Source organism: Lepidothrix coronata, unplaced genomic scaffold, assembly GCF_001604755.1.
Source record: "Lepidothrix coronata isolate B3197 unplaced genomic scaffold, Lepidothrix_coronata-1.0 Scaffold18, whole genome shotgun sequence".
NCBI lineage: Eukaryota > Metazoa > Chordata > Aves > Passeriformes > Pipridae > Lepidothrix > Lepidothrix coronata.
Window position 1 is genome coordinate 3282983 of NW_016690198.1, and position 141434 is coordinate 3424416.

Consider the following 141434-nt stretch of genomic DNA (forward strand, 5'->3'; position numbering starts at 1 on the left):
GTTCTGTGGTGTGGAATATCCTATTGGCCAGTTTGGATCAACTGTCCTGGCTATGCTCTTCCCATTTTTTTTCTGTACGTTCTCAGTGACAGAGCATGAGGCACAAAAAATTGCTATCAACAGCTATCAACAGTATTCTCATTCTGAATCCAAAGCACAGCACTGCACCAGCTACTGAGAAGAAATTAACTGTATCCCAGCTGAAACCAGGACATTCCCTCAGCCCCCTCACCAGCGTGGCAGTACAGGAAGCAGAAAAGGCCTTGGTGCTGTGCAGACACTGCTGAGCAATAAGAAAAACACCCCTGTATTATCAAGTTCAGTTTTGGCACAAATCAAGCAAGTCAAACACAGCCTCCAGTCACTAATTTACCAGATCTATTGAAGCTCAGCAACTGCAGGATCGAGGTGTTGAGATTTCCTGATGGGACACTTTAGTTCTTTTTCCACAACTGTTTTGTATGTTCTTTTGAAGTCCGCAGAGAAGGCACTAGCAGATTTTACTTTGCATTTTCAGTGGGAGAGCATGCCCAGAGTATTAGTGCCACTGTTCCTCTGAGAAGAATCAATGCGATCACTTGTTGTGATGATCTGTTTATAGACTAATTCGGGCACAGCAATTCTAGAACAGAACTAGTTGCAAGTAAAACCTCTCCAAACGTGCATCATGCAGACACTGTCTCCTCTGCACCGACTGTTCCACTTTACAGATTCTTCCCACTAAGCTGCAGCGCTGGATTCACAAACAGCCTGTGTAGAGCAGTGGGAGGTTTCATCTCCCATGCATTCCTGAATTTGCTCACAGCACACAAGGCAGAGTAAAATGATCCACAGTGAAGAGGCATCCAGTCCACCTGGAGAGCGGCAGCAGCACTACCTGACCTGCTTGCTGCTTTACAAACTGTGTCTTGGATGCTGAAATGGAAGCATCCCAGCTCTGTCAAATTGAAAGGATTTTTATTCTATTTGCAAAGCTTTTGTATCTGCAGAGGACCTTTCAGTTGTACAACCACAAACTGTACTCAGGTCACATCCTCTCTCCGTAAGCTCCTACGTCTGCAGGTACTGTGAATATTGTTATCTCCGGGCTCATCCGTTCATCGTGATCTCCTCTCTGTGTGAGGTCATTCTTTCTAACTAAAAACAAGCAGGAAAAATAGAATCTGCTACTAACCCAATCTCTGTGGACCACTGAAAGCCCATGGCATTTGTCTATAAGCTCTGTTGTACACCTGGCCAGAGCAATTCAAAGCAAATGAGTTTCACCAAAAGAAGACATTATGTGGGCCTGCTCTGTCCCATCAGGACTTTTAGGATCTGCAGCTGACCTCTTGAGGTGTCAGGTGAATTTCAGTCTTTGAGCTCAGAGTAGAGCTGGACATCACATCTCCACCTCCCACAGTATCACTAATACATTGTCTTATCTCTTACACAGTCTTTCCTTCTTCAAGGAAATTTGGCTTTAGGAAAAAAGAGAACAGGGAAGTCAGTGTCTCTACAGATTTTTGAGGTTTATTCAATAGTGCAGATGCACACACTGAATTTTAGCTTCCACAAGTCCATGCTCAAGCTAACACAAGTTCAGAATGATCCCAAAGCTCCTTTTCAAACCACAGTCCCCTTCTGATTCTGCCAGTCAGTGAAATCTTTCATATCTGATGTTTTGAGCTCCTTGCCCAATTGCACAAGTGTGCTGGGCTGAATGGGGAACGGGGTAAATGCCCAGGGGGTTTTCAAAGCCAAAGCAAGAAATCTAAGCTCCTCTGGACCAGGGACAGTTCTGCTATTGGGGCTGAGTCAGAGGACCTCAGGGCTCTCTGTGGTGGCTTTGACAGCTTGTCCATGTTGCCAAGAGACCCCCTGGGAGCTCCTGAGGAGGAGTTGGCACTGAGTGTGGTGATGGTGCTCAGAACCCACGGAGCAAGGAAGTAGGGATGAAGACTGTGGCTTGTTGGCCAGATTATGTGGCTCTGTTGGCTGTGACATCACAGAGGACGGGTCACAATGGGAGCCATCTCTAAGGACAACACCAGGCATCCCCACTGCAGTTGGGCTTGGCGATTGGTGAGTGTGCGTGCAGGGGAAAGTCTGGAAAGGATGGGAGACGGGACAGATTCCCAGGGGGCTTTCCAATCCTGAGCTAGAGCCAAACCCCTCAGAGCAGGGCAAAGTTCTGCCATTGGGGCTGGGGACAGAGAGGCTCAGGGCTCACAGTGGTGGCAGTGCCCAGAGAGGATTTGGGGATGTGCTGAGTGCCCCTGACTCCATTGGATGCTGCAGCTTGGCAGGGATGGGGCCTCTGGGAACTCTATTCAGGTGTCTCTAACCTTTTCAGAGGACACAGCCCAGCCAGGGATGACACTGTCAGGGTTCCTTTGGCTGCCCATTTTGTCAGAAGAGCCCTGGGGAGCTTCAGCCCAGTGGTTTTGTCCTTGGGATGATGATGCCAAGAAACAACTGAGCCTGGGGGTTGGGGATGAAGGCTGGGGACTTGTTGGCCGAGTGATGCGGCTCTGGTGGCTGTGACATCATAGAGGACAGGTCACAATGGGAACTGTCCCAAAGGACACCACCAGGCAGCTGCTGCCCCACTCCCCCAGTCTCTTGCTCCTTCTCACCCAGACCTGCTGAGTAAACTTTTCTCCTACCTCTCACAGGCCATGGATTCAGCAATTGTCCTCTTCCTTGCTGTGCTGGCCCTTCTCCCTGAGCAGACACATGATCACCAGATCGATGTGGTCACAGCCCAGCGGATGAAGGAGCGTGAAGAATTTCTGCATCATGAGATGATGCGGCTGTGGCAGGATGTTGAGCGGATCAGGACCCTGGAAAAAGCCCTGCTCCCTTTCCTGTTGCAGCACTGGCTCTTTTGGGCTATTGCAGTAGCTGAGCTCACTGTGCTCTGCTGGCTGGCCTGGCAAAGGAAGGTTGCCTCTCACAGCTGCCGTGAGCAAGACAGCTCCAGCAGTGAGGAGCAGGAGGAAGACAAGGATGAGGAGGAAGAAGACCTCAATGAAGCACACAGATTTTTGCTCAGGCCCACCCTATCACCAATGCTGGAAGTGCCTGACATGTGCAGGAATCTGAAGCATCTTGTCCATGATCTCCTGTTTATCAGCCGAGAGTTTTCCCAGAGAACTTCCATGCCAGAGATTTACCCAGCCACTGGGATGGACAGCTCTTTTGAATCCTGGAGTATCAGCCTCCAGAATCTAATCTTCTACCAGCTGCTTGTGGTCCTGCGGCCACCCTGTGGGCACTCTTTCATCCTGGAGCAGGTAACCATGGGGCAGCAGCCAGACAGGTGCTCTGATATCCATGTGGAGCTGGAGTGCATGTGTTCAAGTGAGCATGGGATTGAATATAGCTTGTGTTTTCTCCATCCCACTGACAAACGGCTACCACAGGATCAAAGGTCACCTCTCCTACGCACCCTCTGCACAGAGTCCTACTTAAATGTGGAGAAAACGGCCCACTGGGCACAGAATTTGTTGGAAGCAGCTTGGTGGCGTTTGCCTCAGTGGCCCCGCCGCCATCTATGGGTGCTGCGCTCCTCCAGGACCTGCAGGTTCTTCATGATCAGCCCCTCTGAGAGGCAAACCTGCACTGAGATGTATTTTGTAGTGCAGCAAGGCAGCCCAGGCAATTACCTGGTCCTGGAGTAGGCAGTGGCCAGCTTTCCCACTGTGTTGTTTTCAGCTACTCTGTATAGTCAGTTTGGGGTTGCACCTACTGCATATACTCACCATACAGCCACTTGCTCAACCTCCTTCCCTTACCCATCACCCTGGTGGAATGGGGATGAGACTCCAAAGTAAAACTTTAGATAAGTTTAATAGTAATAAGTTTAGTAATAAGTTTCATAATATTAGGAATAACTAGAATGTTCTCACAAAGTGTGTGGTAGTCACAGTTAGCGTAGTTAGTAGGGGATAGAAGAGTTATTAGTTGTGCAGTTACCCAGTATAAGATAGGCAGCAAAGGATAAATATGCAGTAACCTCCATTTTGAAAATGTTGGGGACTCTCAAAGCCCCTAATGAGCATGTAATGGGGCACATGCAGTCAGGAAGTCTGTAACCCTGGAGTATCTCAGCCTCTGGAGAAACGGGGAGGGACCTGCATTTCAGACAAAGGGGATAAAGGAGGCTGTGACTTCCATCAAGGTGAGAGACCTCACTGGGGATTGTCCAATGAAGTCTCCCTTTTATTCGAATAAAAGTTTGACTTTAGCTCCTCTGTCTCTTGGCTATCTTTGAGGCTCTTAATAACTGCATTATTTTTTGGAATAAAACCAAAGTAAAATACAACAATAGTGGTAATTAATAATAAAGATGATAATAAAAATGGAAAGGAAAAACCCCATACAAATACAAATAGAAACCCCATACAAATATAATTGCTCACCACCTGCTGACTGATGCCAGACCCCCCTTCCTGAACAGAGATCAGTTATATGTGAACATACTCATCTATGTACTTTGATCAGGGATGAAATTTCCTCACCAAAGCAATCAAAGATTCTATTTCTCTAGAAAAAGCTGTAAGGCTGCCTTTCACCTTAACTCAGTTCATATGCTAATGCCAGAACCCTTCTCAACTGGCTGTCCACTGACACTCTTCAATCACTTGCACTGCCCATTCTTTTCACCTCTCCAAACGACAGTCATTCTTAAACTTGACCCAGCAATCTTACTTGGCAAGGAAAAAGATGTTAGTGCATGGAATACATCTTCCTTCAAGTCCACTGGACTTTGCATCTCATTTGTTGCTATGATCTACTATATAGTGACTAACTTTTGTGCATAGCTCCCCACTAAGTGAGCTTTTCCAAATGGAGGGTGTAAAAGGATCTTTCTATACTGAGCATAACAGACATATCTGAGCTTGATCTAAACAAGCTGCCTCCTGGGCTAATTTATTTTTACAAGGAGGATGCTCCATTTTCATGATATTACTATGTTTCATCACCTGAAGAACCAGACTTCAGATATATTAATAGCTCTTATTACTTAAATAAAAGCGTAAACAAAATCTAGATTGACCATTGTTTTCATCTGTTCATGTTGTGTTTTCAGAGAACATGAAGATTATTTCAATTTTTCATGAAGCTTTATTATCCAATTCTATTAATCATTAAACCCCAGAAATATCCCTGACCTCTATGGCAGCGGCTCTTGTGTTGGCTTTGCGAAATCTTGTTTATTTCAATTGCTTCATATTTCAGTAAAAACTCTTGAATTTTTTATTCTTATATTTGCTCCTGTGGTCTGAACGCAGGCCACTACCTGGATGATTTTCTTACTGATTTGAAGTAAGTTAGGTTGGGTTGGGATTTTGCTTTGGTTTTTTATATATTTGCTAAGCTTTGGACAAGACACTGACTCCCCTCAGACTTACATTACATTTCTCCAGCATTCTCATCAGCAAGGTATGGCAAGTTAGGAGACTGACACATGAAAAGGGATCACATGCAATTAGTGGACATTTGGAAATTAAAAAAAAAAAAAAGTTTCATCGGTACTTCTCTTTCAACCAGTGTTTAAAGGAGCACTTCCTGTCTTACCAGGCACTGTGGTGAGGCTCAAGGTCTAAAGAGTTGGAATGTGCTCAAACAGCAGGTGTGATATAATATGATACATTTTTTGCATGGGATAGCTACCCATGTGACATCTAAGTGCTTCAAAGAACAAATAGTAAAAGACCACACTTGATATCTGTCACAAGCGTCACCTGGAAAAAAAAATTGCAGCACATTCTGAAAATCCCCATGTACAAGTGATCTGCTGGATTCAGTAGATTGCTAGCCGGAGGGAGTGTGTAGTTGTGAGGATCCTTCACTGGGAATATCTCCTTTTGCTCTGTCTTGGACTCTTTGGGGTTAACAGTGGAAGTGCCCCAGCTAAGGTTCTTTCCACTTGCTAAAATCCAAAACCATGATGGACTGTAGTTCCAAGTCATTAATTTAAAACCTGAAATTACAGGCAGGAGGCTCTGTGTCCTGGTTCTGGCCATGACAGAGTTGATTTTTGCAGTAGCCAGGAGGGGCATGACCAGGACCCAGGGGTTATCCTATACCACCTCATACTATAAGCAGGGGGCAGGAGGAAAGGGTCCCTTCCAGTTGGGTGGCAGGAAGTGAGGGGCTGGGGTCTATGTTGTGTTTGGCCTGGGGAGCACTCACTTGAATCACTCATCTCTCTTGCACAGTCTGTTTATTAATAGTGTTGCTGTTACTGTTTGTTTCATTGCTGTTTCCAGTAAATTGTATTTCAACCTGTGATCTTTTGTGCCTCCAGTTCTCCACTCCAGCCACCCGCAGGGAGAGGGGGAGATGGAGTGAGCGACCTGTGCATAGTTTGGAGTGTTTCAGTGGGAATACTAAATTGGGGAATACCATTCCTAAACCACAACACTATAGATTAAAAAACTGGACCTGAGCCTAATTCTAGCTTGGTTTTGCCAAGCAGTTGGTCTGATGCCATGACTGTTTTCTATGGCACTGCATGCAGTTCCAGAAGTACCTGACTCCAGGAAAAAGCCCACCAGTGAGGGCACCATTTGGCTTGGTGCTGAAATGACAAAAAATCTCCTTCTGAAAAAAAATCTAGTCACTTCATTAATTACAGAGTTACTTGGGTTTTTTCATGTTCTGTAGAGCAAGCTACAGTCCCTAGTGCCCCTGCTCCCTGCAAGCATCTTTGACAAGGGGCATTACAAGGCTCACCAACAGATGGAACAGGCACTAACCTTGCCAAGTCCTATGCTTCTTTCAGCCTTCCAAACCACATGCCACTGTTGCCATCTCCAAATCAGGCTTTAAACTTGCTTACATCCTTCTGTCTGAGACAGCTCTGAAACTGCTCTATAATGGAAAGATGAACTGCACATGAAGCAAAATCACACAGTCCAGTATGTCTCTTTTAACGTGTTCCCCCTATGAAGATGAATCAGGATTTGTTGAATATTTGGTACACAGTCCTTCCAACAAATAAATACTTCAAGGCATAACTAATGATACACTGTCCCCTCAGATTAGAAAAGGGAGAATCTGTTTTTACAGGCTGTAGGTGGTCAGGATACAATAATTGCAACCCAACAGAAGTGAAGATTTCTATTCTAAGGGATACCTGCTCCAAAATTTGGCAATGAAGTGATGGGAATCATCAAAAAAGATTTGCAGAACTCTCCATTAAACTTTCTAGGAGCAATGACTGATGTTTGAAATAGTACAAGAAGACTTTAATTGGTGTTGGATTTCAATTCGTTACAGACTATCTTTCTTGTGTGTCATAAGATTGCAAGCAGGCACAGTGAAATTTTATATGTTTTTTATATGAGAAGTCAGAATGGTTGACAAAACTGGTGACTTTTGCACTTGAAAAACATAGATCTGACTCCATGCTTCTGACTTAGCTGTTTCAGACAAAGTTAGTAAAGAAGAATCACAGGATCACAGAACAATGCCAAATTGGAAGGAACCCACAAGGGTCATCGAGTCCAACCCTTAGCCCTGCACAGAACCATTCCCAAGAGTCACACCATGTGCCTGAGGGTATTGTCCAAATGCTTCTTGAACTCTGTCAGTCTTGGTGCTGTGATCACTTCTCTGGGAAACCTGTTCCACTGCCCAACCATCCTCTGGGTGAAAAACCTTAAAAGTCCAACCTAGACCTCCCCTGACACAACTTCAGGCCATTCTCTCAGGTTCTGGTCACCACAGAAAGGAGATCAGGTCCTGCCCCTCCTCTTCCCCTCACAAGGAAGTTGTAGATTGCAATGAGATCTCCCCTCAGTCTCCTCCAGGATGAACACACCAAGTGACCTCAGCCACTCCTCATAAGGCTTCCCCTCAAGGCCCTTTACCATCTTCATTGCCCTCCTTTGGACATTCTCTAAGAACTTAGAATCTTTCTTATACTGTGGCACCCAAAACTGCACACAATATTCAAGATGAGGCTGCCCCAGTGAAGAGCAGAGTGGGACAATCATCTCCCTCAGCCAAAGCTTTGCCTGATGCCCGCCAGGATAGGTTGGTCCTCCTGGCTGCCAGGGCACTGCTGACTCATATTCAACTTGCCGCTGAGCAGGACCCCCAGGTCTCTTTCCCAGCACTGCTTTCCAGCATCTCATTCCCCACCTGTAGGTACATCTGGGGTTGCCCCATCCCAGGTGCAGAATCAACACTTTCTCTTGTTGAACTTCCTGTGGTTGGTGATTGCCCAGTCCTCTAATTTGATAAGATGGTTGAGTCTGGAAGATTTTATTCATAAAACTGCCTTCCATTAGTTCAGTGATCCAGTATCAGAATTTGAAAACGTTTCTATGTCTGAAACCCGCCTAATTCAGTACTAACAAGAACATCTGAAACAGCCTCTCTTCTAGCAACAGGTAATGCACACACCACTAGAGTCTGAGATTAATGCTTTTTGACATAAGAAAGCTGTAATCCCAAGGTTTCAGACTGTAAAAAGCATTCAGTTCTGTCTCTCATGGGTCTTGAGCTATCTGACCTTAAAAATGTCAAGATTGAACTGTTTTTTTTCAGCCTGCAAGAGCTCTTTTGCCTTTGGCCCAGGGCTGAAAATAACAAGTCACACACACCTAGGATCATTGCAAGTCTAATTCCTGAAAACACATACAAGATCAGTAGACTACCGTAGGAAATAAAGTGTCTGAACTGCCACGGCCAAGGCTTTTATCTAGGCTGATGGGTATATAAATAGAGGCAGAATGTAGACATGCTGAATCCAGTTAATATACTCTGCAGAACGTAGTGGGTTTTTTTCCTGAAAAGAGAAAGCTTCAGTATAACTTCTTTGCCTTTGAAATATCCAGGCCCAGCTAACGAGATGTCCATATGAAACCCCGGCCAGGTCCTTCCCTGAGAGAGATACTTTGCTGATGCTCACACAGCAGCTTGTGCCAAATGACCCAAACGGGAAGAAAAGCCTGTTTACGTGTTTCTCTGAGGTAAGTATGTTGCCAGGGGTGTGCCAAGCCTCAAAAGCTACACATGGAGTGATACAAATACTTGTCTTTAAATTGAAATACAGGGGGAGAAAAAACCCCTATATAAATGAAAAAGTTGGTTCAGTGTAAATAGAATTTTTTATCGAGCAAGTGTGTCTGAATATACCAGAAGGTGGCTGATAGATGTTTGTTACAGATTACCACAGCGACTTAAAAAACTGCCACCCTCACAAGGTTATAATTTAATATCCAGCAGACTGTATTAATTCATCTGTAGCAGTACTTGATTTTATATATGTTACAGACTAGTCTTGGTGGTTCTCATACTAGTTTTTCAGTCGGTTTTAATTTAACATATTTAAAACTGACTAAGTAATGATGATTAGGTAGAAAACAAGTAAGAGCCTGAAGGTCAATGCTAATGCAGCATTAGCAATATTAATACTGTTGCATTAGCAGCAGCATCTCTTTAGATTCACAGACAACTTATGTGCTAGAAGACCTGTCTTCCCGAGCTGTGAAACAAATGAGGTAAGGTGGAATTCTGGGAGAAAAATGCAATTAGGACATGGAACTTTTCTTGGTTATAATCTAGGAGTCATTGAGACTGCTTTTGATAGTCTTTTGAAATAGTAAGACTGTAACAGAATAAGGTAAGTCGGGAGGGACCTCTAGAGGTCATCTGGGCAAACCTCCCTCAATGCAGGGTAAATTTAGATCACATTCAGGCCTAACTTCATTATTTTGAGAGGGAAATCAGGGAGAAGGAACTTAATTACAAGTAAAGTGTTTTATCTAATATAACTCTCCAAGAATCAATAGTTTTGAAATCTGTCATGCACGTTCTATACACCATAAGTTCTGGTAACCTAGGGCCAAATCAGTGCCATATACACAGGCCACAGAAAAGAAGAAGAGAACAGAGATCTCCTCTGGGTTTTCTTATTTTTGCTACAAATGTTATCAGGTTGGAAGATTTCTCCAGGATACTATAGAAAAACTTTGATGGATAGAAAGTATTAGCACAGGAGGGAAAGAAGCAAAGTATTGCAATGTATTAATGACAGAGGAATGGATTTTGGTAGCAGCTGTCTAAGGAATAAATCACTTGTGCTTTCTTCAGTTCTTCCTTCTTTTCAACGTTTTTTTCATACTCTCATTTTCAAAGTCTTCATTTGGACAATATTGTGGCATTTTGGCTAGGATTTAAAGGTGCAGCTGTGCACACAGAGTGGCTGAACCATATAGTAATAGGGTAATAGGTGTTACCCTATTATCAAGAACTAAAAAGTGTCTTTCCACTGGAAAGGGAAAAACAGAATTATATTCCAAACTAACACCAAGTTATCATAGTAATTAGTTAGAAGCCTTTATATGTTGAATACTTGATAGTTTGCAGTGGGGTTTGCCTAAACACTTCACAGATGTTTATCAGGGTATCTGAAGAGATAAATTCACAATACTGTCAAAATGTACCAATTTAGGTTGCCAATACTACAGTTTTGCATTGGTTGTTAGGCATTTTAAAGTCCTCTAGCCTTTTTTTTTTAAATGAAGAACTGATTAGATATCAATCTGTCTGTGATAAAAAGAGAAGTGTATTTCTTCTGATAGTTTATTTTGGTTTTGACTGTCCAGCCATATTGTTTTAAATATCACAAAATGCAAGACACTATCTTGAGGAATTTAGGGTTTTGTTTGCATGTGTGGAATCACTGTGGCAGTGACACACAGGGAGCAGCAGCCTGGAGAAGACACAAGATATAATAGGTGTTACAGCCTGGACTGTAGATGCAAATTAAGGTCTAACGCTGTGTTTGTATATGTGAATATGTGTTTGTGTATATGGGAGTAAGTGGGGGAAAGGGGCACTGGTAAGCCCTTTATTGCGCGGCAGTAAATCTCCCTGGAGGTCGTGCACGATGAGGGGCCGCAGGGAGGAGAGGCTGCACCGGCTCCCGCAACCTGCCCGGCAATCCCGAGGCTGCGCCCTCTCCCGCCGGGCCGGAGGGAGGGAGGAGGGAGGCGGGAGCGGCGCGGGCGGGCCCGCTGACGCGGAGGGCGGTGCGGCGGGAGGGGCCGGCCCGGGCGGTGCTGGCGGCGGCGGCCGGAGGAGGAGGAGGAGGAGGAAGATGGTGGCCGCGGGAGGAGCGGCCGGCTGCCGGGCTTTCCGCCCTGCGCTGCGCGGCCGCCCCCACCGGAGCCGCCCTGCCTGCTGAGGAGGCGGCGCGGACCCGCTCCAGGTGCGGAGGGTTCTCGGCCGGGAGGGGGGTCCGGGAGCGGGTCCGGCCGTGTCTCTCCCGCGGCGCTGGGTGCCGGGGAGGCAGCGGGCCCGGAGGTGGGTGCCCAGCCCTGTCCGCCTGGCGGCCCCTCTCGGCGGCGGGGGTTGCGGGGCTGCGGCGTTCCCTGTCCCCTGCCTGGGCGTGCGGCATCCCCGGGCGAGCGGGGCAGCGCTGCACCTGCCCCGGGCTGCGGGAGCGGCGCCAGCGCGGCCATGAGCGCCTCCATCCCAGTCTCCGGCGGGGCATTGCGTACTCTCCCTCGTTTTATCCGTTCCATCATTTTACGTGGGATGTGCGTACCCCAATGCCCAATGCACTGGTTTGCTTTTTTTTTTTTTTTTTCAGTCTGTTCCCCCCCTTCCGCCCCCCCCCCCTCCCCCCGGCACCTTTTCTATGGTGAAAAGATAAAGGATAAATGAAGGGGGGAACGTGGGGATTTTGCATCCGCCGATCGATGGTCGCCGTCGCAGCAGGACGGTCGTAGCATCCCTTTCCGCCGAGAGATGCTGCCGGGATTGGCCTCGTCCCGATTTGCAGCAGGGAACCTAGCGGGGCCTGGATCTCCCCATCCTCGCCGTGGGGCGTTGCTCTCCATCCCTGGGCTGAGGGGGAGGTGACATCTGCTACCATCACGTTCTGGTTTCAGGCAAGGGAAGGCGTCTTGATCTTTTCTTCCCGGAAAAGCAGATTGATAACAATGCTTGCCTGAATCACAGTCGTGGTCGGTGCAGCCGAATGTGCTACATCTGCCTTCTGTAAGGATCAGTGTTAAGAAAAGCAATTTACCAAGACTTGTTTTATTGCTGTCATAAACCTGCCTTTTAAGAGAGATGGAACCATGGGCCTAGGCTGGAAAACTGCAACATCCTTTTTACTTTCCCCTGTTGTAGATTTTTGGGCTGTGGAATTGCAGTTTGCTTTAGAGAGTGCATTGCACGGCTGGCTGTTTTCATAGCTGCTGAGGAACTAGAAGCCAGAGGTGTTTGCCTGACTCTGCATATATTAAGAGTGAGCTAATGTGGGTGTAGGGCAGATCAGCCATGTAGCATTTTTCTTGTCTTTGACGTGCGTCGTGTTACACCAGCTGATAAGAGGACACCCAGGTGGCTGCAGGTTTGTGTCTGCTCTGTAGCCATGGCCCATGGGGTCCTGACCAACTTGTCCTTGCAAAATATCCCACTCACAGTACTCCAGGTTCTGCTGCATTGCTGTTAAATCTGGACCAGCTGCACCTGCCTTTGCAGCCCATGTCAGAAACAAGCATGTGATGCCTGTGCTTCCCAAACAGTGATGGTGAAATAGAATGTGTTTATTCTCCTGTGTGCTATCAAACCAAAAGTGAGGTGTATGCTTACCTTTTTCTCTAATGCTGTGGGGAGAAGGGGCAGGGAAGACTGCCCAGAAGTGCGGTTCAGGAGTGAAGGAAAACAGTTATTGTTGAATTATGGGCATTTGTGCATATTTGTACTGAAAAATGAAGTGTTCAGTGAGTGATAATGGAATATCACAGGAAACTGCAAAACCAGTACATTTAGTGTTTTAATGTACCTTGGGTGGATGTTATGGGTGTATAATGAGTGAAATGTAAACCCAAGTGAAAGATATATTGCCTTTCTGAGATTGAGATATCTATGAGCTTTTAGGCCAAACAGATTTCTACAAAATTAATGGTGGCTCAAGTTTGGCTGTGTACTATGAATGATGTAATTCATTGGTCTAAGTTTTCTTGGACATTTCTGATTGTAGCTTGAAAGATACTTTTATCTTATGCTAATGCATTATCCTTACTTAAAATAGCAAATTTTCTGGCTACTATGCTGTGTTTTAACAGATGGAAAGCCAGCCTTTTGGAAGGCTATCAAAATAAAGGTAATCACAGATTAGACCTCCAGTTACAAAATGTAGGAATGCTGTGAAGGGCATTTGATATATCTAGGTAGACAGAAAAGATAGTTTTGGTGTGTGAAGGGGGAGAAATGCCAAAGCTTTTTAGTATATCCCTTTTTGGTTACTTAATATAAAATCCTTTTCACAATTTCTTAAGCTGTTAATTTAATTCTCAATCCTTTGTTTATGATAAGTTTTCAATTCCTTACATGTTTGGAAGAGTATAAATGCATTCCCATTTTTATAACTTGATAGAACTGCCTTCATGTATTTAAAACATAGAAGCTAATGCTTTAGAAGAGATTTTGTCATGCTGGATGTGGTGCCATGGTGGATACCAAAGGTGAAAATCTTGTAGTCCATCATCTTTTGGGGCAGGGAAAGTGGGTGTGGATTTTTGAAGGTATGAGCATCGTGATCTGAACATTTTGTTTTCTCTATATGGATGTAAGTACTCCGTAATCTTTTGAATTCAGGGACTACTAATTTTAAGGCTAAAGTTTGTGTCATCTAAATAGCAACCCTAACCAGAAACCTGAATTCTTTGCATATGAGATTTGAATGGGTTTTAATTGGACCAGGCTTCTGACTTCTTTTATACCATTTTAAGCCACAGTCATATGCAATGCCTACATTCTTTAGCTTAAGAAGCCTTCAATATGAGGATTACGTGTGTCTTTGAAATGTGGTTAGCATTTCTTTTTATAAGCAGTGTTTAATGGCACTAGAGCTGGCATAAAAGTCATGAGGGTACAAAGAAATGGAATCTCTCCTGTTGAGCTGCTTGTTTTGTATTTTTAACAGGCCAGTGTGAGTAGCCTCTTGCAGTGGTTTTAAATTGTTTGGCTTTAAGTTGTGTCAGTGTGTGGTATTGTTTATGGCAAACAAAATCAGGAAAAACTAATCCAAAATACAGAAAAGATGACTAGGAAAATACACACCATGTTGGTTCTGTGATATTGCAACATGTATGTGAGTTCAGGGTTAATATCCAAAAACTAATGCTCATGTTAAAAAAAATAAATTATAAACTTCATCGTCTTCACATAGACAAAATGAAGGAAAAATCAAGCAGAAGGCTAAAACTTTTTGCTCACATCTCATGGCCTAGATACTTCAGACCAGATTCAGCATTTTTTCCTTTGGCATGCGCGTTGTCTGTTATTGATCATAGCTGCTCTGGATTTACATGAGATTGTGAGAATCAGACCTTTTCTCTTATGCTTAAAGATGGAGATAATTAAAAGATATTAGAGCTGTTTCAGGTAGTTTAATACATGTCATCTATAGGCAACACGGCTTGATTAATTAAAGCTTAAATTTGTACAAGATCCTATTACCATAGATTTAAGTGAAGCCATAATGTGCCAGTAATGCATTTTTAAATGTGTTTTTCTGGTTTCGTAGAAGGTGAAGATTCCTGCTTAATGAAAGAGCTAGCACACAACCCACTGAGGCTCATATATTTCCGATAGATGGCCTGTAATACATATTGCATCGAGGTTAAAGGTTTCTGAAAAAGAGATTGATTGGTTTTGCTTCATAGTAATGATTGATTTGATAAATCAGCTACTAAGAGCAGTGTGATAGTATTTTGCTGTTTCTGCTGCATGCATTGGTGTTCTTCTGAAAGGGCTTTGTGTTTATTGCTTTACTGAAGGGGCCTAGGGAAACATCTTTATTGGATGCTTTCACGTATGCAGGCACATGATGATAATGCCTGTCCTAATTCTGAAGAAATAAATCCAGGAGCAGCATAATGGGTACACAACAGATGTGGATGACAGAGGACTTAGCTGAAGATACTCTAGGACCATAACTGCATGTTTGTCCACTAGACCTCTTTCTGCTCGAGACAGTCCATCTTGACAAGAGAGGAGGAATGGAAGTGCAGTTCTGTTTCTAAGGAGATCTGTTTCTATGGAGATGCTGCTAGGCAAGTGGCATCTCACCTGGTCCATTGTGTTTCCTGTGGTGTTTTCTGTCTGACTGCAAATACTTTTCAGGAGAAGTTTCCATCATCCAATAAGCCTCTGTAGGTAACTGTCTGTGGATAAGCAGTGGGGTTTTATACATCATCAAGGAAACTAGTGAGGGAAATGTATTAGTAGTATTTAAAACAATAAATAGCCTAGGTGAGGTAAACCACATTGGGAGCTTCCTTTCCTAGTGAAAGGAGATGTTCTCCGATATTTAGCCAATTAAAACCAAACCTGTTCTTGGACTATCTATTGGCTCCCTCAAATCTTGCTCATAAGCCAACAATTAAGCATTATTTAGTTCTTTCTTTCTCATGAGCACTTCCATAAAAATTACTTTCCTTTAGAAGATGACCACCTTGTCACCCATCTGAGAAAAATGTGAGTGTAGGGAGTGAGAGACTTCATTAAAAGTCTGAGTTAATGTGACAGCTGAGCAGCACATCCATGGAATTTTGACTGAATTCTTTTAGTGGTAATTTCTTTTTTCAACTGATTAAACTCTTCTGTTCCTCTGTGGCACCCTTTTTGTGCATCAGGAGTATCTCTACTGAATTTAGTTTTCAAACTTTCAACTCGAAAAGATGAGCGCAGGTCAGGAAAACACCAGCACAGCAGTCCCATGGAGTTTACAAAACTTAGACATCTTGGCCAAGATCATTTGAGCAACTATATAACATTAACTCACTGTTGCTTTATTTTTTCCTTTTAGGGGATGTATATCAGGGGAAGAACTGTCTTTCTGTATATATATGGTTATGGTATTGGTTCGGTATCTAGGAGATATAGGTTTGGTGCCTATATTGATTTTGTTAAATAATTTTATTTCTCTGCAAGTGTTTTCACTTTTGTACTTAAGGTTCTGATCATTCCTCTTGTGGTGGTCATTCAGAATTTTTTTTTTTTTAAGGAACATATTTTGCTCAAAACTTGTTGGGTATTTGGGAGGGCAAGAACTTATAGACTGGGTAAAAGAAGGGTTCTTTTAAACAAAAGGAGGAGGAAAAAATAAAAACATAATGGAAGATTTAAAACAAACATGAATATGTATATCTTTAATTTCCTAACATGTGGTTAAGTTTTATTTGTGGATTTTAATTTTTTTTTTTATTTATTCTGATAAGTGAGTTGCAGTTCTTGACGAAAGTGTTACTGTTACCATGAATTTATGTAGTGTCTGTTCTGATGGGACTTTGATCATGTTTGAAATCTTGGTGCTTTGGAAATCTCAAATATAAAACCTTAAACTAAATAAATTTAAATTAGGAAAAACAGTTTTAAAAGGACAACTAAGAGTAATATCTGAAAAAGCTCCCACCAAAGCTGAGTGAGGAAGCACGGTAAAAGCTCTTTCTCTAGGACTTTCCCAGGCTGATATTAGCAGAATGCTTTAACTAACACTCTTCAAATCCAAAGAACCTGCAAAACCAGTAGGTCTTTTATATGTTGCTGTCTCCACTAAATATTAAGAGGGTGGGTACTGCCTTCACTGTTGGAAGAGGAAATTGTTACATTTTGTATGATGTGTGTGGGGAGCTGAGGTGTTTTTCCTTCTCTTTTCTTAACAGCTTTCTCACACCAGCTTTTTTATGATGACAGAGTAACTTGAATTGGAAAGGATCCCTGGATGCCATCTGATCTAAGCTCTGCTCCAATCAGGTGACTAAGACAAGGGCTGCTTATGCCATGTTTGTAGCTCTTGGCTGAACCAAGGCATGAAGCTCTGAATCTGAAATGCTGTGTCCCTTATGGGTGTAAAACACTAACGCATGCAGAAGGTTTTGCTTACCGTGCCAGTGGGATGGACACGGCTGCTGAAGGCAAACCTTCCTCTGACCTGCCCTCTTTATCCTCTGCTGGGCAAACCAGCTGCAGAAAGCTGCTTGCTTTGCTGCTGGCGTTGGGGTGATGGGAGTGTTGGAGTGAAGAGCATGTACTGTGTGAGGGAAATGGTGATCTCCTCCTGATGGTTTTTAAGTTCATCTTACCATTGCCCTCCCCCCAGGAAAGGACTGAAGTGCAGGTGTATTTGCTGTATTAGCTCATTCAGGACCCGATAATTTTAATTTTTGGTAATTGGATTTTTAAGGTGGCCAAGATGGAAGAAATTATTGCCCAGGAATTTAAAAACTTTTTTTTCTGTTAAGTTATGTTGCAATGGTTTCAAAATTAGAGCACTATTTTTAAGAAATGAAAGAATCATTAAGCAGCATTCCTATATTCCTATGTGCAGTGCAGTTAGCTTTAGCTTAATGAGAAAATCTCTCCCAGTTATCACTGTGGTGAGCTGACAGAAATTTGTATTAAGTTATAGAGTCAGTGCAAAACCAGTCTATAGCTTTGTAATTCCGTTGCATTTTCAGTGGACATTTTACATAACCTTTCCAAAAACTTCATGTGTATTTCTGATATTCAGAGCTATTATTCCTTTTATCTCAGGGTGATAAATAAGGATGAACTTACGGTTCTGCTTTCACTCAAGAATTATCATCCCTTGCTGGTAAATGATGAATGTAATCCACTTATGAGATTCCCATGACCTCATTCAGACTTTGGCATCTTAATTTTATTTCATAACAATGAGAAAATTCCGGAGTCCTCGAAAGCTTCCTCATGCAGGACTTTTTTGGTCTCAGAGTGATGAATAAGGATGAACTCAGGGTTCTGCTTTTGCTCAAGAATTATTATCCCTTGCTGATAAACGATTAACGTAATCCACTTATGAGATTGCCACAACATCATTCAGATTTTGACATTTTATTTTTATTTCATAACAGTGAGAAAATCCCAAAGTCCCCAAAAGGTTCCTCATGCAGGATCACACTAGGGCTGCAAGGCACGTGGGAAGAGATGTTCAAGCTTGATGCCTTCTTGGCAAGGGGTTAGGCATCGGTCCAAGGGGACAGCGCCACAGCGCCATACTTCATAATATGGCTCTGCGTTACCTTCAGCATCCATGCTCAACATCTGACTGCTTAGCCCTAGTTTAAAGTCTTATCCAAGTCAGGCGGTTTTAGTGGGTTGTATTTTAAGTGTGGCACCCTTTGGCCCACACTTGGTTTTGGAATCAGCAATTTTAGCTGCAATTAAAATTGAGTGTGGATGTAGGACACCCCCACATATTTTCCATTTCTCTACCTACAAAAACTGTAAAGACTGAATGCTGATATTTCAGCTTAGGTCAAGCTGCTTTTGAATGCAAATTTAAGGGCTACATAAAACATGTTTATATTTTAGGAGTTACACATACCTAATACTTTACGATATATTGAAACATGTTTAGGATTAAAATATATATATTATTAAAAAGAACTAGTATTTCTAATTAGCTACTGATTGGTTATTTCTCTTTTAGGAGCCGTGATAACCCAGCCTCTTGAACAAAATTTTTGTCTCAAGGAAAGCATGAAAAGTAAATACTAAAAGCACAATTGTAGCTTTTATACAGTTAGCATTCATACAGTCAGTTTGCCAAAAGGTTGTTAAGTTCTCTACTCAAAAACTGATTGACTTCTGGTGATTCTATAGGAATTAAAAAGGAAGTGAACAACCTTTTTGTGCATAAAGCAAGGGGAGTTTTTATATGTCACGTTTCTGGTGTGCAAATTTATATTGTACTGAAGATACTTTTTCTTCAACCTCTTTGTCTATGAAGCTAATGACTGGAAGTTCAATTTTTTTTTTTCCCTTCCAGTATATAACTACTGAAACCTGAGCAGTTCACAACTCAATTTTGATCTGCAGTGTTAAAGTCTATGTTATGATCTTGTAACCAGTGGTATCCAGAGGCACTGTGGTGCAGGTTCATATACGTACACCAGATACTGCTGTTTGTGCTATTCTGTTATCCAGGGAGCTTGTGTGAGGTTGGTGGCAGGACTGGATTATTTAGCAAAAAAATCGAACTTGCCTGAGACTTTCAGTTGTTCATAGTACTGTGTTCACCCTGGTCAAACTTCCTTGCAAGCCTTGCAAGCACTGTGGCAGTACAGCTTTGTAAATGGTTTCAAGTTCAAGTCCAGATTTTAACATTATTTTTGGCTAAAGTAATTGGTGCAGTGATTACACTTAAGTAATTATCAACATAAAGCTTTCCATGCTGGTGCCTGTCACTGGTCTTTAAGTGTTACATCCTATTTGAAGGAGAGTAGTGAGGAAGGGAAGAGATTTGTGTAACTGGAGCATCCATCTGGTACATTTTGATGACATAGCTTGATAGTGGGTTGTTACTTGCAATATCTAACAAGGACATAACATATAATATAAAAAGCACCTACCTTTGTACTTGAATTACATATTCAGACTGCTATAATTTCTGAAGTCTGTTTATTCTTGCACATTTGTTTGTTAACTGAATCTTTTGAAGACACTTGGTGATCCAATGACTGTTTAAGAACAACATTCATGAAATCAGAACGTTTTTTATCATGGGGAAGAAATTCCCTGAAGGATCTCCACTGTGCTTTGATTATCCAAAGCACAAATCTTCTGGCTGCAGTCCTGTCTAAACAGAAAATGTATGGATCAACAGGGATATAATTCTGGTAACTATTTTCTGCTGACTAGAGAGACTAAAGCTTCAGAAGTTTAGTCTTTTGTTCTGTTGCTCATCAGCTGTGATAGGCTTTCCTCATAGGCAGTAGTTTCTGAATTCTTTTGTGGTGGCTCCCAAGTCTGTTCTTGCTGATGTTTATGGCTTAATAAGTAAGCACTGACACAGAACTGATGAGATTTTTGACATGTTCAGTTATGAGGAGGCAATTGAGTGTCAGAAGCAAACATGGAGTGAAAATATACCAATTTCAATATGCATTTTATGAGATGGGCGTGGTATTGTTGCCAGTTTTAATCTAGGGACTCAGGGCAGTAGCACTGCTTTTTTTTTTGTTTCCAGGTTTATCTTTACGATCACAGATTCTTCAGTCTCAGCCCAGGTACCTCAGGGGAAACCTTCCTGTATGCTAGTTATAATTTTATTTTTCCTGTCCCTAAGTGTAGCATGTAAAAATTGAATTCCTCCTTGTAAGGCATAGCATTGTCATGCTTCAGCTCCATCTGTATGTGTAGGCACTCATGACAAGGTGCTTGTGGAAGGTAATCTCATGCACACATTATTTTGTATCTGGTGTGTATCTGTTTATCAATGTGAAGGTTTTGCTGTGGGTACTTTGTATTTTAAATGCCTTTGAGTTGTGTGTGGTGGGGATTTATAATCTTTTTTCTCTTTCCTCCCATCTGTATCTGGTTTGTAAGTAACATCATAATGTTTTCTATTTGTTTCTTTGTCCTGAGGAGGCTTATTCTTCTGCCTCTTAATGTAGCCCCATTCATGACTTCCCAGTATGTGTGACGTATTTCCCAAGAAAAAGCAATGATGTAATAGTGGATTTTTATCTGCAGGGGATCAAGGTTAGAAAAACAGCCTTTGCAAAGGATCTGCTGAACCTGTGTTAGACACACAGGGTCAGAATTGAATAACTTTGTGTCTGGGTGTACTTTTAATATAAAAACATATTTTTCAGAAAAATCCCCAGCTTCAAGTCTTGAAAATTATTGGACAGTCATAGGCCGAGTTACTGGGAGTACCTTAGAAATTAAAAATTGTGAGATACATGACCATTGTGAACACAGAAACTGCTTCACAGTCTACAGTTTGGAGCCAGTGGCCTACTGGCTCCAATAAATTAATAAATTATTGTCTCTTAATGCTGAAGACTCAGCAGTGGGTGGTGACTACTCTGCGTAACTCTGATCCTTCAGACTCAGGGAAAGTTTGCCTTATGAATTTATGGTCAAAGAGCTTTTTCTCAATTTTACATTTGTTTCTTTTTATTAATGCTGAATATATGGTTGGGATGGTATCTATATGTGTATAAATAAGATGGCATCTGATTTTCTTCTGCTATGCCAATAGAGGTACTCATTGAACTACACAAATTGAAGGCCTTGTTGTGACAGACATCTACACAGTTTCTGTTGTTATTGTCTGCCTATGAAGTACATGGCACTTCTGTAGTCTTCAGTTAGCAAATGAAGTTATGCTGCTGCTGTGATTGTGCACTGCTTTGTGTGAGTGTTTGCGTGGTTTCATCAATTCATTAGGAACAAATGCATTCCTGGATTCTTTCTTTCTCCATTTTACATGGTAAACCTTATGCTGTCAAAAAAAGAATTCTTTTTTTTTTTTGGTTCAACTCTTTGAGCTGAGGCATGACAGGAGTCCAAGGTTAATGTCTCCTGTGAGGAAAAGATTTCACTCTGCAAATTTTTTACCTGTTGAAGAGAAATAACAAGGAGTACAAGAACTGAGTTAAGGGTAATGTTAGAATCTTGATAGCATGTTTCCAGTGTTGGAGCATAACTTGCTTCTGAAGTTCTTTGCTTTGAAAGAACTTACAAACTTTTGATCTCTGCCTGAGTTGTGTGTCCCTTACAGCTTGAGTTGTTTGTCTTAAACAAATAACAGAAGGATGTTAACAGCATAGGAAAGATTCTTGATAATTGGACAGGACTGAAATGTTATCTCCCTTTTGTTAATAAAGGGTAATAATCTTACCTCCTAACCAAAAAAACTCTGGTAGAAGCAATAGGAAACAAAGCTATGTATGGTAAGGAGGACTTAACTGTGAATGATACAGTGAGATACAAAAAGAACTAAACATTGGAAAAAACATCTCCATACTGATGTCTACCAGAATGTGAAATAGTCTCCCAGGGAGTGAGGGAAGATACATTTTTGGAGAAGTGAACACTCAGTGATGCAAGAGCTTCAACAATACTGTAGGGAGCAATCCTCACCTTGAACAATCTCTTTCAGAGGGATTTTGACATAACTTTACTTTTCACAATCCGGGATGAATTCATCCTTGAAACTGATTTAAGCAGCTTTTCTTTTCTTCTTTTGCTTGTCACCAGATGTAGTTTTCCGATGTTGGTTTTTTCCCATGAGAACGACAATTTGCTGGTGTGGTAAATCATTTTGCTCTTTAGTTTTGCCCTTGAAGCAGCATTCCGTGACTCTTTCAGTGGCCAACTTCTTTAGGTTAACACTTCAAGTTGAGCAGAATATGGTAAAGGCTGAGAGTGTATGTTATGTGTTTGATCTTGCAAAGGAGAATCAGGTGATCATAGTGTAATTGCATATGGTCATGCTTTGTAGTAACTTTTTTTATTCCTTTGCAATTGATCAGAATGCTTCTAAAAGTGCGCCCTGTAGCAACGGGTCTATCTTTGATATAGTTCCAAACATTACCTACTACAGTTTGTGCTACTTGCCCTTCTTCCGTCAAAAATACACATAAAGTAAGACCTGTAGAAAGATCAACTTTCACTTATAAGGATCAGATAGATGCACAGTGAGTGGCAGAGGGAGTGCAATCAGATGCTGGGTAAAAACAGATTAAGACAAAAATAGTAAAATTGTGCAAGTACCCTCAATGAAACAATGGGGGGTTAGTTAAAGGGAGTTAGTTAATTTTTTTTAAAGTGGTAGAACAGAGATGGATGTTTCAGAGTTAAAGGTATTGAAAAATATAATTATAATTGTTGGGAGAAACCATAATAGTAATGCTGTATTAGCAGAAACACTGCTAGGGAATATGTTTGGAAAGTTATTAATGGGATTTGGTAGTAAATATAGATCAACAAAAACTCTTTCAGGTCCTGATTGTTAGATTTTCCTTCCAGAAAGTGTCATTTCTAGCTCAGGTGTCTTTGGCTGCCACAGCTGCCTACCAAAAGAAGGTGCTGTGTGTTTGTACACAAACCTTTTTTTATGAAATGATGAAGTGGGTATTATGATTGCAAGATGCCTTGAAGCTATTTCAGAACATTTCTTCTTTCTTCCCCACAGGAGGTTCCAACAGTGCCACTGCACCCCTGAGGATATTCATGCTTTTGAAAGCTGTACGAAATCCATTAATTTGATAGACCTTTCCAGATCTTTAAAATTGGAACAGTGGTGAAATAGCACGAAGAAGGTACTGTGGTTCCCGTAGCCATGTGCTGCATGTGAGTTGCTCACTCTGGTGAGGTGACCCAACAGAGTGTGCAACCGTGGCTTCTGGTCTTGAAGCCTGATCAGTGAAACAGAGAAATTACCTGCTCTACTGGTGTCATGCCTGTCAGTTGTGCCTTATGGCTGTTGTACTTCTCCTGTGCTGTGTGAGTGGTTTGAGGAGTTTGAAGGCACACCAGAAAATCTGCCAGATAACAGTCAACTTCTGGTTTTGGTTCTAAATCTGGTAATAAGTTGCTGTATGCATCTCAGATCAGAAGTCACTGTGAGAGTGCTGGAATGGTAGGGTAGGTCAGGTGCAGAGTGTGTGACTTCAGGGAATGTACTATTAACATTAGCTTTGTCTTTTCAATAAATACAAAACATGTAATTAAACAACTACCGCCTGATGCCTTGGGTCTATTATTAAGGCATTTTGCAGTCTTCGTGACTTTGTATTAAATTCACTGAAGCTTGTACAAAGGTTTAGCTTGAATGTGTATTATATAAGAAGTGCTACAAATACCTTGAAAATACCTTTTCTTTGTTTCTTTCTGTGTAGAGCAACAAAGAAATCAATGGAGGTACATTGCTGCTTCAGTGTTGAGGGAGGAAGGATAGATGTAATGAATTGATAATCCTCTCTGTGTGGGAGATGACCTTTTTTATTTAAAGTAGCACTTAGTTTATTTTGATAGTAGTTATTAAATTGCATCCTTCTGTTTACTAACTGCTTACTCTAGAATAGCTTCTGGTAAAGCCCTGTAAAGATATTTTCTGAGCAATGAATAGGCTAGCTGAGTGTGGCATTGTGGAAACCTTGGATAACAGCTGAGGCTATGCTTTTGAGCCTCAACATACAAAATCTCTGAAGTGGAAATTAGTAAGAGTGAAAGGTATTATCAACAGCAAGCTTTCTGAGCTTAACTATATCTTACCTGAGTGGGATTTTCTTCCTGGGGATCCCAGGATTGCAAATCCTTAGGTATTGAAAAAGTAGAAAATAAAACTGTCTGAAAGTCTCAAAGATTTTTTTTTTGATGTAGCAGGTCTCACTGGTCTGCTTCTAGCAAAACTAGTTATGTCCCAATACAAAAACCAGTAATGAAGTCCTATGTGTGCTTTGGGAATGGAAGAGACACCATTTAGCCTTATTTGCTGGCTATCTTTTTAACTTCTCCTGGAAAATAATAGGTGGATGGGAAAATGACCTTTCAAGGAATTGATATAACTGCATTTCCGTATTTGAGACATGCTCATGTGCAGTTATTCCCATGCTTTATCTTTTGCTTTCTGGCATGGCTTGCCCCTAGTTTGGTCTTGTCAGAACTCAGAACATTTCAATAGCAGGTTGCAAAATTTAGAAGATATCAGTCCTGGAGTAAAGCCAAGCAGGAACATCATTTGTCAAAGAAGTGATTGCTAAGTAGCTGAATTCTGTACACAGCTGAACTTTTGGGTAGTATGATGTTGGTACATTTGTATAGAATCTCATTAAATAAACCTGTAGTTGATAAGGTTACAACAGGCAAACCAAGTATCTTCCTATGTACGACTTGTAACCATGTGGAGTACCTTCTCCTCTGCCCCAGCTCAGCACCTGGCAGGAAAAGGTGGGGTGCCTTCTGATCCCTGCCATACCAGTGTAAACTGTGTCTGCCTCAGGTGTTTTGAAATTTAAAACGTTTTCAGTATCCCATGTAATTCAAAGCAGCAGACTGTCTGGACTACTCACTTTCACAATGCAGTTAGTTTGTGTTTGGAGATGATTGAAAGTGAGTTTGGGAAACCTGACACAAGAGTGGCTAGCCCAGCTTTTCTCAGGGAATGGGCACATTCCTTTCCACCTTTCCCCATCAGAGAACAAATGACCCTTCTATGTCTTGTGTATGTCCCATGCAGAACCCTTGGGTGATTCTTGAATGAGTCTTCCTTGTGGCCTTTCCCATGGGAGATGCCACAGGGATGCACAGGGCTTCTGGCTGGCATCAGGGCCACTCTGTAAGTGACAGGTGAGTACAAGGTTTTAAGCAGAGACTTGAAAGTGCTGCTGCACTAAGATTTTCCATGAAAGGGTCTGGGAGAATATCTGGTCCAAAGCCAGGACTGGTGAAATGAAGAGTCTGGCATTGGAGATCTGTAATGCATTAAAGACAGCCATGGGACTGTGATTCCCCCAGGGCTTTGGAGAAGAAAACTCATGAGGAATTACACAAAGACATATGGAACCTGATTTTCATAAGATTCATAAGGATTTCTTAAGTCTGCTGTTCTTATACTGCTCTATTGCTTTCTTGTCTCACTCCCTGTATCCTTACTACGCATCTTCCAAGAAAGGCAGGAAGCTGGTCAAGCAACAGAAGAGGGTGAGGAGAGCATCAGGCTAAAGAGCTGCTGAGCTGCTGGCCTGGGCATCCATGTGGATTGGGCTGCCAGCTGTTGCTGGACTTCTCACCCTTCCCCTATTGGGATGATCAGCTGGGACTGCCAGTGAAGATTTAAGAAAATCCATTATCTTTGGGACTCTTACAAAATAAATTTAAAATTGGCGAGTGGCTAAGAAAATTAAGAATGAGAAATGAAGTTGGTTTTGGATTATCAGCCTACCAAAAGAGCCTTCCTTCCAGGCTGTTTAATCATTGTGTGTTTTTTTCCCAGCATAATGTTATTCATAGATTATAAGTCTTACAAGCTTGAGTGGCTCTTTGTTTTCTTTTTGATAAACAGCAATTGACAATTAGCAACAGAATATCTTAAATCTTTAATGAAGCTTTAATTATGTGTGCATTTTTGCTTGAGTAATATCAACTTGTATAAAAACATTAGATATACTTCACATATATTATTGCCTCTCCACAAAACTGCTCATACACAGATAATTGTTTTATTGTTTATATTTTATAAGTTTGTGCTTGCTTGTGGCTCTGGTGAACACTTGTGTTAGTTTGGGTTCTGCATGGGTCTTTAAAGAGTTGATGCTGTATGAAGTATAGAATTTGTATTAGTGTATCTAAAAATAGATTTTAAATGTTTTGATTTAAAACTTTTTCCTTTATAATTCTCAGTACTCTAAATGTCATACCATGACAACTTCTTTCTCCTTTTCTACTTTTTTCTTTCTCACTGAGACTTGAGTTATAATTGAATAAAATATTATTGAAGGAGATTATTAGAATCCTTACCTGGCTGTTTTTAGTTTCAGCACTTGTCATTTTGCAGTTGCAGTGATCTTTCATAAAAGGTCATGCTGCTAATAGTAATATTTTTATTTGCACAAACAATTTTTTTTACAAATGAGTGAGCTCTTCAAGAGAGTAGTTTCCATTGCTTTAGAAGAGGTAAAGAACTGTGTGATAATCAGGGATACTGGGAAAACTTTACCAACCGTAAGAATATTGAAACAGTCAAATCTGACCAAGTAACCATGGATACTTGGAGGCCTTTGAGAATGGATAAGTACACATATCAGAAATGTCATCAGTGTCACTGGTGCTGACTTCAGGAACAGGGACATTGATATGGTTGTGTCAGATGGCATCTCAAGATATGACTTAGTGATTGCAGAGTTTTTGGGATGCTGTCAGAGAACTGCAGTTTGATCGGTTTTGTAGAAATAGGTAAAATTAAGCCACTAGAAGGAGCCACCTCTTTTTCCCTCCCCCCCAACTTGGTATTATAAAGCCACTATTTTCCTTTTTTTCTCACAGCAGTACCCTTGCTTATTAGTTCTAGACAAATGTGGAAAAAGAGACCTCACAAATAAATAAAACAATTCATTTTTAATGAAACTGCTGATCAGATAATGGGGAAATGCCTTGACTTTCTTGTCTGAAAAGAAGAGAAACTGAACTCAGCAGTCACCAGTTGGCAGGGCAGTTGTGTATTGGACAACCACTGCTTATGTAGCTCTGGACTCAGTGTAGATTATGAGGGCCAACCGTGTCCTGGCGAGAATCAGGCACAGCATCACCAACCAGTCAAGGGATGTGATTGTCCCACTCTGCTCTGCACTGGTATGACCTCACTTTGAATATTGTGGCAGTTTTGGGCATTGCAATATAAAAAAAAAACATCAAGCCATTAGAGAGCATCCAAAGCAGGACTGTAGGGATGGTGAAGGGTCTGGAGGGGAAGCCTTTTGAGGGGTGTCTGAGGTCACTTGGTGTGTTCAGTCTGGAGAAGAGGAGACTGAGGGGAGACCTCATTGCAGTTACAGCTTCCTCATGAGGGGAGGAGGAGGCGCAGGCATTGATCTCTTCTGTGTGATGACCAGGGACAGAATTTGAGGAAATGGCATGAAGCTGAGTCAGGGGAGGTTTGGTTAAATGTCAGGAAAAGATTTGTCACTCAGAGGGTGGTTGGGCAGTGGAACAAGGTCCCCAGAGAAGTGGTCACAGCATCAAGTCTGACAGAGCTCAGGATGCTCTCAGGCACATGTCCTGCACAGGGCCAGCAGTTGGACTCAGTGATCCTAATGGGTCCCTTCCAACTCAGCATATTGTATGAATATATGATTCTATTTCTTATCTGCTCCGGATTTCTTCAGGTGTTAGAATTAATTCTGTTGTAGTAGAAGATGGTTTAAAAGACAGAGAATAGAAAGCCACAGGGATTTGAGCTTCTTTTGAGTTGTCTGAGCAACAGAATTGTTATAATTTATGAAACAGTAATCCCAAATGTTCACAGAAAAAGTGCCTCCAACATAATATATATGTATGTGTATATATATATATAAAAAAAAATATATGTAGTTTTATGACTACCTTTATAGTTTTTAACTCCATCCATTATTTTTTTCTTTTTACTGATTAGATTTGGTATGTAATCTGTAGCAGACAAAATAAGAACCATGTTGGACTTCAGAAAAATACCAATGACTTTGTCAAAATTGTAACCAGTGATTTCCAATATGTAATTTAGATGCTGAGCTGAAATCTTATGACATACCCAAGAGGCATCTATAAAGGGGAGGGGGTGTTTACAGTTCATGAGTTTAAGTGAGAGCTGTAAACACAATGTAATGACTGCTTGTTTTCTGGTGGTTTAAACCTGTCCATTTGTATTCTATATTGAACACTAGCTGTCTCGCATGTTAGTTAGAAATTGTAACTCTTCTGAGCACCCTTTTTACACAGATAATGTAGGTGGAGTGGAAGAAGTCTGGCTTTCTTGCTTTTCAAGTAGATGTGAAATCCCATAAAGCTCAGATTGGCTTATCCTCTGTCAGAAGCTGAAGCCTCTGCACTTGCCTATACATGTTAAGTATTTTCACCTGACACGTATCCCGTGTGGCTGGTAGTCTAAGCTTTGACTTATGATGGAGCATGAATTGGATTAGAACACGTTTACACTATGAGCTCAGATTATGGATTCTTTCCTGCCAGTTTACTTGTTTCCTTTGAATGCAAGTTCTGTGGTGCAATTTAAAAGGGGAGTAGATGTTTGCAAATCAGTAATGTCAAAGCCACAACTGAAGCCTGCAGTAATCAGTTCTGCAGGCTGATGTTGCTGTTGCTCAGTTTTCCTGGGTATTTGTCTCTAAAATAGACTCTGCTCACTCTTTCTGCTTACTGAGTGGTTCTGCACTAGGGATAATGTCCAACATAGTTCCCAGAGGAAATGAAGAAATTTGAAGGAGATTGGTTTGGTGCAAAATACTGTCCCATCTCTAAGTAATTGAGAACAGCAATATAATATGATTCATGTCACAAATAGAACAGTGTGCCTGAGAGAGCAAAAATGGAAATTGCTTATACAGAAAGGGGGACTGAACTGCAATATGTTGGGTACTAATATAATACACAAATCCATTCTGCTCAGATTCTTACACTGTAGTATTACTGAGGGTCTTGGTATAAATGAATGGGTAACGTAATTAGTTTATCTCAGCATTTCTGTATGTTGAATTTCCATCCAGATTGTACCTTGGCACACCTTGCTGTCTGGTGTGGTATGATGTGTCTAGAGCTTTCAGATGAAATGATATAGTTAAATTTATGAGAGTGTTTCAAATTGGAATTAAGTTTCTTTTACAGTGCAAAAGCAAAACAATAATATGTTAAATCAACGCAAAGTAAATGAGTGCTAAAAATAAACAACCAGGAATTATTCTTGTTCAAGTACAACTGTTTTCCATTTTTTTTTTTAATTTTGGGTGGTTAGCAAATACAGAGAAGTAATTTATACTGCCTGTGTTCCAGAAATGAAGTCGTAATCTGGAAAGATTTGCATGGCTGTTCTCTCATCTCTTTAAGATCACATCAGTTGGGAAAAGTCCCCCTCAGCTAAAGAAAGGCAAATGTTCCACCCATCTTCAAAAGAAAAAGTCAGTAATGGAAAATACATTCTGTTTAGCCTCACTTCTGTCCCAGGAAAAATGTTGGAGTGAGTCCTGTTGGAACACATTTTTGGACATGTGAGGTAGGGAGTCAGTCATCAGGAGCAGTCAGCATGGATTGTTCGGGGGTAGATCATGTTGTGTTCAGCATCTCTCTCAGTTACCCAGAGGAGAGGCAAAAGGCACTCTCATAAATTTTGGAGAATGACACCACACTGGGACAACCAGTAAATGTTGGAGTGCAGGGCTGCTGTTCAGAGGAACGAATAATCAGGGACCTGATGAAATTTTGAAAGGACAAAGGCTATGCCCCATTCCAGGGGTGGCAGAGACTGTTAAACTCCTGACAGTCATACAAGATTGGACAAAAGGAGGTGGAAAGCAGCTCTGCAGAGACCATAACTACTCTGTGCAAGTGTGGTGGGTTTGACTGTGGCTGGCTACCAGCTGCCCATCCAGCTGCTGGTGCATTTCTTTGCCTCAGTGGGACAGGGGGAGAGAATAAGATGAAAAAGCTCATGAGTTGAGATAAAGAATAGGAAAATCACTTACCAAACACTGTCATGAGCAAAACGGACTTGACCCGGGGAAAATGAATTCAGTTTATTACCAATGTAAAATAGAATAGGATGGCAAGAGTCAGAAACAAAATTAGACCACTTTTTCCCTATCCTCTTCTTCCCAGGCTCAACTTCTTACCTTCGTTCATGACTCCTCTATCTTCTGCCCATGCTGCGCAGTGCAGGGGGATGGGGAATAGGGTTGGGGGCTGAGGATGTTGTGGTCAATCTGTAATATCTCCTGTCTGCTGCTGCCTCTTCTTCACACTGTTCTTCCAGCGTAGGGTGTCTCCCATGGGAGACAGTTCGTCATGAATCGCTCTGTTACGTGGCATGGAACAGTCCTTGGTATTTTCTCATGGAAGCTAACACTGCAGCCTCCCTGCTACCCCAAAACATTGCCATGTAAACCCATTGCAGCCACCTTCAGACAGGTCCAAAACTCCTAAAATCAACTTTTTGTGCACCAATACCTCAGCTAGTCAAGGAAGCACGTGGCATTTCTGCTCAAACTTGCAAGAGTGGCTGCTGGGAGGGAAGAGACATGGCTGGAGATGAAGTGTTGGATGAACATGACCCACACTGTACCAGTGTCAATCCCAAGGGACTGCAACTCCCAGCAAACCCAGGATGGGGCAGGTTGCTCTAAGAGATCACAGGTTTTAGAGGACCCGCACCAGGACAGAGATGCCCTTGACAGACTACAGCTAATGGAGGGATTCAAGCTGGAGTGGAGAAAATGAATTAGAATCAAGCAGCAGTATAGCAAGACAAGTAGGAAACAAGGAGCAGCAGAAAGAAACCATACAACACTGGCTCCAACCTCCTGCATTGCCTGTTGGTTGACTGTAGGAACTGGGAGGGGCTAAGTGTAAAGTGATAAAAACAAGAGAAGCTGGTACTGGGAAAGGGAAGAAAAAGTGTTTCCTTAAGTGTTTAGTTGGTTTTTTCTCAATACCTAAATCAGTAATCCTAAGATCGTGATAACTGGCAATAAGTGAAATGAAGTAAAGTTCCCTGAGTCAAGACGTTTTGCCTGCAGCAGTACCATAGCTGTTGTGTGATGCAATGTCTGAAAAGCAGATTTGTGATATGCCTTTTATTAATGGAGGACTAGGTTGAGTGTTGTGAAAACATTGATCAGCTAAATGCTGATCTTTTAAGTGTAAGGTATGTACAGCTACACTGCATTACTGTAGCATTTCTGCAGAAATCTTAACAAAACACATTGATTTTAAAAAGCCTCCATGAGTATTTTGCAGTCATAGTAAAGTCCGTTATCCAAGTGTCCTCTTTCTAGGCATGAAGACTTAGAAAAAAAGTGTAAAATCAGAGTGAGTGTGTTATGATGCTTTCTTAACCTCGTAGTATTTCAAGAACTTCATCAGTCAGAAGCACCCTTTCAAAACACACCGTGCTACAGCAGTTTGATGTATTTTCACCAGTTTCTGATATCTCAGGTAATCCTTAGATTGTTTTAAGAACAACTAGTGTTGAAGGTTTTTTGTTGCTTCCATTTTTCTATTTGAAAGCTGCTGCAGAACCTACTTGTTATTTCTTATCTAGATTTTAGTTATGCCTACTTGTTCTTTTACCAGCATCATCCTTTGATTTAAGAAGGTTGGGTTTTTTTACATTCCAGTTTCTGAGGTTTGTATTTTAAGATCACGTTAGGCTCTCCTAGACTCTTCTTGTATGGATCTAGAAAGCTTGTCCTAGATGCATCCTTGTCCATTGACTCTGAGCCTCTGTGGTTTTGGCTCTGAGATTCCAGCTGAGGTCTGAATGAGGCCTTTTGGTTGTGTCTTTGTTTGGTTTGCGGCTTGAATTCTGATCTTGGTTCCTGGAAGCTCCTAACGGAAGCAATATTGGGCCACACAGTGATAGAGCCTTCAGTATTGAATGTAGCTATTTCCCTTTGACTAAAACGTAGTGGAGTGTATTTAGTGCCCTTTTGGCCCATGAAGATGTGTTTACAGCGTTTAAAACTGATGCCTAGTTCTTGAGCAGTAAATTTCAAGATGCTCTAGTCTAGAGAGCGTCAGAAGTATTTTACAATATGCAGAAAATGAGCAGTCTAAATAATAAAATCAATGCAATTAGATATTTCATTCCTCTAAGTTGTATCTTTACTTTGATTATCTTTCCCTTACAGGTTTTCACATTTCATTAATTCTGCAAATTCTGTGCTTCTCTTTGTGCCTAGTAACCTTTATGAAATTTCAGCTTTGATCCCGTGGTAGTTTTTGATCAATGCTGAATTTGTACATAAAATTTAGAACAGGACAGCAAAACCACACTTGCATTCAGAAAAACAGTCCTCAGTGTATTATTTCTGAAATGAGAGCCATAGAGGAGAAAACAAGGAACTTTGACAGCATTTTTTATAGTGCTGTATTCAATCCGCTTCACATTAAAAATATTTCAGACTAAGCCTCTGGTATTAAAGTACCTTTTCGGTCTTCCCAGGACACCTCTGAAAAGTATGGTGCGGGGTATGCTTAAAATTAGCTGAAAAAAAAATAGAATTTGTTTTTGCCAGGGCGTTTGTCTTGTGTAGAGCTAGGTGATGTGCAATGTAAGGTTCATGGCTTGTTGGACTCCTGGATCAAAGGGAGGACTACAAGAGCAGATCCTTCTGTGCATACATGGAGATTTCCTTGTTTGTAGCATGGGCTGCAGGGTCCACTTGCGTGGCTGATGTCATTGGGGAGTTTGCAGATAGAGGTTATTTTGTCACTAATCTGCGTTTGAGAAATGTGAAATGGATTTTAAGTTTTTCCATACAGCATGGTTGTCTGTATACTGTGGTCATGCTCCCTTGCACTAGCAACTTTTGATCCTAAATAGTTAAAATATAGTTGCTTTTCATATCTCCATGTGCATTCAGATCTGGGGCTGTGTGCTGAGAGAGCAAATGTTTGCACAAAGCCTTTGGTTTGTCCTTTGAATAGTCATATGCCATCACTGAGGCCATCACGATTTTGCCTTATGAAATAGCACTTTATATTTCAGGAAGCCAACTTGGATGCTGCACGTTACAGTTCAACTGAAGTCCAGTCCCTTGGGATTACATGGCTTGCTGAGAAGCTAGGACTGATACCTGCAATTACTGTTTGAAGGGAAAGATCTGATCCTTTTTCCCAGGAACAAACCCTCCTAGAAGCTTGTCTCCTTGACTGTCTGTGGAATTAGAAAATAAATTGCTTACAGCAGGTAACTTTAATCCCTAATAAAGTTCAACAAAGTTGAATTTAACCATTATTTTGAGGCCAGTGTCTGTGAGATGATAGGGTTTTTTTAATCATATGTCTCAAAAAGTATGCAGTCTTTTTTAATGAGTTGTAAGGTGGCATTGTTTATGAGTTGAGTGGACTTAATAAAATGCCATTATTGAATTCTAAGAGAAGGAGGGTTTGCCATTTTCAAGTTACTTTTTCAAGCAGTTTTTTGAAGGAAAAAGAACTGGGATGTTAAATATTTTGTAGCAGATTACAAAGCCTGTGGCCATTCCTGGAGTTCTCACTGAAACCACTGCTTGTTTTCCTTGCAAAGTGGTTTCAAGAATAATAGGCAACATATATGAATTAAGGGGATCAGTCTATGTTTTGGTCTGTGAGCCTTCTGAAAAGAATCTGGGTCTGCTCTGCAGTGGGAGCAGAATTGCTGTGCTGTGAAACTGCTGGATTGCTCTCTGCTCTTAGAAGTGCTTTCTCTAATGTGTAGAAACATTTACAAGGAATCTGACCTCTTCCTGATACCCATTCGATTCAGCAAGACTGCACAAGTAGTCCTAAACATATGAGAGTTTTTTCTGAAATATTTCAGCTGAAAAATTTAGCATCAATTTCAAACAAAGAGATGTACTGTTCAGCTTGCCACCAACTATTTAATACTTAGAGGACATTACGATCTTGCATTGCAAAGAGTTACTCAACTTACTCCGTTTGTGACCGCTCTTCAGTTTAATTTAAAGACAGTAGATTAATTCTATTCCTAGCTTCCTGTATTTCTATCAGGTTGTGGAGAGAATTTGGTAATACATTTTATAGTTAAATTCATAATCTGTGTTTATACCTACTTAAATCTCAGTCTGCTGCACAATGCCTGATTTAACTTGAAATGAAAACCCCACATCACATATAACTAACAGGCTTGAGAGATGTGTTTTATTTAATTAGTGATGTTGCATATGTTTTTGTACCAAGTACACATTTCTCATAAATTTTCCCAGATGATTATCTTCAGGAGATTTGGTTCACGATGACATCGTTTCTGTATTTATAAACAATGTTTTAAGAAGACTGGCCTTGTTTTAAGCTCTATTTTTGTCTCTGCTACAAAAATAAAATAGATGAAGGAAGTAGGGAATAACTGTTCCCTATGCTTATAGAAATTGTATTTCACAAAAATTGTCTCTACCCACTGTATTTCCTGTTGCCATTGCTGTGTTGTTTTAGAGCTCCTTGCTGATGCAAATTGTCCTTTTCACTTTCAGAATTCACTACAAATAAGTACTGATTAATTTTCACTGCAGTCTAGTAGCTTGATGAGTTTTTATGTCATGCTATGTGCACTAAAGGAGAGATTTTTCTGTGACTTTCAGGAAGCAATTAGATAGAAATCCAGAATTTCTGTCTGCTAGCTGTGTTCCTGGAGCATCTGTTTCTGCCTCAGTACAAAAATAATCAAAATACTACAAAGTTGAAGCAGTGGCACAAAGTTTCTAATAGCAATTGCTTAAGCATTGCAGCTTTGTTAATCTTAATGGAGAAAATTGTACTCTTACACTACTCCATATTTGTTAATATATTTTTATTTAATAATATTTTAACCTGTTATAAGTCAATATGATTTTGATTTAGCTTGGTAGGAGTGCAGCACAGTGTTTGCATATCAGGTTTGTAGAGCAGGTGCAGTCTTTTCTATATTTGGTTTAATACTACACTGTTAGGGGAAAATAGATCATGCTGGATCTGGCAGTTTGAGAAAGGTGAAGCTGCTGCTGCTCCATGCCCCCCAGATTTTTTCATACAACCTCACTCATACATCCTGTAAGATCTTCAGAAATAATTGCTATGTGGATACATTTCTGTTACTGCCAAGGTTTGGCACTCCTGCATTTAGAATGGAGATCTGAGACTTAGATGTGAACTATTAAGATGTTTATTGATTAATGAACACTCAAAGAGGAAATAGAGCAGCAAAATAGTCTGTGCAAAATAATCTCTACTCCATGCAGTCAAATATACCCTTCTACAATTCTGTAATGATACAGAGTGCAGATTCTAAGGAATCACATGTGGTTATTATTAAATTACAGTTTTCTAAGTACTGAGGTGGAAATCCATTTCCTGCCTACACACATGCCTGCCTCCCCCCAGCCAAAAAAAAGAATAAAAATCTTAAGAACAAAAACATGGTTGAGAGTCCAGCATATCTTCCAAAGGATTTTCTTCCAGCCTTCTTGTGGACTTGAATCCACATGTCAGCATGACTACCATCTATAGTTATCCACAGAACTACTATTGGAACACCCACCTTCCTTTTTTTCTCCATTTGATTTGGCATTTGCTACTTTAGTCTTTTTTTTCTCTGAGTTTGGGCTGAGCTTTTCAAAAGCCTTGCCCCTCCTTGTCTCTGTCAAAACTTTTCACAAGGAAACAGCCCTCTCATAATTACTTTTCTTAAATTGGTCCCAGTTTTGCTACATCCCTACTCAGATTTCACGATTCCTGTTGTTCTCTGGGCAACATAAGCCTTATGCAGTATTATCAACAGGATTATTTCCGTGTGGGCGGCTTCACAGCCCAAAATTCACGTATTATTACCAGCTTAGATTTCTTGGATTTGGTTTAAGTTTTTCAATTACTGGATATAATTATTCTCCTTTCGATCTCCACCTAGATCCAATTCATCATGACGAGGTTCTTACCATCTGTGCTGGGGCATGTGCCAGAGCAGCAGGGTAACCTGTTTTTCACATTTTTGCTGTGGGGTGTCACAGTTCCTTACTAGGGCCTTAGCTATTGTGAGGCTGTGTGCTCCACATTGACTTCTTGTTCACAATTTCCTTTGCGTGCAATCCATTTCTTATTGAAATCTTTCTGTTTAATTTGCTAGGAAATAATGTAGGATCTTGGTGAAAGACATAGAGCTGAATCTTTTGGTTTTCTTGCTGTAAAGGTGCCTATAATTGTTTTAATAAGCAAGAAAAGCTTTCTGCTGTGAAATCTGCAAATCACTAATGTGCACGTATAGGGCCAAAAAGTTTTGCAAGATGTGGATTTAATTGGGTGGTTGTTGTGGTTTCTTTTTTTTTGTTCATCTGCTTAGATTGCAGAGACCTGAAACAAATTTCTGCAGTGAGATATTTGAAGGCAGAATGATATGCCAGTATCTGTCAGTCTATTTGGTGCAAGAGTTACTATCATATTACTCTGAGGTGTATGAGAAGCCATATTTTACCAACTGAAGCTTTTAGGAAGTGCTTTGATTGGTTGGTTTTGTTATTTGCTTTTCTTCTTACCGAAATAATGCACAGTCACAGAATAGTTCCCTCTTGTTGTTTAAATAAATGCAGAGAACTGTTTAGGAATGCTTTAAGAATGGCCAGTCTTCCGAGCGAAGATTTGGGAAAGGTCATTAACCCTTCGAGCCTGCGCAGTGGATTTTTTAGGTGAGACACAGCTTGCGCTGAACTGAACCCACCCTTTAATCCTGAGGTTCATCTGCCGGGGCCGAGCAAGCTTGGACAGTGGCAGTGAGGGTCTCAGGACGTAGGTTTGTTTAGAGTGACCTTCTCTTAGATGGATTGCCTTACAGGGCTGACGAGCTCCATCTGCCCGGGGGGGCTGGGAATCGAACCTGGGTCGCAGCGGTAAGAGTGCAGCACCCTAACCACATTTGAAGGATAAACTGATTTCCTCTTGCAAACTGGGTAGCGCTTATTTCTGAGAATTTTATATACTGACTTAACCTCAGTGCACCAGATATCACATTTTGGAATAAGGACAAGTATGTGGGTTTTAGTCAAGGAGACTGTTTGCTTCAGTTGCATGAATATTTCAGTGATTTGCAAGATGCACCAGTGATTCTTTATCCTGTTAAAAAGAGACACTTCAAATATAACCTAACAAATTACATGAAAATAATTCTTATTAAACTCGTTGCCCTTTTCAAACTTCAAATTGGTTTGCAAAAAAAGATATTTTTACATCAAAAGTCAGTTATAATACATCATTTAGCTTAATTAGGGCATTGTTGAATAGTTCATCAGATTTGGGCATCAGCTTGGCACTTCATATAATCTGATATTCCTTACAAGAAAAACTGAACTGAATTCAGGATTTTGGACTTATATGGAATTCTATGTGTAGCTCTAGAGATGTCAAAAAACTTTAACTCAGTAGTCAGCAAGTTAACTTCAATGCAATTTGTTAGTTTTATCAGTATTAACTTCTTAGGACAGAAATAACATCTGTAATATTTTTAGTGATGAAGTCAGGTATTCCCAGTAATGCAGTCTATTTTTAAAAAATCCTGTCAGTAAGAAATTAATAAGTGTCTATATTGCTAATGATACCTGGTTTTAGCACAGTGTATGATGCCTGCCATTCAGCAGTTTACTTAGCTGATATATAAAGCATTGCAAATCTCATAGAAGGAAAGGATAAATCTGGGCTTAAAATTACTTGATTTTGAATTCTGAAAGTTATTTGACCTTTTGGCTCCTTTTTCTAATTCTATTAAGGTAATACCATATGTTGCCATCTGAGGCAGCTGAAGGTAACAAGTTTCATAGAGCAGCCCCAAAAGGTTTTGAGAGTACTAAAGATCGTGGTATTTGGGGTTTGCTGCATCAGAAAATCTAGAAAAACTTCCTGTTAAAAAACAGCAAAGAAGTATTTTTACCTAGTTAAGATAAAATGGTGTGGAAGAGAGAACATTCACAAAACTTGCAAGAGTTATGGCAACTAATCTGTACTGCTTTTGAATTGTTGTTTATTAAAGGCACAATGGTTTTGCCTATTTCATAGTCCTGCATTGGATAGAAAGTTGTCAAACTTTGTTTTTGAAGACTTGTGACAGAAACTGTCTTTAGACCTGAAAGTATACGAAAGTGTAAGTAAAGTGTTCTCCAATTAGATTTTATTGAAGACAAGACTTGGCCCTTAGAAAAATACATGAAAGTGTAGATAAGAATTTTGAGGATTTAAATCAATGATGTTACTGGATAATAAGCTAGGCAAAGTGATTTCAGAGGGTTTTTTTAATTTGTTGCTGCAGATTGGTCTCTAAAATGAGCTTTTCAGTGCCAAGACAATTGGAGGATTGTAAAAAGACTAACAACATGCCTCTCAGTCTCAATTTTATTGACATTTTTGTAGCATTTTATGAATACCACCTGTGTTTACTAGTACTGAAGAAACTTAGAAGAAAAAAAAAAATTTAGTATTTTCCCCACCCTCTCCTATGATTTTAAGTCGTGTACCTGTTAGCAATCTCTAACCTATATGTACTTTTTCTTCTGAATTGAACAGTTTTGAAGGCTTGGACTTGAGAAGACTGAAGAGAAGAACCTGGTTACCTACTCATGTGAAGTTGATTCTCCCCATATGTGTGTTGAATTAATTAGAGTTGAATATATGTTAATATTTCTTTTGTAATCATTCTTTCTTTTCAGTGAGCACGTGGTGGATTGACCTTGGCTGGCTGTCACCCCACCACCACCCCTGCCTCTCTCGTACTCCCTTTCCTCAACAGGACACTGGGGAGAAAATAAGATGGAGAAGTTTGTAAGTTGAGATAAAGAAATGAATTGTCAGTTGCTGTCATGGGCAAAACAGACTTGCTTTAGGGCAAATTAGTTTATTGCCAATTAAAATAGAGCTCCATGATGATAAACAAGAACAAAAACTAAACACACTGTCCTTACTCTCCTGCCTCACTTTTTCCCATGCTCAACTTCACTCCTTCTTTTCTGACTCTTCTACCTCCTCTCCCCTGGGGATGGGCGCTTCACCGCACCTTGGCACTGCACCCCAGACAGAACAGCTACAGTAGTTACCTCAGGAGGGTAAAGCAAGGTAGTTTCTTCTGAAATTATGACTCAGATTTGCTAGTGTTTCTACTAGGGGAAGCTTGGAGCCTACAACCAGTTGTGGCAGTGTGCAGCTGAAGAGCTCTAGTAGCCTTGGGTTCACTTAGGGGATGGAGGGTGGGTAGTTTTAGGATTTGCCAGAAGACACCAGTGCAATTGCCTGTAACTCTGGGCAGGGTCTTTTTGTGAGGTGAGAGGAGAAATGCAGGCCTTGGGACAAAAAGGCTAAGAAGTATGATTTATTGAAAAAAATACCACAACCCCCACCCTCGGTAGGAAACCTGAGGAAGCTAATGTGCTGGCAGATGGTCCTTTGATACCGTCATCGGAGTGCTTGGGTTTGTGGTTGGCAGTGCCCCAGCACCAGCTGGTGCTGCAGGCCTTGGTCTGGATGTGGATTTGTGCTGTCCCTGGTGCCAGGCTGAGCTCTTGCAGAAGGGACCAGTCTTTCCCCATACGTGTACATACACAGGAAGAATCTTCTGGCATATGGCCAAAATAATTATTTGGAGGGATGAGGGGTGAGAACAGAAGCAGTTTGTTTCCATATTTCTTTAATACTGTTATTTTCAGGAGTTCAGATTCCTCTGGGCAAAGCAGGTAGCAAAGAGTTAGAGCTACAGCTGCATTTTCTAATACACAGAAACAGGGCTGAGGTGAGGAAGACGTGGACCATGATGCTACAGAACCTGATACTGGCAAAGCCAGCCCCTCTGGGACATGGGGAATGTGTGGGAATGGGGCTTGGCTGAACTTGCTATAGCTGCGAGCCAAGGGAGTTGTCTATATTGTTGCTGCTTAGCAGCCTTTGGCTGATGTTTTATAGTCACTCAAGTGCTGTTGTTCCCTGTATGGTCCCAACAAACTCCCTCTTGCTTATTCTCCTTTACTGTTTTTCAGTGGCTTAGTTCTTTGCAGTAGGTATGGTTTATTGATCTTGAGCTTGTTGATTCTTCTTTTTTGGGCCTTAACTTGTTGATTTTTTTTTTCATTATAATGTTCAGGTTTCCTGGATGAGCCCTTTAAATATTTGTCTGCATGTTGTTATTCCTATAAGCTGTAAAATAAATCTGTATTTTGGCTTCTCAGCACGCTTGGTTACCTGAACTATGATTACTTTTATTATTCCTAAACCGTGCAGAATTATATATCATAGTACAAAGACTTATTTGGATGATGGTTTGTGGGTTCGGTTTTTAGTTTGTTTCAGCCTTCAGGAAGGAAAGGGGTTTTCTGTGTTCTTTTTTTGGTAATGTATCAGTTTTTCTGTCGCTACAGTGATCTTTTTTTTTCTGTTAGGTTTTTGCTGTTAGTTATGTTTATCTATTTTGCAGCTATCCATCTGCTTTTTTTAGCTCAAAACCTCTTTTCTGCCAATTGATGATTGTTTGAAAGAAATCATTATGTGACCTCCAAGCCTGCTCCGCAGTGTGCACTGAAGTGCAGTGTGTGGGGACCATCAGAAGTTGCCCTTCAGAAGTGTACTTCAGATCCAAACTGAAACGCAAATAGACCCACTCTGAGAAACTGTCTCTGACAAGTGTCGATGACCATCTATTCACTCTTACAAACTACAGATTTTTTTTTTCGTGCTCTTCTGCTTCCTCTCTGTTCCCTTTTTTGCCTTTTTTTTTCCCCTAGAATTGATGAGAATTGGAAGGTAGGAACTCAGAGACTTCCAGAAAAGCCAAAACCCTGACCTGAAAGAGCCATCAGTATTTTCCCGGAACTGATAGTGATTTTTTTTAATCATGTAGGCTTTAATTAAAATTTTGAAACATCAGCTTGCAGTGAGTCACTTCTGATTCCAGAGTTTGGATGGTATGTATTTGAGCTCACGATCTGCACAAGTAACTGTCTGTAGAAAACTGGCCCGTTTAAAAGTCTTGAGACTTGATTATGTGAAATTTCTACTGTTGACCGACTGTGTTTGTATGTAAAAGGTGTTCTGTTCAGGTGACTAATTTCACGTCCTTAGCAGGGTGTGCCAGAAGAGCATTTTGGACTCTTACTTTTTAGTAACTCTTATGCCAGAGTCCCAGAAGACTAAGGAAGTGTATGTTGTGCTAATATTTTAAAAGGTAAAGTGAATGTCTAGGTACTTGTAGCATGGTAGCTTAACGTAAGTCTCACGTAGGATAATGGAAAGAATATTGTGGATTGACAAATTTTAAAAATTGCAGGTCTGTCTCAGTGGTTTATGCTGCAGTTCAAGCAAGCAAGAGTTTAAGGGATCATAATGGTTTATGCTTTTCAGGAGGTTGGATTTACTGATCAGCATGGGCTTTACAACTTTTCTAGAGCTAAAAAATTACTTGTCCAGAGAAGTCCATGAAAATTAATACCGACAGAAGCCATCTGCCTGACTGAGTTGAAACAGTATTGAATTCTGTAGTAAAGTGGTAATCCTAACATAATCCTGTAGCAACCTCCAAAGCCATGAAAAATATATAGTTCTTTATTATTTTAATTGCTTTTTAAATCCACTTCCATGTTTACGGTAAATTCATTGACTTCCTACCTTCATTTTAAAGCATATTTTTATGAGACAGATCACGGCCTCAGTATTTTTTTCCCTGAATTTAAAAAATTAAAGCCAAAAGGATGCTGTAATAGAGCAAAGGAAATGGAAATTAGCAAAATAAGCATGTGAATTCTTGTTAGGTCACGTATACAAAGCTCAGATATTTGAAGAGAGGTCCAAACTGTTTCTTTGCCTGATGGATAGTGGAGACCAGAACAGCATGGTATTTAATTTGAGTTAAATACCACACTTAAGCTTGGATATCATAAGAAAAAAACATTCTGTTGTAGGAGGAGTGGTCTTTCCTTGAAAAGGAATAAAAGAATAAACCAGAATAATTTCAGAATATATAATCTCCAGAATATAGAATCCCCCTTATCTAGGTTTCATGGAACATTTGAGAGACTTCTTATCTTCTCTTTATAAAACATAATAAAGCAAAATAATTAGGGCATCTGTTTCCTAGAGAGAAAGAGTTATCAGTGTCTTTGAAATACGTTGCCTTAATAATAACTTCTGAAAATAAGTGAAAGGAGCCATTGACAGTCAGACTGTCTGCAAGCAAAAAGGTGAAAAATGTTAACAGATTTATACCTATATGTTTTAATTATTTGAAACACTTCAGGGTTGTACTGTTCTTGTAAGTTCTTCCACATGCAAAATGTGTTTTACCTTACAATCACCCTTTTTAGCTGCCACTTTACTATAATTCCACCATTTGAATGTGTTAATAGTATAAAAGGATTTTATAAGGTTAAGAATGCATAATAAAATATTTTAAATGGAATATACTCTTCTACTAGAATCTAAGTATTGCTATTTAAAAAGAGAAGACAAAATTACCTACTTTTACAGAAATGTGAGCCATCTGAATTTTTTTAAATGTTAGTTCTATTTGGAAGGGAGACAAAAACACTTCAGAGGAGGTACTCTGCCACCTTACATGTGTTTAGAAAATTTTAAATTTATTTAAGTTTTCCTTACCACTGCATCTTTAAATGCTGTTACACTATACCCTTTTTACCTATTGTCTGTATAATTTACTTGGCTGGGTCTGGTCTGTGTGGATGTAAATGTTGCATAGGGATGTGAAAAGTGTGTTTGGGTGACTCCCCTTAATTTTCTTTGTTTTATTCTGAACTCTCTCCTGTGTAGCTCTGTTCTGGTCAGTTTGTTTTCGTAGTGCACAGAGACTGGCAAGTATATGGAAAGCTTTGTGGCTTTGATAGAATGCATCTGCTTTTGATTTTTATGATCTGGCAGTAGTGTGTGATCTTAATTAGTGTCAGCAGATGGTTTTTTTTCCTTACCCTGATGGGACTCCAGTGGCTGCAGACAGGCATTGCTCCCATTTCCCTGCTCAGCCTGTGATTTCTGAGCAAGCTGCCATTTGAGAGACACGTGAGCACCCTGAACTGGGTACAGTGCAATTACTAATACTCTTCAGGTTATGTTCCAAACTGCAGATGTGGAGGAATGCCAGCCTTCATTAGGGTTTAATTGTGGCTGGGGAACAGATTTCATGTGTAGTCGTCTTGGAGCTGCTAGTTCCACTAACAGGAATGTGCTTGTGCTGAAAAATGGTCTCAGTCAAGATCTTCCTCAGTGCAGAGAGAAGTGAGGTTAGGGTCCTCCCTAACCCTTTTCTTGTCAGCTCTGGGGAGTAACACAGGCTGTATCTTGCTTCCAAAGTCACTGAAGGTGCAGAAATTGTTAATGTTTCGAGCTAGAAAAAAAATTCTGTTGGGGAGCCTGAAACAGGCAGACATGTCTGGTCGGGCCAGTCAAGTGCTTGTAGGTGCTGGTCTAGCCAGACAGGCCTCCTGCAAATGAAAGTCTGGTGTGTAGTGCCTAGTGCTGCATGTGCTGTAGTGCTGACAGGTGGTCACAACATTTCAGAAAGGTCATAACGGTGGAAGATGTCCTTGAGAATTTTTTACCTAATCACTCAGAACTGTGCTTGGAAGTAAATGTGTCACATCCTTCCATGTGGTTTTGAGGAGGACTGTGGGGCTGTGTTTACAGTAGGACACTGTAACACAGCTGCCAGTTTGTGAGGAAGTGCAAGGGACAGATTAGTTTTCCTTCAAGCCTTTGGAAACTCATAAGATGGACCATGCAGGTTAGATTTTGTTTTGTTTTGTTTTGTTTTTAATGTGGACTAAATCTGCAGCTTGTCCTTGAAGCAGTAAAATGATCTGCGAGTGTTAGTAGAAGTTGATGGTTGGAGATGAGATTGGGCTTATTTTGTAGGCTAAAATGGTAACAGAAAATAGAACAGAAATCTGTCCATGTAAGGAGGAGAAAAAAAGATAATTTTAATCTACTCTAAGCTACATCTATGCATTCCTACCTCCTCCTCCTTCGCATCTGTTATTTTGTGCCATAGTCTTGTTTTTTGTAAAGTTTACCCCCCCCTTATGTGCCTGCAAGATTGTATCTACTGAAGTAGCATTTAACCAGGAATGTTGCAGGTTGAAACCATTAAGGTTTTCTTCTTTTTTTTCTTTTTTTTTTCCCCCCATAACTTTTCTTGTGACTACAAATGTGACTTTAAATCAAATATCTTTGCTTGTGGGATTTCAGTGTTCCTTCATGAGTTTTTTGCTAACCTGCTGGCCTTACATGCTCTTACTAAATTCTGTGAATGGAAGCAGATACAGGCCCTGATATCTTGCTGTCAATCTGAAATAAGATACGAACTAGCCAATACTTAAAACCTTCTTCTCAGTCATGTAGTCCAGGCATACATCAGGTCCATGAAAAGGAGCTTATTTTATGGTAGTTAGAAAGTGTTAATTCAGTTGTTTTGAATGGGAAGTGGATGGAGAAGAGCTGATATGCTTACTGTGATCAAGTATTTGGGAATTTTAGTTACCTCATCTCTCAGTGTGGCTCATTCTTCCCCACTCTGAATAATACCTCCACATCTTTCTTGTTGTCTTTAACAATGACTTTCTTCTAGAAAGGCTTGGAAAAGTCATTTGTCAAAAACCGTGTAGTAAAGCATAAGTCTAATAAAAATAAAAATTGAAATAAGAGTTGTCTGTTTTGAGGGTTTCCTTTTTTTCTAGTATAAAAATAGGGTGGAGGGTTGGGGGAATTGTATATTCTGGTGTTTTCAGTAGCTGGGTGTTACAGTTGCCAGCCAGTGGTACATTTTTAAATATATGTTACACTATGAAAGGCAAGCAAGTTCTGTATGCCATCTGTCCCAGTTTTTCAGCTTGACTCAGGTACAGCTACTTTGAAACTTGTGAAATAAAAGGAAATAAAGGAGAATCCGGTCTTTTAATTCTGTGTTGTCTGAACCATAATTGCTTTTCATGAGGGCTTATCCTTAGCTTAAAGCTCTCAGGTAATAAGGAGTGCCTCAGAATATGTTTACTGATTGTGTGACAGAATCTAGGAAGTTGTGGGGCTTTCAGCACTATCTCTGTGCCATTTCATTGACTTGAAACAGTATTCTGTGACTCACTTGTCTCAGCGGAAAGAAGCTGATGAAACTAACAGACTGGACTTCATTGTCTCTTGTTTAACTTGGTTTTCCTGAAAGCTGCATATTTGCTGAAAAGATGTGAATTGGAAGGGGAGAAAAGTTAAATGTGTTTTGAGAGGTATCTAACACAGGAGAAATGGAGAACTCTAAGTGGGCATTGCATATGCTGTTAAATTCTCAGCAATTTCATACCATAGAGGCTTTTTAAAGAAAAAAAAAAAAAGATTGAAATGGGTCTCAAAGACATATGTGTTGGATTTTTGAGAGGTAGCTTGTGTTCATATGTCTTGTTAAGATCTGTAGAAGTGAAACAGTGGTGCATTGCTGAAGTCTGTAAAAACAGAGGTTTTTTTGTGAAATTCTTCAGAGAGCGTGCCAAGAAAACTTGCACTTGAGGTGAGATGCCTTTGAAAATCCAGACAGAGGTCTCTGTGCTTCTAGTGTGATTTGGAGTTATGAGTAAATATGTTCGAAGAATAGTTATTTTTTCATGGAAGACATGGGTAAATATGGCTGAAGTTTTTTAGGGAAGACAAAACTCTTTGTTCACACACTCAACTGCCATACTAAATTTTCTCTTGTGAAAGTTCTGCAAAATAAGAGGAAACAGTTATGCTTCTTATAAGTGAAATAATTAATGAAAATAAAAAAAGTAGTAAATACCCCTCTCAAGGATACAGGCTGGGGCTGGTGGAGCCAAGTAGCAGTTCTGGGACATGGCCCACACAGCAAAATAAGGGTCAGCAGCACCTGGGACAGTGTGGGACAGACACGATCCTGAGAGCAGGGTAGCGTGAGGACCATCCCCTCTGCTCAGCACCTGCCAGACCCCACCTGGGTACTGCCTCTACCTTGGGTCCCTGATAGAGGAATGACACTGCAGGGAGATGATGGGAGCCACTGAGACAGTGGGTCTGGAGCCCTTGCCCTGCAAGGAGAGGCTGCAGGACCAGGACTGGTTCAGCCGGGAGGAGGGATGGCTTCGGGGTCACCCAACAGCAGCTCAGGGGATGGAGGGAATGCAGCGGGCTCTTCACAGTATTCTGTGGTGGGAGGGAGTGTTGGAGACAACTGGGACATGCTGAAACAGGGGAAATTGAAACTAACTGTAAGGAAGAAATGTTTTCCTCACAAGGACAGTCCAGCACTGGAGTCGGGGCCTATACAGGCTGTGCCATAACCAGCCTTGGAGGTTATCAAGCCCCAACTGGATAAAGCCCTGAGCAATCTGATCTGAGCTCAAAGCTGGCTGTGTTTTGGCCAGGGTTTGGACTGGATACGTCCTGTGGTGCCTTCCTAACTCGAGTTATCCTGTTATCCTGTATATGACAGAAAAAAAGTGTGTGTGTCTATAGTCTTGGTTCCACGTGGCACACAGCTTTGTTTTGAGACAGTAACTATAATATACAGACATATCAAGAGTATGAGCTTTTATTCAAGTCAGGATTGAACTGTGGAAATATGATGCATGATGCTCTTATAAAATAAACTTTAAAGTCCTATTTGGAATGATATTAGCAATAGTAGTAATAATAATAATTTTATTTCTACCTGTGTATACTGGAAACCAAACAATTATGCATCTGGATTTGGGTAAGAAATAACAAATCAAATTGGAATCTGATCACTCACACTTTCACCTTTTCTTACTATGTATCTTTTCCTGAGTAGCACTGGGCATGCATGTTGTGGTCTTGCTCTAAGATGTTGGTCTGCCCTTTGGTGGTGCTTTAAATGCTTCTTTTTTAATATGAAGTAGTAAAGAAAAATTCTTAAACTTCCAACTTTTTCTTCATGTTGCATGAGCAATATATGGATATATTTATTTTTTCTTCTTCACAGGCAGGAAGGTCGTTTAACCTTCAATAAAGAGTTAGTTGCAGTAGTAATCAAACTCTGATTTCTCTATTGTGAAGACAGAGTCATCCATCAAGTCCTGTGTGAAAGAGTACTTACAGAGCACTTTCTCATATATGTTTGATTACTGGAGCACAGCAGCTGTTCTGGGTAATTAATATGAGACTATAATATTGTTCAGATAGGGGCTGTGTCTATATTTCCAAGGTTGGATGAGCTCTTGCTTATATTCTCTTCTGTCTGTGGCATTTTATGTGGGCTATTGATTTTTTTTGCTTGCAGGAAATAAAGTGCTTTTTGAAGGTCTGGTGAGAAAAACCAGGCAGACCTTGTATTTGCTTGAGGGAAATGCTGCTGAGAATAAAAGGTGTGGATTTTAGTAGTCTTCCAGCTACCGTGTATGAAAAGAGATTTAGTACTTCTAACCCTCAATCTTAATAGGTGTTCTTTAAATTACTGTCCTAAAGACTGATTGTTAAACAGTAAAATAAATGTTCTTGATTTAGAAGCTTACTTTTCATTGGAGGTTACAGGGGCATAGGTGACTTAAGGACATTTATTCAGATCTACAATTTTCTAAGTAAACTTATTTTCTAATGATTAAAATTTTTTTTAGATTTAAAAATAAATAATACTTTATTGTTTGCAAATTAAAAAGTTTAGTTTAATTTAATTTATAGGAGGAAAGGCAAACAGAAGGAACCTTTTTCAGTAAAAAGTTTTAAGTAAAGTGTAGTGTTTTCTCCTACTCCCTTCAAAAGACACAACTTTGAAAATTTTAGGATATCAATATTTGAAATTAAACTGAGAGAATTCTTCGACCAAGGACAATTTTACAAGTGGGAATTTGGACTTGCACTTTGCAAAAGGAAAATGCTGGGTCTCTTAGATGGTAATTAGCAATATTTTTGTATGGTTTGTAATTTGTTTCTCACAGCTAGACATGTCAATGGTGCTGCCTGTCCATAGAATGCATGATGTTGCAATCTTGTAGTAAGAATTCTAAATTGGGATGATGTGTTTTGAGCTATTATCAGAACTTTTATTGTCTTAAGCATTATGGCGTTTGATACTTGAGTAATTTGACTTATTTGACTTGAGATATCTTCACGTGGTTGATTTTTTGCCTTCTTTTCTAAAAACATAACTCAGCTAAAGATGCGTCAGGATGCATGTGATAAGATTTCAAAAAATTGATCGTAATCTTGTGTTTATGTGTAACTTCATTTCTTTCAATTAGCACTACCCTTTCTCTGTGGGTGACCAATGACACTTAGATGTGAGTTAGGGCTACTTTGAATGCAACAAATTTAAGACAGATTTTTTAAACAGTCCTCTACTTTAGCCTAATTCTGTCTACGTGCAAAAGAGTGGAAATTTTGTAACTGACTTGGTTGAAAGCAGGCAATGTTAATAAAACTTCCCAGTCTGACCATTCATGAGGCTCTCTGGCTGTCACACTCCCACCACCAGAGACTTTCATTGCTGGCACCAAAGCCCCTTTGCAGTGGGCGGCTCCAGTGACCTGACAGGTCCCCACTTGACTCCCCACCCATTCTTACTTAATTAGACCAGATTTCCTTACTGGTTTGACCCCAGGTTTCCCACAGCAGATGTCTCATTCCATAGAGCCACTTATTCATGGTGCAGTAACACACAAACTGTTGGACCTGAGGCCTCCAAGGAGGGACCCCTAACAAAGAACCCCCTGGGCTTTTATCCCCTGACAGTCCAAGTGCATGGAAGTCTCACTCTTGTTCCTGAGCCTTTAGTTCCTGCTGTGTCTCCCAGTGTCCATCCACCTGGCTGGTGCTACTGGTGCTCTTTTCTATGCAAAGGCTCAGTAATTCGTGGCTCTTGCCTGTGGCTTCTGCCACCCAAAGCTCCACCTACATCTCACACTGCAAGCTGAAAACAGAGCTGCCTACACCAAATGTATTCCTCAATAGTAATCCTCCTTGGGAAGGACTTTTCAAAGGGCTGTTATGCCTTGGCATCTTCACTCTTTTTTTTGTGTGCTAAAAATGTAAATCTCTCCAGTATTAGTGTTCTTGCTTACTTAAATAACCTATCATATGCTACAGGGAGGAGCGTGTTTGGTTTGTTAGTTCTGGTGCACACCTGCATACACACTTCTATTATGTCCATTCTCTCTAACTTCTTGAAAGTCTTACTTGGACAAGACCTTATCTTGTCACGGAAGCCTTTTTACTAACACATCTTCCTTAGCTGGAAAAAGCAAACTGAGGTTTTTTTAGTTATTTTGAAAAACAGTTAGGTTGTGTAGAACATCCTTATCTGCTTAGCTAATGGGATTGATTAGCTATTATTTTACAAGTGCATTTTTTATATACTATATTTTCTTCATTGTGATGAGAATGGGAAAGACAAGTCTTAGAGGTTAAACACAGCACACTAGGTTTGTGAAAGCTGTGTATGAGCAGTTTCTGAAAATGAAAAAGTATATCTGGAATAAGGGCCAAGATGCATTTTAGATTTGTTGTGGTTCCCAAATCTTCCTTCGAGAAGCCCAGCCATGACCGGTTTGTTTGTTTGTTTGGGGGGTTTTGTGTGTTTGTTTTGTAGTTTTTGTGCTTTGTTGTTGTGGTTTGGTTTGGTTTGGATTTGCTTTTGGTTTATTTGTTTCTTTCTTTTGATTTTGGTTCTTTGGGGTTTTTTTAGAACTCCTAAGTTTATAAGGCTAAAACATTAGGTGTAACAAAGACAACAAGTGTTCACTGAGCTAGAAGTTGTACCCTTTGGATTTCCCATGGAAGTGTAGTTCAAGTGGCTCACACCTAGCCTTGCATACCTCTCAACTTTTCTAATAGAGGGCAACTGAAATTACTTTTGCTTTCTCATCACAGGAAGTTATTCCCACTAGCTCTTCTGCACAGAGCTCATTTAGTCAGCAAAGTGCCACCTGAGCCTCCCTGCCTCTGTTTACTAGATTTGATCCAAGTTCTATTTCACATTCACATTAATTTTTTTAGTTGGTAATTGACACATGCTTTTATGGATCCTTCAAGTTAGAAGTCTTCCAATAGGTACCTTTTCTTTAGTACTTAGCAATAAGTCACAGGCTAGAGCTGTATTTTACTTATGGATATGTGGTTTGGTTCGCGAACTTAAAACCATGTAGTGTGTCCTTTTCATGACACTGCATTTTAAAAACATAGGGCAAGGTTCAAAATAGCTGAAGACGTTACATAAAAATGAAACTTTAAGAGCTAGATCGGCCTGCTTGCCCTGTGAAACTTGTAGAAGCTAATTTGTATTCTTACAGTTAACCTGTTTCTGTGCCTTGCATATTTATTCTTATTGGCAGACCTCTCTGGTAATTTTATATCTTGAAATCTTTTTTACTTGAAGTCAGCAAAGCTAAGATGCCTCACTAGTCTCAATGTGTCATGATTATGAATATTAGTAAAGTGTTCTCCATGTTTTAGGAAAAAAACCATTTTAACTGATTATGTATAGATTCCACAGATAGCTGTGTTCTGTCTAGTTGTCATGTGCTTCTCTCGCAAGAAGAAACAGGTGCTGCAGATAACCTGAGAGCGCACTTTCATTTCTATTGATTTTTCAAAAGTGCAGAGGGTGATTAGCTCAGGTATCTTAGCTAAGATGCCAAGACACTGAAGAATTGTCAAATGCATAGCTGTCCTGTATCTGAGCAATTGCAGGCTCCTGTGACAGGACTAAATCTGTTGTTTTACATTACAACCTCTTTCCTTTGCTCTGAGTTAGTGAGCTACAGGGAGAGTGCTGGAGCAAAGGTGAAATACTTCTGTTGTATCTCTGCCATGGTGGAGCTCCTGGCAAAAGTTAGCTTTTCTCATATACACCTGCCAGCATCATTGAAACGCCACTGCCAAGAGTTGCTTGGAAATGATTCTTCCACCAGGAATTTGTCCACAGAAGTGAGAAGTTCAGTCCCTAGGAGTATTGTTTCTGGTTGCTGCTGTTGGAGGTATTTGCATGGGAGATAATACTGTTGTGCTGGCTGTTGTCTTACTGCAGAGCTGACCAAGTCAAATGTTTGTCTTATGGGGAAGGAAGGGTGCCTTTGTTGCTTCTGCTTATTGATTCCAGGGTTTTTTTAAGAGTAATGTCAGAGGTATTTTTTTTGTTTGTTTCTTTCCAGCTGTGATAGACAAAATGTCAGTAGAGTAAGTGACCTACCCTACAGAACTTGCCATGAACCATTTGGTTGGACCACCTGAGGGGGAGATCAGTGAAGAGCCAGCGAATGGAGCAGTGAATGAGTCAGTGGAGGCTGATTTGGAGCACTCAGAAGTGGAAGAGGAGCAGAGGTATGTGACTCACTACCCAAGGCATACAAACAGCATCCAAGCGGGCCTGTCTGGGCAGGAGCAGGAAGGGATGTTAGCTCGGTCAGCCAGCACGGAGAGTGGTTTCCACAATCACACGGATACTGCAGAAGGGGATGTGATAGCCACAGTGGAAGACAGTTACGACACAGAGAGGGTGCAGGAGAATGAGGATGAGAGCGCGTATGCGGTTCAGTACAGGCCGGAGTCTGAGGAGTACACGGAGAACGCTGAGGCTGAGCATGGCGAGGCCATTCATAACCGAACATTGCCCAATCACTTACACTTCCATTCCATTGAGCACGAGGAAGCCATGAATGCGGCCTACTCAGGTTATGTCTACACACATCGTCTCTTCCACCGAGGAGAGGATGAGCAGTATGCTGAGGCTTACGCTGACTATGGACTGCAGGAGCATGTATATGAGGAAATAGGAGATACACCAGACCTTGATGTTAGGGAGGGGATCCAACAGTATGAGCGGGAAAGGGAGGAAGCCGACAATTACCGTAAGGAGGCACTTGGTGCCCGCCTTCACCACTACGATGAGCGGTCGGATGGAGAGTCTGACAGCCCTGAAAAGGAAGCAGAATTCGCACCCTACCCAAGAATGGATAGCTATGAACAGGAGGAGGACATTGATCAGATTGTAGCAGAGGTGAAGCAGAGCATGAGCTCCCAGAGCTTAGACAAGGCAGCTGAAGACATGCCAGAGTCAGAGCAGAGTTTGGAGCATGGTCAGGCTCTTGTCAGTGGTGGGCATGAAAGTAATGGCCAGCTCACATCTGGTTCTCGAGTTACATCCAGCTCAGGAGAATCTGTACAGAGGTACAGCAAGGAAAAGAGAGATGCAATTTCACTGGCCATCAAGGATATTAAAGAGGCTATTGAGGAAGTGAAGACAAGGACCATCCGTTCTCCTTATACCCCTGATGAACCTAAGGAGCCTATCTGGGTGATGCGGCAGGACATCAGTCCATCCAGGGATTCTGACGACCAGAGACCACTAGATGGAGATGTGAGTATACAAAGCTTTTGGCTCTCAGATTGTGTATGCCTCGTTCCTTTAATTGTGACATGCACGACAGTGAAGAAGGGTGCATGTGTTGTTCTGTGTCTCATTCTTGAGAAAGTATGTGGTGCTTTGTTTTAAATTTGTACTCTAGAGAGCACGAGAGAAATAACCACATGCATTATCTGGTAGCCAAATCTTTCTTTATTAAACACTGCTGACCCCAGGTATACTGGATTTGTTACACGGAGCTCTTTACTTGTATTTTTTGAAACAAGTGCTGTTACATTTTTTGCTGCCATGGGGTATTTTAGAATAGCTACCAAACACTTTCTTTTCTATTATCTATCCTTGTGTGTTTTTGTTAACTCTAGGTTTTTAAGTTTCATCTTCTGTCACATAATCCCAACAATTCTGTCAGAAATCTATTAATATTCTGTATGGTGGTATTGTAGCTCAGAGTTATATTCCAGAAAAGTTGCATGTCCACTTGCAGGCTCTAGAAATAGGTTATGAACCTCAATATATTACTTTATCACTGTAAAATGTATTCACTCTCCAGCAACCTGAGCATCAAAGGCCATCATTTGGATTTATAGCATCAGCACTTCTGAAATCCTGTACTTTTGGCATGAGGATTAACTTGGATCAGAATTGTTTCCCAAATTGTGGTTCCAGCTGTCTGTAAGAAAATATGTACTCCAAGTTTTATGAATTTTCTGCAATTTTAATAAAATAAACTCAAAACCAACTGCTAACTGCATTAAATTTATGCCTAATATGAAAAGAGCTGGTGGGCTACATTTACGGACTGAAAATAGTCTATTATGTATTCCTAGGCTATTACTTAAAGGGTAAATGCACTGCAAACATTTGCTCTATCCTCTTTACTGCTGTGGAATGGTTTTTTGACCTTGTTTTTTTTTGAGAAGAACACCAAAAATAGAACTTTTTATGTGTTGTTTGGTGTTTTAAACTGAATTATTGTAGCTTTAAGAATGCATCAGAACTATTTAAAACACCTCAGCCATTGCAAAGGGAATTCAGATGGTGAAAAAATATCACATACCCAGTATTTCTATGACAGGCTTCTGGTTTCTTTATCTGCCTTCAAAATTATGAAGACTAGTATTCTACAAATGGGAAGAGATTTTTGGAGCATGGTGTTTGAGTTGCTGAAAAAACATGCAAACTCATTGAGACATAGCATCTAGATTTAATTTTTTTTGGAAACACAGTGATAAGTAGGTTTGAATTGTTTTCCTGATTCTTAGTAGTTTTATTGAACATCAAAAAAAACCAAAAACACACACACACACACAAAACCCCAAAAACAACAAAACAAACAAACAAACAAACAAAACCTACAAAACCAAACCTATATTGCAAAAGTTATTTCTACTAATATTTTAAAAATTATGTCTGTTACAGAGTTGATTAGCAGTCATATGAGGGCTAAAGAATTCTTCTCAGATTATTCTTTATGGGACACAATTATTTTTGACTTATTAAAAAAATTCCAAAAGCTGTAATTCTTTTTCTCCCCTTTTTCAAATCAATCACATTACTTTTTGCTATACATTTTGTTTACCATATTGTCTATATTTGTAAGTGTTGTCTTTGCTTGGAGGATCGAAGAACTTCCTATTGCTTCCTGATTGATGGTAACACCGAGTACAGTGATGGTCTCTGTGACATTAGGCTGAGGATCCTGAGAGCATCAAGGCCTTCCTGAAGGTGCTTCAGCTGCTCTACAAAATCTGTCTGCATTTTGCAGAATTTAACTGTTCTAAGATATGCTGACGTGACTCAGCCTGGTATGCTGATACAGTGACAAAACAGGTGTTTCTGTTGGTCTCTGCACAGATTAGATATTGAAGTACACAGGGGTTCCCATTTTGCACCAAAAGTTAATTTCTTGTTTGATATTTTCCACAGCAAGTCAGATAAGAACTTTACTTAGATTTTCAGGACTGGCTGCAATCAAAACAGTGATCTATAATGACGATATAGCTCACTGAAAAGATAAATGATGGTTGTAGATGTACAGACAATCTGTGTTCTTGGAGCGAGGAAGTGAATTAGGCAAACAGTTTAGAAGATTTATAGCAGATTGAGGGAAAGACGTAGAAGGGACTTGGGTCTGTGTAGGAATTTTGTTTTTTGCTGAAGGTGAGGTATGGATTTGCTTTACTGGATTCTTTAATTCAGTTGGCAACTCAGGAACAGTCTGCTTTCTTTAACAAAGCATTTGTAGAATTGCGTAGCTGTAAATCAGGCAAAAACAGGCTGTCTTGACTAAGTGACCATGAGTGGTCAATTGTAATAAAAATATAGTGAAGCCCATTCATCTAATCATAAATTTTATTTCTGTCTCTCTTGAGAAAAAAGAGGACAGGAGCTGAGGCCAATTAGTTTATGCCAACCAGATATGCCAAAGATGTTTTTCTTTCTGATTTGTAACACTGACCTTGAAGTAAGACTGTTTTTATCTTTAAACAGACACTATTTTCTTACCTCAGAAATATCAAGGAGCTGCAGATAAATAATGCAAATTGGATGTTTTTATTACCTTCAGTTATTTTGCAGGTCTACTTTGAAAATTGTCCTTATATTTTTTAGCAAAACAATTTTCCTTTTAAGATAGAACTTACTTGAAAATATTTGTAATACTTTTGTGTTCTTAATTGTATGATGCTGAAACTGATAAGACCTCTTTAGATCCAAATAGCAGTCACTTTTTATTTAGCTAGGAGCTCTCCACTGGAGACCAATGAAGCCATGGAGTCAGAAAATTTCAGTTGAGACTCATTAGATACAACTACTTTTGCCTTTTTTTGCAAGAAAGTGACTTTTACTTCCCAGTGCTGAGCATTTGAGTGATACATTCACAGCAGAATGCTTGGTAAAATACCAATTGGAAGTGTCCAGAGACTATTTTGAGAAGCTAACAACCCAGAAATATTCTGCTAACCTGCAGCTGGGTATAGTTTGGGACTGTTAGGAAAGACATGCAATGACTGTGATGGTAAGAAAGATACAGATCACTCTATCCATTTGCACTTAAGATGTCCTGATTTCAGGTTTATTCACAGGTAACCTACCAGGAATATGAGTCATTCCTATGTATTTCTCCTCAAAAGAAATGCTTGGTAGATACATGAAGAAGAAAATTTCTCACAGCCCATGGATTATTCTGTTGTAATAAACTCTGGTAGTCTTGTGATGCAGGAGACAGGGAGCTGGCTTCTGTGAATAAATAAATGGTGTACAGAGCTACCTGTTAAATATTTAACAATCTAGAGTAATAGCTGCCATGTGCCTTGTGCACCCTGGTTTAGTGACGTGTGCTTTCTCTTGAATAAGAGATGGTCTGGACATCTAGCTTGTGGGAAGGGAGATTTGTATTTGATAAAAGCTGAAAAATCCTCAGTGTCTTTTGAATAAAGGCAGTAAGAGGGGTTTTTAATGTTTGCCACACATATGAGATGTGTACAACTGACATATCTTTCTCAAGTCTGTTTATCAGAAACTTTTTAAACCAAAGCAGACCATCACTTGGATATGGCCTCACAAGGATCTCTTTTTCAAATACAGTGGCAGTTAGAGCTGCAAGAAGTGTGACATCAGGAAACTGACCTGTAATGGAAAAGACCATGGAAATACAGTTAGGTTGTGTTTTCTGAGTGTGAAATGGGGGGGATTTTGTTCACACATAGAATCATGGAATCATAGAATGGCTTGGGTTGGAAGGGACCTTAAAGATTTTGTTCCAAGCCTCCTGCTATGGGCAGGGACACCTTCCACTAGACTAGGTTGCTCAGAGCCACATCCAGCCTGACCTTGAACACTTCTGGGGATGGGGTATTCACAGCTTCTCTGGGCAACCTGTTTCAGTGTCTCACCACCCTCACAGGAAATAATTTCTTCCTAATACGTGTTCTAGACCTGTCCTCTTTCAGTTTCAAGCAATTCCCCCTTTTCCTGTCGCTACTTACTCTTGTACGCCTCTGCAGGTTTTTTTTTTAGGTTCCCTTCAGGTACTGGAAAGCTGCAATTAGGTCACCCTGAAGCCTTCTCTTTTCCAGGCTAAACAATCCCAATTCTCTTAGCCTTTACACCACAGTGAATAAAGTTTGTAGCTGGAGCTATGGAGTTTGTGGTATGCATGTGCCCAAGAACAGTGAAGCAGGAGATCCTTCAGGAAAATATGTTCTTCTAGATGCACACAGTTACCTCATTGGAAGGGAAGGCCCATATCTCATCGAGGCAGCTCTTGCTCATCATTCTTACCTGTCAGATTCTCCACTGGAAACTTGCAGTGAATGCACCTAGCCAAGCACAGAAATTGTGGGTTTTAAAGCTTTAAATAGAAGACATGCAATGCATGATCTGGACTTGAGGATGAAACATTTTCAAGTGGAAAAGAGTGTAGTTTTGCATAGCAGATAATTCAAAATGCAATGAAATATTCTGGTATTTAAACTACATGGCAGGTCTTAAGAAGGGACTTTCAAATGTTGTAGGGCTTTGAGAAGAGCAGCTTGCTTAGTTACAGAAGTACAGAGACCTGATAAGAAAAGCACTGAAAGGTACAAAAACTCGAGTAGAATTTTTTGGGCTGTGATTTAAAGAGAATAGAAGCAGGCTGCCTTCTTCACTTCTGCCATAATCAGGAGGAAACAGTGGTTTGGAGGGCATATAAGAACAAGACACCATGACCTTTTTCTGAGGTCTGTTTTCTGTGAGGCTGTAGATCTGAAAGCCGAGTTTTGCTGACCTGCAGGGCATGGTTTGTTCTGCATGCCAAGACTTCAGTTTTGCAAAGCCCTGGTCACTGGTGTTCACAGTCTCTGTTCCTTTGCAGACACTGGAGGTGGTATGATGATAGAATAAACCCTAATATAAAGAATAAACCCTAATATAAAGTAAAACCACATACATGGGTGGTTTAGATTTGTGAAGTAGAAACTTAGAACTAAAGACAAGCCTTCCAGATAGAACAGAACTGAGCTGCATTGTTTTGCTTCTCTGTTGTTTTTGGTTACATATATTTTATTTCAACCTTTGAGTTCTCAATTGTTGGATTTTCTCAGTTCTTATGACTCCAGAAGTGAAGCGTTTGCATGGAGATGAATTTGCTTCACTTTTTCCACAGCAGGAGTAATGTATTATTAAAAAGGCCATAGAGAAGTTTTCTAAATAATTAAGCACGCTTCAGTAATAGATGAACTAAGAGGGGGGAAAAAGAGAAGGGAAAGAATGAAGTAAAGATGAGCTTATAGTGATAGTATGTTGTTTGGGTTTTTTTCTGAGCAGACCTTTTGAGACTGTTGATTGAGCACACAGACTACAGGTCACCTTTCTGTCATCTACATGAGGCCACAGATTTAAGTTTACATGGAAAAAAAGTTTCAAGAGCCTGAAACCAAAAGTCATTAAAAACCAAACCAATACAAGAGAGTTTTATTCATCAGTTACACAGAAGAAAGCTTAAATTTATCAATTAGTCTGCTTGAGGACAAACACTCCCAGATGAGTTACAGGCTTTTAAATTACACTGAGTACTGGATACATAACCTCTTAAATATTTTTTTGGGTTTTAGGTTTTTTTAATTAATGAAAGATGAAAGTAATTTCAAAGGTTTTTCTGTGCTGTTGAAAACTAGAACCACACTTTTGAAAACACAGGAGAGATCTACACTGATTTTTTTCAAACTGATGCATAAAACTGCATTGTTACTGGAAGTTCAAGTGGAAGTACAGCTAAGGAGGTCCATACTCAAGAGAAGAGAAACATCCAGCGCTCAACTAGCTGCCAGGAGCCCTGCTGTGCTGCCAGTCTTCCATCCAGCATGCATGGTGCTGGACAGACCTTACCTACAAAGCGTGTATATGTGACCTGATGGACAATCAGAGTCCATACAGCCTAAGATTTTATTCAAAGAGAAGTTACCAGCTCAAAAAGTGTGACTGGGGTACTGCATGGTTACTGCTACTGACTCATGTGGCCAAGAGATTCTTTGAAATGGGCAGAATAAAGGGCTATCTTGCCCTAAGAGGCTCAGTTACATTTATTGTTGGTTATGTTTATAGTTTGCTCCCTTGAACTTTTCTGTGTCAGATCTAAACTTCTACGTGTCCTAGCTGTATTTTTATTTTGTATTTGAGACAGTAATATAACAGTAACAGGTAGGAATTTTTCTTCAAAGACTTTGACAGAGGTACAGAGTCACTGCTTAGATGAAAATCTCTGGTTTTGTACCTTCAGTGAATTTTGCTGAAGAAAGGGAAGGGATGCCATCCAGAGGGACCTGGACAGGCCTGAGAAGGGGATCTGTGAGAACCTCGTGAAGTTCAATAAAGCCAGATTCAAGGTCCTACACCTGGGTTGGGGCAATCCCAAACACAAATACAAACTGGGAGAAAAAACTCATTGAGGGCTGCCCTTCAGAAAAGGACTTGAGGATACTGGGGAGTGAAAGATTGAACATAAGCTGCGTTTGAAGCCCAGAAAGCCAACGATATCCTCGGCTGCATCAAAAGCAGTGTGGCCAGCAGGTCGAGGGAAGTGATTTTGCCTCTCTATTCCGCTCTTATGAGACCCCACCTGGAGTACTGATTCCAGTTCTGGGAACCGTGACATAAGGAGGATGTGGACCTGCTGGAGTGAGTTTAGAGGGAGGCCATGGAGATGATCAGAGGGCCGGAGCACTTCCATGAACACAGCCTGAGAGAGTTGGAGTGGAGAAGAGAAGACTCTGGGGAGACCTTACTGCAGCTTCTCAGTACCTAAAGAGTACTGAGGGCTGGGAGAGGGATGTTTTACAAGGGCATGCAGTGATAGACAAGGGGAATGGCTTCAAATTGTCAGAGAGTAGATTTAGATTAAATATAAGGAAAAAGTTATTTACTGTGAGAGTGATGAGGCACTGGCACAGTTTGCCCAGAGCAGCTGTGGATGCTGCATCCCTGGAAGTGTTCAAGCATTGGACAGGGCTTTGAGCAAGCTGATCTAGGGGCAGTAGAACCTAGATGATCTTAAGGTCCCTTCCAAGAGAAAATATTCTATGACTCTATGATTCTATGTTTTCATCCCCTCTGTCCCAGCCTTGTGTGTGATTATGTGACCCAAAAGTTATACTCTTTTCAGGTGATCTGCTGCTAAAAGCATGTAAAACATCACTGCTTTTATAAAGCAAGAGCAAGTGCTTGTATTTAGAGATGCTTCAGCGTCAGTTACATATGTGTTCATGAGCTATGTAGTAAACAGCTGAATTGACCTGGATAAGCTAGATGTAACACAATCCTCTCCTTTTACAAGTTCTGTTACTAAATCTCTCTGCACAGTAGCAAGGAAGGTTTCTCAGGTGGACTGGCTTGCACATTAGTTAGAGTCAAACAACACCAAAATTGAGATGGAGAATTTTTGGATGTACCAGATTGAATATCATAAGAAAAATGTAAGTAGATACTGAAGAGGAAGAATGGGGTAACTAGCACTTTTTTATTGATGCACTTAAGAAAAAAAAATTCTAATTCCACTGATGGAATTCTGTACCCAATAACAGCATGCTTCACGTGAGCTTACTGTGTTTGTTCTGACATTTTTGTTACGCTTCCAAAACTTGTTTTGCTAATGACAACAGAGCAGTCACTAAGTTTTTATTTTATACTTTATTTAGAGCAGCTGTGCAAGTTGTCTATCCACTACGATCTATCAAAATATTACTTGTTATTGCTGTGACTGCATTCTTTCTTTGTATGTTATATATGGTATCTTTAAAAATGCATTTTGATGTTGAAGATGAGTGTTTGTTCTTCCAAGTCTTAACTTTTTTCTACAAGTGTTTCTGGACATGATAGCTCTCATGTCATGTCATGTAGCAAACTTTGTAGGATGTTTGATATTTCGGTTTTGTAGTTTGGGGAGTACTGGTTGGTTGGTTGGTTTTGATTTTGGGGTTTTTTTGTTTGTTTTGAGGGGGGGTTTTTTGTTTGGTTGGTTTTGGTTTTCTTTTTTTCCCCTCAGAAGTATTTGAGCAGACATTGAAACAGAGCCTACAGAAAGCCTGTGATAATTTTGATGGTTGCTTAGTTCTGATACTTTGTAAATGAAAATAGCAGAGTAAAAGTATTTGTAGTGCTACTGAAGTAACTGTTAGTACATTTTGAATGGTGCAAAGTTTTTTAATGCCAAATGTCTGGTTTAAATAATTAATTGTTTTCCTTCAGTGTATAAATATCAGAGCTTTCAGGCCTTCTAAAGATATTTTTTGTGTGTGGAAACATTTGGTGCTTAACTTGGTTTCTTTTTCTACTGTTTAAAGCTCAATCCTACAATATCTGGATGTCATTATTGAATTGATAGTATTGTGAGCCTTTTATATTTAATCCTAACACGAAAATACTGCATAACTATTAAGAATGTGAGTGTTATGAAGACACTTCCGTATGTAAATAGAATTGCTATTTCTGCCATTGTTGCACTGTTAACTCGAGTAATTGCACAGCAAGCCAAATGAGCCTGTATTTCATTCAAGACCCTGCTTGAATGCTCAAGGTACAGTGAGCAGTTCTTCAGTCTGATGGCACAAGCAAATCCCAGCATTCTAGGGACCATTTCACAGCTGTATCTGGTCAGGGATGGTTTCACAGCTGCATCTCCTTTTGCCTTACAGTTGTAATTCAAAATACAGGGAGATGCAGGGACTGCTCTTCTACCTAGGAGACATATGTGTAAGGAATTGCATCTTAACTCTTTGGAAGCCTTTGTTAGTTAACTATAATTTTAGTACCTAGTTATTATCTGAGATGGATGTTTTAGAGCAATGAGTGTAGAGAGAAAGAGGAGAAGGGAGTTTAGTTTTCTTGTTTTGTTCCATATCTAAGAGAAACTTAGTGGTTTGAGTTTTTGGTTGTTTGGTTTTGGTGGGGTTTTTTTTAATTTTGTACACTGTTTTATGGAATGCAATGTTGCAGCTGGAGTGGATGCAGAGCACAAGGGCACTCCTAGATTGGAGCTGCTGCCAGCTCAGAACACTGGAAATGTAGCCCTTTTCTGGTATGACTCATTGGCTTAGAGAAAAGCCATGCCATGTAATTGCTTATGAAAAGAGAAGAATAGCAGCTGACTGTTTTGCCATCTGTGATGAACTGCTGAGTTAACAAAGCTAGGGCCATGGTCTCCTTGTGTCAAAGGAGAGTGTAGAATGCCAGGGCTGTTGGGCTAAACATCCAGCTTGCATAGCTAAATGCAAAATTTCCTTTGAAGATTCACATTTTGGCTTGCACAGACATGTTTTGCAGGTATGTCCTTAAAATCTGCCTCTAAAAATGCTTGCTGGGTTAAAGCTTTGTACTCTTTCATTTTGGTCACCTTCATTGATTCCATACTCTGTTCCTGTGTCATATACCCCCATACCAGGGCCCCCTGCTATGTACTATAGATACCTTGCTACAGCTTTTTAGTGTCACTAGCATTCATTAGGAATTGTCTATGATTAGAATATCATTTCCCAAAGCATTCTTTCCCTTTATCAAGATACTTGCTGGCAGATCACATAGACAGTTGCTTCACTGAATTGTTTTCGGTGAAAAGAGAAAAATGAGGAAATTTGATCTAAAGAGCATGTATATTACTGAGATCATAGCATGAACTGTGGAATATCTTCCAAGTTTGCAGTGTATCTAGAATGAGGAATCACAATCCTTGATTACAATGGTATTGAATAATCATTGAATATGTGCACAAGTCCTTGAATACATCAGTATTACTCTGCACAGTTTATAAAAGTTGTTTTGTAAGATGATGGAATAACATTTATGGACAACCACTGCAGCCTCCCTCTGCTCAGTTTAAATTAGTTTAGCACCTCAGGTGATTATACCTGAGAGCATGTGTGCTTGTGGGGAAGTTGTAGTCTTTTCTTCACTTTCCTGAGTTTGACAACTAAGTAATCTTTAGCTGAATCCCTGTGTTCTGGTAGGGTCAATTCACTTGTCTCCCACCAGAACTTACTGCTAAGTGACTTCACCTTTTTTCTTTCTTGGAGTGTCAGAGCTCAGGATATTGGTCTGCATTCTCTGCAGCCTTCAGTAAGCTCAGTCATTTTTCTGCAGGCCATAGACATGTACTCCTGCAGCTGAAAGTCCTGTAACTGCAGCTTAGTTGAATGGTGACAGTAAGAGTAAATAGTTATCCCAATACCAGATGGTCCTCCATTCACCTGGCAAAAATACTTGACTCCCTTTTTGACTGTGTGTTGCCTACCACCAAGTACAGCTTTCAATTTTCACAACTGCTTAATTTCATACATTACTGACAAATAAACACAAATGTCTTTTAACTGTTCAAAATAAGTTCACTGAGATATTGAAATGTGATCATTATCATAAAAAGCAAGGGTTACAGCATTTTAAGTGTTTGTCTTGTTTTGTCTTTTTTTTCCCCTCATCTCTACTTTGATTAGAGATTGTCAAGTTAGAGGAAAATATGAAAGAAGAATTTCTACACTGGACACTCATAATATTATTTCATTTTCCTGCCATGTCTAGTCTCCGTCTCCAGATTCCTCTTCACCTCGGGGTGCTGAATCATCAAGTAGGCAACATCACCAGGATGTCTGCAGTACAGCAGAGGCCTCCACAAATAAAGAGGTAGAGTGAAATCTTTTAAAAGCCACAGTCTTGTTCATGCTGCTTATGCTTATGCATGCTTTAATTTTCCTTGCCCCCTTGCACCTGCACAATCCCTTTTCTTCTTTCAAAATTGTAATAAACTCGAAAAGCTGATTTCCTTTATGCTTTTCCCTTATGCTCCTTTCCCTTATGCTTGCCTGGCTGTCTGACTGAATTTCTAACATACTTAAGACTCTTAATCGTGGCATTTCTGACTCTGTGTTCAGCTGCCACTAAATTTATTTAACAGGCTGGGAGGTATTGATTTACCCAACAGCCAGCATCTCCTCTGTAGTAGAGGCAAAACAAGGAAGCCCTTTCCTTTTTTCCATGCAGATTATTTTCCCACAAAGAAAATATTTCTCAGCCAGATGAAAAAGTCCTTAAAATTAAATCAATTAGGTAGTAAATTATGCTGTTTAATATTTTGTCATTGTAGAAACTGTCCTGCCAGTAATTCATAGTCAGAATTCAGTTCCTGACTCCAGGCTCCTCAAAATAAAGCTGCATACTTCCTTTCTTTTCTTTTTCCCCTCACCTAGCAGTGTTTTACAGTGCAGTGATTCCACCAACACAAAATGAAAAGTGTGAGTAGAACCTCTTGCAGTGTGAAAATAAAACGCTTTAACATAACAAGTATTTGAGTTAGTATAGAATGGCAGGCTCTGTAAGCAGAAGAATCTGCAAATGCTTGGTTTATTTGCTTCTTAATTTTTAAACTTATAAACCATGTAGATACTGTAGAGTAACAAATACTGTATTGCTACCAATAGCAATGCATTAATTATCTTTCTATATTAAAAACCTGATCCACTACAAGAGAAAATACTGATTACAGTTGAAACACTAATTAGTAATCCATTCTTTCTGTTTTTCTTTTGTAATTATCAAGGGATAAGGAAGCTTTCAACATGTATGTAGTTGTGCCAGTCTCTACTTGCATTTAGAAGATAATGAAAAGTTTCAAAAGACTGGAGAAACCCATATTTTTCACATGCCAAAGTTTTCAACAGTAGATCATGCCATTAAGTTTTCATCTGCTGTACTGTTAGCTTATTAAAGCTTTCAGCTTTCTTCATATAAATTCTATATTCCAGCGATTTTTAGATATCAGTAAATATACCCAAAGGAAGAAATCAAACAAGACACTACTCATTTCAGGTTTTAGGATGTGCTTACGCGTAGTTACAGAGGTGGTAAACTGGGTTTCACAGCAGGATGTGTCAGCTGCTAGTTTCTCTCAGATGGGGAATATTTCCTGCCTTAGTATTCTAAGGCAAGAATAAAGTGATAAAACAGCCTCATAATTTTTGGGATTGAATTTTAGGGCTTAGGAAAACTTCTTCTTAAAAATAAATTCTATAATACTAGATGGCAATGACATTATCAAGAGTAATGAAATATTAATGACCTTGATATTTCATTATTCATGGTTATGTAAAATTAAAAGGTGTAGGTTTCCACCTGTTAGTAACTTTACCTGTTACTTTACTGTTCCTGTGGTCTTAGTAGAATGTATTTCAACCTGGGTTATGAACAAGGGACATTAAATTTGTGTGTGAGTTTTTGCAATAAAGATATATGATGATGGTTTACACCACTCTATCCTAAAAATAGGTTGCTAGTTGGTTTGCTGAATAGTTGCTAAATCTGTATCACAGCCTTTGTCCACTCTGTTTTAAAAAATTAAAGATCATTTATATGCATGAGGTGCCTCTGGTGTGTAGGGGATTTGTTCTCTAAGCCTGTCAGAGCCCAGTGTTTGAATCTCCTTTTTAGCACTACACCAGCAACTATTACAAACAATTGTTGGAGTCTGTGGATAGGTGGTTTGGTAGGAACATCCATCTGAGGAGATGAAAGAGCCACAGATCTGAAAAGGCATGCCAGCGTCCTCACACCAGCTTAAATGCCTTGGCAGTGGATTCATTATTGACATCTTTACTGATGCTGGTACACTATCTGATGGACAGATTTCTTAGTTTTGCAGCTCAGTCAGGGAGTGGCAAGAACTCAAAGGCTGTGCAGGCCCTGCTGTCTGTGCCACAACCTTTTGGTTTTGTTTTGCAAATCTCATTTTATAGCAAGACAAGCATCATTGATTAAAAAATATTACTTGTTACATCCTTTTCCATTTCTTACAAAGGAAAAAGACTCCTTGGGGTTAGTCAATTGACCTGTCACATAACTGTTACCTTGCTGCTACTTCTTTTTTCCACTAATACCCAGTTGCCTGTCATAAAGAAAAATAATTTGTCATATATTTCCCTTTGTATCATCTAGAAATATACTGAAAATTGTTAAAGATATTATGCATTATTCTGATCATAGGTATGGATTTTCCTTTAATAAAATTATATCAAGCAGTTATTGGAGGAGTTACTGCTGGTACAGTCAGTTGTAGATTCATTAAAGTTTTGTAATCCTTGAACTATCCAGAAGTCCTATCAGCATATGATAGCAGCAGGTATTTCAATATACCCATTACCATCTATATATTGCCACACAGAATTTTATTTGATAAATTTTCATATGTTATGTTATTGTTTATAACATAATATGTTATATATAATATGGCTTACTCACTGAAATTTGTAGCCTTCAGATGTTTGAAGTGTTACCCATGAAGTCTTTCGTATAACATACCAGTTGGAAGTAAGGTCTTCCTTTAGTCTGTTTATTTACATATGGAACTCAGTATTCTCTTTCTTTACTCTTTATGTAATTGAAGCTACCAAATGTGGTTTTGTGCTTCATATGGTGTAAGCACAGTTGGTGATGAGGCCACAGTGAATTCAGTTATCCCATGGAATACATAACCTGATAAAATTTCTAAAGCCTTTTGTAGACTGTGTTAATGAGGGATACATCTAAGAACAGTCCTAATGAATAACAGCATTTTGTTAATGATGGTTTCAGTAATGAATAATAACAGTATAGTGCAATTTTTATATTCCTGCCTGTATTTATTTGTTGGAAGATCCAATGTCTTTGAGATAGTATATACTTTCTTGCATATTTCTTATTAAAAGTATAGCACCTATTGGTAGACAATTAAATTAATGCACTAGTGAACACCAATAAGAACTGAAGTCTGGGCCTAGCATAATGCCTGGTGGATAGACAGAAATGAAATACATTGAATTTTACTCTAGTAGGTGCTTAGATTTTAAAAATACTAAATATAATAATAAATATTAATAATTGGTGATCTTCCTTTGCTAATAACTGTGACTCATTTAATTATTTTTTTTTTGCATGGAAAAATTTTTAATGCATATTTGTGCATGTTATGTTCTGTTTGAAATCCTTTTTGTCTTAATTACAGTCCAGAAAAAGCTTGGCTTCATTTCCGACGTATGTTGAAGGTAAGATAATTCTACAATTTCAAAATGGTTTTTTTGGTATCAAAAACCCACTGGCATGGGTTTATAAAATAAAAAACTATTTTATTTGCTGAATAGAAAAGCTACTAGGGTTGGGTATGCTGATTTAGATTAAATTATGTCCAATCTGGAACGTGATCCTAAGCTAAATCCTACTGTAGTCTTTCAGAAGTTCATAAACATGGAGCTTTTATTTTTATAGTATTTCATTTATAGTTTCTGTGTCTGTTCTACTGTTTTTTTTTTTCTCAATATCGCTTAAAATACTATATTTTTATGGTATTTACACAACATGTATGAATTTCAGTGGACAAGGAAAATAGGCTAACTCTGTGGTGCTCTGTCCAGTGTTGATTTTAGTTGGCAGGCTTAATCCAATCTCAGTTGGATTAATTAGCAGAATTGGATTAATTGGCAGGCCTGCCAAAGGAAATCTGCTCTGCTTTACAGCTGCTTGTCCTCTAATTAAATAATGCTTTCTGTCTTGGAGTTAAGGTTGCACTAGTGCTGAATTTATTCAGAACAATGTGTAAAAGCAAGTTACCTCCTACATGAACTGCTGTTACCTTTTGTGTGAGTGCATCCTGTAATACTGTAGGAAGAATGCATGTTGTAACACCCAGTTATTTTGTTGTGAGAGCATGACAGAAGCAGAAAATAGAAGTTTCTTTCCCGCCCCCCACCAGCGATTGTTCTGTATGCTTGATGAAATGTCAGAAATAAGGTTGATGTGATACTTTTTTTGGACTGCCTTGTAGCTCCTTCAGTTGCTTTACAGTGTGCTGTGCTTAATTGATTGTTTTCTTTAGACTGCAAACTGATCATTGGTTTAGTCTTCAGTGTATAAGCTGCATGTTTTGGAATCTCTGGCCAGATTGTCAATTAGTCCATAGCTGAGCATTGGAATTTTGCAGCAATGAAAGGTCTCTCTAGAATTTAAATTCATTTCCTATTGGTAGTCCTCTCTACCAAGGGCTATTTAAAATAACCCTCTTCTCCTAAAAGAAAAAAAAAATAAAAAAAGTAAACTAAAATTTTCTTAGATCTTGGTCCAGTGCAAAATTCCTTAAAAATACAAATGTGCAGCAGTCTATGAAAAAGCTTGCCAGGGTGGGGAGAAGGTGTTGGAGCATTTTTTCTTATTTCTCATTATTCTACTCTGATTTGATTGGTAATAAAATAAATTAATTTTTCCAAGTCAAGTTTGTCTTGCCCACGGCAATAATTAGTGAGTATCTCTCCCTGTCCCTGTCTTTCCCCATGAGCCTTTTGTTATATTTTCTCTCCCCTGCCCAGATGAGAGGAGGGGAGTGATTGAACTGCTTTGGTGGGCAGGGTCAACTCACCACAGACGTTGAGAGCATTTGCTTAATATTTTGTGTTTTACTTTGAAAGTACTGTTTGCCATATCATCATAGTAGACTGAAGTATTTCAGAGGATTTGCAGCCATCAGGTGCAAGCTCAAGTTGTCAAAGTGCTGCTGTTTTGCTGTGGTTCAGCATGATTGTTTCGGTGATTCTTTCCTGTGTTACAGTTCCTGGACCTTGTGATCCTGAAGACTTAATCGATGGAATCATTTTTGCTGCCAATTACCTTGGTTCAACTCAACTGCTTTCTGATAAAACTCCCTCCAAGAATGTGAGAATGATGCAAGCTCAGGAAGCTGTCAGCAGAATCAAGGTGCGGAATGATTCCTGCTGCCTCTTGTATGGGTGTCTTGTGGTTGTGGATATGACCTTCTCACTTAAGCGGTAAATTTTTCATGTGGGGTTGTCTGTGGTTTCGGAAAGGTAAAGTGCCTCACCTTTCTTTCTGCAAAAAAAATTGTATGTTTGATGCTGCTTTTGGAAAAGACTGATAAGGGGGAGTTACCAAGTCACTTTAATTCCCTGTAATAATACTTGTGCCATGTACACTAAGCCAGAATCAGAAGTGAGTGGTGGTCAAAGTTATATATTATCTGGGTGTTGAGGGAATACAGGTTTAGAGTATAAAACACAATTATTAAGTGTTGCAACTGCTTCTGCCTCGGCACTTAATGCAATTGCTACTGTGGTAATGATTGCAGTTATTTTTGACCCTGGTGTGGATACTTGTTTCTCCACACATAGCAGCTAGGTGCTGATTTAAAAAGGAAACATCTGTGGTGGTATAGAGATGTATGAAATAAAAATAACTTGTCCTAGAATATGGTACATTTGCTTTGTTTGTTTGGAAAAAAAGAAATGCCTGCCAATTTCTGTACAGACCAGGACAAGCAATGGGCATGCTGCTGTATTTGAAGTTACAGTTATGACGCTGTGAACTGAAATTATACGTGTGAATGAAATATTGCACGGTTGTACAAGATGCTGCAATATTCCCACTACCCATACATGACTGGATGGTAGGCACGCAGCTTCGTCTTATCCTGATTCAGCTAACCAACACAATCTCCTCTGGGAATTTTAATTAGTTTAATATTTATGTGTTCTTTTGTAGTTTATTTTGGGTTCCAGCTCAGATTTGGTGTGGGATTGTATAAAAGAGAGAGGAAGAGGAGAGGTTATCAGCAAAGCCAGTAGTATTGTCTGTTAAGGTCGGCTGATGCTTCCTACTATTATAATTCCTTCCAGTGTTTTCCTTAACAGGTGTTCAGTTCAGTATGTAACTTTAACACAGAAGCTCCAACTAGAACCATTGAGAGACTACCATAAATTGCAATTTTGATGATATTCTAATGCATAAGTTCTTGTAACCTTGTCTCTGAAAATCATTAACACTCTAGCATTTTAGAAGAGACTGGGATGTAGCCTTCCTGTTAAAGACAGATCATCCTCTGACATCTCTGTAGAAGTTTTCACAAACTTAAACTACTGAGCCTTTTGCAAAAGAATGATTTATCTTTGTTCATTGGAGTCTCTGTATTCAGTAACATTCTTTAAAAATGTTTCACTCAGCTTTCTCAACCCTGGCAGGTCTTGGTGGGTTCTTCCTAAAGCTGCAGTGGTTTCCCTTATTGAGTGCTTTATTTCTGCTCTGGGTGCAAGTAAGGCTGTGCCCCTCTGTTTGGTAGTCCCTATGTATTCTTTCTTGATGCTTGGCCATCTGGTAGAAAATTTGTCTGATTTGAATGGATGGGAAACCAAAGGTAAGAAAGATAAGGGAGAGAAATAAGGGCTTTGGTGAGGCTGGATCTAGGAGTGACACATCACTGGAGGTTGAAAGGAAAGTTTGGCATCAGCTGTCATAGGAAAATGGTATCAGGAGTGATACTTGAGCCTGGGGCTGGGCAGGAAGTTTGCACCTAGAAGGTAAAGCTTCTGTGGGAATGTACAGTAGAAAAAGATTGAAGGGATGTGGTAGAGAAAATGAAACAGAATTTATTCAAATTGGGCCTATGAGATGTAAGAGTATGGAATCTTTCCTTAATACTAAATGTATTTCTTAGAAATTCATTAAAATATTCTGTTATGTTTCAGCACTTCTGTGCTTCAAAACAGAAAGAAATCTATTTAACTCATTTCACTCATATCTCCCATAATTTATACGTCCATATAAATTGGTGGGCATGCGTATTTTTTGTTGTAGTATATTTGTCTCAGGATTGAGGTCCAAATAGTTGCATTGTTGACCTGGTAAAACTCTAGCTGTTGTGACTAATTTTCTGAAGCTCAGTTTATTTCAGAAAATTATTGGCTTACTGCATGGCACACAATACCATTGTACACTTCTTTGACAGTTACTGCATTCTGCTTCTAAGTGAAGCTCAGGCAACCTCCCTTCACCTTAGAGTCTTTGGTTTGTTTGTTAGGGTGGGCTTTGACTGGTTTTGTCACTGATTGCCATTTAAGCTGAACGGTTTTAGTGAGAAATTCAGTGTGATAGAAGGAGTTGCTGCTGCCAAATTCATCACTGCATCAGATAGCTTTTATCCCATATGTATAAAGTATGCAGGCTTGAAGTTAAGAGCATTAAAAAGGAGGTGAAGAGTTTTGTTTAAGCCCTGTGATGTACACGTCACAGTGTGTTCCTTTTGAATTTAATAATCCCTATAATGCTTCCTTTTAGCAGAGCCTTCAGACCACATATTCATTCATTTAGAATATGAACAGATTTTGAAAACAATTTTCCATGTTACTTCTTTAAAAAGGTATTTCTTCAGTTATAAGGACAAGAGTTGGATGTTTTCTTGCTTGGCCATTCATCTCTGTGAAGTCCAACAAAGTTAAAACAGAAACAGTGCTTTGAAGGTATTCATCAAATGTAGTTATGAATACTTCACTAGGAGGCACTCTTAGTTTGCTGTGTGGCAGGTTTGAGCATTTTTAGATAATACCTGTTTCAATTTCTGAGTGTAATAGAACCCATGTGTGGAAATAGTTTAATATTCATCACATTTTCTTTACTCAGTGTCATCTCAATGCTCACAGAGTTGCAGTATATTTTCCAGAGAGGCTAAATGGGTTGAGTAAACTTAAGACACCCCTGTAGCAAAAGTGGAAGCTTACTGGTTTTTAATATTTTGTAATTTTGGAAATTAAAAATATAATATATAAATAATTACATTTCATTTACCTTAAGTGACAATCACAAATTCTGTGTATTTAAAAAAAATAATATTTTATATAGATTAGATAGTTTCTGGGTTTTTTTGAAATACTCTTCTGATTTGAATTAGCAAAATAACATGGTGACAAAAAGGATTTGTATAATAAAGTGTCCTGCATAGAATTATCCTAATTTTTTTGTTGTTCATGCACTGTAACCTTTTTTTGTGACATTCCTTTGCATTGTTAAATCACTTATTAGATTTAGAAATGCTTGTTCCATATCATTACCTTACTTTTAAGAAATATTTGAAATTTGTTCTTCAAAATGCTTCCATTTGAAGAACAGAATTTTCAATAAATTGAATGATAGTGTATTTTAATAGCTCAGGGTTTTTTTCCTCTCATTTCTTCTTTTTTGGGCTGCGCTTTTCTTCCCTTGGGAGGTCTGTCGCTCTAAAGTTTGGGGTGGAGGACAAAGTGGTGGAAGGGGAGCTTGATTTTAGAAAGCAATTTAAATGCTGTACCTCAGGAGTATCTCCCCCTTACCCAGTGTATGGCAGGCAGCTGTTATTCAAGATAAGTATATTATTTCTCTACTATTAATTTAAATTAATAGTAATGTAATGAAGAGCCTGCTATGTGAGGCAGTTCTAATAGTTTGCAATCACCAGGCTATCAAATACTTCTTAATTTGGAAGAGATGACTAAAAGCTAGTATGAGAATGTTTCTATTTGAAAATAAGCAGCATGGTCTAAACTTTGGGTAGCTGCTTTCAGATTTGTTTAGACAAAACCTGATAGCTTTACATTGTGAGCATCAGTATAAAACATTTGATGTGTCTTGTGATTCAGGCCTCCTGTTTGTTCTTCGTAAAAGTAGTTAGGGCTGAATCTGTATGGAGTCTGTAGCAGTAAGCCTCCTTCCCATCACAAGAACACCTGTTAATTTAATCAGCAAAGAGACTGTTATTGTTGGAAGTAAAAGGGTAACTGCCAGCCTGGTGAGTATTACATTTCTTCACTAAGGAGATCCAGAAGTTCAGTTCACCTTGATTTGAATTAATGATTGCAGGACTGTAAAAGTTATATTTATTTACGTTGTTAATGGAAACCTGTTTTAAGGTGTCTGTGGAACTGAAGTACTTGCTCCGCTGCTTCCTTGAAAAAATGTGGTAGTATGGACTTACCTTTGTGTAGGTGTCACAGGAAAATCTGTTGTCCAGAGAACATGTCCAGTGTGAACATGGGTTTATTAGTATAATACGGGTTTATTTGCTCAGAAGGAGAAGAAAATGAAGGGGACAGTTACCTTCTGTCATTTTATTTTTCCAGAAAACAGTAGCATAATTTTAAGGAGGTTATTTTTTTGAAGTCTGTTAAAGTATGAGATCCAAAAAAGCTGGAATAACAAAGCTTAGAATTCTTCTCTCACCTCTTACATTGATGTGCCTTCAAAAGAGGTAACATCGTGGTTTATACTGCTCGAAGTGACGGAAAGCTCTGTTTTGTTTCTTAAAAAAAAAAAAAAAAAATCAAGTACACACAAAATAACCTTGTTTATTGCAAGTAACATTTTAAGTGGAAAAAAAAATCCTTTTGTGTTCTTCATGACTCTTTTGGTGCTTTTTCTTTTCATTTCTGAAAGTAATTGTGCTAAACATAAAATTATTTTTTTAAGCCAAAAAGAAAAGGAGGAAATTAATCTAAGCAGGGAGTAATTTAGATCAGCTGGTAGTTTATGAGCCCTGACATTAGCATGCAGATTCCTGCTTGACTTGGAGTCTCTGTAAGTTCTTCTCTAACTGTTCTCCTGTCTCTGTTTGTTCCATGCTAAGCAGATGGCCCAGAAATTAGCCAAAAGCAGGAAGAAGGTGCAGTACAAACTCCATCAGCTTGATGTTATGCTTGTTCTTTTGTTTTCTGGGAGGGTTTTTTCCTTTCTTTTTATTTTGTGGTTTTATTTTCTGCATCCAGCAAGGTTTTCTCAGATTTATTTCTGAGCCACCATACAAGCTGACATGTGTCAGAAATCAGTTGCCTGATTGGCCATTTTTTGTTGCTTATCATTAGCCATTTCATGTTAGAAATAGAATAAAGATTGGATTTATCAAATAGTTACAGGCAGTACCCAAAACGCATACTAAAGAATCAGTACTGAAACAGACAAAGGTTTTAACTCTGTAAAATGATAGATTAAAATGAGGTGTGGGGTTTCTTTTTCTTTTAGCCCTTTTTTTTTTTAATCTTTCTGTAAGGCTGCATTGTTTGATTCACAGAGATGTCAAATTGCTGGATGCAAAAAAGAAAAAAGTTTGTCTATACACACAGTAATATACTGAGATTGGTTCATCTTTGTAATAAGTTTTGTTTGTGGAGCTTTTAAGTACCTTTTAACAAATGTAATTTAAAAAATTATGAATGTTTTGCTTTCTATTAACAAAATATGACTTCTAAAGGTGGGTTACTTCTTGAATAGTACGTTGTCTGACTGTGAAGGTCTTCTTAGCAGAACTGCATTATGAATTGCTTAAATACTGCCCACCTGTGGTGCAGGTTTTTCCATTGGTCTTGGCAGCCACTGTTAGCCCATATAGAGATTCCTTGGGCAAGAGATGCTGTTGGGCCTTTCTATGGCTTGTGTGAAATCCTTACTTAAAGTGGGATTCATAGTGTGCAGAAAATGGTAGAATTATTTTGATTTTCATGAAATCTTTATCTGGTTCATGCTGCAGTCAGTTATAATTTTACTGAATTGGGAAAAATATCAGGGAAGCTTTTATGAGGTTGACTTTTTTTTCAAACAATACCCAATTCACTTTCACATATATGATATAGTTTCCACATCTTTGTGTTTATCTTTTGCTTCTGCAGTCTAATACTCTATCCTGCATTGCTGTTCTGATGACTGTGTCTTAGTGCACCCTTGTTTGTGAACTAACATCATTAGTAAGTATGTTACCTAATGGGTTTGTTTGACTCTAATCCATTTATTTGCAGGCTCCAGAAGGTGAATCTCAACCCATGACTGAAGTAGACCTCTTCATTTCTACACAGAGAATAAAAGTACTGAATGCAGACACACAGGTACAGACATAAACACCTTTGTCAGTTTTGTGCGAGTAGTCTGCTGAAATAGACTTTCACCTACATGCCAAAATTTGTCCTTCAAAATGTGCTGGCTCTTGTATTTCCCCCAGGATTTCATAGTAAGAAATCTGTGGTCAACAACCGTATCATACAGGCAATTACTCTGGTGTGTGACTCTAGAAATGGTTAGAATTTGTGGGTAAAGTACTTGCAGTCATCTCATTTCTCATGAACCCTGATGCATGAAGTATTGATTGTGCTCAGAGTAGTCCAAAATGTTTAGTTGTAATAATTTGTTCATAGTCCTCTACATGTACATGCCCAGCATACACAGGTTCAGATATTGAGATCTTTATGTGGTTTTACACAGAAAAAAAAAACCCTTTAATTTGTAAAACTTTGTTTTACTTTTGAAAATTGAAGCTCTTGTTTCCTGTTGGCATCTCCCTTCTTGCAGGTATTACAGACTTCACTTAGCAAAGGTCTTATTGCTGTCTGTGTGTTTTTATCCTAGGTGTGCAATAGAACTTGGTTGAAGCAGCTGCTTATATTGGTTTTCTTATTCCCCAGGAAACCATGATGGATCATCCCCTGCGGACCATTTCTTACATTGCTGATATAGGAAATATAGTTGTTTTGATGGCTCGTAGGCGAATGCCACGGTCTAACTCCCAGGATAATGTGGAAGCATCTCACCCTTCCCAAGATGGAAAGAGACAGTACAAAATGATTTGCCATGTCTTTGAGTCTGAGGATGTAAGCAACTACTTTGTCTTATAATTTTTTAGGGATGGAAAAGTAAGCACATTTCAGTAGGTCTGATGTTCACTGTTAGTGGCCCTGCTTGCTTTTAAACTGCAACCACTATTTCATCTAAGCAGAGGAACTTATTTTATATGTTTGGACCCAACATTATACTCAAAAAATTGGTGTTCATAGTAATGCTTCCTATTTTTAATCTCCTTGATTGCCTTCCAATAACAGTGAGAGGAGGGTCCAGTTGCCACAGTTTACAAATACCAGCTCAGATTCTGCACAAGAGAGTGAAAGTCTATCAGACATGCTTATTTTCCTAGGAAAATTTTAATCCCAAGCCTTGCATCAAGGATCAAGGACTGATACATACTTGAAAGCTGATCTTTTATTTTTCAGGAGGCTTGTGTTGGGGGGTCAGTTGCTGCTACCATATCAAAAAGCCAGCAAATAAAGTTGGTAATTTCAACAATTCCAAAGTGTGTCTCTGAAGAGAGAACAGATTTTAGTCTATAGTGCAGGTTACTAAGTTAGCTTATGTAGGACTTGATATCCTGTCTTCACAATCAATGTGCAGAACCTGCTGATTTTATGCACTTTTTAAAGCTCAGTAACTGAATGGTAAAATCAGACTTATCAGATTGAAGTGGCTAGATATTTAGTTGTCAGGATCATAATCATGTTATGCCTAGTAACTTGAGAAAATAAAAAAAAATCTCAGTTCTAAATCATCCAAATAGCAGAGTGTTACATAAGTAAGGTGAAAATATCAGTTTCTTATAAAATAGTCACATATCTTCCAATCTACAGTATATCACCAAGGACTTGGAGATGGGAAGATTTTTTTGAATAAACAGCTGATTTTATGTAGTGATGAATCTGTTCTAAACCCATGTCTGAATAAATCATCTGGTTGCAGATAAATGTGTATACATGACCCAATGCTGAAATTAAAAATAAGGACGAGAGCACTGATCCAAAGTAATCCTGTACCAAAATTAAGACAGAGATTATAAAAAATGTGGCTTTTTTTTCCCACAAAATAACATGTAAACCAGTTTTGCAAAGCTTTTCAAGAATCTGGTATGAAATAAAGAGTAGCCAACATATTTTTCGCTTAATATCATTTGATAGGCTGCCTGTTTTGAGGCTGCTGTTCCTGTATTTCTAGTCACAAATTTTGACACTACTTGCTCTCTTACTGGCCAGTTGAAAAAGTAAAAATGAAACTGTCAGATGTCAGAGGCTGGGGCTTATTTTACTTCAGCATGTGGTGGTCTGACTCTTGGATGATCCAGGCTTCCTGGATCTGTTTCCCAGGCTGCTCACTGGGACATTTGACTAGCTGGGATCTGTACTTCTCAATTTATGGTTTCTTTGGATCAGCCCATATTTGTTTCAGATGTGATCCCCTCTGTGCCACTAGACACTGGCGTGGAAAGTACATGCCTGTAGATCCAGCAAAAGCATTACTCATTCATGTGAAAATATGCTGAGAAATGGCAGATTATATCAGCTCTCCTTAGTCACGGTATGTAGTTCACAGATAGCCTGCAAAATGTATCTCAGAGTGACTAACAGAATGGAAGCATTGTAGCACCTTATTAGCAGGAAGGAAATGGCTTCTTCAAAAATCTTGTACGTCCAATGAAGTAATGCAGCCTGTTTATATTATAAAACTTGTCTTTTCTTCTTCTGGGACAGCTGGGTATTTGGAAGAAGTTACACGGTGAGTAGAAGTTACAGAGTGAGACAGAAGCTGTAAGCCTGCAAGTGGGTGTTGTCCAGAATATGTCTCTGCTTGGACAAGTCCTTGTCTAAAGAGGACAGCGCCAGATTTTCAACTCTGTTTAGAGCTATATCTTCAAATGAGCTGAACCCTAGTGATGTGTCCAAATGCTGGGAGCTGGACTCTTCCTGGAGTGAAGATACATATGTATGAATGTAAAGTCTGCATTTATCTCATGACTTAAGTTATGAAGCTATGGAAGTGTAGTTTTCCCCTTGCTGTCTTGTCCCTGCTGTCAAAACCAGGTTGATCTGAGCTTTGGTAGTATACTGGCAGTCTACATACTGATCTTTTCAGCACCAGCAATCGTGCTGTTCTCAGCAGCAGATTTAGTGCTAGTTCGAGTTGTTTAAGATACAATCAAATTTTTAATTTAGGTTGGGAACCTTTCTTTTATTAGGGAGCAAACTGGACTTTAAGTGTAGCCAGTAGGCTCTATAAAAATACACCTGAGCAGCATTCATTCATCGCCAGCACTCTGCCAGGCCAGCCATGTCAGCTGTGGAGTTCTCCTCTTCTCTTCCCTCTCTTTGCCACAGCCAGCACAGCTGCAGGTGCAAGAGGGTGCCTACAAAGGACAGGACGAGAAGGAAAGAGGCAGAGAAGTGGCAGAATCATGGGATTTGGAGGGAGTGAAACAAGAAATATAGGGGAGAGAGTCTGAGGGAGGTAGCAGGTTGAAGAAGGAAATGCATGTGACCATTTCTAGTCACTTCCAGACCTTGATTTGGTCACTAATTGCTGCCCTTTTCCTATTTTGTCTGAGACTGAGATAGCAGCAGTCAATATAAACACGATGGTCCTAAAGGATGGTAAGAAAAGCTGGAAATACCTTCTTAAATGTGTCTGTGTGCTTTCTGGTAGACATTTTCATTTTCGTTGCTGGCTTGTCAGAGAATGGCATTGTCCTGGCTGGAAGGGAGAGCCATCTGGGACCTGCATGGGTAGGAAGAATTGTAGGTGCAACCCACAGTGACTGCAGTAGCTATACCTTTATGCTTATATTAGCAGTTCTTACCTGTGAAAGGATGGCTTTATTTCTGATATTTATTATTGCTTACCAAGCTGGATTCATAGCAGAGGTGAATGTGTTGACATTTTATGGGTCTTTTAAATTAGTCATGCACAAATATTTTTTAGACTGGATGGCAGTAAATTGTAGGTTTGTCAACTTGATGATCCATTTTTCAGTGTGATTGTAACAGAGAAAGTGTCAATGCACACAACTATCAGAATGTTTCACATTTTTCTTTTCTCTTCTCTTCTCTGGGAACTGCTACAGGCGCAACTGATTGCACAGTCCATAGGTCAAGCATTTAGTGTGGCCTACCAAGAATTTCTGAGGGCAAATGGAATCAACCCAGAAGACCTTAGCCAGAAGGAATATAGCGACTTGCTCAATACCCAGGATATGTACAATGATGACCTGATTCACTTCTCGAAGTCTGAAAATTGCAAAGATGTATGTATCTTTTTTTTTTTCTGTCCCTAAGATCCTGCTCTATGGTGAACTTGCCACTGGCTGCCGCATGAGAGGAGCCCCGAAGAAAAGATACAAGGACTCCCTGAAACAACATCTCAGCCTTGGCCATATTGATCACCATAACTGGTCTACTCTGGCCTCAAATCGGGAGGCCTGGAGACACACCATCTATAACGCAGCTGTCTCCTTCGAGAACACACGCAGGATCACTCTCGAGTAAAAAAGGCAACGCAGAAAGAACCCTGTATTGTGGAATACACCACCTAAGGAGTCTTTCTGCTGTGCCTTTTGCAATCGGATATGTCTGTCATGTATTGGCCTCATAAGCCACCAGCGTGCCTGTAGCAAATGTGGATAGAACCTTCCCAAATCTTCGTTCGCAAAGCCTCGCCATGAACAGTATTAAGCTGCTCTGTATCAGTTGTAGGCCCATGTTGGCAGAAATCAAAAAACCTTTAATACTTCCTATAAATTAGCTCAGTTAGTCTAGAATATCCTCCTTAATAGGACACCCTGTTGTCAGTTCTGTTTCAAAGGCAAACGGTGAACCCAAAAGTTATCAGCATTGAAATGATTTACCATCTATTGTCATTCTTTTTACCAAACAATTTTGAGACATTTGAAAGTGAACTTGAAACAGATTAACAGATTAATACAATGTGAAAGATTACAGTAAATAATATAAAATTTATAGAGGCCTGGGTGTTTATGAAAGTGGCTGATTCCAGTTTTTAAATAATTATGTGTGCCAGAAGGCTTTGCAGCTTGCTTAATAAAAATGATCCAATACACCAATGGAACACACGGGTAATGATTTTCTAAGCCACAGTTGTAAACTCTTGCAATCTCTTCCTGTTTAGGATTGTCCACCAAAACCAATGGCACTAGGATTTCTTCCACTCCCATTTCCTCTGCTCATACACAGAAATTACTTGTGAGAGGTGTTTTTGCACTAAGTAAAATCTATACTATGTAGTGCTGATCATTTAATGTTTGAATACAAATGAAATGTGTAAAATGTGTACCCTATTTTGGTTTTGCTTTGAATTAGGAAGACGAGTTGCAAACAAAGAAGGGTATGTTTGTTGGTTATATAGATGTTGGGAGGGGGGTGATGTAAGTTCCATGGATGTGAAAAAAAGTATTTTTTTAAACACTTTTTCTTATTATACAGGTTTACATTGAAAAGCAAAAGGGAGAAATCCTAGGTGTGGTGATTGTGGAGTCTGGCTGGGGTTCCATTTTGCCTACAGTTATCATAGCCAACATGATGCATGGAGGACCGGCAGAGAAGTCTGGGAAGCTGAACATAGGGGACCAGATCATGTCAATCAATGGGACCAGTTTAGTTGGTTTACCACTCTCAACATGTCAGAGCATCATAAAGGTAGGGGAAATGTTTCTGGAAGCTACACGTTTCAAAAGGGTTACATAACAGGAGAGCAGAAAGTATAGAACTCTTGAATAAGTTCTTACCAAATGTTTGCATAGAACTTTCCATTTCATGATCTTTAAAATACAGTGTGAATTAAGCTACACCAATTTTCCAACTTCACACAGAACCACAGAATGGGTAGGGTGGCAAGGGAGCACTGGAAGTCATGTAGTCCAACCTTCCTGCTCCAGCAGGGTACCCTAGAGCACGTTACTCAGGACTGTGTATTGATGGCTTTTGAATATCTCCAGAGCAAAACGGTCCAAAGTCTCTCTGGAAATCTATTCCAATGCTCAGTCACCCTCACAGTAAAGAAATCCTTCCTCATGTTTAGGTGGAACTTCCTGTGTTCCAGTTTCTGCCCTTTGCCTCTCATCCTGTTCCTCTGCGCCGCCAAGAAGAGCCTGGCTGCATTCTCCTGACGCCCTCTCTTCAGATACTTATTGACATTGATGATGTCCTCTCTCAGTTATCTCTTCTCGAGACTGAACAAGCCCAGCTCCCTCAGGCTTTCATAGAATCATAGAATTGTTTAGGTTGGAAAAGACCTCTTAGATCATCTAGTCCAATTGTTAAGAGTTTCCTCATAAGTGAGGAGCTCACAGTCCCATAACTATCTTTGTTGCCTTCCGCTGGACTTGTTCCAGGAGCTCCATGTCTCTCTTATACTGAGGAGCGCAGAACTAGACACAGCACTCCAGATGTGACCTCAGCAGGGCTGAGCAGAGGGGCAGGATCACCTCCCTCAGTCTACTGGAAATCCTCTTCCTAATGCTTCCCAGGATATCTTTGGCCTGCTTGACCACAAGGACACACTGCTGGCTCATGGACAGCTGCTTGTCCAACAGGACCCCCAGGTCCTTCTCTGCAGAGCTGATTTCCAGCAAGTTGGCCGCCAGCCTGTGCTGGTGCCTGGGATTATTCCTCCCCATGTGCAGGACCTTGCATTTGCCCTTGTTGAATTTCAGAAAGTTCCTCTCTGCCCATTTGTCCAGCCTGTCAAGGTCCTTCTGAAGGGCTGCACAGCACCTGGGGGTACTGGCTGCTTCTCCCAGCCTTATGTCATCAGAGAACTTGCTGAGTAGGCACTCCATCCCTCATAAGTTAAATAATACTGGGACTAGAGTTGAACCTTCAGGGACACTGCTAGCTACCGGCCTCCAACTGACCTGTGTCACTGATCCCAACCCTCTGAGTTCTGCCATTCAGCCAGTTCTCAATCCATCTCACCATCCACTCATCCAGTTCTCAGTTCCTGAGCTTGGCTATGAGGGTATCATGAGACAGCATCAGAAGTCTTGAGGAAGTCTAGATACTCTCCCAGAAGGTGTGCTGAGCTATTTATTTGCGTAGACAAGGGCTCTGTGCATAACTTCACAAGTGAATGTTCTGTTCGGAAAGAAGATACTACCAGATATGCACTTGAAATTTTATGTGACAAATGGAGGCACAGGTGGTTATTGTTGTCCTAGGCCATATTAGCTGTTAAATGCCTCAGTATCTGGATGAAATAGTCAATCCTTTTTTGTTCTTGTATACCTACTTTTGAAACTTTAAAACTTTGAAACAAAGACATACCCTCTGGGGAATCTTTGCCCAAGTTGTTTGAAAGTGTGGCGCTTCTCTTCACTCAACTAAATGGGATACTTTAATTAGAAGAGCTTTCTCCTAGTTGTCAGAAAATTATGTGAGTTCAAAGAGCATGCAGGTCATCTGGAACTGAACTATATCTGGGGTAGCTGTAGCATACAAGGGAATAAGTATTTGAACATCAGAGTTTAAAGAATGGGAAATGTACATCTCTATGGAGTGTTTGAGATAAAGCTGTATGAAATTATTTATTGAAATAGTCCCTCGGGGCTCTGCAGATCATCACATGTGGACATGTCGTGTAATGCTGGTTGTATGCTATACAGACAGCCTTCTCTGATTTTTACTAACATATCTGTTACACTTATTAATCCAGGCAACTTTTTGGTAACAAGTTATATTATGTAGCTTTTTTTTATATTGTATTTTTTAAAAATTGTAAAATAAATTTTCCATTTACAAGGTCAGTTTGCCAAGAGAAAAAAAAAATGTATGAAGTAAATTCTCTTTTTTTTTCCTCCATGGATTATCTCTTAATACTACTTGAACTAAGATGTTTGCTATAAAGATTTCACATTCTGGTTTCCCAAAATGTTAATACTGAGTTCTGATGAGTAATAAATGCATAAGTCACTGAACCAGCCGCTTCAGATTCAGTGAGTAGAAATGATAGCCTGGAAGTGTGTCATACTAAAAATGTGTCAAAACCTGAGTTACATTTGTAAAGGAAGGAAGAAAAAAACCCGTATTATATGCTAGCTTCAGTGGAACAAAACTGCCTGCCAATTTAGGCTCTTCATGATAGCCATATTTGTTTCCTATCCCACTTCATTTTATTTCTAAAACTGCAATGAGTTTACACTTCTCTTATTCAGTTGGAATTTCACTATGGTCATTAGTACTTTATCAATACAGAAACAACCAGCTTTGCTATGTCCAGCTTTTACAGACCTTTCTCTTCTTCACTGATACTTTCTGCAGTTTCCATAGGAACTGCTAGCCATTTATTTTGTCTTTCTAAAGAGAAAATAATCTGTATATCTGCAGGTCTTCATAACCACACATCTGGAGCTGCTCATGTAGCACTTCTGGAAACTAGTATATATGAAACAAGTATATATATGAATAATCTAAGTACACACTTGAATGTGGCAGAAAATTTTCAGATTTCTTTAGCACGCTGTAAGGGCTCCTATGAAAAGATGATAATATTATGTGGATAAACATATCTCATAAGCACTTCAGACAAGATGATTTCGGTATTATGGATCTAAGCTCTGCTACTATTTTACCATAAACCAATTGCAAACTGACAGAGCTTGGAAGAAGCTTTCCCTGTGTTGTGGCTCTTCTCTAATAGGCTTATCTTTTTCGAAAGCATCTGGTGCTGGCTACTATCAGAAGCATACTCAAGAACTAGATAAACAAATAAAGTTGGTCAAAATATGCAATTGTTTTGATTCTGATCAGTTTATATTACCAGTCTGCATGATACTGAAAATTAGCCACTTCTGAAATATATGTGCTTTCTCTAAAAATTAGAAAAAATTTTGTTAGGGACCACATTACCTTTTTTTTGCCAAGTAATATAGATAAATAACTTGCATATTCGTCAGGGAAGTAAGAGCACAATGATATCAAACTGTTGAGGGCATGTGTTGGGAGGAAAGGATTAAAACCAGAAGAATGGCAAGGAGGATGGTAGATTTGCTCAAGTGACCTTGCAGCTCGGAATGCTGAGGTCTGGAAAATAACGGTGTGGGAAACCCCATCTATTATGCCTACTGTTGTTTATCCTGTCTGTTTTGAGAAGTAGAATCTCTGTGTAGATACCATAGGTGTTTACAGAGACTTGGAGGCACTCTTATGGACATGCTTGAGCTCCCTGTGTTGGGAGAGAGATCAAAGCTCAGAGATCATGAAAAACACAGGGGAGATCACAGCATGGTGGTTAGCTATATGTGTGCTGGCCTTTGGTAAATTGGTGCATCAGCAGCCCATCAGGATGGGCTGAGCCTAAGCAGGTACTGAAATTGACAGGTTGTGAATTAAGTGAGGTGAAAGTTGCTGTATTTTTTGTAAAGTATTTCATTCTTGATGTGGATGGTATTTATGTATGGATTTATGGCTAATGCTTACTGTGAATGAAGCATTTCAGAAAACCCTCTTAACAACCTGCAAGAGCTCTAAAGGATGTCAAGAGGATGGAGTCACAGAATCACAGAATATTCTGCGTTGGAAGGGACCCACAAGGATCATTGAGTCCAACTCTTAAGTGAATGGCCCATACAGGAGATTGAACACATGATCTTGGTATTATTAGCACCAAGTTTTAACCGACTGAGCTAATCTCAGGCTTTTCTTGGTGGAGCTGAGCAGTAGGACAAGAGGCAACAGGCAGAAATTAAAATACAGGAAGTTCCATGTGAACATGAGGAAGAACTTGTGTTAGGTAACCGCGCAGTGGAACAGGTTGCCTAGAGAAGTTGTGGAGTCTCTCTCACTGGGGATACTCAAGAACACTCTAGATGCAATCCTGTGCCATGTGCTCTGGGATGACCCTTCTTGAGCAAGGATAAGATGACCCACTGTGGTCCCTTTCAACCTTACCCATTCTGTAATTGTGTGAATAATGGAAATTAGGAGCACTGCTTATATAAGGATGATATGAGCAGGACCTGTTGTTTGCTTGACAGAACTGAATTTATTTCATTAGGGAAGCAACTTTTTTGCAACTATCTTAGCTACTTATTGAAAAGTCATTGGATTTTTTTGGTGAGTTGGATAGACCTGTTTAATATTCCTTTCATGCATGATTTCTGTTATCGAATGAAGGAATTGCCAGCAGGAATCTAGTTTTCCTAAAACAACTGTGTCTGCTTCTTGGCAAGAAAAATTTAATATTTTATCACTTATTTCACTGAATATTCTGTTGCTTTTTTCTGGCATTCAGTGATCAGATTCTGTTACAATGCATAAAAAAATGTATTTATTCAGGGCTGTTCCCATGTCTGTGTTTTAACTCTTTTTTTTTTTCCCTACAGTGCTTATGTTAAATGTTTAACTTTTTCTTTGCCAGCATCCTTCATGGTTTGGTTTTTTTTTTACAGGGTTTGAAAAATCAGGCCCGAGTTAAACTGAACATCGTTAGATGTCCTCCAGTAACCACAGTCTTGATCAGAAGACCAGACCTCAGATATCAATTGGGCTTCAGTGTGCAGAATGGGATTGTAAGTAGCTTCCACACTCTCTGGTCAAACTGCTATTTTCTCCCTCATAGCAAGCAGGATTTTGCATATATTAAATCTCCAATATAAACGTTGGTTTAATAAGAGTTATTTTTTTCTTTGACTCTCCTTACTTCACAACTTTAGAGTCAGCCAGAGGAACAGAAATGTTGTTTTACTGTAAAAAAACCAAAAATGTGTAACAGAGTCTGCTTTCATCGTGCATCATTCATGTCTCTAACCAAGCCATTTCATGACCTCAAAAGAAAAAGCCTGTTCTTGATCCTCTTTTTTCGTAAGGCATCATGAACATTGTTAAACTGAGGTCCTTCATACACTCATAAATTTCCTATCCATAAGACATGTAATGTACAACATAGCCTTTTCTGACAGTTTATTCTGCTCTTGGAAGAGAATATCCATTAGTTACATGTCACTAACAAATTTTGCTTTGAGTCAGTGATTGATAACATTTTAGAATTTGTTGCGAGTCCCTGTGTTTAAATGTTGATTTATAGCTTGTAGGCAAAAATGGGTAATAAAAAGCTTCTGTTCCTTATTCAGCCCATGATAAATTTATCCTTTCCCTTCCAGATCTGTAGCCTTATGAGAGGGGGTATAGCAGAGCGAGGAGGTGTGCGTGTCGGCCATCGGATTATTGAAATCAATGGGCAGAGTGTTGTAGCAACACCCCATGAGAAAATTGTTCACATCCTCTCAAATGCTGTTGGTGAGGTAAGAACTGGCAATGTCTCTAGGCAGTGTAGAATAGTTCGTTGCTGGTACCAGTAGCAACCAGTGGAAACCATCGTAGCAAGTGGTGTCTTTCAAGGTACCATGCTGGGACAATATTTTGTAATGTCTTCATCAGTAACATAGACATAGCACCCTCAGCAAGCTTGAAGGTGACACCAAGCTCAGTGGTGCTTAAGGAAAGGGATGCCATTAGAAGGACCTGAACAGGCTAGAAAAGTGGCCCATGTGACACTTGTGAGGTTCAACAAGACCAAGTGCAAGGTCCTGCATCTGTGTCTGGGCAGCCTCCAACATCAGTAGACACTGGGGGTGAAGGGATTGAGAGTAGCCCTGCAGAGAAGAATTTGGAAATACTTATGGATGAAAAACTGGACAAGAGGCAGCAATGGGCACTTGCAGCCCAGAAAGCCAACTGTATCCTGGGCTGTATCAAAAGCAGCGCGGCCAGTAGGTCAAGGGAAGTGATACTCCCTCTCTACTCTGCTCTTGTGAGGCTCCACCTGGAGTACTGATTCCAGTTCTGCAGTCCCCAGCACAAAAAAGATGTGAACCTGCTTGAGCAGGTCCAGAGGAAGGCCACAAAAAGCATCAGGGACTGAAGCACCTTTCCCATGAAAAAAGGCTGAGAGAGTTTGGAATGTTCAACTTGGAGAAGAGAAGGCTCCAGAGAGCCATCTGACATCAGCCTTTCAGTGTATAAAAGGGGCTTCTAAGGAAAATTGAGATAAACTTTTTATCAGGATCTCCAGTGACAGAACAATGGGCAATGGTTTGAACTGAAAGAGGGTAGATTTAGATCAGACATAAGGAAGAAATCCTTCGCTATAGTGGTGGTGAGGCACTGGAACAGGTTGCCCAGAGAAGCTGTGGATACCTCATCCCTGGAAGTGGTCAAGGCCAGGTTGGATGGGGCTCTGAGCAACCAGGCCTAGTGAAAAGTGTCCATGCTTGCAACAGCGCAGTTTGGACTAGATGACCTTCCAAGGTCCCTTCCAATTCAAACGGTTCCCTAATTCTGTGACTCTACCTCTATTAGCCTGTTACTATCAAATCCAAAAAGCAGAAGTGAGAGCAAGCCTGCAAACTATTTCTTTCATTATTTGCCCATGGTTCTGCTATGTTTTAGAAGAACTCTAATCTGAAAATATGAAGTATCCACAATTTTAGATGGTTCATTGATACTAAACATACTGTTTCATGAAGCCACCACCTTCAATACTTTAATAAGGATATGAAAACTCTCGAGTTTTACCTTTCTTTTCTACCTTGTATGACTTTAACTAGTTCTCTCACATGAGGTATGTTTAGGAACATAATTAACTTGGCTTATTTCCCCTAGATTCATATGAAGACTATGCCAGCTGCCATGTACAGACTGTTGACTGCGCAAGAGCAACCAGTTTACATCTAAAGCTGACACCTCACCGTCACAATGTGCATGGAAGATGTTTTTCCCCATTAGTGCTTGTCTCTCTAGTGCTGCATTTGTGTGTCTGCAGAGACATTTCTTTCTCTCTCCCCCCTTCACAGACACAAATACACTGTCACTCTCTCCTCTATCCTTTTTTCCTCTTCTCCCCACCACTTTCCTGTATTTTGGGAAGGGGCAAAATACATCTATGGAACAATTTTGGTTGCATCTTTTTACAAGTGAAACTTCATGTAGCTCCACATGCAAAACAGGAAAATAACAGCTGCATTGTCCACAGAGTATTCACAAATGGCTCTGTTTCATGCTAATGTAATTTTGTGGCTATAATTTTACAAACTGAGTAACAGATAAAAGTATAGGGTACAAAGCATTCTCTTGGACATCCTGTATGTGACTTTGCTTTTCTTGTCCTATTTTCCCACAGGCACTGAGCTCAGTACTAAAGATTTATGTCTATAGGGAAAGTGGAATACCAAAAGTATAGTTATGCCCTCAGGAAGAATTGCCTGCTTATGAAGACTCAGTAAATGCTGCTGTTGTAAAATGAATTGTCCTAATACACACCTTTCAATTCCCCTCTGTCATCAGTTCTTCATGATAGTAGGACCCGAAAAAGTACTCTGTGAATTACTGAAACATGCTGTATTACTTACACTAAGAAATTTGGGAGGCATTTCTTACAGCAGTCTCCCGCTCTCTGCCCCCAGATTTCTAACTCCCTGTTTTCTTCTGCTTTGTTTTTAAATGCAACATGTCTTTTATAGTCCCTGCCCATTTTAGAGGTTAAAGTGGAGGGGAGGATCATTAAATATCCACAAGAGAAATAGTAAGGGGATTTCCTGAATAGCTACACTTTTTCTAGGCTCTTAATTCTGAATTTGGTGCACATAGCCACGTGTGCCACTGTATATAGACATTTTTAAAATTGTGCTTGCTATTTATGAAGTTTGAATATAAGAGATCTGCAGACTATTCTAAGTAATTTTGTTCTCTGAGCCAGTTTTAACAAATATTTTTGTCCAAAGACTGTCTGATTTTATTGACTTCCTCTTTAGTTCAAGATATAGATAATAGTGAAAAGGATGAGGTGGGAATAAACTTATTTATTTTGGTATATAATTTAACTTGTGAGTTTTTTCCATATGTATGGCACTTAAAGGAGATATGTGTGTACTATATGCACTTGTATGAAGATGATAAACTGTAGGGATGTATGAAATCTAATATTTGATTGGCCTCTAAGTTGCATGCTAGAGACAAAAGGGGAAAAGGGCTGGGTTGGGTTCTTTGTTTTTTTAAGATGGGGAAAAATAAAAATGAAGTAGTGGCTTTTTTTTCCTAGTGAGAGGAGAATTCTACATTCTCTGTAGTTACCGTTTTTTCAGGACTATATACTGGTGTTTATACTGAAGCCTAACCATGCATTTAGTCCAGGTTAGTATGTTGATTTCTTTTAAAGAAACAGTTTGTGCTGTGTTTTGCTGTGATAGAAAGACTCAGTGAGATGAAAACAAGGGCGGGCAACACATAGCCACACCCCACTTCTGCTTTGCACTGGTGGTGCTGGTCATAGTCCCTTGTTTCTCAGTTATTGTGAGGTGAGCTGTGCAATATGAGTCGTGTTTGCAGTCCAGTGATGATCCTAGACATGACTATGCAGATTCACAGAAGTGGATGTGTCCATGTGCAAATTTGGTGCAAACAATGCCAAGAGCCAGTGAGCAATCTTGCCAGAGGTCCATTTTTTGTTTTTCTCAAATCATGGATAACCATGGACTGATCAGAGTTAGAGGATAAACATAGTATTTCAGTGGGAAGCAGATGTCTAAGGGAGATAAAGAAGAGGCACATAAACTACTGTAGGAAGTGAATATGTTTTTCTGTTGAGATTAATGTATGATGACTTGCTTTTACTGCATTTCTTGTTGTTACATAATTTAATCCAAGGCTCCAGAATATCAGATTGCGCAAAAGAATGTTGTTAGTATTCCAGTTAGTACTTAACTCTGCTACCTGACTGATGCAACAAAATAATTAATGACTTGTGAGTATATTGTTTAACTGTAAACATCTGGCCTATGATCATTTGAACTTTCTTTCCAGAACTTTCCATATATATAGTAATATATGTAAATATGATATATAACGATGTACAACTTAGAAGATTATATACAGTGCAGCCCTTCCATAAGTTGCCTGAGGAAACTTAGTGAGCCCTTGAAGACAGTCATCATGATTCTGATTCCTGCTATGTTTATGCCCTCCACTTCACTTGTTTCTGTGGTTCTGTCTAGCTCATGTGGTGAAGACTTTAACTCAGTGCACTGGAAACGATGAAGACCTGAATGTGCAAATGTATTTAGAGATGAAACAACTGTTTCTTTGAAAATCTTGCAGCCAGAAGTCTGTGAAGTTACTGGCATTTGAGTGCTTGAACAGTTCATGCTAAATAGGTGCTTAACATTAAGCAAGTGAATGCTTGCAGGATCAGAGTTTAGCAAAAAAATCTGTTTTTCTAATTAATTGTGTGTGTAAGATTTCTAAACTGGAAGGTCCATAGAATGTGCACACGTCTGAGAACAGTCTTGTAAACAATCCCATTTTACTCCGTGAACAGAAAGAGTTTCAAGAAAATGGAGCTCTAATGGGAAATCTGGCTGTTCTCTAGACTGGTGCAGCGGTTTGATAGCTTAGATTATGGGGATTTTAACAGATTCAAAGGAACATTCCTTCAAAGGTTTACATTCCTTCTTCAGTGACAGACCTGAATTCTTTTTCTTTTATCCTTGCTGCTTCATACAGTCTAATTAACTCTTCAGTGTTTACATTAAGGATGAAACATCCCTTATATTTTTTATTTTTGACAAGTATCATGTGTTTGTGTTGAATCTTGTTTGAATTTGAGTCTCAGTTGGGATTTCCAAGTTTGCTAGCTTTCTTTGTTTTCTAAATGAAATGTACTTCTGAAGACAGCAATGTGGTTGAGATCTCTTGTATATATTTCATGCAGTACCTAGACTATGAAGTTGTACTATTGTTCTGTAAAGAGGGTGAATAGAAATTATTGTAAAGCGTTGGGAAAAGCATAGTATTGTATTTGTAACAATATTGTTCTTTGTAAACATTTAATGATCTCTCTATATAAATATAAATATATATATAAATATATGTGAGCCTGGAATGTTGATACTGCACATCTTCTGAATGTAATTACTCTGATGTTTTCTGCCACAGGTCTCTGACCTCTGTAATGAAGCTGCGGTGGTTTGATTTGGGGGAGGCAGGAGTGAAAAGAGTGGGCTTTTTGCTTTGGATGGGACAGGGTGGGGGGTTTCTGGCCAGTTATTTTGTTGTGATGTATTTACTGTGCTACATTCCTTTATTTAACAGAGCGCTAATGTCTGTAAGATTTGCAACAATAAATGACAAAACAAAAATACCTTAGACAAGGCTGAGAATTTGCTCATACTGACCTAGGGGCTGGCTTGCCAATGCTTAATGCACACATGACTGGAAAGTGTCTAAACTTCTCTTTTGCCACTTAGTCTGGAGTAGTTCTGTATATGTTTCTGCAGGTGTGAACCACTGCTGTTAACTTTTAACTTTTTAAAACAGCATTCTTTCCAGGTAATACATGACACTGATGCTCCTGAATGAAGCCAATTCCTAAGCTAAAATGGCATCCCAGTTTTTACTGTGTGAAATGTCACTGTATTTGCATCTTAAAAAAATATGTTTTTTTCAAGATGCCTTTTATGTGACAGAAATACTGTTTCATTGACTGAATAACTTTAAATACACTTTTTTTCATAAATGGAGCTTTGATAAAAATTCTTCACACTTAGTGTCTTCTGAAACCACTGTTTTTCTTCAGATGTCATCGGCATGGTTTATTATTAAAGACCTAATACCATTTGAATAAATAAAAAGTAGAATTGTAATATGTCTGTCCTTAGATTTAATCCTGGAATGGCCTCTGCTAAGGTTAAAAATATTTGTATAATACAGGATTGATTATGAAAAACATGATGGTATTTGAAAATCAACTGAAAAAAGTCACTAAAGAAGCATTTTGTCTGGTGAGGCCTCATAAGATTTTCTGTGACTTGTAGGTTTGTCATGAGTACTTTGAAACTACAGAAATGAAAATACACACCACAGCTGATTTAGAAGATAACTACACATGGGCCTTCAGCCACTCACTGCCTTTTCATAATATGAAATACAAATGTTGTCAACATCAGATACTGAAGAATTTCACCTCATTTGCTTAAGTGATAGATTGGAGAAATTGTGAAGTCTCTGGTAAAGGGTGCAGCAGACAGGCTGAGCTTGCTTTCTGTGTTTCCCTGAGTGCCACCCTCCATCCTTCTGTTTATTACCATTCTTGTTAGAGGTTTACATACCAATTTCTGTATTACAAACTTTTCTGCATTTCAGTAGATAAACATAAGTCTTTACTTCAGCAGTACAGGTACAAATTTCACAGATTTGCCTTATTCACAGGGGACATTTTTCTTGCTCTCCCCTTCAGTGTTTTACTGATCCACACAGCGCACAAGTGGGCCCTACCACAGTTCCAGCACCCTGTAATGCCTTGCAGGCTGAAGAGGTGATGCTGGTGCACTGTAAGGACTGACAGTGTTTGGGAACAGGGCTGGGACTGCAATTTAAATAAATGTTCAGTTCAGAAGCATATGGCAGCAATCCTGACCTGAAGAACACAGTACATGGAAGAGTCGGTGATCCATGTGTCCATTAACCTGAGTAGGGCTAGGCCTGTGCTGTGCTGCTCTGTGCGGCTTCTACAGCTGGACCTTCAGGGATATTCCTTTGCCACAGGATAAATTTAGCTAGTTGATTGTAAGAAAGGAGCCTGAAAGCCGCTCCAGTGGTACTCAAAATGGCAAATAACTCAGTAGTACATGTCCATACCTTTGTCTACGAGTGCAGCAGTAAAGTCCCATGTGAACATCCTTTTTATTTAACATTTATATGAACGTCCTTCAGTTTGACAGTAGAAATGATGAATGGAATTGTTTTCTTCTAGAAAAACCTTGAAATACCTCAAATGATCAATATGGGGTAAAATGGATGGGATCTTTACAACTTGTTGCTACCTGTTTAATGCTGCACAATTCCCAGCATCTGAAGGGATAAAAAATTATCTATACTACCTTCTTTCTTCATAGTATCTGCTCTAATAAACAGCATCTTAAATGAGACTATACAGAGAGCGCCTTTCTTACTGGGATGGTAACAAGCCAGCACCTCGTGTTGAAAAACACCTGTGGCTTTGGAGGTTTGGTTTTGGTTTTTGTTGTGTCAGTAAGACAAGAATAATATTCTGCCATTAAGTGAGAAGTTCACTGAGCCAAAAGAGCCCTTCTTTATATTTTCAGTTTGCAAACCAACACCATCTTTTATAAAGAATAATTTTACAATTCTGAACACAATTTTTTTTACTAACTTACGTAGTATCTTGAACTCTACTTTTGTGACTGGAGATTTTAATACAAACAAAAGTACTGATAATAAGCAAAGTTCTTTGATACTGCTTTTGACAACTCCTTCCACAAGAATGATGTATACCCCAAAACTGCTTGTTACCAAACTTCAAAGAGATGCAACAGGACAGCAACATATCACAGTATGCAACTGAGAGCCTAGTAAAGCTCAGCTTGCAATCTGCTTAATACGCTTTGTCTGTGTATCAGAGTATTAAAAAAGTAAGTAAGATTATCGACACACTTTTCCACCCCTTGTCAGACATGATTTTCCTGTGCAGTATGTATATGTCTGACAGAAGTCCTCTGCTCAGGAATAACCAGAAACCAGTTTTAAACAGTACTTTAAGTACAGTTTCCCAGACAACACTAATAAGACTGTGAGGCTATTCATGTTCTGCTCCTTAGATCCTTCTCTCTGCGAGCTGATCTTCATCTGTGGTGAAAGTAGTCAGGTCCTCACAGCTCTCCAGGACACCAGCTGAAAGGTAACACATGGATTCTCAATGACATGGCCTCCTGGGCAGGTGCCATCACCTTTAAAAGGTAAAAAAAGGTAAATCAGTTTTGGTTTCAGGTTCTTGTTCCATTATAATAGTTTCTTACCCAGCTAGGAAGAAGCTAGTTGTAGTGCTGTCTGTTTAAAGAATAATTTATAAAGCTGTAAAATCCCAGGTACTTGCCAAGGAGGCATGGCAAAAGCAATCCCAGTTTGGAAAAGCAGTGGGGTAATTTTTCATGTTGTTGTTAGTGGGGTTTTTGTTTGGTTGGTTTGGTTTCTGTTTTCCCCTTAAAGGTGCACAGGAATTACCTCACCCCAACCTATGGCATATCCTATATTGGTTAAAAGGAATCTGAATGTTGCTTCCTGCAGAAGCCATTGAACTGTAATAACTTTCAGGCCAGTGTGATAAATTAAGTTCTCATAAGGAATTTTTTTCCCTAGCTGTTTCTGTCAAATTTGTTGAGGCTTTTGTTGCCTGAAGGCTGCAGTCAGAAATTTCACTTTTTCTGCACAGCCTAAATGACACTCTGATGTGTTTTGCATGAGAACCAAAATCAAAACTAGTCAGCAAATCACCAGTATCATGCGTGAATCAATTCATCTATCCAAATGGTCTGTAAGCTACCCAAACATACATTTGATGAAGTCTGAAATGTCTGAAACTTCTGAATATTCATTCCAATAATGTAAGCACATGTTTTCTATTTTCTGCTTTTCTTTCTTTAGCACAAGATCTTATTTTTATCTTGGGAGCCAATCACAAAGAAGTTGCTTCTAGTGGGTTTACATAAAAATTTCCTTGTCAGCCTCCATTCCTTCCTGTTTGTAATAGCAAATGCTTATTTATAACATCTCCCTCTCCCCTTGCACGCCCAGCATAAAGCACTGTCACGTTATTCACAGTTCATGATTCCACCACAGAAGACTGACTTGTTCAGTTTTTGAATACACAGATGTTCAATCTTCTGATAACCTTCCTCTGTGTGTGGTTGATAGAGACCTTGCAGCTCTGCAGCCTTTTGCATAGTCCCTACATGAAATTAAGGTTTTAGAAGGAAGCTAATTTAGTGCAAAAACTTTGACATGCAGAGTGGTGAACATAAGCATATACTTCCAAATGAAGGCTGCGGGTTTCCACATCACCTGATAAATACAAGTAATAAAACTACCTGCTCAAGCAAAGTGGCATTGGTGATAGCTTCTGCCATATGTTTCGCATCTGATTTTAAAACACACTTGGTATTTTCCACCAACTCATGTATGTCAGGGCTCATGCTGCAGGAGGACTGTTCTATGATCCATGCCACAAGCTATTTAATGTCTGTGTAAGACTTATAGTCTATCAGATATTGGGGTCTTCCTCTCAAATCTCTTGCTGTTAAACTCTTCTACTAGATGACAGCATGGAGTTGTTTTACAATGCTGTGTGTTGCAGTTTCACATTTGAGCACTGTCCCTGAAGACAAAGATGAAGCAAAGAAAACACTCCACGTGGTTCATGGTATCCCCTGTGATTTCACTCCTGATTCAGCAGTGAGGATGCAGTGCACATTTTAACCACATAAAAGACTCATTCTACTGAATTTACACTAGACAAAATGCCTGTAAAATAGAATCCTCCATAGCTATGGTTGAGTGCCTATCACATCAAGGGCCCTTGAGAAAGCTATTTGCCCTTTTGTATACATTGGTTCTTTTCTCTTTTGTTTCTGATCTGAAGAGACCCGAAATGCTCCTTGAGTGTTAATGTTAACATACAGTTATACAAAACAGGTTAAGCAAAGCTAGAAGCCTTTTATGATCTCTCTTCAACTCTTTGTAACTTTTAGTTATTACCAGTGAAAAGGACTAGTTACAAAATATCTGAAAATAACTGCTTGTCAAGCTGGTAGCTAGTAATACTACAAAGTGGAAATTCAATGGGAAGAAAACACACTCAAACATTCAAAATTACAAGGACTAAAACAGGGGCAAGAAGGAATCAATTTCACTGCCTTCAGTCCAAATAAAAATCTACTGCCTTTTTTGCGAACAACAATAATCAGATTTTGACCCTATTAAAAAAATATATAAATAAGAGTGCCTACAGGTTGTTCAAGAAGGACTTTACCATTGGCTTTATACCAAACACAATGCCAGAAGGAGATGCAAAAATTCCTAGCAAGAAGGCACTAACTTGAAGCAATATCCATTGTTCTATTGCAGTGAGTTCCCTTTCTGCAGCACTCATGACTAATTTTCAGGTCTGGGTCTAAAGCTTCCAAATGCTTCTGACATGGAGTCTCTCTACAGCAGAAACGCTCTGCTCTCACAGCTATGAACAAGCTCTGTGTCATGTAACTATTTCTTCAGCAGCAGATTCTGTGGGGTGCTGCGATTGAAGTTGATAGGAGGAAAAGGGAAAACACATGAGACAGCAGAGGCATGAAAACATTCCTCAAAACAGCAAGTGTAATCCAGATAGACATGCTCCCAATATACAAAATAAATGGCTCTTACTAAAACGTCCCATCTACATTTACATTTTGAGTGCTACTATGTATCAGCAGCTACTATGGAGATTCCAATATCCTCTAGTAAAAATTGCAAGACTCTTGACTAGTGCATTTTTTAGGACTGTCAGCAGAATCAAGGATTCTGTAGTCACACTAGCAGTTTCCCCACAGCAACTGAATTGGATCACTGACATCAAAGTAGCTTCATCTGCTCTCCACCATGGCTTGTGTGGACTTTTGGGTTTTTTTGTTTTTTTGATGCTATAAGGATCAAGAAAAGGGGAGTAAATTTATAGGCTAGCACCAAAGGCGCAAGCTGATTGTGCTTTAAATTGCTCATATTGACAACTGCCCTTGCGAGATTTTAGATGTCAGTGCACTGGGAAATCCTGTGTGCCCCCCTCCCGTCTTCCACCATCTCTCCTTCCTACCCAGACTAGCAATGCCTGCTACAAACCCGGTTTCTAGGTGTGAAAGCTGAAAGAGCAGCAAGGCTAAGGGATTGGGTGGAGGTTTAGCAAAGCACACACACACTGCTGTAAGGTAAGGTACTCTGTTCAGAGACACTAGTTGATTTCTGCAGGTATGAGGTTCAAAGTACCAACCTTCTAAAAAATGTTCTTTTAAGGAACAATTACATAACCACAGATAAAGAAAATCAAGTCATCTTGGGGCAAGTGGCAGTGCAGAAGCACAAAGTCACTTTTAGATTTTTTCTGCAAGGAACTGAGGGCTCTCCTGTTCACTCTTTCAGGCCTGCAGCTCGCATTTGAAGGAGAAAGGCTTGCTCTGCTGGAAGACTATTTCTTCAGCTGAGTATGAGTAATCAGGAACAGTAAAGGAAAAGTAGTCAGAATAAAGCAAGTCTTTAGAAACCATTAATAGAGATTGTTGCTGATTTTTACCCCCGTGGACACAAAAGCCTAGAAGTGCATGTATATGTGCACAGACCCACAGTTACTCAACAGTATCAGTGGTCTAAAGCCTCTTTAAACATTTGCAGAAAACTGTTCAGTCTTGTGCAACTGGAGCAACAGAAGAGTACAGTGTTGCCTAGTACAAAAATCACCTTAAACTACCTGATCACAGAGAAGGGAGCTACAGTTTTCTTGGAGAGAAAGCTGAACCTCACAGAGCCCAAAATCATCCTGCAGATAAGCAGTTGTACCAAGTTATAACAGCATATGGCTAAAGAGGTCAGTCACCTTTTGCAGCGAGGTAGCTTGTAAAAAACCAGTCCCCATAAAGGAATTAAAAATCTTGTTTCATGAGCTTCTTTATTAAAATAAAGATTTTCCTAAATTCTTGTGATACGTTTCATCCTTCCAACTAATCAACAATCCTCCTTTTCCTTAGGGTGAAATTATATGCTGCAACTCCCATAACTGCCATTTAGTGAACAGAATAGGATGAAGCTATGTCTGTTTCTCACTAAGCCTGGTTCTGTACCTCTATCTGATAGCACCTGGCATATTACAGAAAACAATATTCTTGCTCATGCAAGAGTTAAAAAAAATGTGGTGGGTTGACCCTGGCTGGATGCCCGGTACCCACTAAAGCCACTCTATCCCTCCCCTCCACAACTGCACAGGGGAGAAAAAATATAATGAAAGGCTCATGACTTGAAATATGGACAGGGAGAGATCACTCATCAATTACCATCACAGGGAAAACAGACTCACCCTGGGGGAGTCGAATTTATTACCAATCAAAGTAAAAGCAGGATAATGAGAAGTAAAACAAAGCTTAAAAACACCTTCCACTTACCCCTCCTTCTTTCCCAGACTCTATCTCCTCCCCTCTAGTGGTGAAGGGAATGGGGATTATGACAGATTGATGAACCAACTTTATGATTTTATGATAATTCTTCATAATATTAATGTTTCAGACATTAGAGCGATAATTGGCCTAAGGCGATGTGTACTGGAAATGCATATACCTAGTATGTGATGATACACAGCAGCTACCAAGCACCTCCTCCCACCTGGAAGGTTGCATGCCTTCCTACTACAGTCAGCAGGGAAAGTCCCATTCTGCTTGACAGGAGTGCTTTTGAAGTTAGAAAACCATTTTAGCTGGCATAGAGAAGCTTAGAGCTCCTCCTGCAGCCGGCGGTGAAGATTCCCCTAGTTCTGCTGGCAGAGAGCAGTGCATAGCTTTAACTTCCATCGGGAGTAAAATTAGTTGATCGGCCCTAATGAAGCCGAGGGAATCATGGCATCATACACAAATGCCCTGCATGACAGACTGCCAACATAAACTAGAAGTTCAGGTTTTATTTATAGACTGTTAGAGTGCATCAGCTGAGACAGCCCATAGACTTACTCTGCCACAATTCCAACATATGCCCCCATTTTATATTTCACTCCTGTTGTGGTTTAACCCCAGCAGGGGGCTCAGTCCCCCACAGTCAGTCACTCACTCACTCAATCAATCACTCACTCTCCCCCAGCGAAATGGGGAGAAGAACTGGAAGGGCAAAAGTGGCAGAACTTCTGGGCTGAGATAAGGACAGATGAGACGAGGTGAGAAGGGGGGGAAATAAAAAAAACAACAAACTCAAAGAAAAACAAGTGATGAAAAAGCAATTTCTCATCAACAGATAACTGTTGCCTGTCCAGTTCCTGAAAAATGGCAACCCCAGAAAACTCCCCCCAGGTCTTTGTTGTTGAGTATGATGATGTATGACATGAGACATGCCTTTGGTCAGAGTCATAAGTCCCAGCTGTGTCCCCTCCCCAGCTTACATGCTGCAGGGAAGACAGCAGAGTAAGATGGAGCAAGCCTCAATGCTGCCTAAGAACTACTAAACAGGAGCTAAAACATTTGTGTGTTATGAACACTGTTTTGGTCACAAATCCAAAACAGCATCATGGTTTGCTATGAAGAAAATTAACTCCAGCCAGCCAGATGCGCTACACCTCCCTAAATATAAATAAAGGAAGAGATACTGCTCAGCTATTTCTTTTTCTTGAATTCATTGCCCCTGGGAAGCCTTGGCATCTAGAAGAAGCAGTGCTAATTTTCTTTGTTAAGATGCTCACTTTCTTTTTTATCTGAATTTGACAGCCAGGCTGATATTTAAATGTCCCTCTACAGACATCTTTATTAAACAAAAATATTGGACAAACCAGTTAAAATGATGAAGTGGAGGGTACACTTTGTCATATGTTCTCGGGTAGAGACCTACCTTTGCTTCTTGCAATGGAAGTTTTCAAATACAAATGCTTCTAACACTGCCTCGTCATAGCCTTTTTAAAAACAAAACAAACTTTCTTGGCTGTCCTTCACAGCATTTTCTACAGTATTCTTTTCCTGTTTCCCCTTCTCATAACTTTAAGAAGCCACCATGTAGCCTTGTGTTTGTTATCCTATTTTTGTTTGTGCTCAAAGAGCTCCAAGAAAGTAACAGGAGTTTTATCAGTAAGCAGGCCTTGAGAATGAAACTTTTTGCTACACCTCTTCTGGATTTCTTTCTGGTTATCACAGCTGACAAGACACCAGAAGCATCCAAGTGCTTGTTTTCAGAGGTTTCAGGTAGACTGTCAGTTTAAGGGAATTTTGACAGAGTTGACATTTGGGTAAAGTATGACTTTCTTTTTCTACCTTTTTTTTTCCCCCTGACACCACTTAATAGGAACAATTTCAACTGATGCACTTCAAATCAAAGTTTTTTTACAGTTTGAGAAGTAGGTTGGCAGAAGACAGGCCACAGTCAAATAAAAGATCTGGGGCTTCTCCCCTGTCCCAGTGTCTTTACTCTTTTGGGGTGTGAATACTGTGCAGACAGGCAAAAAGCCATCTGTTGCACAAATTACAATCTTGCCATAGTGGCAAGTTCAAATGAAAACTGGAACAGATTTTCAGAGGCTGTACTGAAAAAGCTGTCTTTAACTTACCTGGAAGCCAATAATATTTAACCACAAGCATACACGGCCACAAAGATTAGGCTGAAAATTAACTAGAACCGTTGGCATGGTTTTCTAAACAGTGCTGAGCAAAGCTTGATGTGGTCTGTAAGAGCAATCTAAATATGTCCTGTACCAGTATGCAGAAACAATTTAATAATTCTTCCAGTTCAGGCTCTATAATAGAGTAGTTCCTAATTTAGATCCACACAGTACAGCATTATTCTATCCTTTTCCTATTGTCATCAGCAACAAAACATTAACAGGCCCCATCATATATACTAAACAAAAGGAAGTACTGGAGCTGGACATCATTTGTTGCAACATGTGGATGTAGTGTCAACAACTAACTTGTAGGTTACTAAAAAGGAAATGCATCTTTCTTTTCATATCTTAAGTGCAAACAACTTTTTATGCATTTTAAATGTTAATCCTTGTTCCCACTGCCCAAAACAATAATGATTCTGTATCTTTGGCTTACAGTACGGTGTCTTTCAAAGAACTAATAGTGTTGCTGCTACATTAAGTTATCTGTGTTGGGTAGAACAGCTCTAGAATAAATTTTAAAATGTACTTTTTACCTTGAGAGTTCTGCCCTTCACTCATTTCCACCAAATCAACACAGTTCATTACATTTATTTGTAGTGCACCTCCCTGGAATAAAATACAAAAGTTGAAAAATTACAAGTCATCACCTTTCTCTGGCATTTTCTAAGAACTGCAACATCCATTTTAGAAAAGGAACACTTCTGCGTAACTGCACAGTGACTATGTGATGTGTGTTTAATTCCATTGCAAAATCAAGGCTAGTGAATGTCTAATACTAATGCTCACTGTCCTCGTCAGGCAAATTTTGTCCTATTGAGTATTTCTCGGAAAAAGCACCTGTGTTCTGAAAACACCAGTGAAAAGAGATCACCAGGCATGGCAAAACAGCAAAACCCTGATCTAGTCCCTCATGCCACTAGTGCAGGTCCATGAGGGAAATAAATCGAGGAGATCTAGAATAACCAGCAACAGGTGTGCTCCGTGGGGCTTTTTGCTCCTTCTCCCATGCCTGGGCAGAGCTTTCCAACCAGGGAAACCTTTTCAACTCTAGAGGTAAGTGATTAATTAAAATCTTTGGTGAAAATTACAGCAAGCCACATCTGTGATCAAATGTGTCCTCCTGGTTCATATTTACCACTCCTCAGGGCAACCTTACCCTTACCGCAGAAGGAATAAGTCACACTTCAAGCTCCTGTGGCCCATACCTGCTCAGAGGTGTTTGAGCTCTGCACATCTTCATAAGGAGGAGGTGGTTCCAAATGGAAGAACACTTCAGCACCATTGATTCGCATTGCATAAGCATGGGGCAATGAAAGCCCAAGTGTCCTGCAACAAACAGCACAGAGCAAATCTGTCAGTATGGCTTTCCAGCTGCATAAAAATGTCATCTGCTATCAAACTCCATTGGCTTTCCTGTACCAGCTCAGATTTTGGGATCTCAGCCACAGCTAATGGACTCGCCAAGAGCTGCGAGACATTTTCTCAGAGGATGGCAGGAAGTTGCTCCTTAGGAGGTGCCTCTCTAGTGTGTTCCCCAGAGCTTCAAACATCTTTGGCCTGTACTGCACCTAGGAACACATTTCGGTTTTACTCTAGAGATTCAGTTTTGTTTCAAAATATTCAAATACAGGTTGTCCACTCAAAATGTGACAGCCTAGCTCTGAGTTGTGTGAACTACTGAATTCTTAATTATAACAGAAATCCAAGATACTTCTTGTCATAGGTTTGGAAAGAGATGTTGGAATTTCCTCCCCAGTGTTGCCCCCCTCCTACCCCGCTCCCCATCTGTTTGTTCCGGGATGGGGGGAGTCCAGAGGGGGAGATGGAGCGGAGCGGCAGGAGCGGAGCGGCGCGCTGGGCAGCGCGGGAGCCAGGAGGGGCGGGGGGGAGGTTCCCTCTAAAGAGCGGGCCAGGGCCACGCCTTGGAAACCCTTTGTCGGGAGGATTTGGTTTTTTCCACCGATGGACAGAGGGGGAGCTGCCTTCGGTTTTTTTCGGCTGCCTCCTCTTTTTTTTTTTCTGAGAGAAAGGTTTTGGGGTTTTTTTCCCTGACAGATACGGAGTGGAGAGCAACTGAGAGAGAGACCGACCCATCTCGGAGCGAGGTAGTCTGCCCTTCGGGGCGTGAGACTGAGTCATCAGAGCTGCCTGACCTGTGACTGTGCCTGTGAGAAGGGGGACCCATTGTTGGTCGCTCACGTGTCTGGGAGCAGCTGCTGAGCTGCTGAGGACAATTTGCCCTCGGCCCTCTGGTTGCCGCGGGTTTCTCCCCCCACCTGGAGAATTGGGACTTTCTTTTGTTTCTTTTGAAAGTTTTGGTTGCACCATTTGTTGTTTATTCGGGTTTGTTAATAAAATAAATGGGTTTTTTTTTGTTTCCTTTTCCACACTTTGTGCTTGAAGCCTCCTAATTTCAAAGTTATAACCTTGTTAAAACTTAGACATTTCTGATCTAGTGTTTTATGTTCAGCTGCACATAAAAAGCCAAATTCAAACTAAAGGCTGTTTTTTTGGTAACGCTTGATTAAGAATATGACAGTTAATCAATTCACAACAGGCTTGTATGAGGCAAATGTACCTCATAGCTAACCTTACTCTTCAGTTTTCAAAGAGCTCTCTGAAAGCTTAAACGCAGCAGAAATCCCAAAGACCTTTTGCTGCATGATCTTTCTCTTAGGAGGCATCTCTGAGAGGAAGAAAGCAGAACAGTGCCTGGAGAAAGATTTTTTTTTTTTTTTGGCAAATGCCAATTTTGATAACACATATTTACATTACCCCATTAACACTGAAAAAGTGTGGTGGTTGATAGCAGAGTCGCCAAGAAGACCTTTCCCACACAATCTTCAGAGAAGTCTGTAGCCCAAAACATCTCAATTCTTCTCTGCTTATTTTTCACATTTTGACATGCTGATACAGTACTGAGCAGTAACCTCAAGCAACACACGGAAATCAATGTTTTGCTCTCTGGACCCAGATCAGGCTTACTGCCATCAGAAGTGGATGAAACTTTCTACAAAGCAATGCAAGACACAAAAGCAAGTCCTTTGTCCCAGAATTTAGGGATTCTCTGGACACTGGCTGAAGGGAACAAAGATGACTGTGAAAATTATTTTCTTGCAAGCTGAGAGGAATGATGAAAACGCCCTCGGAAGACTGCTTGCACAGAAAGGAAAAGAATAAAACTTCCAAAATGAGAACCTGAGAGTCCTTTCATGAAAGACTCCTGTCAGGGCAATGGAGGTAACACATGGAGAAATCTGAGTAAAAGAAAGTAGCTATTTTGATTGCTGGTCACTGATTTTTAATCTTAAAAATGGGGAAAATACAACATGTTAAACAATTTTTAATTTCAGTCTATTTCTTCTGCTCTGTAAAGCTTCAGAATAATTTTGAAGTACAATGAAAACTGATGCTCCCTTGGCATTAGTTCACTTTTTTCCAGTATGTTCATGCTGAACTTAAATTCAATGTAAGCCACAAAATTATATACATTTTGCATCTTAGTTTTGTTTTTAACCATGCCTGATCTGACCTACTCAGCTCAGTCCCACCTTGAAAATTAATGTTCTGTCCAACAATTATATTATGTTAAAACTTACTACAGAACATGCAAATAGGGAAACATTCCCTTGAGTCCCTTATTTATAAATATCATTTCTAGGATGTACCCAAATGATACTTTAAATTGGACTGAGGTAGATTTCTAGGCTCCAGGCGACTATCTGGTTAGCCCACATGGGTCACCTTTTCCCTTAAATTCACGTCTTATAACATTTTCATAGAATCACAGAATATCCTGAGTTGGAAGGGACCCATAAGGATCATAAAAATCCAACTCCTAGTCAACTTTGTTGTTCATCTGGAAACTCAGATGTAACTGTTTCTGTTGTGCCAACACTGAAAAATAAAGCAATTGCTATTTTTTTATTTGTGAAATAACTAGATCAGAGGTAGGAGTTGACTAGACATTTGTAATGCGAATTTTTTTTTTCTACCATTAAATAAGTGTAAAAGTTCTCCCACAATCAAGTGAGCAAACCAATTAGCTTTGATAGCAGAGCCTTTGCCTTTGCAATTTAAAGAGTGGAAGAGAATGGCCATCCATTCCAAACACATCCAAGGACAGAAATTAGGCCTGTCTGTTGCTTTAAACTCTGCACTGCTGTGTAACTACCCTGAACACCCTGAAACAAGTAGCCTGACTTCAGAAAGATGTCACCACCACTTAAATGTTCTTATCAACAAGTTTTAACACAGTCATAGGCAAAGTAGCTACTCAAATTAGACCACACAAGCCTCAAGTATTGTTCATCGGCACCTATTGTGCTAAAAAAAAAAATTAAAAAAAAAAAAAATTGTTGCTGGGAAGGAGATAACCATGTAGAATGGTAGAATGATACGCCAGATGAAGAATGACAGCTACATTTTAAAGCAGGGGAACTCTGAAAAGCATGTTTCAACAAATATTTATTCTTCCAATGAAATCACATAACATTCTGTTCTCATAAGCAGCTTGAAACAAGACTTATATAGGAGGTTTTTAGTAATGTTTGCTCTTTGGTGTTTCAGAGGATTCATTCTTTCTAAAACCTACTGCTGTGCCATGATACCATTTTCTAGGAAATCCTAGGATCAGTGTTACCTCTGCCAGGACCACATAGTCTTGAAAGTCATGCACACTATTCCTGATGAAACAGTGAAATAAATTAAACAGTCCTGCACACTGCAAAAAGTTGGGACTTTAAGCAAGAGTACAGCGACAGTCTGCTTGAGCATCATATTTTATATATCATATTGTATGTTCAGAACAGAATAAGGCAGCCCCACCTGAGTCATAAATTAATAAAAAAAGCCAAGCTGCAAATTACTTTGAAGAGAACATAACCACCTGCAGAATAGTGATTAGTTGGCCTGGCAGTGCAATCAAAACACACCCTTCAGTCAGCCCTAACTACCAGCAGGAGAAGGGGAATCACTCTGGTAGAAAGGTCCCTGAGACGACACAATTCAGGGTCTCTCACACAACTCTTGCCAAGTGATTGTGTCTGGCTTCCCCTCACTGCCCCGACCTGCTCTTGACAGTATCATGTAAGTTTTCAGCTGTGTCAAACTGTAGGATTTCTCTTGCCCAGAAACAGTTCCTACAGAATCTGAAGTAAAAACCACAACATTTTACCCCTTAGCCACTGTATTTATGCTGTCTCCAAAATCAACAAGTTTTTTTCTTCTTTTTTATTTCCCCTAAAGTCACAAACTTTTTCAGTCAATAACAGAGAAAAAAGTCTTAAATAAAAGAGTAGGCAGTGTGTTCAAAGACAATAAAAAACAGGAAGAGAGTGTACCATTTTACCTGTGACTTGTTTGGGGAGGACTAGAATTACAAGCTGCAAAATAGGAGGGAGGCGGCACCAGTGGGACAAAACCATCACGATCCAAACTGTCATCTTGGTCTTCAATCTGAAGTTCACCCTAGTCAAACAAAACTTCTGTTAAAACCCGTCCGAGCTACAGAAACTGCTGAATTGGGTAACCTAGTAACACTGTTAGCACCGCTGTTTACAGCCTGGTGCTCACTTACTAGGCAGGATCTTCTTGATTCAAATATCTGCCAGAAATGCAGGCCAGCTGCTGTCAAGCAAACTGTAGTGGTGAGAGCATTCAGGGCACAAAGACCTAAGAGAACTTTCTGAAGAACATGAAGATGTGTGAAATTAAAGAAATTAAATCAAGGTATTTGTAGATGTTAATAATAATAATAATAATAATAATAATAATAATAATAATAATAATAATAAACTAAATAAAAAAAGAAAACAAACACAGAAGACATAGGGTTGACTATAGCAATTACTTCTAAGAAACATGTGATGAAGTCTTTAGCACAATCTCCAAGACTGGAGTAATGTGCAAAAAGTTGCTTCGTCCTATTGATTGTCCTGACAGAGATTCAGAAGGATTTAATACAGTTCAAATGTGATTTATAGTCCATTGATTCATCAAAGAATTATAACCTTTCTCTTAACTTCTGGGGGAAATCCAGATTCAAGACAATCACCATTAAAGAAATGTTAAAGCTCTTTTTATATCTGAAGATTATGCTGATCAGGAGTTTTAATTCAGCAGTTTGTAAGCCAAGAAAGGTTGAGAAGTTAAAAAGACTGGTTAGGGCATCAAATCATTAGCTAAAATTTACATTCATATTTGCCCATACAGTCTTGTCTGGATTCCACTGTAGTTTTGGCTGAACAAAACACTTGGTTGCATAAAACTGCTTATTGGATCAGCAGTGCACTGATCAAAACCCAGAGATAACAAAAAAGCCAACAGAACCATGAAGAGCTTCTGACCGGTGTGGAAGACTAGAAAAATAACAGAATTTTTCACAGTAAACGCAGCAGCTACTTCAGCACTGCACTATTGCACAAGCACGGACATTATAAAAGCAGTCATATGAACCAGTGTGTGCAAGGTACCTTGAGAAGAAGGTGAGCAGAACTGCATGGCTTCACATAGTATGCCTTCAGTACAGTCTCTACTTCTGTGCATTTAGTGAGATTAATTTCTTCACAGCAGAAACAAGTCTTGTTTTCCTTATCCATCTTAAAGAAACAAAACTCCAGTTTTTAATTTTAACTGCTTTATGCAACAGTTTTACCTGCATAATATAGAATCTATATTTTAAACTAAAGCTGTTACCACAACGAAGACTGGAAACACAAGACTATAGAATTGAACAGTTTGGTATGCCAATGATTCATGCATTACAAGTACTTCTTATCTGAAAAACAGCATTATGGATAAGCTTAAGACATTTAAATACAACTTAATTGTAATCAAAGCTGCACTGATCACTAAGCTATTTTATTTCCTATTCTCCTTCAAATGCATAGTAGCCTAGAAATTATTTCTTTGACTGATGTGTAAACCACTCTATGAAGTTGTCTCAGTTTGAAGAGACTGGAATGTTTGCTAAAGAGGATGAGTTATGAGACAAACCAAACTTCTCTCTCTCAGCAATTGTAAATTCAAAATTAAGGAGTTTTAATCGAGGAAGTGTGGAAAAATAGAAGAAATAACAACCCTTTATTAAAAAATATATGTGTGTTGGCAAGAACAGTAACAGAACACAAAAAAACCTAGACAATAGTCCTGTACCCAGAAGTTCCCTTCAGACAAAAGGAAAAGTCTGAACACTTCTCTGTCCTTAGCGCAGTTCCAATCACGGCCGGCAGGGGGCGCTGTTGGGTCACTGGAGGTGCAGAGCCTGCAGTGCTCGGTGTTGGCCAGCAGGGGGCGCTGTTGGGTCACTGGAGGTGCAGAGCCTGCAGTGCTCGGTGTTGGCCTGCAGGGGGCGCTGTCGGGCTCTGGCGGTACCACACGGGAGGGGTCTGGGGGGTGTTCTCGGGTCGCGGGAGGAGCCGAAAAGAGAATGGGGACCCTTCCCCCAGAGGGAGAAAGGGGAAAGGAAAGCAGTTCACCCTCACAAAACTCACTGTTGTCCTCAGATGACGGTGTCCCAAGGCTCCTCCTTTCTTCTCCCAGAGAGCACAAAAACTCTCTGATGAGAACGCAGCAGGTCCGGGCTGGAGACAAAGACAGCCTGCCCGCAAGTTGAGGCCAGCAGTCAGGGCTGACCAGGGCAGGAAGCCAGAAGGACCGGCCTCCAGGCCTTCTCTCCAAAAGCACGCACTCAAGACCCCTGTCTCCATCCCAGAGCGAGAGCTCAGCAAAAACTAACTTCTCCCTTCCGAAGAGTGCCAGCAACCCCCCAAAACCCTCCTTCCCCCAGCCTCCGATGGGCCATTCGTTAGGAATGCAGCTCAGCCGGCTAGACCTTTTGTAATGCTAATCGCCTCCCTTTCCATTCAAACTCCGTCTTTCCTACAGTGGGGGCAGGGGGAAGAAAAATTCCCCCCTCCTGGATTTCTAACCTATAACAGAAATGTACACATTTTCTTTGATTCATGAGTGCATCTTGCATTTCTAAGGATGGAATGAAACACACAACTATAACTGCAACCTGGTCAAATCATTAATAGTCAAATCCATACACTAGTTGTTGTTTGTAACTTTCAAATTAATATTGTCATCTTAGTTTTAAAAATAGAAACTTGATGTTTTCATACCTAGAGATAATTGGGTTTTTAGCTGTCAAACTTGATAGTCATGTCAACACTCTTCCACCTATAGAAGCCATTCTACAGAGTAATTAATGACTGCAAGAATGCCTTTTGGCTGTACTCTATGCTTCCAGCCACAGATGGCTCAGAAATTCCTGAAACATTAAATCATCTCATCTGGTATAACATTATCAATTCTCAGTGCTGCTTTAGTACAGTGATAGTGGGTGAATCTAGATTACTAACTGCTTCTGGTCTTGGACTCTCACTGAAATACACTGGCATGTCAAGAAATCAACAGTAGCCTTCTTGAAGCAATAAGGGAATGGAAATAGATATTTGAAGATCTTTCGATTAATTCTTAAAGCTCTTCAAGCTTTTACACATGATCATCTTCATTACCAAGTGATCCCACATTGTATCCTTCAATTTCAATTATTTCACAGTTTTTCATTCATAAATAGTTATTCTTGTACTTCTTATGACAGCAATTTCAGAAAAATCTTTTGCGTTCTGCCCTGTCTTGCAGATTGCTTCTTCATCACATAGAAGTGTTCTGAAAAGCTAGTATGATTTGGTTTATATTATTTTTTCCTCACAGTTCCTGCTGTAAGGTATTCACACAAATGGTCCTCACTAGGTGAGGCAAAACAGGAAAAATAATCCCACCCACAGATTATAATGACTAAGATTTTTGTAGGTAGCTCACCACTACCCACTCAGGCTGTTTTCTATGCTTTATATTTGTCACATTACTAAAAAAATCCTTTATGCTTGAATCTTCTTAAACTACTTGCAGCTCTACATTAGCACATTTTGTGATTTCAGCACAACAAGCTAATGTACCATAATGAGAAGAAATAGGTGTAAATCAGTATGTGTGCTCACCAAATTGCATCTGGGTACTCTGGACAAAAACTCAACGTCTTGACATCCTAATATAAATCCAGCCAAGCTCAGCAGAACACAGGTGATAGACAGCAGAATAAGCAGTTTATTCTGGAACAGCAAAACAAAGTTAACTGCAGTGGGAACAGGAACCCAACTCAAGGAACCCATGACAGTGCAAATCCCACTCACAAACTGAAGCTGGGAAAAACACTGCTTCTTTTTTGAAACTTCCCATGACTTCAGTGCCCCAAGGTGTCTATTCCCAACACCTTTGTCTTTTCTCTCTCTCCTTATTCTGCACTAGTTATGCAGAAGTAAAATTCACGCTACTATTGAAAATGTCAGCAGTAACAGCATAGGCAACTACAGTTTTTTCTGGAGTGCAAAGTATGATTTGCAAGCCCTCTGATTTCCACTGTGTAGTCATACTCTTCCACCATGTTAAGGTCTCAACACATTCAGACCAGTAAAGAAACCTGAAGAGGAGGAAACACATTAAGGCAATATTCACTCTGCACTGAATTTCCAGAATTATTTTGCAGCAAAAATAAATGAAAAATATTTGCCCCAGTATAGTGAGGATGGAGACACTTGAAAGATTTTAGTAATATGATTTTATTTCCTCCTGGATACTAAAACCAGAACATTCATAATTCAGATAATACCTTCAGATTTATAGACCATCTGAAAAATGAGCAATGGCAAGCATAATAGAGTAGCGGATAAAATGATAGAGTAGCGGATAAAATGATGTCTCGCTTTCACCTATGCCCTTACAATCTGCACTTACATGACTTGGGATATGGATTTTGAACACATATAAGAACTTTTCATGTCCCAGTTCATACAGCAAGATTTTTCTGTACTTTGGGAGAAAGTACTATGGGTAAGACTACTACTTTAGAGACAAATAAAAATTAGGTTCCTCCTTTAAGCATTCAACCTTACAAAGCAAGTTTCAGATCCTTATTTTCCTAAAGAATCCTTGTTAATAACAACCTGATCATTCAGATTTCTTTGTAACAAAATGGTCCAAATTCAAAAAGCAGGACATGACAAAAAAAAAGAGGAAGAGAAGGAAATCATGAGGGACATGGGTTCAGTTCTTCTCCAGGCAGCTTTAGAGCAGATCCAGCAACAAGCACTTCCTAAACATGCACGAAGAACACAATGGCTTTCCCAGTTAATTTAAGTGATATAACATGGCTAGCTACCTGCAATCTGAAAAAAAAAAAAAAAAATCAGAGTTGATGCACAAATATGTTCCCATTTTCTGAGGTTCGGGGAAATATAATCACCCATGAGTGGATCAGAGTCAAAGAGCATTACTGTGAAAGCTCATTCCTTAAATTATAATATCTCATTACTAGTAGGCTTTACAGAAGTTTGACATTATCCCATAAGGTAGGTTTTAACCTCAAAACCCCCAATAATTGAAGTAGCTATTAGTACTCCTCTGAAGAGGACTGGGACTATTTTGTGTTTGACATACTAAGAACAAAATAAATACTAAGAGGAAGAGTATTTTCCCCTAGTTTTCTACTTATCATGAAAACACAGATAAGAGGATTTTAGTTCTAGTAAGCATTCTGAGTGACATTTGTTTCTCCGTACAAACACAGAATCTAATGATTTTTTAAAAATTAACTCCTTGCATACCACTCAAATGAATTGATACCATTTCTTATGCTTTTATCTAGATTATCTCAGTTATCCTTTTGATAAAAACTACTTTGAGAAAATCGTTTGACACAGGCATTTCATATAAAGAAGTACATTCACACAGGGCATTGACAACTAGGAATTAGCCATTTTTTAAAGTGAAATAGAATCTGTTTCAACATAAAACATCTTTATAGTAAAAATCTCATGACATGTTATTAAGAAAAAGAAGAGGTATATTTGTCTTCTTTCAAATGATGAGGAAATGGAGCAAAGAAGTTATGTGGCCAAAGTAAAGAAAGATTCAGAAAAAAAAAAAAGCAAATTCACATTTAAGGTTTCTCCTTTGGTACAGAAGCTGCAATAGAAACAATTCCATGTACAGCTATATAAAAAGTTACAATCAAGACTCCTAATTCAAAATTTTGAATAAAAATTATGGAGATTTTTCTAAAGAAACCTGGTAAAAATCAAAGAACAACAAGGAAGAGAAGGAACATTATTACAGATATGCAAAACAAGGATGACAATTTCTGCATTTATGTTCTAGTAAATCCTACCACACATAAGTGTAATCTTGATCTGTTTTTTATTACATGTATAGTCTATTTTTGATGCATAATCCAATATGCAGATAATCCTGACAAAGAAGCAGAAGATAAGAAAATTCCTCAACATACAATCTAAAACACTACCATGATCTGAACCATAACCATAATAATTCACTACTACGTATCTGACATTGGACAAGACAATACATGGTACTTGAATATCAAGAGAAAAAATCCTTTTTCTTTCTGCTCCATTGCTGCTCAGCATTTTCACTGAATCACCGAGATTGGAAGGGACCTCTTGAGACTGTCTAGTGCAATCTCCTGCTCAAGCAGGTTCATGGTGTCCCTGCTCGTGACAGGGGCCTTGGAACTCAATGGTCTACAGCAGGCTGCCAAAGACAACGTCCGGTGGGTTTTGACTGTCTCAACAGACAGATACTTCACAACCTCTCTGGGTAACCTACACCAGTTTTTGACCACCATAATAGTAAAAAAGTAATCTTTCTTGTTTCAATGGAATTCCCTGTTTTTTTTCAGTTCTGCCCATAGCCTCTTGTCCTGTCAGTGAGCACCGGTGAGAAAGGTCTAGTTCTCTATTCTTCTTTCCCTCACATCAGCTATTTACACAGATGCAGAAGATCCCCCCAGAAGCCATCTCTTCTCCAGGTTGAACAGCCCCTGCTCTCACACCTCTCCAGGTATGGGAAGATCATATCCCTTCACCTGCTGGCAAATCTCTGCCTAATCCAGCCCAGGACACAGTTAGCTTTCTTTGCCACAGGAGCACTTTGCTGTCTCATGGACAGCTTGTTGTCTACCAGCATCCCCAGGTTTTTCTCTGCAGAGCTGCTTTCCAGCAAGGTGTTCCCCAGGGTGTACTGGTGTCACTTCCCTGCACAGGCAGGACTTTGCATTCCCCCTTGTTGAACTTCAGGAGATTTCTCTCAGCCCATTTCTCCAGCCTGTCCAGGTCCTTCCAAATGGCAACTTTTAGCATATCAGCCATTCCTCATAGTTTTGCATCACCTGTGAACTTGCTGAGAGTGCACTCTGTCCCACTGTAGAGACCACTCACTTAAGTAGTACTGGCTCCAGTTTCCACCCCTTGGGCTCAACTCTGCTGACTGTCCTCTGGCTGGCTTGGCTTTGTGCCACTGATCACAACTCTGGGCCCAGTCACTTTGTTTTCAATCCACCTCACTGTTCAATCTAACATGTATTCTGTTAGGTTATTTTATCAGTTATATTCTCCTGCAGGTGGAAGTTTAAACTTCTTCTCCATCACTACTCACCTATAAATAAAAACAGGTATTCCACTTTATCCCAGTGACAGAAGATCCCACCCAGAGGAGAGAAGTACTTCTCAACTTAGAAAAAACAGACAAAGGCAAATATTGTATTTTAGAAGTCACAACAGAGGTAACTGGTCTTAATTGCAGATAAAAATGGAAACTACTCAAATTGAGGCTTTAGTTTGGCTCACAGCCTTCATCTTCTGAGCATTAGATACACAAGGACTGTGAACAGCTGCAGAAAGTTGTGAGGAACATTTATATGAAGTAAAATATATGAAAGCAAAGTGTATTCTAATGTTAGACACAGTATTCGCTATTGTCTTGAATGGATTATCTCTTCCAGCTAAAAATGTCATCATGCACTTTGAGGATTCCAAGGAAGCATAAATTTGCATAATAAAGCCCTGACACTATTTTTCATTCTGCATGGGGAGACTGCTTGTTGTCCTGCTGCTGCTGCCATTGAAGGGAATACCTAATGCCAGAGAGGAATTGCTTTCACTTTAATATGTGCACACAGGACTGATGCCTAACCAGACACTGCAATGAAAGAAAAACTTTCATTCCACAATCACCAACTCTTATATCCATTTACAGCCTACATATATACTTTATAAACATCCTGTAGGAAAAGGCAATTTAATTTATTAATTGTACATATGCACAGCAATGATAGCAATAATTAAAAATTTTGAGACTTTACTAAAGTTTTGTCAGTTGTGAGAGCATGGAGACTCATAACACAACTGTCACCAAAAAAAACCAAACCACACAAGTAAGAGTCAAATTAATTCATTTAAAAAAATCACAGATTTCAAATAAAGCACTAAAACACCCTATATATACATATGAGAGAAAAGCTTTTGCAGCATAAAATGGCTAAAAGCCTCTAATGGCTTTTCGTAGTCTCACACTTAAAAGCATTATTTCTTTTTATTTTCTTGAACTGACTGTAAAACCTTTGTATAATTACCACTTAGTGACCTAATGCTGGAGTTCTGAACATGAGCAAAGATGTTAACATTGAGCTATTTTACTTCAAAAATCAAGAAAAAAAGGTACTACTACAGTAACTCTCACCATAGTACAATGACTGCTTATCATAAAGCACATGAATAGGGAGAGATTGTTTTTCAGGGGTAGGGGCATGATACGCAGCTTCTGTTTACAGTGCCTTATACTGTTACTAGCAGGGCTAAAATTTAAAAACATCATCAGAACTAAGCATCTTGGTCTAAACATTAAATTTTGTTAAATTTATGCAAATCAGTCAAAGTGCAGATATCATAGCAGTAGTCAGCCCTAAAAAAAAAAAATCTTTATTTTAAAGCTGCTGGGATGTATTTTGTTTCTGATAAAAGTTTCCATTACATACAAGGTTTACTACAAATAAATTCTTCAGAAATTTTCAAGGTTATAAATAAATGCTTGAATTTCATAAACTTTTCTGTTTTTAAAGGAAGAGTTGTAAATTTTTGTCATAAACCAAAAATACTAACACTTTTGAACTATAAAAAAATCTTTCTAATAAAAATTTCAAATCCTTGTTACAATACCGTAAAACATGAGAATAATCCAGATTGAACGACACATGCTGAACACAAGACTTTGACTTTTCTGTCAAACCCCACAAAGCTTTACATGAAAACTGATGGCATGTATGAACACAAAAGCTGTCATGCTAGCTAACAACAGAAGCATAAGGCAATCCATCTAAGAGAAGGTCACTCTAAACAAACCTACGTCCTGGGGACCTCACTGCCACTGTCCAAGCTTGCTCGGCCCCGGCAGATGAACCTCAGGATTAAAGGGTGGGCTCAGTTCAGCGCACGCTGTGTCTCACCTAAAAAATCCACTGCGCAGGCTCAAAGGGTTAATGACCTTTCCCAAATCTTCGCTCGCGAAGACTGGCCATTATTATTATTATTATTAAAGCACTTGATGTAGCTGAAAGCCAGAGCTGCATTCAACCAGTCTGCATGTGCTCTGTTAATTTCTTGATCCAAGCATTTGCAGATACTGAACTGCTCCCAAGTGCTTGCAGCTGCAGCAGTTAAACTCTACTCAGCATAATAAATTTGTGTCTCGCTGGACACTGGCACTGTCATTTGATCACAGCTAAGTCTTCTCTTTAGCAGCAGAACCCAAGCACCAAGCAGCCACCAGACAGATGCTTAACTTTAAGTCTGTGTTTCAGTTGGTTAAAAAAAACCAAAACAAACCAGAAACAAAACACAACCAGAGTCACCTAAAAGAACACTCTGCAGGATTGCAACTAATTTGTACATGACTGAAAGGAAAAGATACTTCACTAGCCAAGGGCTTCTGTATTCAGTAAAGCATGTACAGCTCCAGGCAACAACAGGGAATACAACACAAACTCAAAGTGCATTGACTAGTTCAAACTGGCATATCAGTAAGGACAGAGGCTATTATAGCAAGCATGACCCGTTGAAGATGTGAGTTGCCCTCAAGTACACACAAACTAACAATGGAGATTTTATGTTCTTTCTGAAAAAAATCAGTTCCTTCAGTTAAAAATAAGATTTAAAGCTGTATGAAAGGAAGGAGTTTAGGACCAGACAGGAAGGAACCAGATTCTATGCATGGAGGGTAACATTGACTCCAGAATGGTTCAGAGTCAATACCCAAACAACTTGGAGGGGGAGGTAGGAAGTTTCTCTTTCCCCATTAAATAAATTGGGACAGGCCTGCAGAGGAAGAAACATAGAATCAATAAGGTCTCCAAGATCATCAAGTCCAGTGTTAACATGGCACTGCCTCAAAATAAAATCAGCCTTAGGACGTGTTACAAGCTGACTTCCAAAACTGATTAACTGATATCCAGAACAGAAAAACCTCAAACACCTAAATCCAAGGCAGGATTTCAGAGCCAAGGCTTCTCAGTGGCTGCAGTGCTGAAGGCCAAGCCTTCCTTGCAAAAATGTCCTACAGAAGATATGATTATAATTTGATTTTGCCTTGCAGTACCCTGTGTCTCAGATACATTATTTATCTAGTATCTTCCCATACTGTAATACAGCTGTAAGACAGTGTGGATGGCAAAACCCAAATATAGCTCTCAATTTTATTTTTTAACAAGTCTTATCACAGCCATCCCTCTTCAAGACTGATTTACTCTCACAGATGGTGCTACTAAAGGTCCACTACAGCTCTAACTAATGTGTTTTCCTTCCTTTCTCCCTTCCAAGGATAAAATATGAGCCACTGAAACACCACAGCCCATCCCCAGCTCCTCTTACAGCGTTGCAGCCCTGTGCTTTCTCCAAGGATCTGCAGCACCAGAGCCTTGCTGTCATAGGAAAAAACCAAAATTTGGTTGTTTTTCCCACAACCAAGACCTTGGATTAAAGTGGCAGCCGCAGAACAGACTGGATCTTCACAAAGAAACAAATGCAGACAGTGAAAAACCACCACCTAAAGATGGGAAGATGGAGAGAAACATTTTGTGAGCCAAGACACCAGCCTTTTATTGGAGGAGCTAGACTGATGCCATGCAAAGGAGCTGCAGGCAAATATGTGTACTCCAGCAGGTTTCAGAGATGAAAATCCTGAATCCTGAAATCCTGAATCAGAACAGCAAATAGGTTTCTTTTAGAAAGAATTAGTACTTTTAAAGGGAGCAGAGATAAATGTCAATTGCATCATAAAATTTCCTAAGTCCACAAACTGACAATCAATCCCAAAAATTAGATAATACAGAAACACGTAAGAAACAGCATCACCATGTTCTTGAGCATACCAGAATCTGCTCAGAGGATCAGCACCTCCTCATGGACAAATTCTGTGGCACTCACTAGTCACTGTAATTTTGCTCATGACTCAGCTGTGGGAAGCAGAGAAGTTAAATGATGGAGCTTAACCATCTACCCCTAATTACAGCCCAACTGTTACATCTGAGGGCTTATAGCACACACCATGTAAAATTAAAATCTAGATATAATTATTCAACATGAGCTGAAAACAAAGCTATTTTGGGGCCTTTGGGAGTATATGAAGAATTTAGGGGCTGGTATTCACACTATTTGAAGAAAGTGTGAAACTGAGTGTTGAAAACAGCTCAAACACATAAAAAGAGAAGCAGAGGCCCCTTCTTAGGCATTTGTAAATTAAGACATAACTATATAGGGAAAAAGGATAGCCAAACTTTAACTGTTGAGCACAGTCCAAAGTTTCTGCATAAAGACAACTAAATGCTGACATAAGTTGCTACAACATAAAACACGGTAATTGATATCACTCCTCAGATTTCTGGCATGGCCCTAGCACAGGTACCCAACATGTTAAATATCTGGGTTCCATAACAATCTTATAAAGCCACCTGCAAATGCAACCACTTCTCTCCACAAAGCTCACTTGCTGCATAAAGGCATTTCTACACCTGGCACCTGCTTAAGTTAAGGGCTGTCAGGGACACTACTGTGCAGTCTCTCCTGCCTTCACAGCTTTGTACAGGCTCTGTACAGGCAAAGAAAAAAGGGATTCAGTGTAAAAGCTGGGAAAGATAAATCCATTAGAAGTGTATTTACAAGAAACTAGTGCTAAGACTTACGTAAGGAGGAAAAAGGGGAGGACAATCACAGCTGAAAAAATTATATATGCTTTAGTTTGGAATGTATTTTATAGTTTTGCTTGTGAATGTCATAATTCTAAGTCATGACTACAAAATTAGTCTCATTGCTGACATACGTAGGAAGTTTGCTTTTACAATTCACATAACTCCTCATAACTTCCCGGAGAAAATGTTCAAGTTACTAGAGGGTAGATATATTAGATATTTAGCACAAGATAAATATGCTCACAGAAACTAACAATCTGAACTTGAAATATTGTAGCTAATTCAAGGCATGATTTCCTTAGCCTCATTAAGTGTTTAATGCTAATCTCTTTTTTTTTTTATGCAGAATAGAGTATTTCAATTGGAAGGGACCTTCGATGATCATCTAGTTCAACTCCCTGACGGTTTCAGTCTGACCAAAAGTCAATGCATTTTGGGGATGCTGGTTGACAGCTGGTCCAATATGAGCCAGCAGTGTGCCCAGGTGGCCAGGAAGGCCAATGGCATCTTGGCCTGTATGAAGAATAGCGTAGCCAGCAGGTCTAGGGCAGTGATCAACCCCCTGTACTCGGCACTGGTGAGGCCAAACCTCGAGTGCAGTGTTCAATTCTGGTGCCCTTACTCTAAAAATGACATTTGGTGCTGGAGTGTGTCCAGAGAAGGGCAACAAGGCTTATGAAGGGTCTAGAAAACATGTCTTATGGGGAACAGCTGAGGGAGCTGGGTTTGTTTAGTCTCGAGGAGGCTCAGGGGGATCTCATCGCTCTCTACAAGTACCTGAAAGGAGGTTGTAGTGAGGTGAGGGCTGATCTCTTCTACTGTGCCTGCAGTGAGAGAACAAGAGAAATAGCCTTAAGATGAGACAGGGGAGATTCAGATTAGATATTAGGAAAAATATTTTCACTGTTGGTGTGGTCAGGTATTGGATTAGGTTGTCCAGGGAGGTGGTGGAGGCATCACCCCAGAGGTGTTTAAGAAGTGTCTGGATCTGGCACTAGGTGATGTGCTTTAGTGGTTTAGGGGTTACAGTGGTAGTGCTGGGTTGATGGTTGGACTGGATGATCTTAAAGGTCTCTTCCAACCTTGATTATTCTATGACTCTCTGATTCTATATCTAGCTCACATGTCTGATAGTTGGTACTCCTCATCAGTGTCTACGTGGATCCCAAAGAAGTCCTGCACAAAAATGAAACAACTGCTTTGGCCTGGAAGAAGTCTTCAGAAGTGACAGTAAGGCAAAAAACCCCAAACAAACAAAAAACCCCCAAACCAACCGACGCACCAAAAAACTCCCCAAACCTACAAACAAAAGCAACTCCAAAACACTTTTTCAAATCCCAACTCTGAGACATTAGGAGCCACACAGCTTCAGATTTCACTTACAATTGGAAACAGCTAACACATCAATTTAATTCCCTCACAGCATTGCAATGCCAACTGTATCTGAAATGATAACACTGGATAGTACTGTAAGCTGGCAAGACTTCGGCTTGCACTCAAAGCTGCTATCAAAAAACACTACAACTGAGCTAAGCTTTAAAGCCATCTCCCCCGTTTAATTTTAAGCAGCACTGTCTCAGAGAGCTAAATTATTTATTCTAAGCCAGCACTCCCTTATACATACAAAACCACACCACAAAATATGTTCTGTAAACAACGCTAACAATTCTTCCACACATGGTCCATTCGTGCCCTTACTGAGGACTCCAGCCATGCAGGAGTCATGGTCTCCTCTTTCAATAATTATGATTCTACAATTTAAAAAGAGAGACTCAACCTTACAGGTTGGTTTTTTTTTTTCAAGGAGAAGGAAGAGATTTCTCTTTTTACCAATGACTATTAAATCAGAATCATATTTTGATAATTTCCTTACAAAATTTTAATCCATACTTACCAAAATCATCACTGTCGTCTTCCATGTTGTCAACCCTAAGATTCCACATAACATTGCCTACAACATCAAAAACATCAAGAAGTGAACAACTGTTCATGAAATGCCATTTACTTGTTTTTTTATTACTGTTCTGATGAATGGTACTTTGGAACACTACAACAACATTGGGAAGATATGAAGATGCACTTTAAAGCAGAGAATAACAACCTGTGCTTATGAGGTTTTTCATTCCTAAAAACATCCTGTGAAATAACACAACCAAATTTTAAACTATTCTTTTCTTATTTTTTTCCTCCCAGAAAACATCCATGGGGACAAGTAGTATTTCAGCAACTCTGACCTCCACAATTGCCTAAAATAATTATATTCAGCCAGTTGAGCACTTGTTCTCTGCAGCATGGCCAAGCAAATCTAAAAACTGGCTCTGTGTCTCCACCTTGTGTCGCCACTCCAGCACTTCATGAAGTGCCTACCTCTTTCTTCCATTGCGCTGATCTGGCCCTCTTCTGACCATTCTGGTGAACTAAAACAATGAACCCTACCAAAACCAGCGAAGAGCAGCAGCACTATCTCCCTAAAATGACTTGCTGTTTAATCAGATTAATGCCAGTGTCAGCATGAGGAAAGAATAGAAGTAAAAGCACATCTTTCTGCAACAGCACTTGTTAGACCAAACTTGCTGAATCACAGAACTGAACCCCACGACTTTCTTTATCAAAGATACCGATACTTCTATTTTCCATGTGCAATTTTAAAACATTTTAAAAGTGTAAGCATGGTTCTGTGTACAGAGTTCAAAGAAAGTCCAGAGCTTATATACTTAAACTTATACATATACTTAAACTTCTTTTAACCTAGAGTAAAGAAAAAAAAAAAAAAGATGAAAGATCACAAGAGAGATACCTAAAATACCCATTTGGATGGCCTGGATTTCTCCCCGCTGCCCAAGGACTGTGTGATCCCCAAACCACAGATCATGGAGCATGTTTTCACAGGTGGTGAACAACACTGGCAATGTAATTTAAATGGGGGATAGGCTGATGCTCTTCACACTAGCAGCAGGAGCTGAGCGTCCCAGCCACAGAACACAACTTGCTCATTGCTCGAGGGCTTAGAAACTGTGACCAGTCACCCTGATCCTTCTACTCTTGTTGATTTCTGCTTACCACTGCCGAGCTTCTGCAACACAAACTATTATATATATTCTGTATTTAAAAAGCTATGGTTTAAAGCAGAGTTCAACACGAGAAGGAATAACTTCTCTCAGGACTCTTTACAAAACTGTATCAAGCCCATCCATTTTTTTCCCCCCTGCAACATTGCTGTTTTCTCTGTCACGAGAGGAAAGGTGCAACGCATAAAATCAATACACAACACAGTGCAATAAAGCAATATATAACATCTACATACACAGTGACTTTCGAAAATCCTGTTTCTAATTGCGTAAAATAACTTGGGAGGGGGGCAAAAATGCACGTCAGGAAATAAACCCCCTATCTGGGGTCAAGCTGACACCCTGGCTAAAGTGTCAGCGAAAGCATTACCTGCACCCTATTTCCAAGCGGGCGCTGAGGAGCGGGACCGGCGGCCGCTCTGCTCCGCAGGTGCTCCGCAGGTGCTCCGCAGGTGCCCCGCACGCCCCGCCGGACCTGCAGCTGCTACTTACCAAGGAGCCGGCCCAGGTGGAGCACGCGTTCTTCATCTGCCCGGCTCTGCTGAGCCACACCACCGCGCTCAGCGCCACCAGGGCGTTGCCCAAGCCGACCTGCAGCAGCGCCAGCCCGAGCAGCGAGACGGCGGGCAGCGCGCCCGGGGGGCATGGGCATGGGCGACCGCGCTGCAGCTCGTCTGGGCGGAGCGGCGGCGGCGGGAGAGCGGCGGCCCCGGTGGACAGCGAGCCCTGAGCTGGCCGGGGTAGCGAGGCGAAGCTGTGCGGGGCGCCGCGGGACTCCGGCATCCCCGCCGGCAGCGACATGGTGGGCTGCCACCGCTCTCCCCGGGCTGCTGCGGGCTCGGTCTGGGCCGGGCGGGGCCGTGCCAGCCCCCTCGGACGCCCGCTTCCTGCGGCTCCGCTCCGCTCGGGTAGCGCCGGCCCCGGCAGTGCCCTCACCGCCGGGCGGAGCCGGGACCACCCCCGCAAGGTGCCTCTCCGCAGCTCCGCCGCCGCTCCCCGGACTATCCCGGCCCCGTAGCCATCGCTGCCCTCCCGTCCCGGCTCACCCTGCTAATGATGATGCTGCTGCTGCAGAAGCTCTGCAACAGCCTCGGAGGGTTTTAACACTTCCCTTGTTACCACGCTCCCTCCCGCACTTCCTCCCTTCCCCTTTTATCCCTGGTCACTGTTACTACCGAGAACTGTGCCTGAAGTTTTAAAATAACTCTTCTTGGGAGGAGGGAGGGGGAAGCCACTGGATTGCATTTCGCGTCGCTGGCGCCCTTCCCGACGAGGAGGTTTGCCAGACAGCACGACGTGTGTCTCGCATGTGCGCGAGTGTGCCTGGGTGCTTGCCGATGCGATGTGCCTGGGACAAGATAAAGGCAGAGAAATCTGTACCCGGCGGAGTTTCATTTTTTTCCACCCCGCAATCCCTCAGTCCCGTGTTTTCCCTGGGAAAATCTTGCCATGACCGTGGTCTGTCCTTCTTCGATTGATGCTCTCGAAGGAAGGAGGCTCAGGAATTTACTTCAACCGTGTGTTCTGCTCTCCAGCTCAGCCAAAGAAATTTTATACCTGTTGGGCTTGTCTGGACATGAATTCTAAAAATGGTCTCAGCTATAAAAAAAATATAGCTTTTACTACTTCAGGAAAATAAGGCACTTTAAAAAATGTTATTGGCTCAAATGATAGCCCTCACTTGTCTGCTGAAAAAGGTGCAGATCCAGCACTTGTGAAAAGATTTTCAAAATCCGTTACAATAACAAATAAGGCCTTACACAAAGAAAGAAAAATATTTGACATTGGAGAGGCCATTTTTGGAGTTACATCTTTGATACATCTCTGTTGAGATAGACATATATATATATATAAACCAAAAGATTCAGGATTTAAAGCACCCCTTACCAAGAAAGAAATCACCTACCACTCTGGACCACTGTCTTGCAATCAAGCCCTCACAAATCAACAATAATGCCAGGGTTTATGGACCAGGGTTTGAAGTAATAGATTTTAACACTCAAGACTGCATAAGAGAGTGGCCCTTACATTTGCTTTTATGCCCTTCCCAGTCTTCAAATCAGCCATTTATTAGTAAACATGTAACCTTAACCATATATGTGAGACTGAACACTATCATATACATGCTACCTTACATGAGAATTTCTATGAATTTGTCTTTTATTCTGTTAAATGAAAATAGAACTGCAGATACTGTAAAAACGCTGAAAGCTCACTAATACCAGGTCACTGGAAAAGGCTATGTCCATATATTTCAGGGCTTCAGAGGAGGTGTCCCAATCTTAGCTTGCCAAATCCACAAAACACAGCCAAAGATAAAAAGTGCTCCATCGTAGGACAGATTTCAGCCCTATCCAACTGGCAGTTTACTGTAACAAATGAAAACAGGGTTTCTCTACTTTATCTAGTAAATGGAATTTTGCAAAACTTGACTTCTATTTCCAATTTTTTCAAGTATGCTGTTCTTAACTTTCAAAAACACAAGCTGGAAAAAAACCCCAAACACTTATATCAGAAAAAAAAGTTGCTTTCAGTCTAAATTATCAAGGTGTTATATTGTATTTATCCCTTAGCCTGTATTGATACCATAAGTTGCCCTGACCCAGGTGCAACATCTTGCACTTGGCCTTGTTAAACCTCATGAGATGCCCATGGGCCCACTTCTCGAGTTTGTCCAGGTTCCTCTGGATGGCATCCTGTCCCTCAGGTCCATCAGCTGCACCACATGAATCAATGTCATCTGCAAACTTGATAAGCATGCACTCAATTCTGCTCTCTGCCATTGGTGAAGATCTTAAAAGTACTAGTCCCATTACAGTACTAGTCCCTAAAGGACACCACTCATCACTGACCTCCACCCAGACACTGAGTCATTGCCCACTACTCTATGGATGTGACAATCCAGCCAATTCTTCATCCACCAAACAGTATCAAAACTGTATCTCTCCAATGTAGATGGAAAAATGCTGTGGGGGACCATGACAAAGGCCTTACAGAAGTCTAGATAGATGACATCTCTTGGAAGAGACACACGGCCAGATGCAAGCCATCCAGGATATATCCTTGAGGATGTCAAGGGTAATTTCTTGTTATACAGACACTGGACAGGCCATCACAGTGGGTGATGCGCAGTTCACTGTGCACTGACAAGGAAGAACTGATTGGGGTGAGGATAATCAGTTATGGATTTTGATGTAGTGGAGGTCAAGTTTCTGAGTCAAGGGAGGGTGGCAGGACTGACAGAGCACAGATAGCAGATTTTGGCTTATTCAGGCAAGTAAGATTTCATGGGACTGAACTTTGAAGGGCAAAGGAGTCAGACTATAAAGGAGAGCATCCTCCTTGCAATAAGGAAGAACAAAGGGAACAAAGGGAACATATAAGAAGGCAGATGCCCAGGTGAAAAAAACAGCCAACAAAGCAGTAAATCAGAGGTGGATCACCAGGAGAAAATTGAGAAACATTGCCTGGGCATACAGGGGTAGTGTCAAAGAGGCTGGTGCTCAGGTGGAATTCAGTTTTACAAAAGATGTCAAGGGAAAAAAGAAGAGTTTCTACTACTGTCAGCAGTAAAAAGCTGACCAAGGACAACTTGGACCTGTTTTAGAATGGGGCAGGAGACACAGAGGCAATGGACACACATAAGGGAATAGTGCTCACTATCATCACCAGCAAGGTCTGCCAGGCCTCTGCACCTAGTGATAGGACACAGGGAGAGATGAGTTACCAGTAGGTGATGAAGACTGAAAAAAGGATGTATTTCAAATATTTGATCCACACAAGTGACTGAGACATGATAGGCTGTACATGAAGACGCTGAAGGAGATGGCTGATCACAAGCCATCAGCTCAGAGCCAGTGGATACTGAAAGAGGCTCCCAATGACTGGAGAAATGCAAATGTCACACCCATCTTCCAAAAGTGTTTAAACTAATCTGAGGAACTACAGGCTAGTCAGCATCACATCAGTCCCTGAGAATATGGTGCCAGGAATGTTCTTTGTCTGGGTGCATGAAGAAGACAGTGACTGGAAACTGTCAGCACAGATTTATTTAAGATAAATCATGCCTGACCAACATGATCATTTTCTATGGTAAAATGACTGGATTTGTCGATGAGGGAAGTGCAGTGGATGCCATTTATTTCCTCATCAACAAGGCTTTTCACACCATCTCTACACCATTCATGTATTGAGGTTAGGATAGTACAGTGTGAATGGGACAGCAACTACATAGGTAGAAAACTGGCAGACAAATTGTTCTCACTCAGGAGGTCATGGTCCATGAGCCACATCATATCTGGAGGTCTGTTTCCAGAGTGTTCTGCAGGGGTCTGTAATGGGGCCTGCCCTGTTCTGGATCTCAGAAAAGTGGATGGGGGTCACTCTCATCAAGTCTGGAGATGACAACAAATTGTGAGCAATTAGCTGACATGAGGGAAGGCAGGGCTGCTATTCAGAGGTACCTGGACAAGTGTGACGGACCAACTAATAGGGACCTGACAAAATTCAGCAAGGACAAGCATGAAGTCTTACACTGGAAAGGCAGACTCTGCAGTGACACAGCTGGCCAGCTCTGGATGCTGGTGGGCAGCAGACTGAAACAGTCAGCCACATGTGTGGGTGGCACAACAAGGGTCAGCTGTGCCTGGGATGGTGTGGGCCTGAGAGCCAAATGTCACTTCTCCTTAGCACTCCTTAGACAACACACATGTACTGTGCTTAGTTTGTCCTTCCATGCCATTCCCCTCACAACCCCCACCCCCCTCACTCTGTGCAGTAAGGATGCTGATAAAAAGGAACAAGGATCCTCATAGTGATGTGTGGTGGGAGCATGAGAGGCAACAGCCATAAGTTAAAAACAGAGCAATAAATACAACTTATAAGGAGAGTCTCTTTCCCTGTGATAGTAGCTCAGCTGTGGAACAAGGACTAGAAAAACGGTGTCCTTTCCATCTTTAGAGATTTTCAAGTCCTGATTCACTAAAGCCCTTAATGACTTGGTCTGAGCACAGAGGTGGCCCTGTTCTTGGTAGGAGATTGAAATGGAAACCTCCTGCAGTCCTTGCCATGAGCACTGAACTGAAGTTGTATCCTTTGGCATAAAGGCTACTTTTACAATCCAGATCTAGAATACCCTGACTTATTGCTTCCAGCTTTGAGCAATACTCATCAAAAAACCACATGAAGTTAAACAACTTATGTTCATCACTTGGTTACTTCACCTACATTTATCCTGGAAAAAAAATCAGCCACAGAAGTGAGAGTGTAGCTATATAAGTAATCACAACTTGGAACTTATGTATCATCATTCCTAGTGTTGATACAAGCTAAAATACCACCTGGTTAACAATGGAAAGTGACTGACTGCATGGAAAAGCATTTCTTTCCCCTACTTTTTAACTGTTAAAGATTTGGTTTTCATTCCTGCTTTTTCACTCCCTTTGTCTTCTCTGTACTTTTACTTTCATCTCAAGATGCTTATTGACTGAAACCTCAGCATTCTTGTCACTTGGAAACACAACTGGGTTGTTCATCTGTGCCTCTCTGGTGAGGTCCTACCCATGTAGAAAAGCACTGAAAAAAGAACTTCCTACATGTTTCACAAACTGAGATTTTCATCCTCCAATCATATATCTCAACTAATTTGGACTTCGAGACATATAACCAGGCAAGCTTTAAAAACATATTTGTGCTAAATAGTTTGGAAGAGAGCAAATGTCATTTTAGTGTCCAAACCTGTTTCCAGTTATAAGTATTTAGAAGTAGCTAGGAAGAAGATAGCAAACTATGCTTTACCTATTCCCCATTAAGTGGTTTTATACACCCCTCCAAACATTCAGCAGTGTTTGCTGATAAAATGACAAACTCCATGGCATCAGAACTCATCTGCTGTGGCATCTCCTAAACTCTTAGCATTAGTGCTTAAATATCAGTAGCACTTCTCATAACTAAAAACAAACATTTGAAGGGGCCAAAGTATAGGACATTATGTGCTAGTGCTGTTTTCTTTACTTATTTTAGAGCAAGTAACCTGTAACCTGCAGAGGGACACCTGTAACAAAGATCCTTTGTTGGCCTAGTATTTCTGAAGAAAATTTAAAAGGCTTGTCTACTTGTCCACTTTTTTGTAGAGGTTATATTTTTACTCTTTGTAATTTGGCAGATATAATTCTGAGAATTTCATTTCCCAGCAGCACTTTCACATGAATGAAATAAAATGGAGGGATTCATCAGCTTCCAAGTCCCCTTCTGGCATTTGTGTAACTAACTGTATCCTTCTTAGGAAGCATCCCAATCTGTGCAATGATGATTGCAGTTACTTTTCTATCTCAGAACATCATTCAAGAGTTCCTTGAAGTAAGCAGAGACACACTGTCACACACCTGCTCAGAAGCCAGCAGAAATGTTTGTAAAACACTTTCCATACGATTATTTCCTATGTAAATATAAGTACAAAATCCTCCTCCCCCCAAATTATCTAAGATACTTGAGCATTAGATTTAACACACAACTCATTGTGTATATACTTATATATAAATAGCTGTAAGAGTTGCAAATAAATGGAAATAATACATACCTTAAGTGGGAAAACTTCATACTTAGGCTTGAAAATATATACACCTAAGAAAAAACAGAGTTATAAGAAATAACCTCATTTGTCTTGATAGGAAGAAGTATATTGTTGCTCACACAATTGCTCCAAGTGAACTATTGGAATATCTAGGTGGGGAAAGCAGAACACTTCTTCCATTCCTGCTTTTATATTAAAGTGAAATTATTTAAGATTTATACTGATCTGCTCCCCTTTATCACTCTCTACAGATTGCTGTTGGTTCATGACATAACTTGACTCTTTAATGTTATTCTTTACTCTCGTTTATACTGGGTTATTTCAAAAATACTTGCTCTAACAGAGGAAGAAGTATTTCTAATACAACCACGGTTAGTAATTCTATGTATTTGCAGTCATTAGACTCACTTGTCAGCTGGTGCTGTTTGTGTCATCATGCCTAAGTGTAAGTATAGTGTAAGAAGTGTAGTAAAAATCAACTTTTGTATTTTTAATTGTGAGAGTCCATGACAGTGGTGTTTATTTATCCTTAAATGTATGAAAACACACATGTTCAAATTCAGTAAAAAACTAATTTTCCTGCTATCCAAAAATTTGAAATTTCATTAAATAAAAAGCTAATATCAAAAGAAATCTTACAGCTGTGAGATAATTTTCTATAATTATTTTTGTGGGGTTTTTTTTCCTCTAAACACTGCATCCAAGAAGGAGTTTGTCCACTTTACTCATATGCAGACAATATTGACCTCTATCAAATCATAATGGTCCTACAGTTGTTCCTTCTTTGTTTATTTAAAGCACTGTCTGTAAGACCCTGTTTATTTTTTAAAACTAACCACAAAACAATAAATTTACAAAATACTTTTTAATTAATGCAGTTTTATAGTTTAAAGTGTCTGAACAGACAGCACAGTCTTTTTTTGTTATCACCCATCATAGGCCCAGCTATCCAGAAGGATGCCACACTAGAACACTGTTCTCTGAAACCTTGATTTTAGAGATAAATTTTAGAGAATGATTTTATGTGATCATTGGTTTTAAAAAGCAATCCCTCTAACAGTTTCCAAAAGCTGAGATACTATCCTGTATCAACATGCTGAAGTATCAAAAAAGAAAGTTAGAAGTCACATGTAAAGACCTTGTGTTATATTTGAAAAAGTTCTGCAAGCCTACACTTCAAGAATCTGCTCTGAAGATCTTCTAAATCAGTTTGAAATATTTAGATGTTTTACACAAAGTTCAATAGGGAGAACATATTAGCAACTTTTCAAATTACTAGTTATATCCTGTTTTCAACATTGTGACTTCGCTGGATCTCTGCTGAGGATTGCATTGCAAAGTAGTAAACATAAAGGTATTAAGTTATTAGACCAGGAAAGCTGGATCCTAGTTCAGAAAAAAATCAAAACAAAGCAAAACACATGAATACAGAACACCAAGTGTTTTGCAGGACCACATTCAGGACAAGAGACTCAAAGTTTCTGAAATGTGGAAATATAAAAACTCAAGCAAGCAGCAAAATCAGGAGTGTATTTCCCTAAGCAGTAAAACATCCTATTGAATACCTTCAAAGTTGTTTTTTATGCTATATTAGCAACGTACCATGACATAGTAATGATAGTAACGATATTTATCTGCAAGATGTGTGTGATGGCAATACAGGATTTTGATTGCTAAGAGTTTTCTGCAGAAGATTGACTGCATGTCAAACTTGATGGATTTATTATTAACTACATACGAGGCCAGCACTCTAAGTAAACCTTTGTGCTGGTTTTGTCTGGGTTAGATTAAATTTTTTTCACAGTGGCTAGTATGGGGCGATGTTTTGGATTGGTGCTGAACACAGGGTTGATAATACAGACATATTTTTGTTATTGCTGATTAGTACTTACGCAGAGCCAAGGTCTTTCCTGCTCCTCATACTGCCCCAGCATCAAGTGGGCTGGGGGTGCACAAGGAGCTGGGAGGGGACTGTGTGAGCCAACACAGGCAGGAAGCCTGAACAACTACAAACCACAGCTGAAATGCAGAGAGTAAATTTATTTCATTACCTCGCTAACTGGAGGATCCCGAAGCAACACCTGGGCAGAGACACACAAGCAGGAACACCAGCACCGTTAGGCTCAGCCCATCCTGAAGGGCAGCGAGTCTGCGGTTTGCAGCAATTTATCCAAGGCCCAGGATGTGTTCTCCCTTGTGCTCTTTAGGATCTCTGACTTTGGATCTCTCTCCCAAGACAGGGAGCTCAAGCCTGTCCGTGAGAGTGCCTCCAAGACTGTAAACACCCATGTTATCTCTACATAGAGATTCTACTTCTCAAAACAGACAGAGGATAAACAGCAGTAGGCATAATAGGTGGGGTTTCCTACACTGCTGTTTTTCAGACCTCGGCATTCCCAGCTGCAAGGTCATTTTAGTGTATCTGCCATCCTCCTTGTCATTGTCCTGCTTTCAAACCCTTCCTCCCAACATTCCAGCCCCTCGCTCAAGAGACCGCTCGTGCTGGGTTTGGAAGTGTAGGACAGGGTAATTTGCAGAGGCACTTTATGAAGCATATAGGAAGAAAGGAATAAACATATAATGGTCTAAGACAAATGTCCCCGTCCTCTCAACAGGGAATTAAACCACCCAGCAAACAAGGCACCACATATAAGTTGCCTCATATAGTCAATGTATGAAGTCCTGTCAATGTCAAATATTCCTCTCATTGCAGCTGATTCAGCAGCCATGTTGGAGCAGCACGTGCCGACAAACTCAGAGCAGTGTACGTGGTTTTGAGACAGGAGGTAGCTCATCAGCAACTGACTGGTAAGGTTCTCAAGTGTAGTGCACTTACTTCCACATTCAGGACAAAAATTGCCTTTGATGTCCAATTTAAACCTTAGTGAAGGCATACTCCAGGTGCTCTATGTTCTAAACATCTACAAAGCATGACAAGCCAACCTGTGACAAGGAAGGAAAATAGGAGTGTCATCGCCTTCCAGTAACACATATGCTGTTGCTCCAGCTCCTTAAGCTAAAATGACTCCAGGTCTTGTAACCTGGGGGGTGATTGCACACACAGATTGAAGAGGTTTGGTTTGCACTTTTTCAGACTGAAAAATCTGATGGTGGGTTCATGGCACCACTAGATAAGGCCCAGGTATTTGTTGAACATACAAGAACTTGAGAATTTGATATTAACAGAGGATGTAACATAAGGGGAGAAGTTGGAGTAGAGAACCATACTGCACTGTCAGGCATTATTACATGCATTTTCATATCTAGACTAGCAAGCTGTGGTCCCACCACACAATCCATTGGTAGACACAATTCCATTTCCCCTGTAGACTTTTGAGGATGGTCTTGTACAGGGCTAAGGGTTGGACTCGATGATCCTTGTGGGTCCATTCCAACTCAGCCTATTCTGTGATTCTGTAGTTAATATTTTGGCAGAGACATGATCTGGAAGAACCTCAATCCTCACAATGTTTTGTACTGCAGATGACGTGATATGATCACAGAGTGTTTGGCTGTGAATATTCCAATTGTTTAACAAAAAAACTGCTTTAGTGAGGTGTACTCCAATGCTGTAAAGTTTTAGTACTAGTTGACTTTTTCAATTATCCCTTCAACGTCCTAATCTTTCTTTCAATCCTGCCTGGGATGGTGGGCAATGTGGAATAGCCACTCTATTCCCAGGCTTTGAGCCCAGTTTTGGACATTACGTGCACTAAAGTGTGTTCCTTGGTCACTCTGTATTTGACGAGGAGGTCTGTACTGATGAAGTTGTTCTAATGCTTCAGTCATGCTGTGTTGGTTGGCATTTGGTGGGTTTAGAAAAGACCAATCCTGACACTGTATCCATGGCAGTGAATACATATCACCATGTAACTAAGGACCAATTTAACTAACCTGCCACAGTCAAAGGCCACTGACCTTCCAGGGCGTATGTAATTCCCTTAAATGCAGCTGTGTACAAATAGTACAGTTATGTGCAAATGTCTTACATGCATGTAATGGCAAAGGGGTTTGGTTGTGCGTAATATCCCAGGTTCGTGCAGTATGAGCTGATTGATGTCCACAAACTACACGTGCATTTGTAGCTTGTGCTTGTACCTCAGCAGAGGTTGTATCATTTACTTCCCTAACATTTTGTGACTCAAGCCAGTCATCTTTCTGATGGGCTGAGACACATCTTACTTTTAAGGGATGTTCTTGTACATGTTGCTGAATTTGTTGCCGCCCATATAGGGTATTTCTGTACATGCCAATCTTCCTGGGTCCAGCAAAGTAACCACATTGTTAGGCTTTTATATACAACTCAATTGCCAAAGTATGAGTAATGTGCCTGCCCTTCCAAGATGGCAAGGGATGCTGCAACAAATTCAGTTCACTGTACACCCATTTGCCTTAGTATGATTCCTGGAACTGAACATATACATCTGCTCTCCATCATCTGTGTCCAGTGGCTGTGCATGTAGCACTCCCATCTGCAAACTAGGCACCATTCCTGTGCTCTTCTGTTAACCTGTCACAAAGGAGCACTTCCTCCACAGGAGATGCAGGGAGCTCTCCGGGGAGAGAAGGTTCTACTGACATGGGCGTTATTAAAGGGCATAGTTCCCAGAAGAGTGGCATGTGAAGTGGTTACATGCAGTTTTCCGGTAAAAATTGTTGCATTAAATAATGTTTGTTTCTAATATGTGGCTGCCTGGGCCACTCCCATGTGAGCACTGACAGAATTATCAGTTACATACCGATTAATGGGGGTGGGGGTGTGTACTGTCACACTACCTTGCCCTGTGATTCTTTCAGTTTCTTGCAATCACAGAATCACAGAAAATGCAGAATTGGAAGGGACCCACAAGGAGCATTGAGTCCAACTCTTAACCCTTCACAAGACCCTCCCCAAGAGTCACACCATGTGCCCAAGATATTGTCCAAACACTTGGTGCTGTGACCACTTCTCTGGGGACCCTCTTCCACTGCCCAGTCATCCTCTGGGTGAAGAACTTCTTTCTAATATCCAACCTAAACCTCCCCTGACACAACTTCAGGCCATTCCCTCAGGTCCTGTCACTGGAAGGAGAAGAGATCAGTGCTCGCCCTTCTCTTCCCCTCACGAGGAAGTTGCAATGATGTCCCCCCTCAGTCTCCTCTTCTCTAGGCTGAACACACCAAGTGACCTCAGCTGCTCCTCCCTCATATGGCTTTCCCTCAAGGCCCTTCACCCCCATGGCCCTCCTTTGGATGCTCTCTAATAGTTTAGTATCTTTTTTACATTGCAGTGCCCAAAACTGTGCACAATATTCAAGGTGAGGCCACATGAGTGCAGAGCACAGCAGGACAATCACCTCCCTCAGCCAGTTGACGATGCTTTGCCTGATGCCCCCCCGGACACAGTTGGCCCTCCTGGCTGCCAGGTCACTGCTGACTCTTATTCAACTTGCCATCAACCAGGACACCCAGGTCCCTTTCTGCTTTCCGGTATCTCATTCCCAGTCTGTACAAACATCCAGGATTGTCCCATTCCAGGTGGAAAATCTGACACTTTCCCGTGTTGAACTTCCTATGGTTGGTGATTGGTCAGTTTTCTGATTTGTCAAGGTCTTTCTGCAGGGCCTCCCTACCTTGAAGGGAGTGAACAGCTCCTCCCAGTTCTATGTCATCTGGAAACTTGCTTAGTATCCCTTCCAGTCCTGCATCCAAGTCATTTATGAAGATGCCGAAGAGCACTGGGCCAAGGATGGAGCCCTGTGGAACCCCACTAGTGACAGGTCACCAGTCTGATGTTACCCCAGTTATTATTACCCTCTGTGCTTGACCCATGAGCCAATTGCTCACCCACCACATGATGTGTTTATCCAGCTCTGGACTGGACATTTTGTCCTGGAGGATCCTGTGAGAGACAGTATCAAAAGTTTTACTGAAATCCAAAAGGATTAGATTAACTGGCTTCTCCTGATCAATTGTGTGGGTTACCTTGTCATAAAAGGAAATAAGGTTTGATAAGCAGGACTTTCCTCTCCTGAAGCTGTGCTGGCTGTGACCAATGACTGCATTGTCTTTCAGGTGTTTTTCAATACTTTCCAGAAAATTCTTCTCTATAACTTTATACTAGGCACTGAAGTGAGACTGACAGGCCTGTAGTTTTCAGGGTCCTCCTTCTTGTCATTTTTGAGAATCAGGACAGCTTCCAGTCAGCTGGGACCTCTCTGGATTCCCAAGACCACTCAAAAATCATTGAGAATGGTTTCACAAAGACATCAGCCAGATCTTTGAGAATTCTGGGATGAATCCCATCAGGCCCCATGGATTCGCAGGGATTCAGCTGGATCAGGAGATCCTGCACAATTTCAGGGTTGACTGGGAGTTGATCATTCTCGCATGGTCCCTCAGCTTAGGGCACTGAGACCCCCTTGATCTGTCATCTGTGTTAAAGACAGAGGCAAAGAAAGTGTTAAATACCTCTGCCTTGTCTCTGTCCCTGTTTGGGAGGTGACCATCCTCATCTTGTAATGAGACAACAATATTTCTATGCTGTCTATTGCCATTACTATATTTGAAAAAAACTCTTTTTATTGTTCCCCACATTTCTGGCCAGCTGCAACTCCAGCTGAGCTTTGACTGCATGAATTTTCTCCCTACAGCAGCAAGTAGCATCTCTGTGTTCTTCTCATGTCTCTTGACCTTGTTTGCAGTGGGCATACGCCTTCCTTTTTAGCCTTATTTCCAAGAGAAGATCTCTGCTCAGCCAAGCTGGTCTTCTGCCTCAGCTGCTTGACTTCCAACATTTGGGAATTGCCTGCTCCTGTGCCCTTAGGAGTCGTTTGAAAAGTGACCAGCACTGATGGAGCTGCAAAAACATTTTTCCAGGGGACCTTACTTACTAATTCCCTTAGCAGCCTGAATTCTGCTCTCCTCATGTCCAGAGTTGAGGTTTTGGTGGCACTTTTCCTCCTGTCAACAGAAAATTTAAACTCGATCACTTCATGGTCACTGTGGCCAAGACAGCCACCAGCCTCCACTTCACTCACAAGATCCCCTCTGTTGACAAGCAGCAGATCAAGGAGGGCATCTTTCCGAGCTGGGTCCTTTAGGACCTATTCCATAAAGCTGTCATCCAGGTCTTTTAGGAATCTTCTGGCCCAGGTTGTACCAGCTGTGTGATGCTCTCCATTAATTTCTGGAAAGTTGAAGTCCCCCATGAGGACGAGGGCAGTTGATTTGGAACTGTCCCTTAGTTCCTCAAAGAATAATTCTGTCTATCATCATCCTGGCTGAGAGGTCTATGGCAGAATCCCACAATATAGCTGCATTATTTGTTCGCCCCTTGATTCTTACTCAGAGGCTCCCAACTGTGACACTGCCAACTGTGGGCTCCAAACATTCTAACCCTGCTATTACATACAGTGACACCCCTCTGTCTCTTCTGATCAAACTACACCTAGAATTTGTTTTCAATCCAGGTATAATGTGTAGCAGAGCCTTGTAATGCTTTAGATCAAAATCCTACAGGTTCTTTCTGATTTTTTGGCCCAGCTGTGTGTCACAACCCCATGAGACTACATCATCTAGAATTATTACTTCTGTTTCAAAACAATATCCTTGCTTAGGAGTGTGCAGTTGGGCATGTTCAATCAAAGCATTTTTGCAGGCATCAAAGGTTGCTGCCATTCTTTTTGCTGCTTGGTCCATTGGCAAACAACTTTCTTCTTAGTCAGTTTCTGCAGAGAGCACATTACAGGGACACAGCTGGGAAAGCTCACCCCTGCTGACCAAATATATGTTCTACACCATATGACATCATGGTTGGTGTATGAAGTAGGGAGAAGAAGGTAGGGGAGAAAGTTTGGAGTGATGGCATTTGTCTTCCCAAGTTAGTTACCCTGCTTTCCTGGAGTTGGCTGAATATCTGCCTGCCGATGGGTAGTGGTGAATGAATTCCTTAATTTGCTTTGTTTGTGTGCTTTTGCTTTCCCTGTTAAACTTTCTTTATCTCAACTCACGGGTTTTCGAGCTTTTACCCTTTCAATTCTCTCCTTCATCCTGCTGGGGGAGAGTGAGCAAGTGGTTGGATGGCTCTTGGTTACTGGCTTGAGTTAAACCACAACAATCCCCAACAAATACAGACACACCAGGCACACTCCATTGTTTCATGCTTCTGGTGTATTTTTAAAACAGGAGACAAGAACTCATCAGCAGATTCATCAGCTGTGCCTGGGTGAGCATAATGTCATAATGAGATAACTAACCGGGTTCAAAAGGGAGTAGAAAATCTCATTGACAGTTCTAGGGGCATGAAGGGTCCCCAGCATTATTTTTGAGCTGCAATGGCTTTGCAGAAGTATCACCCAGGAGAAATCTGCAGCAACTTCATCCAAATATCTAGTTCCTGCCACAGTGATGCTACAACAGCACAATCATAGTGCATAATTTTTTAATGCTACTCTCCTTAAAGAAGGTAAAGAAAGAAGGTAAAGAAATGCAAACAGTAAAGCATAATATCTATCTGTATCTTCAAGTTCAACTGTTAAGGAAGCTTATTTGATTAGTACCATCAGAGGTTTCAGGCAACATGTTTCGGTTCATCATGCTTCTTCAGTTTTCAGCTCATAGTTCATTAGGACAGAAGACTTCGCTCTAGATCTCCCATTCCAAAACAGGAACACAGTATTTTCAAAAGCAAATTTCTCCACAAAGTAATGAGCACCCTCTTGTGTTCACGGTGAGCAGAGGCCATGGCCTTGTCATGTTGGAAGCTGTGTTTCAGCCGGCATCATGTAATCCATATGGCTCTTCTACACCTAGAGAACAACTTGCTGCTCTCCCCAGTTGGCTACACACAACTCTGAGTAGACATTGAGCAAACGGATTCAAAAGAGTATGAGAAACAACTATAATGCTGAAGACACTCATTAAGGGATACATGTATGACTCATTCATCATGATGGAAAAGATAGAATTTTGGGCTGGTGCAGTCTTGATTGCTATGAAGAATAATGAAAGCATCTAAAGACAACAGTGCAGGGCTTAATTAAGATATGTGGAAATGAATATTTATTTTCCTTTTCCTGCTTTGATAGATGAATTTCACTTAACCCCCTGTGGTTTCTGTGAAATCTAGTCTGCTCTGAAGGGCTGCTAGTATTCCAGTATCTGAGACTGCGTATTCTAGTTCTTCACTGCGTGCATACAAAAGATTAGAGGTACTGTTGGGTTTTTTTGGAGGCAGTAGTAAGTTGTCATGCTATACATGACGGCCTTAGTTGCATACGCTTCTGCTAGTGCTCCTTTACCCTTTCTGATCGTGGCTGTCTTCTTCATGTAGTTTACCTTGCAAAATCCCTGCTTTTTCACTTCTAAAAGTTTCTCTCTTTCTTAAATGTATAACCTGTCTACCAAGAAGGCCACTGGACAGTTCCTAAGGATCAGTCAAGGGCTCAGCTGAGGAGTGTCTTCAATGAAGCAATCCCTTCATGAGACTGTAGCTTTTCACGGAGCATCACGCCCACGATTTACTTTTGTCAGAGCAAATCTGCTCTGAGAGAGTGCTGTGATCAGCCACAGAGCTCTGGTTATCCCTACAAAGTGGTGTTTGGATGCAGAGAACTTGTGCTCTGAAGCCCCAGTGCCATGTACCCTGGAAAGGACACTACTCTTTCAGTCTCATGGCATGTCATGACTGGCTGGCAGGACCACTCCCCCCTCAACCTGTTTTCCCAGAAACTCTTCTGACCAGGGGGCTGCTAGGCCCCTCCTGTCCCTTTGGCAGTAGAGAATGGCAATGCAGGGAGCAACACAGCAATTCCATCTGGGCACAGGCACCAGCAGCCTCGATTTGGCATGTTCTCCTTTGCAAATGCAATCCTCCCCCTTCAGGCTTTTCCAGAAACTCCTCCATTGTTGCAGTTGCAGCAGGAATTCCTGTGGGAGGAGCACTGGCAATAGCGTCCCGGGGCTCCAGGTGGCCTTGGCTCATGGTGGGGTGAAGGGTCAGGGAAAGACACCAGGAGAAGGTAGAGAAAGCAGCACCCAGAGACTTTGTAAGGGAAATAGCAATATATTTCCTTTCTCTTGAATGAAGCCCTGCTAGTGCTGCGGATGGGGTGGCCTCTCGGAGGGCTGGGGAGAGTCCGAGAAACTGGCAGCTCTCCTCCTTGGGGCACGCCGAGGCCTCCTGCGGAAAGGGTCCCCGTCCCGGCCCCGGCTGGGAGTGGAGGGGCTGTGGCTGCCGCCTTGGGCAGAGGGACCTGCCGCTGCTGCCTGCTCCAACTCCTCCTGCTCTGCAGGAACGGGAACAGGGGGGTGGGGGCTGTGGAGCACAGGTTCCGATGTGCTGAGTCGGTCCTCTACGTTGGAGCCTACAGGGCTGTTGCCAGGGGCTGGGTGGAGGGCGGGAATACCCCCCTGATGGATGCCGGGGATGCCCTCAAAGTTATTTTCCTCCACTCTGCCAGGTTCCCCCGCCTCTTCCCCGAGCTCCTCCTGCTCCCACAGCTCCTCTCCCTCCCCCAACTCCTCCTCCTCTGCCCTCGCCGCCTCCAGCAGCTCTTCCTGGTCTGTAGGGACGGGAGCAGACGGGTGGGGGCTGCCGAGAGCAGCTTGCGTTATGCTGGAGCTTGTAGAGCTTCTGGCAGGGGTTGAATGGGGGGCGGGAGTACCGCGCTGGGTGCTGCTGACGGTGGCCACAGAGCTGCTGTCCTCCTCTGGGACAGCAGGGGAGTGCAGCAGCCTGTGAGCCTCCTCACTGCACTGGTCAACAATGATGCTGATGGTGCCATGAATCAGAGGTTCTGTATGTTCCTCGAGGAAGTCCCGCAGCACCTGGACCAAGATATTCGCAACTGGACCACAGATGGACACAGCATGCAGGATGATGCTCTCTGCAATCCTCGCCATCCACCACCTGGTCCCATATATTTCCTCCAGCTCCTGCCGCAGCCAGGGCACCACAGGATCAAGGAGATGCTCGTCTCTTCGGAAAAGTTCTGCCCACACCCTAGGCAGGAGACCACCCACGAGCTCTGTTCCTGCACCCCCTGGCTCAGCTGCTGGCAATGTCCCCCGTGGAGAACGTGAAGGGGATGCTGCAAAGTGATAGGGGTTGTTTCTAACCAGCTGTCCAAGAGTTATTCCTGCCCAGCTGCTGGCATCTTCGGGGGCTGTGAAGACACAGTCTATATAGCTATCTGTCTGCACAGAAAACCTGACAGACTCTATCAGGTCTCTGCAGAGTGGGCACACTATTTGCATCTCTGCCCAACGCATAATGCAGCCCAGGCAGAACTGGTGGAGACAGGGCATTACATAAGCAAGGTCATCTCGAGTATCACGGCAGATGGGGCAGTTCCACTCTGTTTCTGTGGCCTTGTCTGTGCCTTCCTGAAGTTTGGGGTCAGATAAGAATGAGAAGATGCTCCCCATGACTGGTTCTGGTATTACCAAAAGGTGTCATACACTGCAAAATGGAGATGCTGTGGTCACAATCTGTCCTGGGGAGCGTAGGAAGAAATGCCCAGGCCCCTCGAGAAGGACAGCCTTCCAGTTCTCAAGGCCTTAGCACCTGTCCTAGAGCCACCCCAAGGGTACGTTTCCATGCACAGCTCACTTATCAAGATGCTTAGTTGCCTGAGCCAAGCAACTCAGGCTTGGCGACTCAGGCCTGAGCCGAGAAACTCAACACTACTGGTGGCTCCAGGTTGGGCACTGAGAGCTGCCAGTGGCAGCACCCAGCTGTGAGAAAAGCCTGGCTCAACACTCACGGCCATGTTCAACAGGAGTCCAGGCATAAGCCAGAGCAGGCCAGGCTCTGCCAGCACCCTAATTTAAGCAGTAAGGGACACATGGTGACAATCTAATCTGGTGATGTCACAGTCCACTGCCAGTGACATCAGCCTCCACTACTTTGTGACATCACAATAAGATGTCCACCCCTGTGGTACTCAGACCAACACAGCATGTCAGAGGCTGCTCTCCACAGGGGTCCCAGTATCACCCAGAGAGGTCCTCAGCCACTGGACTTTCCCCAGCACTGCAAGAGGCCATTGCATCTGGGTCATTATAGCAGTGCCTTTTCACGCAGGATGTAGCCAGGACCCTGAAAAAGGTTCTGAAAAAGCACCGCAGTGATGCTTTTAGAGGAGTCACAAGTGGAAGATTGGCTCTCTACAATTTCTGCTTAACAGCAAAGGGACTTTTGTCCTAGGAGTTAAAGTCTCTGGTGGTAGGAGCGTGACTGCCAGGGTGGCTTCTGAATGGTCAGACAGGAAAGTCTCCTTGACAGAATTAGAGTTCAGTTTAATCAGAAAGGGGAGTGAGGGGGAAAGGACCTATGCATTAAGGTAAAAATGAGGATTGTAAAAGGATAGAAGGAAGAAATGGAAACACAGAGCAAATTATGGATAGAAAGAGTATGTAATACCAGATGCATAGTTCCCATGAACAATACAGGTAGGTTTCAAATAAATGAATAAACAACAAAACCAAACTAAAGTGAAACCTAAATCAAAACCAATCAACCAAAATGAAAAACCCGAAGCACAGGAAAAATATTACACAGTAATTTTTAAAACTTAGGAAACTGTTTTCAGACACATACAGTTTGTATATTGGGAGATCCTTTTGTTGGAGAAAAGAAAAAAATGAATAAAAGCAGTTGAGGAAGGAAAAGTCATAACATTTAGCACCTCATCTTTTTGTTTCTGGTGTTTCTTCAAAATAAATAGCACAGGTAACTTTAAACACAATGTTAGGGTATGCCATCCTGAAGTTTGGGGTCAGATAAGAATGAGAAGATGCTCCCCAAGACTGGTTCTGGTATTACCAAAAGGTGTCACACACTGCAAAATGGAGATGCCATGTTCACGAGCTGTCCTGGGAGTGTAGGAAGAAACGCCCAGGCCCTTTGAGAAGGACAGCCTTCCAGTTCTCAAGGCCTTAGCACCTGTCCTAGAGCCACCCCAAGGGTACGTTTCCATGCACAGCTCACTTATCAAGATGCTTGGTTGTCTCAGCCAACTCCTCCCCGAAGATCTCATCAAAGTCTTCCATCATGAACTTCTCCAGCACTGTCAGCTGCACACATCAAAGTCTTGGTCTCAGCCCAGGTGCCTGAAAGCATGTCAGGCATGACTCCTGAGCCTTGCTTCTGCATAGAAGGCTGTGGCTGTGGGGCAGCTCTTCCAGGCAGCTACTCCACCAGCATTTGTTGAATAGAAGGGGCTGCCAAGGCACTCTGGGCGGCCGGCTCGGGTGGGCTGGGGAGGCTGCACCTGGCTGCTCAAGGCAGCTTTACCTTCTCAGTCACCACTAGCATGACCTTGAGCAGGTCCTCCTTGAGCAGGCTCAGCAAGTTTGGCTTCAGGCAGACGGCCAGGCTGCTGGAGGTCATTCTGCTGGTGGGCAGGTGCTGGCCAATATGTCAGAGCACTGCAAGCAGCTGCTTGAGGAGGAGGAAGTTTTCTGCAGACAACTTCTTGTCCACCCTGAGTGGACAGCAAGGCAACGTTCATCAAGCAAATATTGCCCACAGCCACTCCCAAAACTCGCACAGGGGAAGGGACAGCCAGCAGCTGTGTTGTGCAGTTTTCCAAGTGCTCTCAGCCAGCAGTCAGGACTCCTGTGCTTGAGGAAGGAAGCATGTCATTGCCTCCCATTTCCTGCTATCACACAAGCCCACACAAAGGCTCCCTGTCCATTCCCCCAAAATCTGACCCCAAACCTGCAACAGCAAGCTGCGCAAAACCACAGTGTTTTAAGGAGACCACCCCCTTTCAGGCAAGTTCCAGGCTTCTCCCAGTCCCTGCACAAGAGGCAAGCTTCTGCCCATGCTGCCTATGACACTTGCAGGTCACAGATCTCTTCCTCCCTGCTGGCTGTCTGCATTGCTGCCATCCAGTCCTCACAGAGGTCCCTGATGAGGAGCTTCAAGGGAGTGCCTCAGAGGAAGCCTTGCAATGCCAGGGTATCCTTGTGAACCTTTGAAGATTCCAGCCTAGCCAGGAACCCTTCCAGCTGCAGATTAGAATCAGTCACCTTGAGGATGACAGCCAACTGCAGTGCAGGCTGGCTTCCCATATCGACATCTGTGCTGTGGTCCGGGGCCTCCTGCAGCTTCTGAAGGGCTCTCTCACTGCCAGCTTTCTGGAATATGCCCTCTGTGGTCAGTCCTGGCTGGTGCAGGACAGCCAGCAAGCTTCTGCAGGAGATGCAGGGGGGCAGTAACTTGTCTGAGGAGCTGCCTTCCAACAGTGGTTGGGTCAGAGCTTTGCCCCAGAGCAGTGCTGCTGCAAGAACAGGCTGATGACATACTGATGCAGGTAGGAGGAAGGGCTGCCCCTCTGCAGCAGCAGGACTGCAAACCATGCCCCAGCCTGTAGTGGACAAGACTGCATCACCCATGATGTCTTGTCACACTGCTTAGCCATCAGCCCAACACCAAACTTCCCAGCACAGCTTAGACAGGGACATTCCAAAACACACAGTGCAGACAATGCTACAATCTCTCCTTCTACCTTCTTCCTACCTTTTCCCCCTGAAATTGCGACCATTATTTACAAACTCAGGATGGAGCCAAGTAAGACAAGAATCCTTAAAACCTTACACAAAAGGGGAAAGAAATAATCTTTTCTTGGTTTGCTTCTTCACGGTTACTGTCCTTTGCCAGCAATAACTAAGAGTGAACCCATCAAATGCTTCCACCGGCATGTGGCCTACAATTATTTGCACCTTGAGAGCCCCCTGATGGCTGCTAGCAAATGTAATAAGGGTAGGACAACCACTACCAGCTGGCCTAGAACTAGCATTGATGTCTCCCTGCTTGTTCGATCTGATTTCATAATTACTGTAAGAGGACAAGTAGCCCTAAACATCATCTCAGTTTTCTTGTCTGTTCCACATGATTCAATGATGTCAGACCTCCACCTCGTGGCATAGTTATCCCAAATTCCCTAAATTTTCCCCATGTTGTGCTTGAAATCTTTCTTATTCTGTGCACAAAATACAGTACATACAGTTCCCAGCACAAGCATTAGATTTTGGCTCTAAAAGGACTTCACCCAATGTGAAATCTTTATGGAGATACACTGAGTTCAGCTTTGAAACAGATCTGGTTTCCAATCAGCAAGAGAAAATAGAAAAGTTGATACTGAAAATTAAGGAAACATGAAACACTGCAAAGTTTGCTTAGACTCTTGATTCAAAAACATTGGAACGATGTCTCAGGTGAAATTCCAGCCTCTTACATACCTCCAATGCAGGATTGCACACTTCTAGCCCTTTGATCAGCACAGCAGAGTTTATAGTAAATAGTGATTGACAAATAACTGTTTCAATTTTTGCAAAAACAAATATTTTTTTGCAGTGTTTGACAACAAAGTTGTTGATTATCCATCCTGTTGGTGGATTTTTCTTTACCAAATCAAAATAGTTGCTCCTCTTTGGCTTTTATTTTTTAAAATATTTTAAAAGAATATGATTTTTTAAATAACTATTTTTCATCCTTCCTGAAAAGGTGGTTTTCTTATTTCTTGTTACAAGGCCATGTGGTTTCTAAAATTTGCTCTTTTATAAACTGAGCACCAAAAGAAATCCCTCTGCTATTAAACCCCTGGGCCATCACTAATTTTGTGCCCCTTTCAGATATATGATTCTCATTCAGCATTATTGTATTATGGTTTTTGGTTTTGTTTTTTTTTTTTTTTTTGGCAACAAGTCTTTTTTATTCTACTCTCCTAGGATAGTGTATCTACTTGA

At 40.6% G+C, this 141434-nt stretch overlaps 3 protein-coding genes across 10 annotated transcripts; 1 reads left to right on the forward strand and 2 right to left on the reverse strand.

Moving 5' to 3' along the window:
- Positions 1-11105: 11105 nt before the first annotated feature.
- Positions 11106-90434, forward strand: APBA1 (amyloid beta precursor protein binding family A member 1). Of its 5 annotated transcripts, XM_017807347.1 has the most exons (15): positions 11106-11215; positions 16689-16779; positions 22973-23099; positions 51144-52348; positions 62900-63001; positions 66351-66390; positions 67944-68089; positions 72780-72812; positions 73939-74025; positions 74599-74784; positions 77853-78032; positions 79228-79440; positions 84189-84308; positions 84900-85040; positions 86401-90434. In XM_017807347.1, the coding sequence occupies exons 4-15, from the start codon at positions 51197-51199 to the stop codon at positions 86470-86472; spliced, it is 2472 nt and encodes an 823-aa protein (XP_017662836.1). In that variant the 5' UTR covers positions 11106-11215; positions 16689-16779; positions 22973-23099; positions 51144-51196; the 3' UTR covers positions 86473-90434. The 5 variants fall into 5 exon arrangements, with proteins under 5 accessions (XP_017662836.1, XP_017662834.1, XP_017662838.1 ...); XM_017807345.1 differs by lacking the exon at positions 22973-23099; XM_017807349.1 differs by lacking the exons at positions 22973-23099; positions 72780-72812.
- A 249-nt stretch (positions 90435-90683) lies between these two features.
- Positions 90684-120228, reverse strand: FAM189A2 (family with sequence similarity 189 member A2). 4 transcript variants are annotated; one of them, XM_017807353.1, is made up of 9 exons: positions 120172-120228; positions 117952-118008; positions 107965-108075; positions 105430-105555; positions 104535-104642; positions 104307-104425; positions 100162-100282; positions 99490-99562; positions 90684-92537 (listed from the first exon to the last, which is right to left on the reverse strand). In XM_017807353.1, exons 2-9 carry the CDS (start codon positions 118003-118005, stop codon positions 92452-92454), a joined length of 798 nt encoding a protein of 265 aa, XP_017662842.1. In that variant the 5' UTR covers positions 118006-118008; positions 120172-120228; the 3' UTR covers positions 90684-92451. The 4 variants fall into 4 exon arrangements, with proteins under 4 accessions (XP_017662842.1, XP_017662840.1, XP_017662839.1 ...); XM_017807351.1 differs by lacking the exon at positions 120172-120228 and adding an exon at positions 119618-119700 and having other exon boundaries at positions 90684-92481; XM_017807350.1 differs by lacking the exon at positions 120172-120228 and adding an exon at positions 119618-119700.
- A 15526-nt stretch (positions 120229-135754) lies between these two features.
- On the reverse strand, positions 135755-139071 carry LOC108493613. Its single transcript, XM_017807218.1, has 3 exons — positions 138976-139071; positions 137444-137501; positions 135755-136843 (listed from the first exon to the last, which is right to left on the reverse strand). Exons 1-3 carry the CDS (start codon positions 139069-139071, stop codon positions 135771-135773), a joined length of 1227 nt encoding a protein of 408 aa, XP_017662707.1. The 3' UTR covers positions 135755-135770.
- Positions 139072-141434: the final 2363 nt, after the last annotated feature.

What these genes read in the sequence shown, in the direction of transcription:
- APBA1 (XM_017807347.1), top strand. Translation starts at nt 51,197, where the DNA reads ATGAACCATTTGGTTGGACCACCTGAGGGGGAGATCAGTGAAGAGCCA. An exon ending in ATTTCCGACGTATGTTGAAG is followed by an intron (nt 66,391 to 67,943) that starts GTAAGATAATTC and finishes CCTGTGTTACAG; the next exon opens with TTCCTGGACCTTGTGATCCT. An exon ending in CATGTCAGAGCATCATAAAG is followed by an intron (nt 79,441 to 84,188) that starts GTAGGGGAAATG and finishes TTTTTTTTACAG; the next exon opens with GGTTTGAAAAATCAGGCCCG.
- FAM189A2 (XM_017807350.1), bottom strand. Translation starts at nt 119,653, where the DNA reads ATGAAGAACGCGTGCTCCACCTGGGCCGGCTCCTTG. An exon ending in CCACCTGGGCCGGCTCCTTG is followed by an intron (nt 118,009 to 119,617) that starts GTAAGTAGCAGC and finishes TTGATGTTGTAG; the next exon opens with GCAATGTTATGTGGAATCTT. An exon ending in GCTCAAACACCTCTGAGCAG is followed by an intron (nt 99,563 to 100,161) that starts GTATGGGCCACA and finishes ATTTTATTCCAG; the next exon opens with GGAGGTGCACTACAAATAAA.
- LOC108493613 (XM_017807218.1), bottom strand. Translation starts at nt 139,071, where the DNA reads ATGACCTCCAGCAGCCTGGCCGTCTGCCTGAAGCCAAACTTGCTGAGC. An exon ending in TGCTAGTGGTGACTGAGAAG is followed by an intron (nt 137,502 to 138,975) that starts GTAAAGCTGCCT and finishes TGCTTAAATTAG; the next exon opens with GGTGCTGGCAGAGCCTGGCC. An exon ending in GACTCCTGTTGAACATGGCC is followed by an intron (nt 136,844 to 137,443) that starts GTGAGTGTTGAG and finishes GTGTCTTCACAG; the next exon opens with CCCCCGAAGATGCCAGCAGC.